Raw genomic sequence first — 144,179 nt, forward strand, 5'->3', positions numbered from 1 at the left:
TCCAGCTTGCTGCTGCCTCTGTGTCTCCATCAGAACATCCAGCCTACCTAACCCCAGCTCCCCTTTACACCTGTCTCTGTGTCTGTCCTTCCTCACCATCCCAGTCAGGCCAGTTGCTGAACCTTGCAGGTCCTAGCATCAAAGTGATTGGAGGATTTGCATGCTGAGATAAAAACTGCTCTGATAGGGCCTGTTTACCTGAAGGAGATGGGGGGTAAAAAGCAAATAGTTTCTTTTTAATTATTTATTTGCGTGTGCTTGTATGTGTTTGCCCACATGGATGTCCATGTACCATGTGCATTCCTGGTACCTGAAGAGGTCAGGAAAGGACGTCGGATTCCCTGGGACTGGAATTACAGTTGTGAGCTGTCATGTAGGTGTTGGGAATTGAACCTGGGACCTCTGGAAAAGAGGTCAGTGCTTTTAACCTTGAGCTATCTTTTCTAGTCACCAAAAGCTGATCTTATTAACAGAGCCACCAAGTCTTTTCCTATATCCAGTTACTTCTACCCTGCACCTCCACCAGGGCACATTAGCCACCTGCTGTGATGCCTGCATGGAGAGTGGGGTCCTCAGGAATCTACAGTAGGTCCAGCTGCCAGCTGCCATGTTGTATCCCCTGTGACGTTCAATGTCCTCTTGCTTGCCACCGTTTGCTGACAAGGATTCAGATACACCGTGACTGGTTATAGTTGTATGTAGTTCCATGTCTAGGAGACCAGCTGATCTTGAATCAAATATATTTGAGTCTGGTTATAATGATATGCACCTTTTAATCCTGGTAAGAGGAGGCAGAGGCAGGCGGAACTCTTTAAGTCAGTCTGGTTTACATGGTAAGTTCCTAGACCTAACAGAGCTACATAGTGAGACCCTGTCTCAATTTCCCTAAAGTGGAGGAAACTATGTCTCTATGGAGCAGCTGAAAGCTTTTCCACATTACACCAGACCCTAAGACACAGCGTTAACAGCCTTTTATACAGCATTTGCTTTGTGTTGGCCATTGTAATAAGTGCTGATTCAAGTCTGTGGGTTCCTTTGTTTTCTTGTGTTTAACATCTGCTGGGGGTACTAAAACCAAGCCTTGCCAGATGACAACTAGGAAATTTCATAGGTAGGCTTATTAGTAATATGAAATAGTTAGGTGTTCAAATCGTAGTCGAGGTGATCTATTTAAAGAATCACTTTGGAGAGTGTGGGTAGTGCCCCCTCTGCTGGTACTGCTGCGGTACAGCATGGCCTCCAGCCAGAACGAGCAACTGCAGACAGTGCTCATTCCTTCCTCCCTTTCTCCCTTGTCTCTCCCTTCCTCACCACTCCCCATCCCCCTGCCCCCGACTCTGAGACCAGATTTGCTAGTCATCCCAGGTGGGCTTCCAACTCATGATCCTCCTGCTTCAGCTTCCTGAGTTCTTGGATTGAAGGCACACGACACCACACATAGCCTTTTCTACAGTTCCTTAAAAGTCAATACTTTTTAATTAAAAGAAATGATTTTAAGATGTATTTTTATTTGTGCAATGTGTTACACGTACACATGGTGTGATGTTTAAATTAATCATGACTCCTCAAGCGCTCATCACTTAACTGAAACCATCAGAAAAGAGTTAGTATCTTTAATTTTAATAACTCTTTATTTTGTGTGCTAGGAGTGCAGCTGCCCACATGTGGAGGTCAGAGGACAAACTGTGTCAGCTCTTTTTCCACCACGGGAAGTGGGAGGGCATGGAACTCTGGTCATCGAGTTTGGCATCCGGCATCTTCATCCACTGGGCCATCTCACTGGCCTGAAACATACAGCATAAAATCGTTGCTTCTAGTCACTCTTCTGTTACCAGTAGTGGGTAAAGGTGCCTGCGGCCAACCCTGGTGCCCCGAGTTTGACTCTCAGGCCCTTTATGTTAGGGGAGAAAAAACTGCAAGTTATCCTGTGACTTCCACAAGTGTGCCATGGCATTCTTTCTCCCTACATAAATGCAGATTTCTTTTTAGAAAAGATTCTCTATGAAAATCTTTGGGAGCTGCCCTCCCTTAGAAGCCTCCTTCTGACATTTTTCCTTAAGTGTGCTCATCTGGCAGCCCTGACCTTTTTCCACTGTTCAGAATACAACTCCCCCCCCCCCCCTTTGGTCCTCCCTGGGGCAGCACCCTCAGGGAGTGAATGAAGGGGTGGGTGCTGGGTCAGTAGACTTCCTCAGGCCCATGGTCACATCAGCTGCCCTCCATACAGCCAGGCAGAGTGCAGTCAGTCTTCTCTGCCGCCACCCATGGGGGCACTGCTCACCTGGCTTTGGTGCACTCACGAAGTGATAGTTCTGAACATTTGTTTAAATTTTACTTTACTGTACGTGCGCCTGGTTCCTGTTGAGGTCAGAGAGGGCCTCGGATCCCCTGGAGCTGGAGATGGCTCAGAGGGTAAGAGCACTGGCTGCTCCTGCAGAGGACCTGGGTTTGGTTCCCAGCACCCACGTGGTGGCTCACAAACCACTCATAACTCCAGGTCCAGGGAATCCAGGGCCCTCTCTGGTCCTCTGAGGGTACCTGGCACAAACAATACCTACTGCAAAGGAAATACTCGTACACATAATGAAAAGCATATAATGAAACACCAGGTGGTTAAGAGCCTCCATACGAGCGAATGCTGGGAATCCAATCCACATCCTGTGTTCTCCACAGTTGAGCCACCCACCCACCTCTCTAGTACCCTGAACTGTGTTTATCTACACAACAAAACACTGTATGACAAGAACAGCTCTGAACCATACCTAACAGCAAGTGAATGTCAAGAGCTCCAGAGTCAATCTAATGTGGGTCCCATGTGTGTATACACGCACATCTCCAGAGTCAATCTAATGTGGGTCCCATGTATACACGCACATCTATCTGACGATGAGAAAATCAACAAAACCCATTATTTCTAGATCGTAAGACTACACTTTCAAGTTTTATATATCTTAAAGTATTGCCAGTTATCTGTAAGAAGTTATATTTTCTTACATATTTTCTTTAGTATTTATCTTTATTTACATATGAGTGTCTTGCCTCAGTGTGTGTATGTTATACCTGGCACCCACGAGGACCGAGGCAGACATCGGATCCCCTGGAACTGAAGTTCTAGATGTTTGTAAGCCACCACATGGGTGATGCGCCCTCAACCCAGTTCCTCTACAGGAGTGACCTCTTAATCGCTCCATCCCCCATATTCTTTTGTTTTGAAAAACCATTTTTCATATTTCCTGAAGGACAACAGTACACTTCACAACACAGACTTTATTATCTTTCATAACAAGAAGCTCTTCATAGCCTAAGCAAAGTGAATCTACCCATTGCTCTTATGACCACCCGTGTGGCTTCAAACTGTAAAAGCAGTCACTTAAAATGGTTACGGTTCTATTTGAAAAAGCAAAACAAAGACCCCATGGGCTGGGGAGAAGGTTCGCACCATGTCAGAAGGCTCACACCCCGGGGATCTGATGCTGCCTCTGGCCTCCAAGGACCCCGGCACTCAGCACACATATCCACAATTTAAAAAATGTCTTCAACTCTCAAGAATTATAAATGATGTGCAGGTCGCAGGACACCAAATAATAAAGCGAACCATCCTGGACTAGAGCAGAAAGCGTTTAACTGATGGGGCAGGTGTCACGTTTAATAGCTCATCGATCTATTTTGACAGTGCATCACTACTGTGCAGTCTGACCAAGTTATGCTAATATTTTAAGTTTCTGGCGATGCTGTCTCCTAATTTGTTCTTTCCAAAGCCTCGTGATTACTAGGGGAAACCTGTTAAGAAGGTTCCAAGATGACTTCTCCAGAGGTTTTTATAAGCTCCATGACATTGTTTCTGGCTACACAAGGGGCAGGTCTCGATTGCCAAGTCTGTATGATTCCTGATGATAACATTGGACAACCCAGATGAAGACAAGCCACTCTGTCTTCTCCCCCAGAAACCCTTCCCGGTTTACCACCACTGCCACACCATGCTGAAACCTTTAACTCAGCCTCATAGTGGCAAAAATACCTCTGAAGGGCCCTTTACCATTCACTTGATTTTTTTCAATCACAGGAACCACACACAAAGTTTCTCCAGACCTGTCTTAAACACCAACATTGCATCTTTTATTTTCTATCATGTCATTTTAAACTTCAGAACATCAATAGCCAACAGAGTAAGACGTTTGGTACGAAAAGACAACACCAGGCCCATGTCTGCAGAGGAAAAAATAGTCCACCGAGGTGACGGAATGCAGTGTGCCAGTCTAGTAACAACTCCTCTTTTGTTCTTTCCAACGCAAGTTCAAGGGTATTTTTAAAAAGTTGTCACTTGTAAACATGAATCAAAATGGAGTGAGGGAAGCTAAACACTACATAAGATAACTTTCAAACACCAGATAAAACACAGTATTAAAGACATATAGAAACCAGGTTCACTTTGGTCTTTATATGGATAGAGTCATTACCACCACAAACACAGCACACACTGATTAAAGCCAGTCTGGTGCTAGGTGCTGTGGGTGATAGTCAGAGTGATTAAGGAGGTAGTCAACGCCATCATTTTCAAGCAGGGACCGTCAAGGGGTAAGCCACAGGAGTTGCATATCCGGATACTTTCTCACAGTACAGGACTTCACCATAATGCTGCCATAATTCAGTTCCAAGTGTAAGATCAACAATGAGTATCATAGGTCACCGTCTCATTTTAAATGAACAGTAGGTCACAGATCACACAGGCACATCTTGAAGAGGCTGTTGACAGTATGTATGTAAGACAGAACTGGATGTTTTCAATAAGTTGTTCTTTTTCAAAAACAAATAAGTCTCATTAAGACATCTAGAAAATTAAAGTCAGCACAACTCCACTTGCATGCATTTCCCTAGATTTTATACCAAAATGGGAAATGACATATATATTTATGATAAACATTTCTTAGAGAAAACAGATAAATTAATTTAAATTAACTTTAAGACTTAATGAGATTCCCCACATCCTGAATAATTCATCTTACAGCGAATGTTACAAGGTCTACTAACACTTACGGACTTCTATGCACAAACTACATGCACCAGCACAAGTTAGGCCCGCACTGGAGCAAAGTAAATCTCAGTCCGAATACAAAAATAACTGGTAATAAAAGCACCCTCTGTTTGGGAGGTGGACTGAGGCCAACAATGTACGTCTTCAACTTTTCTTTAGATTGCACACTAAAATTTCCAAGTTATAAGTAGATAAAAATCTTCCTAAATCTTTCATTTGTAAAAATACATCCGAAGACTAGAAATGCAAGTATAAAAACGTTTCCACTGTGACCTGCTGTGTAGACAATGAATAGTTCGCAGGCTAAAGGCTGGTAGTGAATCATTTTTAGGAATTATATTTGTGTTGATACGAGGGGGAGGTCAAAAGGTGGCTTGACCCACGGGCCATACGCCCACTATTAAGAAGCCCTGCAAAGTGGTGCTCCTTTCCCCCGGCTCAAAGCAGCACTGCACTTTACGTGCCCCCTTGGCAAGCTGTGCTGGTCATGTGCCTGCGGCGTGGCCTGCTGCAGTGCGTTCACGCTCTGCACACGGTACAGTAGAGGCAAGTGAAGCGGGTAGGAATCTTTTATAACACTTGTCAGCAAACTACAAACACCAAGTTTGCTTTTGTTACCTCTCCTGCCCCTCGCCTCTAGGTAACAGAGCTATTCTCAAGATTGTTTCTGTGTTCTGTTTTGCTTAGGATTAAGAGTGCCCATTCTTCCTTAAATTCAATACATGATAACTTTAAGGAAATGCCTGGAGACTTTGCTACCTAACATGGGAAGTCCATGAGAGAAACAGGCATTTTTCAGAAACACGGGGTTGCAAATGCCTCTCTGTGCTACAGATTAAAGGTGTCTGTACCAGAGGATTATCAGCGACCCGTAAGGCTGCAGCAGCATCGAGCTGTGCTATGTAGTGGCTAGGAGGTAGCTGTTTGCTGTAAACAGAGTGTCTCACTTGTATGAATTCACATCTGCAGGGAGTGGAAGTTTGCTTTACAAGACTTTGACATGAAACAAAAAAAAAAGACCAATATCTGACATTCAGAATTATGACCAATGTCACTCAGAGGTAGTTACTAACAAGCACATGTACCTACATAAAGACTTAAGCTATTTGGCTTGTTCTGAGAAAGCAGGATTATAGACTAATCTGTAAAAAAAAAAACAAAAAAAAAAACAAAAAAAAAACCATCAAAAACCAATAAAAACATTATATGGTATGTTCCCTGAGCAAAGTTCTTTGTCCTGAGCATGTAATAGTGACAATATTTTCATATAAAAATAAACCCCAACTTTTAACCGTAAGAGGTTTGGTATGTGCTTTTAGTAATTCAGTCTGGTCAGATGCCGAAAAAGAAGTCAACCACACTCATAAGTTCTATAGTTCAAGTGTTTCTGAATTTTCTACTTTCATTTTTAAAATGGCCTCAGTTCTGAGTTTTATATGTAAACAGGATGTCTAATTTTCAAGTCCACTATTTCCTAGTTTTACAGTCAAGCAACTTTGGTTTGAACGCTCAAAGTGGCCTATCATATTTTACTTGTACAACCGTTACCTTGTTCATTGTACTTGGGTGACACTCTGATTCGTCTGCATAACTTAAACAAGCTTGAGTCCTCACATAAGGCAAGGCAGCACTTCTCTATGGCTACATCACATTCAATATCGTCAAAGGTAAGCACTGTATTACAGCACACCGATACTTCAGTAAAACACTATGGGAATTCTCATAAATACTGTCAAGAAATTCAAGCTACTCTGGAAAGGACTGGCAAGCTAGTCACAGACAGTTTCCTCCTCTAGCAGCTTGATGGAACCTTAGCGTCACCCACCTCCCACAACACACACCGGAGGAAGGGACTCCTCCGTAGAATGTGTCTCCTATGAGTCACAATGCTTTCTTGTTTGATTATCTGAGCTTATACCAACAGGCCCATGGAGCTACAGCCAAAACTATGCACTGCAATTCCTTGGTACCTTCTTGAAGATGCTTCAGAAGTTTGCTCATCACATTTAGAACCAGCTGACTCCATTAAAAAACAAAACAAAACATGATAGAAAACAGCCAATACCACGGTCAGTGCCTAGCAGTCTGGGCAAACTGAGAATCCGTCAGAGAAGATTCTGGTGACTAGCCTGGGTGCTCGTCCTGAGCCTGTCACATAGGCTACCTCAGCCTCTGTACTCAACGAGCTGCACGGCATCAATGCTAACACCTACAGTATTTCTAGCCATATAACACTGGGCGATTTGGAACTCTACTCCAGGCCCATCACTCTGTCTGCCTGCCACCACACTATCCTTTTGAGTGTCAGTGCTGGGCTCCATCTATTGGGGCAACTTCATTTTCACTTTAAGCCCCACCATTTTATTTCTATGCTGCGTTTGTTTGTTTCAGAAACAGGTCTGAGGACTCTTGATGGGAAATAAAAACAGCTACTAAAATATACCCAAATAATAGAGTTTTTCTCTAAGGCTTCAGTAGTAAGTAAGAGACCTTCTTGTTCTAAGTGATGGTTCAACAGCTACGTAGTCAAAGGGAGCTTCTGTTGCCACAGTCCCTTAAAGACCTCAGAGCACTTGTAAAGACCTAGTATGGAAACACCATCACAGAGGATCACATTACTATACACATTACCCTCCCCTCCGCTTTTCTTAATAGGCATGTAATTTACAATCAAAACAGAACAAAGGACACTGGAACCCCAGCACAGAGACGTCACATTCACTGTCCTATTCAGCAATTAAAGGGTCTGGCAGTCAGAAGCATCTAGAGTTAAGTTACTACAGCACAGACACTCCGTCTGCGTCATGGGAGTTGTGAATACTCACTTGGGAGGCACCAAGTATCCCAAAAGCCGTGAGTGGCACCTGACTGGCAGCTCTGAGATCTGAAGTAAGCTTTGGTTCACATGAAAGGTAACAGTCACGTGGTTTGTTTGTTTACATAATATAAAAGAAGTAGTATTTAGGAAAAATTCCAAGGATTAACTCTGAAACCATCTCAAATGTTTCACATGGATTTTCAATGCTTGGAGATGCCCAACTATCTGAGGAAGAGTATGTGCTTCTATCTACACACACACACACACACACACACACACACACACACACACACACACACACACACACAGATTCGGGTTTCCCCGCTCACTCATGCACATACTATATGTAGCATCTTAATTCTACAAAACATGACACCCTGCTTAAATGAGATTTGCTTAAGAGTGATTTGTCTAATTAAGAACATCAGAGTTCCTCAGCAGTAGTTAAAACCCCCGGTCGGCTGCTCTCTGTGGAACACTATTCCCCTGTGCTTGCATGAGGTAGACTCCCCAGCCGGGTGAAGAGAACACTGACAATACTAAGTCTTTTTCCGTTTCTGAATCAAAGGCCCCTTTTTGTTTTGCTCTCCTATTGCTGCAAATGCTTTCGTGGCAGAAACTTCTTGGGGTGATCTGTCTGACTGCTCCGCCATTTCTGACTTCACCTCCTGAGGAAATGGTACTGTGCAGCCGTGCCCCCCTCCCACTTCTCTGGGTGAGGGGGAAGTGCATGGCTGGGACTCTGCCTCTGGTCTTCCCTGAGCCGAGGCGGGCAGCTGAGCGACAAGCTTGTGCGGGCAGTTGGCCACCATGTGCATGATGCTCTGGCAGTAATGGCACTTCTTTGGCTGAGGAGGTAGACCGCATTCTTTAGCATGATGGTCGAGACCACCGCAGTTGTAGCATCTGCAAAGAAAAGCGAGAAAGAAATCTTAAAGGTAGGTACTGTGTATCAGTAATATTTAGAAAAGTGGTAATTATTGAAATAAATTATGTGAATAAAATTTTAAATTACCAAAGATCAAAAACTATCAATGAGATCAGCTTATTTTAATGTGACTTCTTTAAAGTATATACTATTTATATTGTTTTTACTAATCGCTTCAAGGATTCTCATCACCAAAACATGCCAGCATGTTTTTATAGAAATGAGTTATGTTAAACACAACAGCCAGTGAAAACACGAAAAGCACAGCATGATAATTAGTGCTCCCATACAGAAGCTAGCCGCTCACATTTAACAGGCAATCATGAAGGAATACTTTAAACCACTAGATGGCAGCCAACAATAAACCCAGAATCACCAGTTGGCTTTAAATATGAGGGAGAGGAAGGCAATCACTGGGAGTAGAGGAAGGGAAGGACCTGTGAGAGGGGAGGGAGGGACCTGTGTGGGAGAGGGGATAGGGAGGGAAAAAGGGAAACATGACTAGTACTGGGGGGAGGGGGGGAGTGAAGCTCTGAGGGCCAGCAGAAAGAATGGAAACAGGCGACCTTGAGAGGTAGGAGGTGGGGGACCCTCTAGAATATACCAGAGTCCTGGGAGGTGAGAGACTCTCAGGACTGAAAGGAAGAGGCCTTAGATGAAATGCCCTACAGTGGGGAGAGGGAACTTGTTCTGCCCACTTCGAGAAGAAAGACAAGACATCAAGTGAGGGATGGGATGCCATCCCACAGTCAAAAACTCTGTCCCAGAATTGTTGCTGTCTAAAAGAACTACAGGGACAAAAATGGAGAAGAGACTGAGAGAAAGGAGGTCCAACGACAGGCCCAACTTGGGATCCAGCTCAAGGGGAGGCCCCAAGGCCTGACATTATTTCTGAGGCTATGGTGTGCTTATAGACAAGAGCCTACCTAGCATGGGTGCCCTCCAAGTGGCCAGCCCAGACACTTACCCCCAACCAATGGACAAAAATTGGGGACCCCTGTGGTTTACTTAGGGAAAGGCTGGAAGAAGCTGAGGAGGAGGGCAACCCCATTGAAAGACCAGCAGTCTCAACTAACTGGACCCCTGAGATCTCTGACACTGAACCACCAACCAGGCAGCATACACTAGTTGATATAAGAACCTGACACACACACAGCAGAGGACTGCCTGGTCTGTTCCCAGTGAGAGAAGAAGAACCTAACTGTGGAGAGACTTGAGGCCCCAGGAAGTAGGAAGGTCTGGTGGGTGGGGGTGGGGACATCCTGTTAGAGAGAGGAGAAAAGGGATGAGAAACTGTCAGTACCAGGAGGGGGATAACAACTGTATTACACATACAGATTCATACACACACACACACACACACACACACACACACACACACACACACACACACACACACACACACACATTTGTTTGTTACACTAGGAATTAACTTACTCAGCATTCAGAAAAATTACAAACTAAGTTGAGTTTTATGAGTTAAAGACTTCAGTATCTAACAGAACTGAAATAATCTTTGTCTTTGTATAAAATTTACAAGGAAATGTGATACCTAAGCTGTCTACTTAAAAGGAGGAGGAGGAAGAAGAGGAGGAGAGGGTGGGGGAGGAGGAGGAGGAGCAGAATTAGCCAGTGTGAGGCAAACACTGAATGTCTAAACCAGAACCCTGCTGTGAAGGAGTCTCCTGAGAACTATGGAGTCACCCAAGGATGGAGACTCAATCAATGTGGTCTGGTGCTACTTTGGTGACTAGAAAAGTTGACTTTCTTTCTATAGAAAGTTGGAGTAAATTTCCCAAATCTGAAGTGAGTGTGAGCATTGTTCTGATTGGTCATTTAAATCTGAAAGCACTCTGGGGACAAGGACAGGTTCTACACTAGATGCTAGAAAATCTAACTTCTAAAAACTGAGCAGAGAAATGTATTTGCTCAGTCTCAGTCATAATTGCTTTTTCATTTTTCAAAACAGTTTAAAAAATGGAGATACTAAGAAGCACTCTTGGGCTGGAGAGATGGCTTAATGGTTAAGAACACTGACTGCTCTTCCAGAGGTCCTGAGTTCAATTCCCAGCAACCACATGGTGGCTCACAACCATCTGTGATGGGATCCGATGCCCTCTTCTGGTGTGTCTGAAGACAGTGACAATGTACTCACATACATGAAATAAATAAATCTCAAAAAAAGGAGCGCTCTTATTTTGCCTTACCCTCACCCCGGCTGGAGGTCAGTGTCCATCCCAGGGTTGGTTAGGTACGCAGCCTACCTAACCAACCCTGGGATAGAGTATGTCATGATAAAAAATATACAAAAATATAGTCTACAATGTAGTCTATAGACTACAAAAATATAGTCATACTTTGTTATAAATTCCAACAGCTTGGCCTAAAAATTAAAACGTTCTGTATGCCTGGCATGCAGGGCCTGGAAGGGATCTCACCAGGGTTTTAAAACAATTAAACCAAACAAGTCACCTATGGTTCGTACATTATAAATGGCAAGCCAATGGCACCATGTAGAGTTTCTTCCAATTTAAGCACAAAGATTACCAAAAGTGACCACTTTAATTTTAGAACATTACTAAGTTCTTAGTGGAATCATTGATACTTTAATTCCAATGAGCTAGCATATATTCTATAAGCATTATTTATTATATTTTTGAAGATTTTAAAGATAGAAAATAAATAACAGGCAATATAGTCAACTTTTTAAGACCACAAAATTAAGATAAAATTTCTAATGGGAAGAATTGTATCAGTAGACGAAAAGAAGACCTAAGATGGCAAAAATAAACAAAAAGACTCACAACTCTCTTAAGCCTTTACAACTATTTATGGGGCTGACGAGATGGGTCAGAGGATCCCAGGTCAGTTCCCCAGGTCCATGTTGAGGGTCACTACTTCTGGAAGTCTGGCTCCAGGGAGACTTGTCTCTACTAGCAGCTGAACTCACTTGCACAGACCCATACATACACACATAACTAAATGCACATCTTCAAAAAGATGTTTTTACTTATGTGCGCATGTACCTGTATGAGCTTCTGTGTACGTGTGTGCAGGTGACCACAGGCCAGAGATGTCAGATCACTGGAGCCACAGTTGCAGGCACTGTGGACCACTTGATAACGGGTGCTAGGAACTGAACTCCAGTCATCCAGAAGGAGGGCAAGTGCTTTTAACCACTGAGCCATCTCTCCAGCCCAATAAATTGTCCTTCCAAATGATATCAGGCACAATATAATGGTTAGAACTGAGCTAAAATCTGAGGGTTTACTAAATTGTTATTTTGTAACTAATACCTCAACACCTAAAAAGGCTTCATTAGTTGTGTGTTCCCCTTGTCTCCAAAAGTGACTTCTTCTTTTTTTTTTTTTTTTTTTTAAATCAGGGAGCAGTCATACTGTAGACAGCCAGGTGGCTGTCTAAAATACTATGGAGAAACACAAGTTCGAGCGTTTCCCAGTGTTTGGAAAAGGTAAGAACATACACAGAAACTCGAAGCCTTGTCCGTGCATGGTATCAGAGAGCTCAGGCAGAGTTCAGTCAGAAGGCAAGGTTTGGAGAGAAAGATATATAGGAAAGGCATAGAAAACCCCCCTAGAACAGGAAGGTGAGAAGGATCAAGACCGTTTCCAAATGAGAGACCATGAGTTCTTAAAAGAAGCAGACTGGGGCTGGAGAGATGGCTCAGCGGTTAAGAGCACCCAACTGCTCTTCCAGAGGTCATGAGTTCAATTCCCAGCAACCACATGGTGGCTCACAACCATCTGTAAAGAGATCTGATGCCCTCTTCTGGTGTATCTGAAGACAGCTACGGTGTACTTAGATATATAATAAATAAAAATAAATCTTAAAAAAAAAAAAAAAAAAAAAAAAGAAGCAGACTGCTTCAGGTCTCTCTGTTCTGAGACCACAATGCAATTATGAGTGTTTCAGTGAGTAACAGATTCATCTGTGCGTACTTGTATCATCAAAAAGGATGAGGACTAACATTCCTCACTCAACTGCTACTCCCTCCCCGCCCCCATCCCCAACTTCATGGTTACAAGTGAACACTTCCTGACCTTATTAAAAGAATTCCTTCTGGTTTATGGTTCCGGAGGGAGAGTCTACTTGGTGAGGGGAGCGTGGTGGGGAAGCTTCCTCAGGAAACGGAAACCTGCTAGTAACATACTTCCTCTAGCAAGGCTGCGTCTCCTCATGAGTCCATGCCTTCCCAAACAGTGCCACCAGCTGCAGGTCAACTGTCAAATCTCTGAGCCTGTGGAGGTCACTGATCTCTCACATTATTGTAGCTTAGAAACAGTCTTTCGAATTTTGTTGATTTTGATTAGAAAGTCTACTTTCCTTGCTGTTTATAAAAATGGCGTTCTCTTAACACTTAAGCTGTAAGCTCCCTACAACCATACCCTTAAGTATCAGCAGCCTACTCTTTGTCTTCTTGGGCTTCTCAGATTAGATCTCAGCAATATTGAAAGTGAAATTCCAACAGCTTTAATGCCCAGTAAAAGTAGGTGTTTGGATGGCTCTGTCCTGGGTGGTAAGGACACAAAATGGAATTTGAAACTAAAATGTGTGGCAGCAGGAATGAATTCTCTATCGTTTAAGCACAGTTTCCGACCATTTTAACGGAGCTGGGTTCAGAGGGGAGTCTCTTACACGTCACCTACTCTACTCGCCTCTTATTAGTTGGTTAATGAGGGACTACCTCTACCCCTTACTGATTAGTGGGATCAAATATTTAGAAAATCCATTCAATCCTTGTCCTACAAGAAAACACGTACTCAAAATATACACTATGTGCAAAACTCTGTATCAGACTCCAATGACAGGTGTGGCGATAATTAGCTAGATGATAAAATGTACATGTTTATGTTGTCACCTTATTTGATGTCTTCTTTGTTTTTGAACTGCTCCGAGTTTATTAGCTTTTTGGCTCTGATTAATGATGTGGTCTGGCTTGTAACATCAACTAAAAATGTACTGAGGTACCTTGGAAACCAAGTAAAACACTGAGAGCTCTTCTTGCAAGCTCTAGTCATCTTATAAAAACAACGAAATGGAAAATGAGGGACATAAATGAATGAATAAATAAGAAAAACTGTAGTGTGGGTCGCTGAGAAGTGGAGGTGGAAAGTGGAGTAGTGGGTTTACAAAAGAAGAGACCACAGAAGGGAAGAGAAACCGTCAGAGGCCTGGGAGGAAGGGGTGGTGCCAAAGGGAGCCTTTCAGGTTAGTACAATTCACTCAGGAATGTATAAACCAGGTATTTTGAGGTCTATTTAATTACATTTAAAAATACTTGGGAAATTCTGCAGCACCTGGATGAAACAATAACCATTTGTTTAAAGTGATCTACTTTAGATAACAACTCGAAGATCAAAATAATGAATTCTAGGTTTTAAGTTAAACCTTTAGTTGAAATAAATATCTCTCTTTTGGGTGACAAGCAACATCCCAGCAGGTAATCTGTTCTGGCTAATGGAAGAGGCTGGTATAGCTGTTAATTTTTTTTAGGGAAAGATGTATTCAAAAGCAGATAACTTAATACTTTCCAATTTTGGGGGAGTAAAAGCAGCTTGTTAGAAATAGGGTCACATCCCACGCTCGGCCAGTACCAGACAATGAAGGAGTGTCAGTCAGGTCAGAAGCGACTTCTCTCTGCACTCAAGAGAGCCAAAAGCGGCAGCACGGCTGCAGAATGGCGTTCTAGCTGGCAGCTTCTAGCTGTTCTCTTACTCTTTGGCCACACGTCTTTAGGAATAAGTAGTTTACACACAGGAAGAACATACACTTAATTTACCTTAGGATGACTACGACGGGAGGGAGCTGCTTGCATGCGGAATCTGAGAGGAAATGTATAATTTCTGGCAATGTTTGCTCACCTATTTATTCGGTAGTACGGCTGGAAATATAAGTCTAGATGTGTCTCTCATGGGAGCGCCAGATTCTCTAATGTCAGAGATGTGACAAGGCATTGCTGAAAGGGACACATTTCCACCAGAACTATGTCAACTTTTACAACTGTTATTCTTGATTTCTTTTAAGCTTTAGTGTGATTACACAAAAATTTTCCCCTAAGAAATGAAATTTGTTTTAATATTAAACCCTGAACTAGATGTCAATCATGAGGGCACACAACTGTGATCTTGGGACTTGGGGGGCAGAGGCAGGAGTTCAGGGCTGCTCTGGTCCAAACAGTGAGTCCCAGGTCAGTCAGGAAACAGTGAGAACTGATTTCAAATTACACAATAAATAAATAAAATACTAGACTGGAGCACAAGAAAATTTAAAGAGTTTGATCATTACTTGATAAAGGAATAATTTATAATTTCCCAAGTAGACATAAGCATTAAATAATGTATGAAAGATCTTAGGGGGCTGGAGAGATGGCTCAGTGGTTAAGAGCACTGGCTGCTCTTCTAGAGGTCCTGAGTTCAAATCCCAGCAACCACATGGTGGCTCACAACCATCTGTAATGAGATCTGATGCCCTCTTCTGGTGTGTCTGAAGACAGCGACAGTATACTCACATATAAATAAATAAACAAATAAATAAATAAATAAAAAAAAAAGATCTTGGGGTTGAGTATTTAGCTCAGTGGTAGAGTGCTTGCCTAGCAAACGCAAGGCCCTGGGTTCGGTCCCCAGCTCCGAAAAAAAGAAAAAAAAAAATCTTAAATAGCATACTACCCTAAAACATTAGGTGTATAAAACAAGGATTTCAAAAGTGCTCTCTCTCTCTCTCTCTCTCTCTATCTCTCTCTCTCTCTCTCTCTCTCCCCCCCCCTCCCTCCCTCTCTCTCTTACACAGGTCTCTGCTTCTCTGCAAGTCAACGTCCATAGCAGGAAAAATTAAAAAGGCATTATTCTGAGTTTAGCCAATAGTCTATCTGCTGTGTTAAGCAGAACTCTGGTATTATGTGACAGTGATCTTTGATGCAAATAATGCTGCTAGGATCTGAGCTTTTATGAAGAAGACAGGTTAAAGTACTCCTTTCTGTACTGTTACATTTTATATAAGTGACATTTACAGAGGGTTCGCCTTGGAGCACTGGCTCAATATGATTATCTAAACTGTGTCCTTAGGAACATTATGGGCAAGAGACTAAAGAAACGTGTACCAAACTATATCCTGTCTTAATAACCATATGGGGGTCAGAAAGAGCTAAAACCTTGGTCTAGCGAGATGGCTCAGAGGCTAAGATTTTTTTCCAGGGTTCCTGAGTTTGGTCGCAAGCACCCAAACTTGGCAGCCCTCAACTGGCCTGTTAACTCCAGCTCTGAGGAGCCAACGTCTGACCTCTAGAAGGTCTAGAGGATCATCTGACCTCTGCTGGCACCCACACTCACATGGGCAAACACTTGCCTCAGTACACACGAATAAGAACTAAACTCTGAAAAAGAGCAAAGACAGAATTAAGACCGCTTTGCTTAAATCACTAAGGATAGGCTTCTAATGCTCGCTGAGTTTAACCTTTTATTGCAGCCCAGTCACTGCTGAGGAAAATGACAAGACAGCCAGGAGAAGGAAATGAGCCGTCCTACTTCCCTGGTCAAATTGGTTCTCTCGTGAAAGCCTACACATTACCCTTTGCCAAGGAGGAGCATTCTAAAATTGCTCACCACGGAGAAGGGTGAAAATTGAGCAAGTTCAATTGCTACAATGTTCAGATAACTTCTGTCAAATGAGGTATTTTTCCTTCTATGTAGGTCTCATCTTGAAAATTAAGAAATGAGGGTGAGATCATGAACATTTTCCTTGCCCTTAGGACTTCTTGCAGGGATGCTTTATGCCAGGAAGGTACACATGGGACTAAGCTTGATGAAGCTAAACATCCCTGGATCTTTCCCTGATCACTGATCACTTAAAGAGGTGGCTCTCAGGTAAGAGCACCTGCTGCTGGTCCTGCAGAGGACCTGGGTTCAATTCTCAGTCCTACACCAAGTGGTTCATCAATACCTGTAGTTCCACCTACAATGACTCTGCCATCTTTTTATGGCCTCTGAGGGCCATATGATGCACATACATACATGCAAGCACATATAAATAAATAAATAAATAAATAAATAAATAAATAAATAAATAAATAAATAAATAAATCCTTAAAGCATTACGCGACACTGAAATCTCTTGGGTGTGTCAGATTGTTAAGTTCAAAACCCCTTAATAATTGCTAATAATTAGGGTTAGATTACATAGGCTAACACACTGATTTGTATATATTCCCAAATCAAAGGAAAAATGGCTTTTAATGAGGACAATTCTCCAGGGAAAAAATAAATTTATTTTCTTCCAATCATTTTATGGATTTGGCTGATGGAAATTTACATGAAGAAATAAAGCATACATATATATATATATATATATATATATGTAAATCTTGGAGTTGTAATAAAAGAAAATTCCTGATACAATAAAAGTGATATTTATTCCTGCTCCCGCCACCACGCCTGCTGCATGCTGTCATGATGACCCCACCTTTATAGACTTCATCCCTCTAGAACTGTGAGCCCCAGTAAACTCTTCCTTCTACAAACTGTCTTGGTCATGGTGTCTTATCACTCGTAGTCAGGTATTTTGATGTCCATGCACCCCAGAACTTGAGAAGTTGAGACAAGAGAATGGTAATTAAAGATTTATTTTTAATACTACTGGAAATTATTTCTAACATGCTAAAAGGAAATTATAAAAATATGATTATATTAGGATTATGTTTATAACATAATTAGCATTATGTTTATAATACTAATAAATCAAATGAGTAAAGTTCTAAAAATATACTTAAAACATTAATAATGTAAGACGATACCAGGGAAAGGAGATGGAAATAAGACAGGATGACATATTACCCAGAAAGAAGGTATCCTGGGTGCAAATCATCAAGTTTCATTTTCATTTCTTACTCACGTCTTGAGGCACTCTCTGATCTTCCTATGAATGTGTGAAAGGTGGAATGTTTAACCTTCCACTAACATACTTAAGAACCCCAAATCCTTCATGTTTTGTTCCTACAAGTAGGGTTTACTAAAGATGTTCACAATTGTTAGGTGAGTAAGAGCAAAGACAAAAAAGACTGGCACGTCACAGTAGACGCAGGATGACTACTCAGGAGAAAAACGTATACCTTTACGTAAGAAAATACCCATAAGAAATCCTCTCAGGAATCAATAAAAACCCCCACACATTTCTAGAGACAAAAGGAAAATTTACATTCTAGTTAATAATTCTAGAGAAAGTGTTATTATGAATACATTTAGACAAAAACTTCGCAAAGGGACATGACAGTGTTTGTTCATATCTTATATTTGTGTAAGGAAATCTGTGTGGCATAGCTCATAGGTAAACAAATGCTTGAGACAATAAAAAGAGGGCGGAGCCAGTTTCCAATGCCCGTTCATCCATGCAATCCTGTTTAACTCATCAGTATCCTTGTGAGAAAGTGTCACCTTGACGGGGCTATGAAAAGACAGAAGTTTCTGCAGATGTGGAGGGGAGAATGAAGGTGGCAGAGGCAGGAGGATCTCTGACATTCAGGATCAGCCTGTTTACATAGCAAGTTCCAGGCCAGCCAGCGACAGAGATTCTGTTTCAGCAAAAGTAAGAAAAGAAAAAGAAGGAAAGGCTAAAAGGTAAAGAGAACAGGGAGGACAAACAAATCCATGGAACCGGTGACTCTGATGAATGTCAAAGATGCGAATGTTTTATAAAGAACAACAAAAGCAGTTACCCCACTACCTCGTCTGAGGGCATGAGAGGGTAACCAGAAGCAAGGAACAGGAGCCTCTCCTCTTAGACTGGGCCCAGTGTTTACAAGACTGCACTATGTCAGCACCGCTCCATAGCAATGTGTGATAGCAAGCTGGGTTTGCGTCATTTACATCTTTATTCATTTTCAATATTTTAATACAGTATCATTTTGTTTATAAGTATTTGTAATCTCACTTTGAGATATCTTTTAAAAGACTTCTGGCTTGGCATTGTGATATATTTCTGTCATTCCTGCTATTCAGAAAGCTGAAGTGGGGGGACAAGTTTGAAGACAACTCAAGAAGACCCTAACCCCCCAACACACACACACACACACACACACACACACACACACACACACACACACACACACACGAGTAGGGGGGAGAGAAATTAAACACCTTCTTGATATTACTATTCGTATTTTACAGATACTCTACAAGTAATTATATTCCATTCCTTGTACACTGTGATTTTCTTTGCCTTCTTCTTAGTTAGGGCTATTAGTGTTGTGATGAAGCACCATGATCAAAAGTGATTTAGGGAAGAAGGGTTTATTTGGCTTGCATACCCTAACTCACAGAGGAAGCTATCAAAGGGACAACTGCGAAGAATCTTGGAGGCAGGAGGAGCTGACGCAAAGGTCCTGGAGAGGCGCTGTTTACTGGCTTCCTCCTCTTGCTTCTTTTAGTACACCCCCAAAACAGAGCAGGTGTGTCCCCACAATAGGCTGGTCATTCCCTTATTGCTCCCTAATTAAGGAAAAGGCCTACAGACTAGCCAGATATACCCTAATCTCCAGGAAGCATTTCCTCAGCTGAAGGTCTTCTTCTCAGATGACTACAGCCTGAGTCAGTTGGCATAAACCAGTCAGCACCCCTATAGGGGAGGGCAGTTACTTAGGGTGAAAACTGAGCCCCTGTATGCAATAAGCACTTACCTACCGCCATGGTATACTTCTGGTCCCTACACTTGCATTTTGATGAGATATCAGAAAATTAATCTGCTTTGTTACAGATGCAACCTGTCTTTCCATACACAGTTCATTGTTCAACGTTCATTTATTTGATATTTTTCTGATTTATACCTTGGAATAACTAAAAATCAACTGAAGGATAACACAGACCGTATGCATTCTTCCAAAGAACTGCCGAGGTGAAGAAGGATATAAAGAATAACTTGAGCCCTATTTTCGGCACATGCCCCACAATTTTAGCACCAGAGGTAGGCAGGGGGATGGCTGAAAGTTCCAGGACAGCATGGGCTTTAGTGACATAGACACAAAGACCCAGAGGAGGAGTGGCAAGATGAGGTGTCTGCTGCCAAGCCTGATGACCCGAGTCTAATCCCCAGAACCGTCATGGCGAAAAGAGAGAACAAATTCCCACAAGTTGACTTCTAATGTCCACACATGTATGTTGCAAATAAATGGTTAAATAAATGTTTTCTCTTTTTAGTGGTGGGAGGATAAAAGAAAAAGGAAGTGTCTACAGTTCAGTTTTAAGGGCGAGGGTCTGCTCCCCTGCATTGCAGAGGCAGTCTCCTGTCTTGACTCCCAGGACGCTTTACTGTACTGGCTTGCTTTTCATCCCACTGACAGTCTCTTTTCCCAACAGAACACTTATGCTCACGAGGATGGGCCAGTGCATAGTGATCGCTGAGCAAGCACGGAGTTTGGACCTCAGCATCCTGGTTAGAGGGAGATGCTGTGTTTATGAAAAGATAAAGAGAGAAGGAATGTGTTTAGTGGATGTGTAAGGAAGGGCGTGCACAGTACAGTATAGAGGAGAGTTTATTTAGGGCATGGAGAGGGGACTGAGAGGGTAGTAGAAAGTCGGAGGGAGGGGAGGAGCAGAGGCCAGCTCGCCATGAGCACTCGGAGGTGGGGAGGGGTGAGAGGACAGAACAAGAACAAGGAAGTCAGAGAGGTGAGCAGCCCCTTTTACAGTGTCAGGCACACCTGGCTGTTGCCAGGTAACTGTGGGGTGGAGCTTAGACAAAATGCTAACAGAACTAAGAAATTAAAATTGAACCATACTGACAGTATAAAAATTAATCTCCAGAATTCAATAGAAAAACAGAGACTAGGGCTGAGGAGACAGCTCACTCATTAAAGTGCTCACCTAGGTTCAATCTCCAGAAGTTATATCAAAATGGCGGGTGAAGTGGTGCGTGCTTATAACCAACATTGGGAAGGTAGAGGCAGGTAGATCCCTAGGGTTCATGTCAGGACAGCCAACTAAGCCTATGAGGGAAATTCTAGGTCACTGAGAAAACCTGACTCAAATAGCAAGGTAGAAGGGCTTGAGGGAATGGCTCCTGAGGGAAGCCTCTCATTTTCACAATCATGAAGAAACACATGTTCTCTAAACATGCACGCACGCATGCACGCATGCACTGGTGTGTAGCAATTTCCTTTGCACTGAAACATTCTGTTCTGGAGAGAGGAAGGAGGCCCTTCCCCAAAGCTACATAAGCTGTAAACAATGGGTGAAAGCTGCCTACAAGCTGAGCAGAAAACCTGGGGATACAGCTTCCCCAAGTTGTCAGCCATATTGCCGTGAGCGTTTCAGGGATGCAGCTACTTCTGAGTCAACCATGCTCCTGCAAATAACTCAACCAAGTTCCTAGGCGTCAACCTAATAAGTTAAACTTGGGTGGGAGGTACTCTGGTCTGCCACTGGGGCTCAGTCAGGGATGACTAATTTTATCCACAAAGGGTACAGACAGGCGTCACCTCAGGATTCCTACAGAATTCATGAACTAGGTTTCTGGGGACAAGGGCTATATGCAAAGGCATCTCCCTAAAGCACAAATACATCTGATTAAGAGCTCTGCAAAACAGAGCAAGAAAGGCTTTATTATTTGAAGAGAGATAAACAGAGATACCTGAGATCAGACAATGGTAGGAAATACTGACTAGCCAGATTGTATAGAAACCACACTGAAATTTAAATACAGAAACAGAAAGTTGATTAATCACAGTAACCCTTTGCCTTATGGAAAAAGAACCACACTTTAAAGAAAGGAAAGGCTATTCTCCAGGACCCAGCAACAAAACCAAAATAAATTTACCTAAACCACAACAAAAGTAAAGGCAGAGTAAAAATGCAGTAAGACCACAGCATACAGAAAACTCAATGTCCTGTGAAGTTAAAATAACCCATGCAATCTAAAACCTATCAGTCAAACAGTTTGCCTAGAACAGCAAGTTACTAGACATAAAAAGCAGGAAAACTAACCCATATTCAAGAGGGAGAAATATTCAAGAGTCTCAAATTTTCTAAACAGGAAGGAAAGGAAGCAAGCAAGCTATCAAACAAACAAAACATCCCAAGACAGCTACTATATATACATTCAAGGACTTAGAAGAAAATGAAAAATTATGACAGCAAAGTTACAGGTATTTTAGACTTGAAAGTTACAATGTTTAAAATGAACGAATTTACTAATAGAGTAAAAATATCTACAAAAACTGAAGAAGTAGTAACCTTGGGCTGCCAAGATGGTCAGCCGATCAAAGTATTTGCCACTAAGCCTGACAACGTGCCTTTGATTTACAGAAGGAGAGAACTGACTTCTGAAAACAGTCCTCTGACCTTTACACATATGCCAGAGCACTCCTGTGTAAACACACAAACAAAATAAATAAATGCGGGATTTTATAAGTCAGCAAACTTAAGGACTGGTGACAAAAGCAATGATAGAAACTGGATTACAAAGAAAATTAAGATTCTAAAAAACAAATAGAGGTCAACTATGTGTGGTAGGTGGCCCCATGCCTAGGAGTATATGGACGGCACACATTGGACTCAACTTATTATTTAAAAAACAAATAAAAGGGGAAACACCCTTATAGGAGGGGAGGGGGAGGGCTTGGGAGGGCATGGACAGGAAACTAGGAAAGGGAATAACATTTGAAATGTAAATAAAGAAATATCCAATAAAAGAAAAATTAAAAAAGGACATATAGTTTAACCGTGCAGGAGTCAGGGAGAGAAGTGAGGAGTGAGTATGATCAAAACACAATGTATAAAAGTCTCAAAGAACTAATTAAAATTAAGAATCAAGTGAAACCAAACAGGATCTCTGTAATATAGGGGACAATCATAAAATAGCCTGAACGTGTAATTAGCAACTGGGAGGTGACAGGAGAGTGGGACAGAGAGGGTGATGGGAAGCTGAGCATGATCCACACACCTGTAAGGCAAGCGGGGAGGCAAAGCAGGAGCGACTGTAGTCTGAGGCTAAGCAGCAAACCCTGTTTCAAAGTAACAACCAAGTAACAACAAAGTAACAACCAAGTAACAACAAAGTAACAACAAAGCCATGAAGACAAAGGAGAGCACCTGAAGAAATAAGTCAAAATCTCCCAAGTCTTCTGAAGAATCTTAGCTCAACAAACTAACAAAACTCAATAAAATTCAAATGATGATGGATTCGAAGCAAGCCGTAATTTGCCGTGTTCTAATTAAAATAATTAAAACCAAAATAAAGGAACAAACCGGAGAAAAAAGACCCAATTCCTTTTATGAAACAGAAAAAAAAATCATGTGTAGGAGTCAAGACTCAATGTGGTGGCAGCTGCCAGCACCAAGAAACCCAGAGACGCTTGGAGGCTCTGAGGGGAGATGTAGTAGCAGAGGGTGACCCTGCAGAGTGCACACTATCTCCAGAACAACTGAAAAAGGCAGGTCTTATGGAAAGATGCTTTTAAAAAGTGTTCTCACAAAACTGGAAAAAAAGAGAAAGATAGTAAGAGCCCCGGTGGAACCAGAGATGGGCTGGAACAGGTGTGAGATCTTGGCTGCAGCAAAGGAGAATGGCTCTGCCCAGAAGGCCGACAGGAAGCCCTCCATGGTCCGTGCTGCCACTGGAGGCCATGCTGGTGTCTGTGATTGTGCTGCTTATAGAAACCATGTTGCTGTCACTGTGCTTCACATTGCTCCTGGGGCCGCTAGGTGACTATGTCAGGGCTGCTGCAGGAGAGCAGATGGATGTCCACCCGCGCTCCACGCTACCGTCAGAAACCATAGAGAAGTCAGTGATCTATGCTGCCAGGGCTGTTAGGGGCAGGAAGCTGCTTTTGCAGTTCCATCAGTGACTGCAGAGTCATAACTGAGAATGAGACACTGAAGGCTTCGGTGACACACTCTTTCCTCTCAAAAATCAACAAAAACAAACAGTCCAGACAGGAAACTATTGAAGAAAGTCCTTATAATTGTAACTAGAATGAATCTCTTCATCGATAATGGCTTCTGGAGTACAAGGGGTGGGGCACTTGGGAAGGACTAAGTTACCTTTAACAGGTTAGCCGCTGGGAGAATGACCAGGCTCCAAACAGTCTATGGGCTACACAAGTTGGACTTGGTGTTTTGTTTTTTTCTTATTTGGGGAGAGGGCACAATGGGAAGGTGGCCTCGGAGGAATGGAAATGAGTGTGAGGAGCTGCACTGTATGAATCTCCAAAGGATAAATTACTATGTTGAGGGGAAACAGAATGTAAGAGCTGGAAGATGGGAAGTGTCTTGGTTAGGATGTCACTGCTGTGAGGAGACACCATGACCAAGGGCACTCTAAGAGAGGAAAACATTTAATTGGAGCTGGCCCACAGTTCCAGAGATTTAATCCATTATCATCATGACAGAAGCACGGCAGGAACCAGGCAGACCTGGTGCTGGAGAAGGAGCTGAGAGCTCTACATCTTGATCCAAAGACAGCAGGAGACACTGAGGCACAGGGTGTAGTTTCAAAGCCCGCCCCCAACAGGGACACACATCCTTCAACAAGGCCATGCCTACGCAAATAAGGCCACGCCTATGCAAATAAGGCCACAACTCCTAACCCTGTCACTCCCTATGGCCAAACACTCAAGCACATGAGCTTATGGGGACCATACCTACCATACATGTGTGTATCCCAGCACAGGAGGGAGCTGGGAAATGCTGTCACCACGGGCGTGATACGGCTGTAATCTCAGCACAAGATCAAGTCAGCCAAAATTCCAGCATGGCTAGCAGAAGAGATGCTGAGGCCCTGTCCCCGTCTAAGGAACCATTAGCGCTTGATGGCTGATGGGAGGAGGAGAGAAGTTGCCCGTGTCTCAGTAGATGGGAGCATTAGTAACTGAACTCTTTGGTTTGTTTGAAAGAGGACATGATGTTGAAGGGAGATGTGCTGTTGGTAGAGTGCAATGGGAAGTAGGAGGGAGTAGGGGGAGGGTTAACTATAAGCAAGAAATACATATGAGCCTTTCAAACAACAGAATAAGAAAAGCTATGTGTATTATTGTTCTCAGAGTTAATGGAGGCAAGACAGTAACGACTGCATGGGGTAAGTAAGTGGTAGGAGGCAAAGGCTCTTATAAGCTACACTAGCAGCTTTAGGTCAACATAACACGAGCTGGATTCACCTGGGAAGACGGGACCTCGACTGGGACGGGCAAACCTGTGGTGTATCGCTTAAGTGATGATTGCTGTCAGAGGGCCAGCTCACCATGGGTGCTGCCACCCTTGGGTAAGGTCCTGGGTGCTGTAAGAAAGCAGGCTGTGGGGGATGAAGAAGTGGCTCAGAGGTTAGAGCACTGGGTGCTCTCCTAGAGGTCCTGAGTTCAACTCACAGCAACCACATGGTGGCTCACAGCCATCTGTAATGGGATCTGATTCCCTCCTCTGGTGCATGAACACAGAGTACTCATATATATTAAACAAACAAGCAAACAAACAAAAAAGCAGGCTGAAGAAGCCAGGGAGAAGAGACAAGTAAACAGTAGTACTTCATAGCCTCTGCTTCAGGTCCATGAAACAAAGGTGAAACTTTTTTTGAGGGCGGGATGATATAGGGACTTGGTTGTCTGTTATGTCACTGGAAAGAAAATCCAGGGAGAGCCTCATACATAGTAAACAAAGCAAATTCTAAATTTATTAAAATATCTTTTAAAATAAGAATAAAATATCTGAATGAATTTAGCAAAAAACAAATAAACAAATGAAAAAGAAAACAAAAATCAAATGTGTATACTTACAAGGGAGGGAGATGGCTCAAGTTGTAAAGTGCCTGCCATCAAGCCAGAGCCCCTTGGATACCTGAGTACAAGGCTCAGGCAGCCATATGCTAGAAGCAAAGAACCAACTCTCATAAGCGGGCTTCTGGTCTCCTATGCATATCAACCCCCCCTCAACATAAACAATAAATGAGTGAATGCAATTATTAAAAGATCTATGTGTAAAATACTGATTTAACGCATCAAGGCAAAGCTCTACAGCTGTGTGCCTTAACACAGTAAGACAGAGAAGCACAATGTAACATCTGCAGTGTCTGTGCCTCAACACAGTAAGACAGAGAAGCACAATGTAACATCTGCAGTGTCTGTGTCATAACAGTAAGACAGAGAAGCACAATGTAACATCTGCAGTGTCTGTGCCTTAACAGTAAGATAGAGAAGCACAATGTAACATCTGCACTGTCTGTCCCTTAACACAGTAAGACAGAGAAGCACAATGTAACATCTGCAGTGTCTGTGCCTTAACACAGTAAGACAGAGAAGCACAATGTAACATCTGCAGTGTCTGTGCCTTAACACAGTAAGACAGAGAAGCACAATGTAACATCTGCAGTGTCTGTGCCTTAACAGTAAGACAGAGAAGCACAATGTAACATCTGCACTGTCTGTGCCTTAACACAGTAAGACAGAGAAGCACAATGTAACATCTGCAGTGTCTGTGCCTCAACACAGTAAGACAGAGAAGCACAATGTAACATCTGCAGTGTCTGTGCCTTAACAGTAAGACAGAGAAGCACAATGTAACATCTGCACTGTCTGTGCCTTAACACAGTAAGACAGAGAAGCACAATGTAACATCTGCAGTGTCTGTGCTTCAACACAGTAAGACAGAGAAGCACAATGTAACATCTGCAGTGTCTGTGCCTTAACAGTAAGACAGAGAAGCACAATGTAACATTTGCAGTGTCTGTGCCTTAACAGTAAGACAGAGAAGCACAATGTAACATCTGCAGTGTCTGTGCCTTAACACAGTAAGACAGAGAAGCACAATGTAACATCTGCAGTGTCTGTGCCTTACCAGTAAGACAGAGAAGCACAATGTAACATCTGCAGTGTCTGTGCCTTAACACAGTAAGACAGAGAAGCACAATGTAACATCTGCAGTGTCTGTGCCTTAACAGTAAGACAGAGAAGCACAATGTAACATCTGCAGTGTCTGTGCCTCAACACAGTAAGACAGAGAAGCACAATGTAACATCTGCAGTGTCTGTGCCTTAACACAGTAAGACAGAGAAGCACAATGTAACATCTGCAGTGTCTGTGCCTTAACACAGTAAGACAGAGAAGCACAATGTAACATCTGCAGTGTCTGTGTCATAACACAGTAAGACAGAGAAGCACAATGTAACATCTGCAGTGTCTGTGCCTCAACACAGTAAGACAGAGAAGCACAATGTAACATCTGCAGTGTCTGTGCCTCAACACAGTAAGACAGAGAAGCACAATGTAACATCTGCAGTGTCTGTGCCTCAACACAGTAAGACAGAGAAGCACAATGTAACATCTGCAGTGTCTGTGCCTCAACACAGTAAGACAGAGAAGCACAATGTAACATCTGCAGTGTCTGTGCCTTACCAGTAAGACAGAGAAGCACAATGTAACATCTGCAGTGTCTGTGTCATAACAGTAAGACAGAGAAGCACAATATAACATGGGTAAGTAGAACTATGTTCATGTACATTTCTCAAATGGAATGATATTAACCAAAAGAAGCAGAGAAAACAAATAATAAAGAAACTAAAAGGCAGAGAAATAAAACAATCAGTAAAATGGCAGGCTGAATCTAACAGCATCAGTAACTAAATATGGATGGTCTGTCTCTGTACACATCCCACTGAAACGGCCAGGCTTGTTGAAGTAGAATTCTTGAAGCATTAGTAAAAACTAACTTTTAAAAGTTGGGAAATATTAAAGAATACTTCAAAGCAAAATTAATTACCAGGGCATGGGAGAAGGAGTTTGGCTTAGAAATGTTCAAGTGATACTGGGTACATGTAAGAAAGTGTCAAAGAATACATTAAAATGTACTTGAAAGAGATTACTAGAGAACATTTCATAAATGTAAAGGCCCATCTATCAAGAAGACATAAAACTCCCAAATATGTAATGAAATTTACTTGCTGTTGATGGAAAGTCTAGCACGTCTAACAGACACTCTTAGCTCATAGGAAAGCAGAGAAAACAGCTGTCAGTTGAAAATTAACATCCCCTTTTCCGTGTGATAAAAAAGGAGACATTACACAGTAAGGTAAACATTTGGACTGCACTAACAGACCTTACTATCTAACACAATACAATAATGCACCAATATTTGCTGAATATTCTTTTCAAATATTCACAGAACACTGTCCAGGGAAGAGCATATCTAGAAGGTGTCGCGTTGGCGAGGAGATGGTTAATTTTGACGTCAACCTGATGTGGTCCAAGTCTGTAAATATGCCCGTGGATGTCTGGGTCTTCGATGCCACTCCATGATCAACATGTCTGCTGTAACTAACAGGCCATGTTGTTTTTATTGCCACAGCTCTGCAGTAGAGCTTACGGTCGGCAAAGGGTGCTGGTCAAACAGATGCCTGCCTGTGAGTGAGTACAAATAGATCCATACTTAGCACCCCACACAAAACTGAACTCCAAATGGATGAAGAACCTCAAAATGTGACCATACTCCCTGAGCAGGACAAAAGAGAACATAGTCGTAGGCGTGAACTCATCGGCACAGGGAAGAGCTGTCTGAACAGCACACGACAGCACAGGCATTCAGACTGAATTAACAGATGGGACCCATGTGGCTCACACCATCTGTAATGGGATCCGATGCCCCCTTCTGGTGGGTCTGAAGGACAGCTACAGTGCACTCATATAATAAATACATCTAAAAAAAAAAACAAAAACAAAAACAAAAAACAAAAAAACAGATGGGATCCATGAAGCTAGACAGCTTCTTTACAGCAAAAGACACCCATCATTCCCACAACAGCCGACAGATGGGAAAAGACCTTAACAATTATACATGTGATAGAGAGTTAGTATCAAGATATATAAAGAATAAGAAACAAGAACAAAAGCAAAAACCCTGAATATCAGGAAAGCTAATAACCAGATTTGAAAATGGGGTATAAGACTAAAGATGAACATAAACAGCTAGGAAAGACTTAAAAAACATTCAAATTCCTTAGCCATCAGGAAATAGCAAATTAAAACTACTTTGGAATTTTCTTACAGCAGTCTGAATGGCCAGAGTAATAAAAAACATGACAGCACATGCTGGTGAGGACGCAAGGGAAGGGGAGTGCCCGGGGAGTCCACACAGTAGAGGCACTACAGAAGTCAGTGGGGAAGCTGCAAATTGGTGGAGCACAAGACCCTTCTACACCCCTGGTATAGATAGATATTAGATTCCAACGGAACCTATTCTTACTACAGAGATATCTGTACATACACGTTCACTGATGCTCTGCATATTATAGCCAGAAATCTGAAACAGCCTAGATGTACACCAGTCAGTACACATCAGCAGATGACAATGTACAGTCAGTACACATCAGCAGATGACAATGTACACCAGTACACATCAGCAGATGACAATGTACATCAGTACACATCAGCGGATGACAATGTACATCAGTACACATCAGCAGATGACAATGTACAGTCAGTACATATCAGCGGATGACAATGTACATCAGTACACATCAGCAGATGACAATGTAGAGTCAGTACACATCAGCAGATGACAATGAAAATATGGAACATTTACACAGTGGAACATTATTCAGCTATTAAGAAAAGAGAAATTATGAAATTGAGAGGTAAATGGATAGACACAGAAGGAATCATCCTAAGTGAGGTAACCCATATCCAAAAAGGACAAATATTACATGGTATCTCATAGGTGAATATCAGCTTTTTAAGCTTTAGATATATGGGCTTTAGTCAGAATAACCACAAATGTTAGACAGCTAGTCAGGGACCCCGGGAAGCAGGAACTCTTCCAAGGAAGGGGAAGTAGAATATAGTCTTACAGAGTAGGAGAATTGAGTGGGGAGATGAGAGGCAGGGTAAAGGAGGAAATAAGGGACAAATAACACTAACGGCCTTTTCAAGTGTGATATGGAAACCTACTATTGTAGCAGCTTCCTAAAGTTCATGAAAAAATTAAGCGTAACCACCATATAATGGAGGTGACAATGCCATCTGGGTGTCTGATGCCACCTACTGAAATGTCCAGGGCCAGAAATGGGTTTGATCATGCTGAGTCATTGGCCAAAGGGATTCCACAGACAACCCAGTTCCCAAGTATCACAGGCTACTGCCAAAGCCATTGATTACTCTCCAAAGCTGATGGTAATTTGGGGTACAAGTAACTTATGCCATTAATTTGAATGCAAGCCTGCCAGCCAGCCAGCCAGCCAGCCAGACAGACAGACAGACAGAGAAGTTGAGCTGATGTCAAAGTAGAAAATTCAACCCTACGACATGGTTCTCTGCATGCTGCTGGAACAGAAAAGTAATCAATTTCACTCAGCTACTAATAATCAATTTCACCAGCTACTGCAAAGCCTTTCACATAACAGGGACCTGTCTGCAACATATACTGGGACAAAATGGCAGCACAGATGGAAGTGACCAGTTACTTTTTGATTAGCTTTAAGGCCCACTCCATGAGATGGAGCTCCTAAAATTCACAGCAGGCCAACAACCGGAGACCAGATGGATATAGACCTGCTGTCACTAGTCTGCTAAAGGAATAGCAATAAAAATCACTAGAAATTATATATTGTCAAACTCAAAGAACAGAGCATTGTTCAGCCCTCAATAGAGAAGCTTTTTCTAGCAGCAGATAGTGATTAACCCAGAGATCCATAACGGGAAATAAGGAGAGAGTTTGGAATACTTATCTCTAATGTGATAATGTGTTTATTAAACCCCCCTCTTAAAGGCTCAGGGAACCGAGGAGGAAGGGGGGGAAAGGGGAGGTGGGGAGAAGGAGTAGTCATGGATGTACACATCATATCATGGATGTACACACCAAGTCATGGATGTACACACCAAGTCATGGATGTACACACCAAGTCATGGATGTACACACCAAGTCATGGATGTACACACCAAATCATGAATGTATACACCAAGTCATGGATGTACACACCAAGTTATGGACATACAGTTTCCACAAACTGTGAGAAAAACAAATGTCTGATGTAAAACAAACATTATGGTTTCTATTGGCATCTGCAGTTAACTTACTGCAGAATGAGTTTAGAATAAGAAGATATCCTCTGAAGCTAAAAACATGATTTTAAGATGCCAAACTGTATGGAAAAAACAATGATAAAAGACAGTCACAGGCTGGAGAGATGGCTCAGTGGTTAAGAGCACTGACTGCTCTTCCAGAGGTCCTGAGTTCAATTCCCAGCAACCACATGGTGGCTCACAGCCATCTGTAATGGGATCCGATGCCCTCTTCTGGTGTGTCTGAAGATAGTGACAGTGTACTCACATATAAAGTAAGTAAATCTTAAAAAAATAAAATAAAAAAACAAAAAAGACAACCACAAGAGATCTCAGCCAATATTCATTTGCTATTCAAAAGAAATAAAGCAAAAAGCAAGAGAGATTATGGAAATACTACGAACAGGGTCAAGACTAAGGGCTCATTCAGGAGCACAAGTGACTCAGTGAGTGAAGGGGTAACATGGACACAGAAGCACGAGGCAGTCACTGCACACTGAAGCACGCAAAGAGCCGACGACCGACAGGACGAGGGAGAGGGTGGGATGAAGAAAGTGGTGTGCTGACAAGCCCCAGGATGGCTCCCTGCCTGGTGTAACCTGCCGCTGGGTTCTGAGAAGGCTGCTGATGTGTGTGACAAGAAAGTCCTCTCATTAAATCCTCATCACAGAATGATGCATGCCCACTTGAGAGCCACACCCACTTAGTCTCTGCTGCTTATGTCTGCATGAGGCTGATGTGACTCCCAGCATGAGGAGGGCAAGTGCCTCATATTTAACAGACCAGAGGAGGTCATAGTATTCCAGATCAATAGAATCAATCCTAGGCTTCTATCACAATTGCTGGGAATTAAATCCCTCTTGATACTGTGACTGAGCACTTACATCCCTTTGTGCCTAGGACCACTTTTTATTTGACTTAAAAAGCTTCATCCTACAAGCTTAAATGAAGGGGGTCCAATGTCTGTCTATCAAAATTATGTGGAAGATTTGCTGGAAAATACCACAGAACCCCACGGAACACTAGAGCTTGACTATACAAGCACCATGTCCACAGCCCTGGATACCAAGCATTTTTATGCACGCCAGCCCCATCATCGAGGGGCTTTCTCTCTTAGAAGCAAGGGAGATGTCTGATTTGTTTCCTTGCTAACTCAGTTTAAAGTAACCTGCGCTTCACCCGGCAGCAGTATGCATGCCTTTAACCATAGCACTGGGGAGGTGGATCCGAGTTCCATGTCAAACCGGTCTACACATGGAGTTCCAGGACAGCCCCTGCTGCTACACAGAGAAACCCTGTCTCAACCCCCGCCCCCCAAAAGAAACAAAACCATACAAACAAAACCGAATATTGACTTCCTTGACTTTTTTTCAAGATTTAATACTTGTTCTCTGCTTATTTAGCTGTACCAACAATTCACTGTATACCTGTATGCATGTGTGTGTGTGAAGGTAAAAATGTGAGTTGGGGCCCGCGGACAAGCTCGGCCATCACTCTTTAAGCACCTAGCTTGTTCTCTTTGTGTGCAGGTGCACATCTACCCAGCTCTTGTGTGAGGGTCAGAGGACACACTGCAGGATTGGGTTTCCTCCTTCCATGCTGTTGAGTCAGGGTCCCTCTTGCTTCTGTGACTACACTGTGTGCTCCAGGATAACCCATTCTGTTGTTCTTCTACTCTGCCTCTAAAGTGCTAATATCACGGATGCACACCACGCATCTGACTTTCTATTTGAGTTCAAGAGACCAAACTCAAGTCACAAGGTCTGCATGGCAAGTGCTTTCCCCTGCTGACCCACCTCTGCGGCCCCCTACCCTGTTCTGAGCCGTCTCACTGGCCTAGAACTCCTCGAGTAGTCAGGGCCACAGGTGGCTAGTGAGTCACAGGGATTTATCTGTCTGTCCGTAACGTCATGGAATTCTGAACACACAGCTATACCTGATTCTGTAGGTTGGTTCTGGGAATCAACCTCAAGTCCTCTGGTTACAAGGTAAGTATTTTACTTACTGGGCTTTCTGTCTAGCCCCAAAACCTTAAAGATCTTATATGTGAAACTGTATGTCGTTTAAAAGGACATTATATGGAAGTTTGCTGTAAATCTGACAAAACAGTGGTCTGTTTTACAGAATTACTGCTTCCAAGAAGAACATGAAATTTTGTTCATGTTATACGTATTAATATAAAATTATCTTATTGTAATAACAAATCACATTTTGACAGCAGTTCTCATTCTTCATCTGTTTCACCAAACTGAAACTGTTAAATTCCAGTACAAATGTACAAGAGTATTTGACAGCTCTTTAGCCTCACGAGAACGGAATTAGCTTTGCCTCTCATTAAGGAAGCTTCGGCTAGTCCCCTGTGTTTCTTGAAATTGAAATATAAGACTACCACTTCAGTGGAGAGATTTAAAAGTATACGTATGGAAATTTTGGTTGATTACTATTCAATTTGACCATACATTATTCTGTTCTCAGAAAAAACTGAATACCACAGCTATGAGATATGATATACAAGAATCTATTTCTAAGATTCAATTTCAAATATTTACACAATTGTGACGATGGAAACAATGCCGTCTTGCTTGTTTGAAAGCACGCCTAAGCACAGTCCAGGGGCAGCGGGTGACCCCTGTTAGTACTGGAGCTCCCTATATTCCCTCCCTTTTGAGCAGTGATGTCATGGTCTAAATCACCCACCTCTCACTGGAGCTCTGCACTGGAACAACGCAGTGCATGCTGTTCTTGCAAAGCTACTGGAGCTGCTTCCGTTTGTGTTTTCCCAGAAACATTATACATTTATCACACTTGAACATATGATGATCAGAAAATCAACTTAAAATTCTGCTTGCTTGCCACTTGGCATCTGGGGAGACCTCTGCAACGGCAGGAGGAAGCTCAGCCCCACACAGTGTCTGGCTGAGGGTGATGAGAACGAACGGCACATTGTCTGCCTGGTCTGAACAGAGGTCACAGCAGGGAGAGCATCTGCTAAGAGAATGTGAATGGAGGAAATGATGGTAATTGCCTCATTAAAGATTGCTGGCCAAATAGGCCCAGGAAAGGGCAGGAAAACCACCTAAAAATTAGCTCTATAATACAGAAATTTGGGATTGGAATTTTAAAAAGTGAAAAAAAAAAAAGCAAACAAACAAACAAAAAAAAAACCAACCAAACAAACAAACAAAAAACCTGAAGAGACTTGGGTATGCTATTGGTTTTATTAGTGTTCGTAGGTGCTCCATAATTTAACAAAACCATGGGAGCAACACCAGTTATCCAGGGTAGCCCTAAGCAGTTGCTCAGAGTACAGACGCAAATTCACGGCTATCCAGGGTACAAATGGGAAGGAAATGAAGGGCTGTGTGAAATTTCTAACAAAGGACCGACACAAGCATTCTGAAATGACTATATGAAAAGCATATAATTAGATAGCCTTTTTAGTATTAAGAAATACTTTTTAAGAGGCAGGATGCAAAGCTTTACACAGCACACTCAGAAGACAAAGCAGGAGAAAAGACCCGATTGTTTCCACCTGATCAATGCTGTGCCTTCGATTTTCTACATCCAACTTAAAAAATAAAAAAACAGTTGGCTTTCCTTGCAATTCAGCAGTAAATACCCAGAGCTACAGCTCAGGAACTTCAGATTCTGAGACAGTAGAAGTACATATTTATCTAACATTATTAATAAGTATTTTAGAGCAAACATTTTAAAATATTTTTTTCCAAACAAATATCCAATCTGGCCATAGATTAAATATACGGCCATCGAGACAGACTCTTTTGCATTCCCTGATATTTTGGAGTTAAGTTGTATGAACTCCATCTGTGTCACAGCTAAAATGTATTATGATATAAAATGCTCTGAAGTTAATTGTTCTTTCTGAATCCAACAGGCATGGTAAAACCAGCTTGTTACACCCATACGCCAGGTTTAGAGTAAGCGAGCTGTTTGACGACTTTGATGGTTTGCACCCAAAATGTGCTGGCTAATTTCTCCATTCCATTTACCATTCCAGTCTTTAAAGTGCCTTAATCTCCTGCCCTCAGATGTTGATCTTGTAAGAATAGGGGTCACAGGTCACCGCAGACAGACCTCAAAGGATCTGGCCTATCAATTCATGCCTGAAAGACTTCTATGCCACAATAGGAACCCACTAAACAGCAAATTCCTAAATCTAATCACAGAAGTATCAGGGTGAAACAGTTATTTACTGGAAATCGTTGATTTATTTATTTTTTCAAACACCTCTAGCATCTGAATAGCATTTTAGTTTTCTTTCAGTTTATTTTAATTTGAGGTTCTGGGACACAGTAAACGTGAAGAAACACCACTGAAGGACTCACTTCTTAGAGTAAACAACCGTCTAAGCATCCATCGGCTGATTATTTTCAGGAATGCTATTAAGATTTCAAAAGCCATAGCACTAGGTTTCCCACGTAAGTAACTAGAAACCTCCAAATTATCCCGTGGAGATAATGAATGGGAGCAGTTCTAACAGCGCAGAAGTGAACTGAGGGAAGAGCTAGCACCACCCAATTCATAGCTCTCCTGTTCTGAGGGAGGGAGGGGCCCTGCAAACACTTTCCATGTGAAAAATAAAACATAGCTCTCCATTAGGCAGCATCTGCTGAACACCCTGACTCCAAACCTCTTCCAAAACCTTCTTACAAATTTAAAACAATCTGAGTCCAATTGGAGTTACACAAGATTCGGTAAAATTAACTATCATACATCTCCATGTAAAAAACCAGGGCTGTGTGCATGTGTGTGTGTTTAACTGTTCTGAGTTTAAATTAAATAGCACATACTTAGATTCTACTTATACTCAACCTGGTTTTTTTGGCCATAAAGACAGCATATCACAACACGTCATTTCAATATTGGACTACCAAGAATGCCAAATTCTGAATTAAGCATAAATAAAAACCATCTTGAACTAAGGCCTCTTAAATAGTAAGAAACAAGGGGATTTTCTGCTTTTCTACTCAAAAAACCTTAGCAATTAATATTCTTTAGAAACAAAATACTACTTTAAATTATATAGAAGATGGAAAAAAGTACTCATGTGCTAATACAGATTAAAAATTAAATATTACATCAAATTAATTGGAAGCACTTGAATATTCTTATTTTTAAAAGATAAATTACTTTTTAAAAAAATCTGAAAAAGGCTTCCCAATGTCATCAGGGGGTGGCTGGTTCAGAAGATGTGGAAGTTTAAGGAGAACGAAGACAACAGTCACTGTGGCAGGGACAGGACAGGATTACAAGAGTGAAGAAGTGAAATCGTAAGCAGACAAGTCCCAGAACCAGAGGTCCACACCCAGACACAACTTCCAAACGTGAAGTCCCTACAAGTGTTCTTAAGTCACGTGTACCATTTGCTAATTATCAAGTCACTTCATCTGCACAGAGATTTCTAGGCCAATTTTCTCACTGCTGCACATCGGTTTAGTCATTCCACGTATCTCTAAGTATAAAGTAAGGTTTGAGGATGAAATAGTTAATTCCACAATGTAGTTTGACAGAATAGTACCGTGTAAATACAAAGGCCGACAAGATAATCAGTTTACTAGTCTACCCCAAATCTGTTAAAATTAACTTCTTCTTTCATAGTAAAGCGTGTTCTTTAGAAAAGACCAGGCTAGTTTAAGAGCACAGCATAGGGTCTCAGTCACCTCCAGCTTACAATGAAGGAAGCTACACGGACCACCTTCTCCTTACTCTTCTGAAGAGGAAGAGAAAATAAGCTAAGCAGTGTCTGACACTGCATGAATTTTTCTAAGGAAGATTACATGACTAACCCTGAGTACTGGTGTTCTAGGCAGGCCGCCACGGACACACACACACAGCTTTTAGGTGGGAGCAGGGGACAAGCTCTGCCTGTGAAGCCCTTTAGATACGGCCATCCTCCCGTCCCAAGCTGTACCTCTGGTACCGTGCTGCTAAATCTGCTCTCACTCAGGGATCCCGTGCTCGCCCTGCTTGCTTATCTGAGTAGTCTGTTGAGGCCTCCTCACAGTGCTGTTCTGACTGAGACTGAGGCAGGGTCTCACTGTGGAGCCCTGGCTGGCCTGAAACTTCCTGGATAGCTCACACTGGCCTCAACTTTCCAGTGCTTTCAGATGCTGGGGTTATAGCACCTTGTTTAGACTGTTTCTCTAATCTTTTATAAAAAGTGACATGTGGAAAACTAGAGTTGCTGAATCTGGTGACGAGGATTACGGAGCCTGGAACAGAACAAAGGAGTAGGAAATCATCAAACATCAACTGTGTCAGTGCTAGCTAACAGACGTCAGCAGCTAGGACAGTAGCCATGAGTGTGTGCTGGGGAGAGGAAACACAATGACAGGCTAAACTCACGTCTACTGACTGATCTAGTGAGCTTCCAGTACAGCCTTGAAATCTTTTTTCCCTCATAGTGTGAGTACCTTCTTTCTTGGTAAGTCTGTCTGCACCAAGCGAGCAGTACAAAATAGAGCAACAGGCCGTCTAATTCCACGTTCACGTCTACTTACCTGTGTGGAGGTCACGGCAGCCTCAGAGCCAAGCCTTACATTCCGTCTTTACAACCACTCAGAAGTCCTTGGGGCCACCATCTTCCTCTTTCCTGCATGCTGAATCTTTCCTTTCTATTAAACCATTCCCCGTCAACATTTACATGTTCTGTAACTTCTTAACGTTTACAAGAGGCACCCCCTCCCCAGTACTGTATTTGCTGCTTTTGCTTCCTCTCCTCTCACTGTTCAACGAGACCCACAGGTTTCCCCAGGCTGCAGAGCTGTTCTTGTCATGGACATCAGTGACTTCTGTGTTGCTAAGTGGTTGGAGGCTCAGTGACCATCTTGATCACTGTGTCATCAGCATCTCCAAACAGCCTTGATACTCACCTCCTTGACTTCTCTTTCCCAGTATTCCAAAACAAAACCCGCTCTAGGAGACACTCCTGTTGTCACTGCTTTTTCAGTCTCTGTCACTGCTCCTTCCCAGGGCTACAATGACCCAGGGCTACTCCGCTTTCCTTGCATGATGGGTACAAACATGAGTTCAGCAACTACTGCTGAAATGTCATTTGCAGCCACACCCTGTACCTGCCCACTACACTTGCAACCCTCGGGAAGACTCATCATCCCCAAGCCCATCTGTGCACATCTCACTCCTGCAGTCTCCCCATCTGGGAACCACTCCCTCCATCTTTCTTGTTACCCAGGCAAACAAACCTTGGAATCATCCTGGACTCTTCTTCTCTCACAGTCCACATCTGATCCATCAGCAAATCCTGCCGTCTCCACCTTCAAAACACACAGGAATTTCGCTCACCACTTCTATGTCTACCACCCCAATCCAAATCACCGCCATTGCTTTCTGGTACACGGGGAAAGCATCCTTTACTGAGCTCTCAGCTGCCACCCTTGCTTCTGTTGCTTCTGCAAACTACACTAAAGGAACGGCTAGCAGGAGGTATTTGGGAATGATACAATTTGAATCTAAGTGTTTCAGAGAAGCTCATGCTAAAGGCTTAGTCCTAGTGCAACAGTGTTCGTACGGACTATGGAAGGGACATTAGTGGATTAACCCACTATAGCTTAATGGGTTATTGGAACCTTAAGGAGGTGGAGGTGGGGCCTATTTGGCAAAAACAGATCAATGAGGATATACCTTCTGGGACTGTGCCAACTCTCTCCTCTCCATCAGTCATGAAGTGAGCAAAATACAACTTTTCCTCTTGTAAGTTAATTTTTATCAAGTATTTTGTCAGCAACAGAAAGCCAACTAGTATAAAGAAGTAAATTAGATTATCAGATTATGTTGCTTTTTAAAATAAGCCTAATGATTTTCCATTTTTTGTATAATCAAAACTCACATTTGCAGCAGTCAAATGTTATAAAACAAAATAAACAGTGAGGTCCGTAGTTACATAATTAAAAAGACCAAGAGTCAGTAAGCTGTCTTGCTGTTATTAGCTGTATTTTTTGCTCTAATTGGTTTTGGACAGCAGCTTAGAACCAGGTACCAAAAGCTTCCATACATAATCTCTGGTTCAGATTTTCAGTAGTAAATACTTATTCAAAGGATGTAATCAGAAAATATTTCAAAACTGTATACATAAGAATTGATACAGCGGTGCGGACTTCAAAGCACAGGAAATGGCCAGGACAGCACTGCATATAAATGTTGGCAGACTCAGAGAGTGGGAAGATATGCAGGTGTTAATGGATGGCATGCAAGAGTCAGGTTAAAAAATCTCATAAATTTCAAAACAGAATAAAATTTATGACTTCTGTCTACAGTTGGGATTTCACGTGACTTTCCTCGTATCTTCAGGTTTTTTTTGATGTTTGGATTTTAATGTGTGAGTTTATCACTTTAAAACTCTCTTTGGAAAAAGCAGGTGGAGACTGAAAAACTGTCCAAAGAGAGGCATTTCCTCTGTGGGAATCTGAGCTCCTCCGTCGTCCCAGTCTGGGGAACGGTAGTCAAGCCCCACACTTCACTCTAATTGTAGCTCAGTACTGTGAAGGCCGTCCAAACTGCAGGACAAGACTCTTCCTGACAGTCTGTGCTGCTACACACGGATGACATTTTCTTTCGGCTAGTCTCTATAAAATCCAAAAGCAGAAGAATGAGAAAGTTTAAATACTCCCCGACACAATGCACTCACAAGTCAGCCAGGCGCCATTACCTATCTGCCTTTGGTTTTCTCTTCTGCAGCGTCTTCCCTTTAGGTCTTCGTTCACTTCCTAAGCAGGGGTTCCCACCTGGGCCTGTTACCCGTATTGACTCAAGGCCTTTGGGGGATTTTTTAAATGTAAATTCCACTGGCTCTCCTTCTTTCAAGCTTCTAAATCCTTCCATGAATAGTTTGCTCTGTAAAGAGTAGGGAAAGAGAGAGAGATCAAGATTATCACTGCTTTATAAACCATCTGTATAATTTAAGATTATCAAAGCAAGAAATTGTTATCCATTACAAAAATATAGTTTTTGCTCTATTTCATTGAGGTTGATAGAACTTACAATGCTGGCAGATGAAATCCTATACTCTTGTAAAAACCAGTTTAGCGATACAAAAATGTAAATGTTACATTCTTTGTGCCATCGATTCTACACAGAGGTTCTAGTAAAAAGCAGGGGGATGATTGGTGGGTAAAGCACTTGACGCCACACTAACAGCCTGAGTTCAACTCTCAGGCCCGACCGACATGGTAAAAGGAGAGCTCACTTGTCCTGACTTCCACGTATGCACCTATATTCACACATACAATAAGTAAAAAGAAAAAGGAATGCCATTTGAAAAGGAAGCTTCTATGATCCATAAACTAACAGAAATTCATTTTTTAAGCAACTACAGCACTGTCTGGTAAAAAAATTACCTCTGTCTTAATAACGTTTTAATCCGCTGATTAAACAAATTGTACTTGAGCTATGTAATAATTATCAAGATTATCATTATTAAGATTAGTAATTAGCTTTGGGCGGGTGGTTCCTCTGTTACTACCCTACCCACTGCTCTCTTTGTGGTATAATAAGTAACTTCTCCTTTTTGCCTTGGAAGAGAAAGCTATTTAGTATTTCATGTATTGATAAAGATAAATATGTGACATTGTTAAGTCTAAAATAAATAAGGAATGTATGCCTACCACAATGCCACCAACACTTTATTTTTACCTTTGAGATTATAGTTCATATTTCCACTTCCATTTCCTCCCTGCAAACCCTCTCGCATACCCTCCTTGCTGTTTCAAATTCATCTCCTCTTTCTTCATTCACACACATTAGGAGAAGCAGTCGTTCGTGTGTGTGTGTTTTCAGTGATAACCACTTGGTATTGGGTCAGACATACACTTTTTAAAGACATTTAATTATTTTTGTAGAGATGAAGCATAGTGCAAGGCACTACAGCAGAGTCCCTCTCTCTGCTCTGTTCTAAAGCACAGAGTTCATTACGATTCCTAACTGTGTTTTAGAGCATTTTACACTGAGGCAATTGACTTTGATAATCTAGAGTTATATTACTTTAATTTTTTCTCAATTACAAAATCATAAGTTGAATTTCAAACACCCCTTCACACTTCTAATAAATTTTTTTCATCAATGTGATTGTGCTGATCAAAATGTTCTAAAATAATTAAATTATTAGTTTTTGTATTTACCTACCTGAATTCCTTTTTATGTATTTTGAAAAATCCAACTTGGAAGACTATGCCATTTGTAAGGACTTTTCTAATCTAATGTGAAAGACTATATAAAGTTTGTAAGGACTTCTGAATTTGTTTGGCAAAAGAAAGAAGCAGTTATTGTCTCTTCTGCTGATGCATAAAATCTTAAGCAGTTTGATTTCTCCATAATGGTGGACCTGAAAAAGAGACTGTAAAGGCAGGGTTTGGGCTCCAGTGAATGTGCGAAAGGCTGTTTCTCAGTCAAACAGCCATCTTACCATATCAGTAACAGAACTGGCCTCCCCTTCCCAACTATCTCCAGGGTAAAACTTGCAGTACTACTTAATGCCCTAACATGGTTGGTCAGAGGCCAGAGAATCGCTACTCAAGTCTATAATCCTACAGCATCTGCTAGGGCTCAGATGTGCTTTGTCCCATGCTGGCTCTCAAGAATTCATAGCCTAAAGTTGGGAAATAGTGGGAGGCTTGTGGGGGTTCATATTCGAAGGTTCATAGGTCAGCTGGACTCTGCTTTCCAAAGAGCTTTCAGACTTCAGTCTGACTTCCTGTTTTGTAATGTAATCTCTTGCTTTCCCCGCCATGATGCTATCTAGCCACTGGACCTTTTCTGCAGCAGAAACACTGCCCCAACACCTGACCTTGTACTTTGAGCCTCCAGAACTGTGAACTCCATAACCTAAGCCGTTTGTAAAATCTGTCTCCATTACAGTGCCAATAAGATGCAGTAAGTGCTAGATACAGCAGTCCTCTTTACCCCGTTTATAGCTTCTCACGGTTCCATTACCTAACAGAAGTCAGAACATACTGAATGGGAATGTTCAGAAACTATTTATAAGCTTAAGATGCAAACCTATTTGAGTACCATGGTGAAATTTCTGGCACCCCATGCCACCGCACCACGACTGAATCATCCATTCAGTACCTGTGTATCTACTTCCTACCTGAGCCATCATGGTTGTCAGATCAGCCTGAGGTGCTGCACTGCTTCTGTTTGAGCCACCCTAATTTAACTTAAAAATGACCCAAGGGAAAACAGCCAGTGTTGACAACGCGGCTATGCTGGGATGAGCTATAATGCAAGTCCTCTAAGTTAAAGGGCAATGGCTTCCTGAGGGAAGAGAAGAATGCTCATACGCCAAGGCTACAGAAATCGACGACAACGACAAATCTATGTGGGAGAGGCCTGAAAGGAAAGCAAGATGCACCTTCCGTCTCACGTTGTGGGGTGAGGGCCACAGCAAGTGCTTAGTTAGCAAGGACGAGAGGGCACTGGATCTGTAAACTCGCTAAAGAGGGCACTGGATCTGTAAACTCGCTAAGTAGAGAAACACAGTATATACAGTCTTTCTCCTGAGTCCTATTCCAGCATCCAGTGGGAACCTTAGAATGTGTACGCTGTATGGATAGGAGACTATTCTAATTATAATAACCCAAGTAATTACATAGGATGCATAAAGATATTACTTTAAAACTGAATGCAAAAGGAGACTATTCATTGTGAAAATAATGTAGTATAAGAAAAGGAAAGGAAAGGAAAGAAAGAAACCTGTTTCTGATGAAATTTTTCAGTGTGAAGTCTATAATTTGACAGACCTTTTCTGTTGTCTGATGGACAACGTAGGAGGGAAAGGGCCATCGTGACTGTCACAAAACATCTCTGTGAAAGCCATTTGAACAGTTCTTTCTTTAAAGTAAGCCAATGAGCTTCCTGGGCTTATAGAACTATGTATGGGTAACTGCAGGGGGTGCAGGTGATCGGCAGACAACTATATTCACTAAAATATTCGCACAGCAAAGACGAGGCCCTCTCAAAAGTTGCCTAGATAGAGTCTTCTTGTTAGCGTGGCTTTCCTTTACACACCCACCTCCTGAGTCCACCTGAAGCTGGAGAAAGGTCAGAGCAGCTGGGTGAGAACTAGGAAGGAGGACGCTGCTTCATCTTAGGTAAGGAGATCGATCATCTGAGAGGAAAAGGAGACGACAGCCATCTACAGGCCAGTAGAGAGCTGAGACAGAGCTCTCCTCAGCTCACAGACAGAGCCCACCCGGATGATGCTCTGATCTCAGACTTGGAGTCTATGGGGCTCAGTAACGCCAATTCAACAAATACAACAAACTATATCAACAGAATGGAAGGAAAAAACCCAGTCATCTCAATACAATGCAGAAAAAGCAACTTCCTTAAATTCAACAGGATAGAAATGCTGAAAAAGCTGCAGAAGACCAGAGTTAAACGCAACAAACGAAGTTTTAAATAAGATAACAGCTAACATTATAGCAAGCTGGGAAGAGGGAAAGAAAGACCCTTGCTACGATACAGACCAAGACAAGGACGTCTACCTTCATCACTTGTACTCAATACTTAAGAGTCCTAGCCAGAACAATAAGACAGGAGAAAAAGATAAATCGGGACGGAAGAAAAAGTCAAAGCACCACTTTTTGAAAATGATGTGATCTTACCTAGAGAAAATCCCAAAGATTCTATGACAAAACATTGTAAGAACTACTAAATGAATCTAGCGAAATTGTAAGATATAAAGTCAACATGAAGGTCAGTGCTGCTATATGCCAATAGCGAAGTATTTAAAGTGGAGACAAACAAAGCTCAAACAAAAATATACAGGATTAGAGAGATGAAAGAAAGAGCTTTGAACCCGCATCCCCCCACAGCAAGCTTTTGTCTTGAGCATGTGCAGGTCTTATGAGTCAGGTCCTGGACTTTGTACAGAAATAAAGAAAAGAAAAAAGCCCTAAGAGGTCAATCCGACCTAATCGAAAGCAACAGAATAGACACCATCCTACCTGACTATAATACAAAGTTCCAATAATCAAACTGACAGGAACAGGCATGAAACCCAAACTGGAACGTTTGGGCTCTAGTAATCTTCCTGACTAAACCTCCATCTGTGGCTCTGCTTTTACAACCACCGACGAGGATTCAATTCCCAGCGCGCACACACACACACACGGTGGCTCAGGGCTCTAACTCCAATTCCAAGGGATCCGACACCCACTCTGGCCTCTTTGGACACCAGGAAGGCAGACAGCACACAGACATACACGCAATGAAATACTGTACATATAAAATAATTTTTAAAAAAAGAAAGAAAAGGGTTAAACGGTCCTCTGACCCACGTGAAGGAAACGAGCATTGAATCTGATGACGATGACAGGAGGAGCTGGAGAAAGAACTCAACAGGCACAGGCCCTTGCTGCCCTTGCCCTGGACCTGGCTTTGGTCAGCATCCATGTGGCACTTACCAAAGGGCCAGAGCTCCAGTGTCAGAGACCCTAACGCCCCTCTGTGGCTGCATGCACATGGTGCCCAGACACCCATACTGACAAAAACACATATAATATACATTATAGATATAGATAGATAGAGTTGGTATACATTATAAATACTGGAAAACATATCTGATACAAAGATAGTTTATAGGTTAAAAAGTTATCTCTACATATTTTAATTTAGAGTAGAAAAAGGAGTTAGGTTGAGGAGGAAGCTGCTATTATCTTTTCAAAGTATTTAGTAAGAGTGAAATACAGCAATAAACTAAAACTGTGCCCCAGTGTTTCACATAAATCATCGTTTTATAGCCAGCAGGTAGCAAGGCCTTTATCTGCTGTTCAGATGCCCCAGCATGAGCACAGAAACTACGTAAACCATACATGTTTGAAATGATGACAGTAAAATACAGAATGAAAACAAGGGAACCATGTTCGGAGTAACTGAACAACCCACTGGCTTGGAAAACAAGATTCCATCTTTAAAATAACCTAATACGTTGAATGTGAAGGACAAAACAGGCATGGACAGAGGACAAGCGAACAGTGATGTGATCAGGCTACAAAGATGGATGCCTCAAAACTGTGAAGAACCAAGTGAAATGAATCTGGCTGACATTACTGAGTTATCTGAAAAGCAGAGTGGCTTACTATAAAATGCAATACATATATTTTCAAAAGTAAAATGAATATATTCACAAACAGTAAAAACCATCTAAACTGGGGGCAGAATTTGATCTCTCACATGATACCAGGCAAGACCTTTAGTCCCGGATGTAGGAGAAAGAAGCAGCAGGTACGAGTTCACAGCCAGCTTGGTCTACTTAGTGAGGTCCTGTCTTGATGACGACGACGAAAATAAACATTAATTTGTACAATTATTATGTGTTAGCCAAAACACTTTAAAAACATTTGTAAGTATCTTGCTATGTAACGCAGCCTGGGCATGAGATTCACACCCCTCTAACTTAGCCTCTCTAATGGTGGGGTTATAGACATGACCCACCATATTCAGCATGCTTTTTTCCTAAATAAAAATATAAAAACTAAAAAGTAAAATCTCCACATTAGGCATTTATAATCCAAGGATGTAAATGGCTGTTAAACATTGCTGGTGATTCAACACAAAACGAACAATGTTCTACAATTCTTTCAGCTCCTTAGCCTCTCTCAATGAAGAGTATAATTTTTAAGTGTCACTTTAAGAAGATGGCTCACATCTTTTATGGAATTTTAATGTTTGTATTACACTTACTGAACTCATTAACTTTCAAAACATTGAAGAATTTGAAGCTAAACGGAATCCAAGGGAATCCATTCATTAGTCTCTGTCCTAAGGACTATGAGAAGGCCCTGTAGCCTAACAGACTGTTAGTGTGTAAGAAAGAAAGTTCTCACTGGGCTAGGTTTTTAAAAACGAGAGATTCAATAATCCCAAAACAAACAGCAACTGGGGACACCGTGAGGAATGCTCATACCGAAAACAAAACAAAACAAAACAAAAAACCAATAACGACAACGACTAACAAAAAAACCTAAAATTTTAGACATCATCTTAGGGTCAGTTTTCGGGAGCCAATGAAAATTATACTGGATAGAAATCCACACTGTATCTAAAAGCACTTTGCAAAATTACCACATAACAAAACTCGGGCCACAGGTGAGACCTATGTGCAAGGCTAATGTGACGATGCACACCTGGTAAGGAAGAGGCCCTGGATTTAGCCCTCAGCACGAAGAGAAAAAGGAACGGCTAAGAATCTCAGCGGAGACTCGTCAAGATGAGAGAAGACACAGGGATCGCCAAACACAAAGACACATCAGAAGTCAAAGGAAGACTGCACTCAACACATCTGAGATTAATAAGAGATCGTTCGAAAAACTCTGAACTAAACGAGAATATGCTAAAAGGAGATACTGGAAGCTAGTGCTCTCAAGTGCTAAGTTGTGTCTCCAGCCTGGTTTAGGATTTCTTTTTTTTTTTTTTTCTTTTTCTAAATGACCTTAGAATGGAGACATCAACAAAAAGCACACTTCAGACTTTGAAACTGTATCTCTTCTGGAGGTCAACCGAGGCTCCCACTGCTGACGCTATACTACTGAGAGCCACAGCTCCCAGCTAGTCACCATTCATGTGGCATGGCTGCAGAGGGGACAGTGTGACAGGGTTCCTGGCCCTGGAGCTGAGCCAGCAGGCGTAAGGCTTGTCTGCATATTTTGCTTTATGGTCCTCCTTCAGGGTCCTCCTTCAAGGTTAATGACTCCATGATAATCAGAAACACCATGATTACAGGAAGCAAGCCTGTGCCTCTGTAATGCTGAATCTTTCAGACTGTGGGAAAGAACTCTGAAAACCTGAGTTCAAGAAATACAAAAGTCAGGATATTAGGGTGCACTATGACTTGTATGAGGGGCTTTAAGAATCTGCAAGAACAGAGGCAGCTGTACTGAGTCAGGTTTGTCAGAAAATAATAAGGAAGCCAGGTGTGGTGGCTCATGCCTTTAATCCCAGTATACTTGGGAGGCAGAGACAGGCAGATTCAAGCCAGTCTGGTCTGAGAAACCAAAAGAGAAGAAGAGAAACCAAGAGAGAAGTGATGGCTTATTAATAAACTCCTATTTTCTTGGATTGCTTAATAATAAACCTTGGAGTTGTTGGAAAAAAGAAAAGGAAAAATCGAAAGATTAAAAGACTATATTGAGGTAGCTAAGAATTGTAAAGATGAGTTTCAATGCAAAAAGTATTATATTTAAACCTTACTTTCTCACATAGACTTTCTCTATGGCTAGACCTGGCAACCACAAGCACTACGCTCAACCATGGACCAGTCAAAAGGGATCCTGGGGTAAACAATTAAACTGATCAATTTCTAAGGAAGTAGCTTATGTAAAAAGTCTGGGCTTCGGCCTGCTCGAGAGAGCTATCTCAGCAGATTACACAGCTGTCTGCTTGCATCCATCGCTGACCCTGAGTCACTCTTCCACCATCCCATTCAACCCTTCCTCAGGACCCTCTCTCAAGCTGAGCAGGACCTCGGCAACTACGATTATGGGTAGGGTAGGAATATTAAACATGTATCTTCCTTAAAACATTTTAATTCACGCACTTTCTGGGATAAAACCTTATCGTAAGTTGAAGGACACCCAAAATACAGAAAATTAAGGCATGGTGGTACATACGTACAATCCCAGTCCTCAAAGGCAGACTTTCTCCTCCCACCCCCAGAGCCAAAACGAAACTCCCCAGTAAACAAAGCACAAAGCAAGCATCACTGTATGATTCAGAAGACCCAGTTGTTTTTGTTGAGGATAGAAGCTGTCTTAGAGTTTCTACTGCTGCGATAAAACGACATGACCAAGTAACTTGGGGAGGAAAACGTTTATTGCACTTCCACTTCCACAGAAATGTGACAGGAATTCAAACAGGACGGAATCCAGGAGGCAGCTGATGATGAAGAGGCCTTGGAGGAGTGCTGACTCCTGGATTACTCTTCATGGCTTGCTCAGCTTATAGCACTCAGGTCTAGGGTAGCACTGCTCACAGTGGGATAGGCCCTGGCACATCCATCACTAATGAACACTACACACTGCACCACAGGTTAATATTATGGACAACACAGGGGGTCAGAACCAAGGCTACAAACATGTCAGTGTTGTAACCACGATTCATTGTCACTCCTAAATGCTATTTTAAAAGAAAATCAGCCATAGCGTATTATAATTATGCTATGAAGCGTATCTGTATAGCTGCCAGAAGTAAATATGAAATGATTATTTTTAAGATACCCATAATTATTCACTATTTTAATTTTCTGAAGATGAAACCACAGAAACCAGATGCATGTCGGACCCACATGGAAGAAAGAAGTCCCCTTACAGCAAAGCACACAATGAACAGACAGACAGACAGACAGACAGCCCATAGACTGGAGGAGGCTTCACTAGCTACACTCTGGCAAAGGGCTAACATTAAATTTACAAAGAAATAAAATGTGTAAGACTCCAAGGAGTAAATTCACTATAAAAATGTTTGGGGTAAAATATTTTATTAAATATACCAACAGTCACCAACACTTCCGTAAACAAGTCATCTAAAGTGAGGCGGCTTTAAATGTGAGTATCCGTGAATGGTTAAGGATCCTAGCTTCTAAGAGAAAATGAACACATATAGCATTATAAACACTGCTATAACATGACACGCCAGGCATGAAAAAACAAATCAATTAATTTGCAACTGGTGATCGTCAACAAACTTTAAATTATTGTTATTTTATGTATATGTATGGTTGTTTTGCCAGTATGTATGTCTGTATACCATGTATGTGCCTGTGCCCTTGGAGGTCAGAAGGGGGCACTGAATCCCCCTGGGACTGGCTCATATAGCCAGTTATGAGCTACCATGTGGATGTCATGAATAAAGAGTAGTCACTGAGCCATCTCCTGTCCTCAGGTAAGAAAAACTTAAAAACAAATAATTAAGGATCACTAACAAGGGGCTGGAGAGATGGCTCAGTGTTTAAGAGCACTGACTGCTCTTCCAGAGGTCCTGAGTTCAAATCCCAGCAACCACATGGTGGCTCACAACCATCTGTAATGAGATCTGATGCCCTCTTCTGGTGTGTCTGAAGACAGCTACAGTGTACTCATGCATAAAACGTTTAAAAGAGCTGTCAATTGCTTTATGGGCTTGGCTCTGTTTGTTTGCTTTGCTTTCTGTTTTCTGAGGCAAGGCTGGCCTCAGATTCACAGAGCTCTGCCTGTGTCTGCCTCCAAGAGCTGGGGAGAGGCTCAGCAGCTAGGAGCACATGCTGCTTTGCAGAGAACTTTTAGTTCAGCTCTAGCACCTGCCCAGGACCACCCTCAGCCTGGAGAGGGAGTGTGTGAGAGGGGGTGTGTGAGAGGGGGTGTGTGAGAGCAGCAAACCAGATGTCTCCAAGTTAAATTGTGGCTTCGAGCCCACGGCCTATGCTCTGCTCAAGATGGCCCCCCAAACATCTCTCTGTAGATGGCTCTGGGCTCTGTAGTCTGCTTGAGACAGCCTCTAGACTATTCTTTCTCTGTGTTTTGTTCTATTCTTGAAAACTTTTTTCTTGCTATTCTAAAAAGTTCTCTGGTTGAGACAGCTTTCTCTTCTAGAAAAATTCTAAAAGCTCTCTGGATAGCCCATGGGTTTTTTTGACCAAGTCAGAAAAGCTGCTATTAAAAATTCTTGGATCTCCCAACCAAGTCAGAAATCCTGTTAGAAAAGTTCTAAAAATAATTCCTGCGTTTTTGATCAAAATCAGAAAGCTGTCTTTGCTCTTCAGAGAGCCATCTCTAAATAGATGCTAGAAAGCATTCTAATAGAGCTGTGTCAGCTCTCTAAATCCTGTTAGAAAAAGTTCTTGAAGAGGGTTTGATTTCCAGAGACCTCCAGATAGGTCAGCTCTCCCTAGAGGAAAGGTTCAGAACCCCATCCCTTTCCTCTGGCTCATCTCATGCAGACCCAAGTCCAGCTTCTTATTTTCCTATCAGTTCAGTTACCCATTCCAGGCTCCATCTTGACCACCCACCAAGTGCAGTCCACGACCTTAGCCGCTGACTCTTAGGAAGAGACAGCAAGCACAGGCACAGACAGTAAGAGAGCTGGGTGGGACCCCGCACCGAAATTATCCTTTCCGCCACACCAGAGTCGAAGGCCGACCTCGAACTCAGGAATCCGCCTGCCTTTGTATCTTTTTGATAACCAGATGTCTTTGTTCCTTTATATTCATGAAGCCCCTCATATAATTAATATTGCATCATTTTTGGATAGTTGAGAAATTATATACCTTCAAACTCATGTTTTTAGAGTTCTTTTCCATATCCTTAAGGGCTGTCCTGAAGGTCCCAATGTCTACCGTGTTGCTAATAACACAGACACACCCTCACCTCTTGGACTCCTGCTGTTTCTAATTATCATGGTGTCATTAACATTAGCAGAGAGGCCATTCCTCAGAGGAATGTGAAGATATGTACACCATTACACAAACAAGCCTTAAGCCCACAGCAGCCATGGACACCTGTGGTGGCAGACGCCTGCTGGCCCTGTCATTCCACCCCTACCAAGGCCATGCCAGACCCAGCAGCACCCATGCTCACAAACACAAACAACTCTAGCTCCAAGAGTCTGAAAACCTCTTCTGATCAACAAATGGCACCTGCATTCATGTAGGCATAGCCACACACAGGCATAATTTATACCAAAATTAAATCCTAGACAGGAAGGAAGGAAGGGAGGGAGGGAGGAAGGAAGGGAGGGAGGGAGGAAGGAAGGGAGGGAGGGAGGGAGGAAGGAAGGAAGGAAGGGAGGGAGGGAGGAAGGGAGGAAGGAAGGAAGGAAGGAAGGGAGGGAGGGAGGGAGGAAGGGAGGAAGGGAGGAAGGAAGGAAGGAAGGAGGGAAGGAAGGAAGGGAGGGAGGAAGGAAGGAGGGAAGGAAGGAAGGGAGGGAGGAAGGAAGGCAGGAAGGAAGGAAGGGAGGGAGGGAGGGAGGAAGGAAGGAGGGAAGGAAGGAAGGGAGGGAGGAAAGAAGGGAGGGAGGGAGGAAGGAAGGAAGGAAGGGAGGAAGGAAGGGAGGGAGGAAGGAAGGAAGGAAGGGAGGGAGGAAGGAGGGAAGGAAGGAAGGGAGGGAGGAAGGAAGGAGGGAAGGAAGGGAGGGAGGGAGGAAGGGAGGGAGGAAGGAAGGAAGGGAGGAAGGAAGGAAGGGAGGGAGGAAGGAGGGAAGGAAAGAGGGAAGGAAAGAGGGAAGGAAGGAGGGTTGGGGATTTAGCTCAGTGGTAGAGCGCTTGCCTAGGAAGTGCAAGGCCCTGGGTTCGGTCCCCAGCTCTGAAAAAAAAAAAAAAACCTAAGAGGGAAGGAAGGAAGGGAGGGAGGCAGGAAGGAGGGAAGGAAGGAGGGAGGGAGGAAGGAAGGAGGGAAGGAAGGAGGGAGGGAGGAAGGAAGGAGGGAAGGAAGGAGGGAGGGAGGGAGGGAGGGAGGAAGGAAGGAAGGAAGGGAGGGAGGGAGGAAGGAAGGGAGGAAGGAAGGAAGGAGGGAAGGAAGGAGGGAAGGAAGGAAGGGAGGAAGGAAGGAAGGAGGGAAGGAAGGAGGGAAGGAAGGGAGGGAGGGAGGGAGGGAGGGAGGGAGGGAGGAAGGCAGGAAGGAAGGAAGGGAGGGAGGGAGGAAGGAAGGAGGGAAGGAAGGGAGGGAGGGAGGGAGGGAGGGAGGGAGGGAGGGAGGGAGGCAGGCAGGCAGGCAGGCAGGCAGGCAGGCAGGCAAACTGACCAATGGCTAATGACAACTTAGCAGGTAGACTCGGTAAAGCTGATGAGACAAGTTCAGTTCCTGGGACCCACACCGACCCACACCCACAGTAGAAGAGTTCAAATGACTCAGAGAGCTATTCTCTGACAGTTAAGACAAGGGCTGCTCTTCTCCAGCCTGAGGCTCGAGACTCTGCTCCACATGGAAACTCACAACCATCTGTTGCAGAGGATGTGACAACCTCATCTGGCACCACAGTAACCTGCACACAAGTGATGCCCACACATAAAATAAAAACTGAAAACTACTAAGGAATGGAGTACTTCAAAATAAAGTGCTAACTGAACAAAAACACCAATCTTTATATATTACTTAGCTATAAACATAGTTTAAAGGCATATCAACACAAGATAGAATTGAAAAGGAATAGTAAATAGATCTTCAATTATCTGTGGGTATTTAAACTTCTTAGTAAGGGATTGTTTCTAAGCAAACAAAAATATAGAAGGATACATATTTGAAATGTGTGAGTGATCCAGCTTTCACCGGAACACCATACCCTTTTCAAGTACACAGACCACATCCTAAGGCATGTACCAGGGTCGACAAGTCGAAGAGATTAAAATTGATCCAAATGCAGGGGATATCGCTTCTGACCACTACAGAATTACATGTAAATCAACTATAGAACCATTATCTAAAATATTCTCAAATATTTGCAAATTTAGCAACATATGTCTAAAACTTCATGAGTCAAAGAAAAAAATCACAATGAAAATTAGAATGTCGCTGGAGCTGAATGGCAGTGCAACTGCGGCACAGCAAAGCCAACGGTAAGTGGTCAATGGAGCTGTAGGGAAAGGGTGGATCTTTAATGCACTTCTAACAGTCCAAACTCATTCTAAGACCATGTTTCAATATAAAGTTGAGAAATAACAAATCTAACAATCAAAAAGTAAAGGAATAAGAACAGAAATGAGTGAGTGGGTGAGCAAGGGGCCAACACACTCAAGAGTATGAGTATCACTTCTCAGAAGACTTAGTAAGACAGGAAGGAGATGCCAGGCCCATAGCTAAGGAGTAGACGGAGGCATAGCTTGCACATGCTATCTTGCAGTGCTGTGAATGATGCAGTGTGTGCTGGTTTGAACAGGAATGGACCCCACAGACTCAAGTGTCTGAATGCTTGCCCCAGGATTAGAAGTGTGTCCCTGTGGGGTAGGCTTTGAGGTCTACTGTACTCAAGGTCCACCCAGTGTGGAATCTTAGAAAAGAGACAGAAAAGGAGTGGAGGAGGAGGGAGAAAGGGAAGGTGTAGATTTGACGAGAATGGCCCCCATGGGCTCATGTTTGATTACTTGGCCCCAAATTGTTAGAATTGTGTGGGAAGGATTAGAGGTGTGTCCTTGATGGTAGAGATGTGTAATTGGTGTGGGCTTTGAGGCTGTGAAAGCCTCCTGAAGTTGTGCTGTTTCCTATTTTGTGGATCACAATGTTAGCTGTCAGCTGCTCCTCCATTGCCATTCCTGCTGGCCTGCTGGCACTCCCCACCATGACGGTGATGAACTCCTGCCCCTCTGGAGCTGTACGCTGCAAGTAAGCTCTTCCTTCTACGAATTGACACGATATGATGCTTCATCACAGAAACCAGTAACTGAAACCGGAGAGGACAGAGTATCAGGGAGCCCTTGGGGGGAGAAAGAAAAACAACAGCAGCCACAACAACAACCACCCCCAGAAATTCCCAATATTAAACATGAAAGCACCACATGAGACATCAATGAGAAAATGAGTAGGCCATTATGTATTTTAGGCACTACTTCCTACTGAAAATTAAATTAATAACTGAAAGTTATTAATGCCCAATAGGTAAATTCCTGAGAAATGAAACTTTGAAAGAAACAGAAAATCTACGTAATGCTGTTATCTAGTTTAAAAGTTGAACCACTAATTAAAATCCTTCCTACAGAGAAACCTCACTTGGGTAGTGATGGTGTACATCTTTAGTCCCAGAACTCAAGAAGCAGAGGCCAGTACATTTCTGAGTTCAAGGCCAGGCTGGGTCTATAAAGTGTCTTCTAAGGCAGTCAGGGCTACACGGAGAAACCTTAGCTCAAAGAAAAAAAAATGGGGGTGAGGACAGGGATGGACAGCAACAGCCCATGCAGCTTGTGAGTTCTTCCAACCTAAAGATTGGGTTGGATACTCTTTCAAAGATTCCTCCAAGAAACAAAAAAGGCATCCAATGAGTTCAGGCTTTAGGTTGGAAGGGAAGCTGACACTACAAAGAAAGAAGTAATACAGCATGTGTTACAGACCCAAGTACAAAATTCTAAACTGAACTTGGCGAGTTAGTTGCAATTATACGTAACCATATGCAATTAACCAGTGAAAGAAAGTTATATATCCAGAAAGCAATCCGATTTATCACTGTACTAAGAGATATCTTGTAGTCTCTGTAAATACAGAAAGGCATTTTAAGGTATTTGCTCAGATGGCAACCTATGGATAAAAGGGAAATGCCATAATTTGATATCTATCAAAAACCTATGGCTAATATCTGATCAATTAGACATTTTACCCCAGAGTTGGGAACCAGATTAAAAAAATAAAAAGGACACAATAAAGCATTTTTACTCAGTTTGGGGTTTGTTTGGTTTTGCGTGGTTTGGGTTGCTTTTGTTTGGGAGGGGGTTGTTTTTGTTTTATTTTGTGTGGGGATCTTAGTTAGGGTTTCTATTGCTACAGTGAAGCACTATGACCAAAAGCAAATCCGGGAAGGGTGGGTTTATTCGGTTTATACTTCCCAATCACAACCATCACTGAAACAAGTCAAGACAGGAATCCAAACAGGGCTGGAACCCAGAGGCAGGAGCTGATGCAAAGGGGTGATGCTTACTGGTTTGTTCCTCATAGCTTGTTCAGCCTTCTTCTTTCTTATAGAACCCTTCTTTCTTCGCCAGCCCAGGGATGGCCCCACCCACAAGGGGCTGGGCCCTCTCAATCAATCACTAAGAAAATGTCCTACAGATGTGTGCCTACAGTCCAATGTAATGTAGGCATTTTCTTAATTGAGCTTCCCTCCTCTCCAATGACTTTAGCAAGCTGACATAAAACTACCCCGCACATAGGAGTTTGTTTGTTTTGTTTGTGTGTTGCTTTTGTTTCTGAGACAAGATCTAACCATATGGCTTTGGCTACCCTAGGACTCACTATGGAGACTTGGCTGGCCTCAAACACACCAGACATCCACCTGCCTCTGCCTCTGCCTCTGCCCCTGCCCCTGCCCCTGCCCCTGCCCCTGCCCCTGCCCCTGCCCCTGCCCCTGCCCCTGCAGAGCTGGGAATAAAAGTGTGCCAGCACACTTAGCTTTTAGTTGATGTCTTAATGAGCAGCAACAACAAACCAGGGCCAAGAATATAACTGAGTGGTCAAATGCTTACCAAACATGCACAGTGCAGTGGAGAAGTAGGGTGAGGTGGTTAGCAGGGAAAGGCAGAGCAGATAGGAGGGAAAGTCAAGGAGAGAAAAACAAGAGAAAGGCAGGGAGAGATGGGAAGGGAAAAAGGAAGGAAAATAAAGATACTCAGATGGAAAAGTAAAACCATTATTTTCTGAAGATGGCACAATCATACATGTAATTTTTAAATCTACAAATGATTAGAAAATAATTAAGAAAATTGTCAAACTTAAGAACAATATTTTAAAATTTGTATTTTTCTATATAGTAAATAGAATGCAAGATATTAAAGTATTACTTTACCAAAAAGGTTAAATACATAGATATTACATAAAGGTGTCTGAAAATAGTGATAACAGAAACGGTTTGCATAGGAAAAAGTGAGTTAATGTGAATGCCCTTCACCTCAGTGCAGACAGTGAATGTTGGCCAATACCCCACAGCACGTTTCATAAGCAAGGACCTCTGAGGTTATTATTAATCACGCTCTTAAAAAAAAGAAGCATTTCTAGTTTAATAAGTGTGGGAAATTCTTGGTTGTGCAAAGATACCCACATTTCATTTCATACATAACTTCCCAACGCCTTATAATACATTCTGCTAATAGTCTCTAAATTACCGACACAACACGCACTTTTCAAATTTACTGAATATTAGTTTCTTGCTTCTCCCTGGCACTTTACAAACCATCTTGTGGAACCTTATTCTCTGGGGTAAAACACTGGGTAATTTCTAGCTGACAACCAATAATTACTTATTTATCAACACCTTCACTATTTATTTAGCACATAGTTAAACCAGTAACTTAAAGAGATTAAAGGGGATTTAAAACACTTTCTAAATATTTTTAATGATTTATTTTCATTTATAAAACCAGAGACATATATAATGTCAAGGCATCCAAAAAAGCTAGATGATTCTGGTGATGGTGAGACTGGAAAACTTCCACCAATCTTTGAGCACCTTGAAAGGAATAAGAATAACTCAGGTTTGGTGCACTGTGTACGTGTGGTTGAGCTGAAATTTGGCCAGAGCAGGTTAGCAAACACAAACAGTGAGAAACTAAGGGAAGTAATTCACTTCGTTAGTGACCTCTGGGAATGGTCTATAGGCAATGCCAGCTTGAAGGCACTTATCCCAGTTAATACAAACCAGGACGGAACTGCCTATATACACTCGCAGGGCAAATCTGTATTCTGAAGCAGTGACCCTAAGTGTCTCTCTAACCTTCCTTCCTTCCTTCTCCTCTCCCTCCCTCCTTCCCTTTCTCGTCTACCCACTATTACTCTGTATTATTCTCAGCTTACTGATCAGCACTGCACCAAATAATACCACAGTGCGACTGTATTGGGCTATCACTTAATCTGTTCAACTTGTAAGCAGAAAATGTCCCCAACTAATGAATTTGTTATCTACTTTTTATACTACTATTAAAGAAACTTGTGATTTAAAATATAAACACTTGTACATGAATAAATGCCAACTTAATTACTTGTGATTAAATTTTCAAAGGTGTGCAGAGAACAAAAGAATGCAGAGTCTTCAGCTCCTAATCAGGATCTTTGCAGAAGGGTGGAAGGGCTGTAAGAACCAGAGGTAGTAGATAACTTACTTCACAAACCTCTGATTCCCAGACACAGCAGACACAAGTAGCTGTGAACTTACAGTAACTGTGACAGCACACACAAGACCTGTGCAAGCTCCAGCCAGACAAAACTCCATTGTAGAGGTTAAAGTCAGTATGTGATCCCACTATTAGCTGAGGGGCTATTAGAATTTGGATAGCTGCTGGGACAAGGAGACCAGTTTTGTTTTGTTTCTTTTCTTTTTTTAAAAAATATTTATTTACTTATTTTATGTATAAGAACACTGTAGCTGTCTTCAGACACACCAGAAGAGGGTATCAGATCTCATTACAGATGGTTGTGAGCCACCATGTGGCTGCTGGGAATTGAACTCAGGTCTTCGGGAAGAGCAGGCAGTGCTCTCAACTGCTGAGCCATCTCTCCAGCCCCTGTTTTGTTTCTTAATGATGTAATCTATTAGGCTCATGACACATGACCACTCCCCAATACCCGCCCCCACAAAAAACACAGACACATGGAGATCAAAAGACATTGGTGTACATACATCTTCTACCTGTGTGTGAGCTCTAGGATCAAACAAGACTACCGTGTTTGCATGGCAAGTCCCTCTTCCCACTAGGCCATCTCTCTGCGCTTTGACTTCAGGGTTTGAGACAGGGTCTTACCTCACAGCCCAAACTGGCCTTCAACACTGCACTCATGTAGCCTCACCTCCCAAGTACAGAAATGACAGACACAACCTAACATCCACCTTCCAGGAGACATCTCGGTAAGTTCCCCATCTTCTGAGTATCCACAGGAATCTCACAACCTTCGGAGGGATTGCCTTTTCAACTTGTTAGTGGCAATAAAGGAGAGTTTAAGTTTTGAGAATGTACAATTTGTCATATTTCCCCGTTGCAAATAGTATCTATTGAAGATGGGTTTGTATATCCAAAGGATCTGACATTCTCCGTTAATAGGTTAAGCTTCACATTTACGTGTACAACCCATACCAATAATATTCAAATGTATTCTATTCCATTTTCTACAGTCTCATTTTATATAGTGTGATCAGTACTTATAACTTTATTTTCTGCTTAACTTGGCAGCTCAAACTTGCCCTTGAACTAAAAAAAAATTCTTTGTTTTAAAATTAATTGTTTTAAAACAATTTTCTAAATGAAACACCAAACTCCTGTTTTTCTGGAGGTCTTTGTTTCTTTGTCAGCATAACTCTCTTCCGAGCACGTTGGAATTGCTTTCTCTTGGCTTTACCTGGGAAGGCAATAAGAATTAAAACAAACAAACAAACAAAAAATCTACGCTCATGTTGATTGTCCTGGTGTTTATGTGAGTAGGTAAGAGCTTTATAAGCTGGATTATGCAAGTATTCAAATGAGCCAGCGTTTGAATTCAGTGAGCATGAATCACAAGGAAGCAGCGCATCCTCCACTACTCGGGATGAACTGGAAGCCAAAACTAAAGATTTTAACACAAGGTTCAAGTACAGGAGCCAGAAGAGCAGCAGATGCAGGCCAAGCAGCACTGGAAAGTGACGGAAACGTCGGGTTAGTGATCTTTTGTTAAAAGAAGCTTCTCCACAAAAGAAAAATTGATTAATCAGAGAAACTGACAAGGATCACAGGAGCCTTGTCAGTTCCTCTTAGCAGGCAGCACCAGTGTTAAAGGACTTGGAAGCAGAAAGACACCGATTATCAATTTCCTACAGAAGCCTTTTGCACCAGGAAGAGGGAAGAGCGGTGGCGTGGATGAGTGTGGGGGTGGGGTGGGAGGGAGGGGGATGCCTAAGGAGCAAACTGAAAGGAAGAAATCTTAAAGGGCTGAGCTTCATTCAGAAGGGAATGGGAAATGGCAGCACAAAGGAAACAATGGCTGGGCGAGGCTGACAACGTGGACATCTATATCCTCCGCCCTTTGTAGTGCCTGGCTTTCCTAGAAAAGAAATAGTCCAGGGCCTGCTGCCCCTTCTAGCCAGCCTCAAATCTATCCAGCATTATGTCAGGAACGGGCCAAATCCACAGGAAAGGAAGGATACATTGTGAAACCTTTTGGCATGTTGTAAGAACATATTGTAAGAACAAAATTAATAACGATAGGTTATAGAAAGATTGTTCATAGTGGCTGTTGAGAAAATACACATCTAAATGGACAGCATTATGAAAAGATTAATCCAGTCTGTGTGCAGACAGGGAATGGGTAGTAGAGAAGATACACGTCCATCAAGTAATGAGTGCATGTAGATAGGCTAAACATGAACCAATCGCTCTGCTGAAAGGAACATTTAAAAACAGTATAAAGATGGTGTCCTATAACACTAAGGAATCTATTCTTTCAACAGATTTTGAAATTCTAGATTGCAGGGCACAATATAAAATATACTTACACCTAACATTCAGGCCAGCACATAACCTTCCAGCCATGGAAAAGATTATACGCTTGTGTGCCACTGAAATCAATTTAGGAAGATGAAGTTGACAGTGGCTTCTGGAAACTCCATGTCATATAACGTCTTCAAGATCAAATCTGTTTCTAGCTCACAATGCTTGCATCATTTCCCCACTTGTTCTATGCTCACATAAATCATCTTCCTTCTTCAAATAAAACTTCTCTCAATACAAATGCCAACAGCAAGATACTTGAGTTGTCTTTGTTACATTCACTGATTTGTCAAGTCATTGAAGCCTATTAATAATTATTCACAACATTTTATAGAGCCCTAAACAACTATATTATAGAGACTGAAACATCTTCCTAGTTAAAGTAATTGCTAAACATAGCTGAATTCAGCCAGGGAATGGTAGTGCACACCTTTAATCCCAGCACTCAGGAGGCAGAGGCGGAAGCAGAGGCAGGAGGACGAATCTCTGAGTTCAAGGCCGGCCTGATAAACAGAGTGAGTTCCAGGACAGCCAGGACTGTCCTGGAATAATAAACCCTGTCTCGAAAACAAAACAAAATAAAACAAAAGGTAAAAAACATTAAAAAAAAAAAAAAGATGGCAGACTTCAGACTTCAATTCTTATTACCTAGGAGAAAAGTATTAACTTGCCAGTAAAACTTACAAGCTAGCTACAGATCTAATAATGGCCTTAACACCTAAAAGAAACACACCAAAAAATATTCATGGGAGAATAAAACAAAACACCAGTGGGTGGGGATAGGTCACAAGTCTTCCTGAAGCACAGAAGGAGGGAAGGACAGAGGAGGACATTAGCATATCTGTTGCTATTCTTCTGTGCCCAGATGATTATTACCCAGGAACTTAAATTCACTAAGATAACATACCGCTCATATGTTTCAGAGTAGTGAAATTGAAAAAAAAAAAAAAGTACATTAAGAATATTTGAAGAACATAAAGTAAGAAATGATGTTAGGCTCACTCTTAAAGAAAGCATACTTCATATGCTTTAAGAGTCTGAGGTGGAAACGCACAAGTTTCTTTATATTTTCATTTTTCAACTTCCAAATTAACACATACACTTTTCTCCTATCGGATTGACTGATTAACTCCTCTAATTTATAACTGACAATAATCTGACTAAGAAAATTCAAAGTTATTTTCTCCATTTGTGTTAAAAATATGTAAGCAACTGACTTGAGAAAAAGCATTTATTTTCAAAGTTATGAAGAGGAGAACAGAAGTAAGGAAAACATGGAATGGTAAACAGGAGATATTCCTGGGTACACAAAAGACTGAGTTTTTTTACACTGCTTTATCAATTACAACAATATCATATATATCTTAAAAATTAAAATATTAAAAATTAAAATATTAAGAATTAAGTCCATGCATGCTGTTACTTAAATCGTTTCTTAAAACAATATTTATGTATATGTCCAAGCAAGGATATGCCATGGAGAGGAGTCAGTGCCCACAAAGGCCAGAAGAGGGTCCTAGATGCCCTGAGATGAGGTTACAGTGATTATGAAGGCGCTGGGAACTGAACTCAGGCTCTCTGCAAGCGCAAGTGCTCATAACGCTGAGTCATCTCCCCAAGCCCTATTGCTGACATCTTAAATAACTTCATGGTAATTCTTATCCTAAATGTTTAGACCGCCCAAAAACATTTTTACTATATTTATATCTAAGATCTTTATAGTTAAAGATATTAACTAGAAAGCTTCAAACATTTTATAAAAGATTTACCCCAAATCAACAAGTTGGAGGTTCCTCTGTGGAAGTGACCGTGTCATGCTGGAGATGTGTGCTGCCAGCATTTGGGCGTAGCTTAAAGGTACAAGACAGCCTCTCAGAACACAATTATCTGATCCAAAATGTCTAGTAGGACCCAATGTGCCAATTCTGCTTTTGATCGTTAGCATGGTTTTCTCTAATGAAAAGTGACACTTTATGTACCTTAACTACAATGTTTAGAATGTGTTAGAATTCCTATTCTTCCATAGAATTATATTCCTTTAAAACATACTCTTCATGGGCATAGTGGAAGACAGGGCATGGTAGAGCATGCTTTTGATCTCAGCACTTGGAGACATAGGCAGAGCTCTGTGAGGTGGAGGCCAGCCTGGTCTACACAATGAGTTCCAAGGTAGCCAGGGCTTGAGAGCTTGAGAGACCCTGTCTCAAAAGAACTAACATAAATAAAATAAAATAAGATAAGATAAAATAAACGCTTCATATTCTAATACTGCTGAGACCGGGCTATAGAATTTAAATGTTAGGTTTTCAGGCTTTGAGTTTGAGTTTTTCTTTTTAAGATGCTATACTTTATACAATTTCCTACTTGGTCTATTTTCCTATTTCCATTAAATACCAGACACACAAGAAGTAAGAGGTGGAGGTTGCATAAAAACATATATTCCATTCATTCTGTTCTGCTCACACACGTGCACACTGCTCAGTGGGTACTTGTTCAGGAGACTGGGAAGGCTAAGTCTGGAGAAGGCCTCGCCCTTTAGAAACTCATCTACCTACCAGCTCACCTTCATACCAAGTTCTACCTATTGCCCTCGTTAATACCAGTGCTTCTTTCTGAGTTGCCTAAGCCTAAGGTCCCAGTTAGCCATGTGCAGATGCTGAAGCTGACGTCACAGCTCTGCTGTTTATCACTAAGGTTTCAGGTATGCATGACGCATTAGGAGGTATTCTGAGATTTAAAGAATATAACCTGGCTACTGATTATCTGCAAATCATGCATGCATGGAGCTCTCGTATCTGAAAAACCAGACGTTTGGGAAAGGCTGAGACTGGAAGGGTGCGGTACAGGCAGGCTCTTCAGATTGGTAATCAATACACACACAAGAAATCATTATCAGTAGGCATGGAACAAAGCAGATACAATTAAGAATCACAAAAGTGAGTGGACCACTGTTCAGTAAATTTAACTTTGTAGGTGCAGTTAAACTATATGTATCTGCTCTTAAGTCTTGGTTCTGGCCTTCCTTTACGACACATGTCTCTGTTGCATTAACTGTAGCATATACACACTTTTTTAAATTACAAGATAGGATGTCTTTTACTTCCCTTTCAAGGCACTGCCTGAAAGACGTTTGCTCTGATGACTCACAACCCTGTTAATGAATATTGCTATGTAATTTCCACAGACAGAAGAGCTGTGGTAAATCAGCAACAGTAAACTCTGCAGCCCGAGTGCAAGCCCCGGACCTCAGTCTGTGATCCCTACATTTCCACTGTCTCACCCACCTCAGTGCTCTCTGCACTCACAAGGATCCTACAGTTACATTTCCACTGTCTCACCCACCTCAGTGCTCTCTGCACTCACAATGATCCCTACATTTCTACATCTCACCCACCTCAGTGCTCTCTGCACTCACAAGGAGTATTCAGAAGAGGTTCAAGATAGGTTCTTGCCAGGCACAGTGGCCTTTAATCCTGTAACTCAGAGGGCAGAGGGCAGAGGGCAGAGGGCAGAGGGCAGAGGGCAGAGGCAGGCGTGAATCTGAGGCCAGCCTGGTCTACAGTGACACTGAGGGAGACCCGAGGCCAGCATGTACTTTGGGGTACTAATGTGCACCACAGACAGTCAGTTGTACCTTCTGACAGTGATAAGGAAATGACTCCTTGGATAGAGGGGAGCTAGCATCAGAATGTGGAGGGAGTGGAGTTCCCTTTGGACCTGACAAGCATACACAGCAAAAGACTGATCAGACCATCAACAGCTTGGATGTCTAAGTCTAGATGATGCTTTTGGAACAATGAATCCTTTAAACCCACACATAGCAAATATTCAGTGTGAAGGACCACAGGAAAGGTGCCTGCTCATAAGCCAGTCTTCACTGCTGCAGCATCATTTCCCAGCACCCTCCACTCTCATGCCACGCCCACCTGCATAAGTTGTCCTGGACACACTGGCCCGCCCTCTTAAGGTACCTTACAGCCTTACAGCACGCACACCAACAGTATGCAATGCTCCTCCAGGACACCCTTACAGCACACACACCAACAGTATGCAATGCTCCTCCAGGACACCCTTACAGCACGCACACCAACAGTGTGCAATGCTCCTCCAGGACACCCTTACAGCACGCACACCAACAGTGTGCAATGCTCCTCCAGGACACCCTTACAGCACGCACACCAACAGTGTGCAATGCTCCTCCAGGACACCCTTACAGCACGCACACCAACAGTGTGCAATGCTCCTCCAGGACACCCTTACAGCACGCACACCAACAGTGTGCAATGCTCCTCCAGGACACCCTTACAGCACGCACACCAACAGTGTGCAATGCTCCTCCAGGACACCCTTACAGCACGCACACCAACAGTGTGCAATGCTCCTCCAGGACACCCTTACAGCACGCACACCAACAGTGTGCAATGCTCCTCCAGGACACCCTTACAGCACGCACACCAACAGTGTGCAATGCTCCTCCAGGACACCCTTACAGCACGCACACCAACAGTGTGCAATGCTCCTCCAGGATACCCTTACAACACGCACACCAACAGTGTGCAATGCTCCTCCAGGACACCCTTACAGCACGCACACCAACAGTGTGCAATGCTCCTCCAGGATACCCTTACAGCACACACACCAACAGTGTGCAATGCTCCTCCAGGACACAGCCTAGCGCTTTCCTCTTCCCCACAGAACTGCCTTCACTGCTACTGGGAACACAATCATTACCACGGTGTTCCTAGCCTGATCCTCCGTTTGCTGTAGCGGCCGCTACCAACTTACAGAAACCAATGCGAATGTTCGATAACATTCCAACTTCCTCCTGCCATGAGCCTCTACTCACGATTCTTCCTTCCTTGTTTCCCCTTTTTCTTCATCCCTCATCACAAATATTCTGCCCCCAAAACGCTTTACTGCTGAGCACGGTGTCACATCCTTTTAATCCCAGTCCTCTGGGGTGAGTCCAAGGCCAGTCTGATTTCCTCAGTGAGTTCAGGCCAGCCAGTTACCCAGTGAGACCCTTGTTAAAATAATAAACAAAATAAATAAATAGTCTTCTTTAGCCGTAGACTGATTTATGTCCCTCACTATCCTAGTCTCAGATAGTGACTTGTCAAACCAGGGCAGTGTTTATATTATTTTCATTGTAGTGGAGTTATCAGCCTCAGAGAGTTCTTTCAGATCTGTAAGAAACCGGAGAAGGCAGGGAGGGGGGAGGAGCAGGGAGATAAAGACAGAGGCAGAGAGGGAGGGGGGGAGGGAGGAAGGAGAAAGAATAGGAGGAGGAAGTAGAGGAGGAGGAAGTAGAGGAGGAGGATGTAGGAGAGGAAGAGGAAGTGGAAGAGGAAAAGGAAGGTAGGAGAGGAGGAGGAAGTGGAAGAGGAAGAGAACAAGAAGCTGATGACAACAGTCGACAACAGCCATGGCAACGTTGAGTATCTTCCTCAGTGGCTCTCTACACTGTATTTTGAAAGTCATTAAATTTGGAACTGAAGGCAGCTAGAATGGCGGGCTGGTGAGCTCCTGAGGTCTGCTTCTTCCCCTGTACTGACATTATCAGGGCATGCGGCTGCAGCTGACCTGTTTTGTTGTTGTTGTTGTTGTTGTGGTTTTTCAAGTCAGGGTTTCTGTGTGTAGCCCTGACTGTCCATGAGCCAGCAGACCAGGATGGCCTCAAACCCAGAGATACCCCCACTCCCTGACCCCCGCACGAGCGCTGGGAGGGAAGGTGTGTGCCACGGCCTCCCTCCTGGCTCCCAGCTGGCCGTGCTTTTGGATGCTAGAGATCCAAATTCAGATCCCCATGCACAGCAGACATTTTCCTTCCTGAGCCATCTTCTTCAGTCCCCTCCCTGCTTGATGTTCACAAATATCAAAACCTGGCACAAAAGGAGCACATTAACATAAAATTAAAACTTAAATATGATGGGAATTCAGAGATGTAAGAGTTGTATTCTGAAATCCTATTACTGATCTAACTGTGTGAAATTAGGCAATTAGCAATTCTATAATTTCGTTATTGGCAAAAATGAACAATAATTACAGCTATCTTTCAGTGTTGAAAAACCTGGATAACCAGAAAAAGCATACATAAGCACTATGTAAGTCACGTGACATCATGATTGTATCGTTCATCACTGACATCGTTCATCACTGACATGACTCTAGCATGTGCTGGCTGCAGCTTGGGTGTCTAACTGGCAGGACAGACGCCACATCAGCAAGTCACACTTGTTACATAGTAACTTGGGGTGGGCAGGTAGTCAGAAGGACTGCAGTCTGCTTTTCTGAAAATGCTTTTATTTACGATTCTATTAGAAGATTACTCAACAAAAATCTGTACATTACCTTAAATCTAACTGGCTGTTTGTTAATTTTATTTGCCTATAAGCTGTGATTTTTTTTCATGTCTTAGCAGTCGTATAGACTGTTCAGGATGCAGTCCTTCCTCAGATCAGCTCAAGGTCCTCTCTCCTGCTTCCCTTTTCAGAAAAGTAAACATCAGTTTTATCACTCCTATGGTCCTGGGTGGAGACAAGGCACTCTGATCAGCTAGGTCCAAAGATTAGACAATAAGAGGCCTACTATGGAATCCTCCTAAACATTACTCCAGCGGGGCCTGTCGATCACCTAGTTGGAAGTCCATACCTCACAGGAAATGCGATTGACCTAAAACCTTGCCAAAGAGAGGGGAGGAATAATTATCCCCTTGATGAGATGGAGCACTTGCCCTTCCTATAAATCCCTCTTCCATGTAGCCATTTGCAAAGCTCCCCCAAGCACTCTGGAGGCTGCTCACCACCTGACTCAGAGGAGTCCAGCTTTTCTTTTTCTTCTTTGCAGTCTGGCTTTCCCTGATGCCTTGGACTTTCTCACTCTTTCTCTGAAGCTTTTCCTCACCTTCCACCACGTGGCTGCTTGCCGATATCCATTACTGAGCTTGCCTACTTTCTAGGACTGTAAAATAAAAGGCGTAGCTTGCTTTCTCCCTGTGACCCACCTCCCTTTTCCTGCAGCTGTCAACATTTACAGCTTGCCTGCCCTGTTTTTCTCTCAAATTCTAATAAAATTGTCTTCAAGTTTACAAGACAGTTTTTAAATTCTTTTACTAACAAGATTATGAACCAAAGAAAGAAAAGTTCCAATGTCCTTGCTAACAAAACCCATGTACTCACCTTATCTTTTAGATATAAATTACAACATCCAAAATACAGTTTCAGCTAACTGTAGGATTACAAAACCATACTGTTTAAGTTCTTCAAACTACTGTCAACAAGATTAACAGACCTAACTAAGTGCTATGGATGTGTGAGGAAGAAAGGCTTGGCTGAAATACCTGTAGCACAACAGAAGGGACACGGAATTACAACATAGTCCTCATTTGTACGCCTTATGCCACCGACCACAGACTTCAGAAGAGAAATAGTTTAGCTAAACCTAACAGGGAAGAAGAAGGGGCCAGATCTGAATGCACAGGGCTTAACCATACAACAAAGGTTTTTTTTCCTAATAGCAACTAGAATTTGTGTCAAAATAAATTGTAAGTGAGTTTTGATCAAGATCACTTGTGTGCTGCTAACCCGTTGTCTAAGGAACAGCGGCACGTATGCCGAGGACAGGCCTGTGCTTCTGAGTGGACTCAGTTGGACTAAGGCTTCCTTCTCAGAGTGCACACTGGGAGTAGGGAGAGAAAAGAGTAAGAACCACGTCACTCAGCTGGAGTGAGTCCTGGTGGCAGGTCAGATCAGAATGAGCTAGTGAGAGACAACTGGGAGTCAGCAAAGTGAAATCACAATTTAAATAATTCCTTTACCTTAGAATTTAAAACCGAAAATATAAATTAAAATAATCAATTGTTCTGTATCAGACCTACTCTGAGCTCGAGAGGACCCAACTCCAGCTTTCAGCATCCACATCAGATAGCTCACAACCGCCTATAGCTCCAGTTCTGAGACCCCAGGTCTCTGGTTTCTGACAGCTTCTTCAAGCAAGTAGGACATGTAAATCCACGAAGGTACACAGACATACGACGCACGGCTTTATTCTAAAGCGCTAGGATCTACTCTGAAAGCATTATTCCATCTGGAGTTTGAGCATCTACTTAACATTGAACATCTAAACTCTGAATTGCTTATAGGAGCACAGTGGCATGGCAGCAACCAGAGGAAGACAGGAAGAAGTGCAGTCAGCACCTAACAAAACCATCTCCCAGGCACCCTGTTCCAAGTCAGGAATTCCCCATCTTAAAAGCGAGTCTGACCTCGGAGCACTCTCCGCTTGGTGGAAGACAGGAAAGTAAGACATGGTTTCCCAGATTCTCCTGGATGTCTCTCTCCGCTGGACTCTGGAGTGCAGCCCTTCCCGAGGCAGCTGGTGTGATTAAGGACAACTCTTCGGCTGTCCCCAGATACGGCGGCCTCACACACTCTTCATGCTCTCCCCCATACCCTTTGCTCCACTAAAACCTTTTCAGCAGCCAACACTTAATGGAAAACGCTAGCTTCCTTTTAAGACTGATTTCATTTTGTGTGTGCACCTCATGTGTGCAAGTACCCACAGACACCAGAAGAGGTCACTGCACCCCACGGAGCTGGAGTTGTTAGGTGGCCGGAGCCACTCAACATGTGTATTAGGGCCCGGACTACGAGATTCTTAAATTTAGAATTTTTTTTTAAATATTCAATCCAAGTTGCTGAAAAGATGGCTCAGAGATTAAGAGCATTTGCTGCTTTTTAAGAGAACCGGAGTTGGGTTTCCAGCACAGTGTGGAAGTTCACAGTCATCTCTAAGTCCAGTTCCAAAGGATCTGACACCCTTTCCTGTCCTCCACGGGGACTGCATGCACATGGTGCAAACACATGCAGGCAAAACACCTCTACACATTAAATAAACATAAGTGAACCTAAGAACAAAGCACCTCTATGCATTAAATAAACATAAGTGAATCTAAGAACAACAACAAAAGCCCAAGCCTAGGAAAATAATTACATGAAGAGATGATTCACAGAAACTAGTACACTGTTAGAGGACACAAAAATCACACCAAGCTTGTGATGTCAATGTGGATGACGTCACTGACTGACTAGTGCATCAGTTGCAAACTTTATCCCAGATCCGAGTCTAAAAAAGAAACAACCAAAAAAACCTGATCATCCATTTATTACCAGATGCTTATGTAACCTTTTTGCATAATGATCTATCATTTAACTTTTAAGGTGTTTTTATCTAATATCATAAAACACATTCCTAAAAATAGGATATTTTTCATTCCTATTTATCCTAATAACAACACACATATACACACAAAATCAAATATTTAAAAATCCAGTTAATCTGGTCAACAAAATCACTCATTCATTGTCTTTTAACAACTATAAGTCTATGAAAATACTAGGAAATTTTTTATGTAACAGTCTATAATGTTTTATTGTGATAAAATACTTTAAACAAAAATGTAATTCAATTTTAAAATCTTATCATTCTTGGAAGTTTTTAAAAGGACCCACTTACATAGAAATATCAAAGAACAATACATTTTAAAAATCAATCATAGGCACTCTTAAGAAATCACTGTTTCCTGGATGCCTTCGTGGTGGTGTCTTCAAGCTTAGCACTGGGGAGGCAGAGGCAGGTGAATCCCTAAAGTCCCAGCTTGGTCTACAGAGAGTTTGAGGATAGCCAGGGCTACATAGAGAAACCCTATTTCTAACAATCAAATTATCGTTTCATTCAGTATTTGGTGATATAAATACCAAGGTTTACAAGTCGGGCTGTATCTGAACTGTAAATATAAACCAACGGCCTCAAGGTCTAAATATTTAACGGCTCACAGTAAACTCCGTATCATGAATGAGTCACCACATTAGGACTGGCAGTTACTCTCTTTTAACTGATGTGGAAAAAGATAGCATTTTCTCAAACACCTGGCTACAACATATAGCTAATACATTTAATTTTACATTTGTATCAAGTTGTCATTTTTTTCCCATTTATCTTCTTACATTTGAAGTTCTGAGAAATAAGCTGCAATTCAGAAACTTCAAATGATGCCAAAAGATAAATGACCAGAAAAATGGATATGCAGGCCATTGCCACACAAGCCTGGCTCCCTGAGTGTGACCCCAGGAACCCACACAGGTGTGGGAGGGGAGCACTCTAGACATTTATTCTCTGACCTCCATGCACACTGCTTCTCTTTCTCACACACGCGCGCGCGCACACACACACACACACACACACACACACACACACACACACACACTTTAAGTGTTGTTTTAGAAATCTATTTTACTAAATAAGTATTTTGGCCTCCTAAAAATATAGTTACTCAAAACAAGTAAACTAAGAGGTGTATTTCAATAAACATTTCCTATAAACTCTGACATCTCTTTCATTCATTCTGAAAATCACTTCAGGGTAATCAGTGACCAACTAAAAAAAAGTCATTAAATTTAAGTAATCAAAATGAAAGAAAGGGGTTTTTCTCTCTTTTTTTTTTTTTTTCTTTTTCTTTTCTGCGGGGAGAAACAAAAGCATGGTATTGATTCTCAGGGCCAATGGATAAGGCGTCCAAGCTAAAAAGTTGTGAGGGTTGAGGTTACAAAGAGGTCGCTGTAAGTTTCTGGAAGTGATAGAAAATGAACACAGCAAGCACTAACATGAGGTAACAAGCACTTACTATAGATTACATTTCCTGGCATCAGAGTCGTGCAGTGTACACGCAGAGCTGACGCCTCTGCTGCCTGAGGGTGCTGCACAGACACACACCCATCCCCCACTGCGCACAGCCACTTCACACACCTCTCGACTAAATGGGAGTATCCAATATCCAGGGTAACGAACGGGTGGTCCTGAGCTGGGAGCAGAGCTGTATACTTTTAGGGGATGCTGAGATAAGAACAAAGTGTCTGTGTGTGTTTAAACCTGAGTCTAGATGGGAAGTCTTTCACTGTTCCTGGCACCAACCATAAACTCATTGATGGGGTAAAGTGAAAGGCTCAGGGTGAATGCTAGAGATTAAGTACTTCACAATAAAATATTTTGGGCCTTTTTATAATCCAAATTAACTAACTTAATTTTTTTAAAAGTTGTCACTACATTTCAAGAGTGCACATACCTTACTTACGACATGCTTTATTGCCAAAAGAAGTTATTTAAATAAGACTATATACATCAAATCAACTGCAACTCGATAAAACAAGACAGTGAAATTAATTCAGTGGACTTACAACCAAGCCCCAACCACTGGATCCAATAGAAAAAGCCTGTTTTACTTTTCTTTCCTACAACAGAAGGCAGGATTTACAAGTAGCCCCAAGAAAAGATCAGCAAAGAATAGTCTTGACCCAGGCTTCCCTGACTCAATCAAGTGGCCTGTAACCTGAGCCAAAGGGCACACATTCCTGGACATTCAAAACCTACAGTGGTGTGAGGGAGGAAACAGCTAAAAGGAGAAATGTGCAAATTCCTAGATTTAGTAACTAGGAAAATTTGTGTCAAAGAACTAAAAAACAAGTAAGTTCCCACTAGGAATGAATTTTTGCTACAGCTTAATCTAATTCTGAAAAAGGAATCTTCTCATTTTCCAATGAAAAGGACTCACTCACTTTAACATTTTTGATTACAGTGACCAAGCTCTAAGCTCTGCCAGGTATGTGTCAGTAAGATTCACTCTGAGGGAACTGTGAAAAGCATGACTCCCTCACCCGCTCTAAGCACCAGCTGCATTGAAAGCACACTTGAGAATGCACACATAAACGCTGCATTACTGACCTAGGTGTTTAAAGTGACAGGCACAACCCATGCTGGCACACGTCTGTTATTGGTGACCTAACAAAAGTCCACTTATGTACGCTAAGAGGAAAAAATTTAGGCATAACAGCATCTATAAACATCTCAGTCATTATTGTTAATAACTGAAGGAATTCACTGCTAAGTGGGGGAAAGAAAAAGTCATGAACAAGTCTAGCCCAAGTAAAAGTAATTTGAAATTTACATGAAATTTTTATGTCCTGTAAGACAAACTACAAATATAAATACACATCTCAGTCAGGGTGATCAGCAAATTAATGATATTTCAAATACAGCTCAACTTAACAAGTCACAATTTAAGGCGAATTTGATATTTAGAAGTGAAATGTCATAACAAAAGACGTAAAAGGCAACTGGCAGGGAAAAAGTATATTGGTATATACACTGGCAATAAATAGGCAAAAACAAGTTTCCCTGCGAAATCTAAAAACTGTACTTTAAAAGACTACTAGAAACTGTATTTAACACGATTTGTGCGTGCGGGAGTGTATTTGGTTTCAAGTGCCTAGAGTCTGTATCTCTCTGACTTCCTAAAACCATTATTATAAGAAGTTGTGAGCTACCATGTGAATGCTGAGTCCTCTGGGATGAAAGCAGCCAGTGCTTCTTGCCAGTGAGCCATCAACTCCCCAGCCCCTGTAGATACTTTTAAGAGATTTTTTTTTTAACATTTACTGTTTCGTTTTGTTTGTTTTGAGGCAGTGTTTTACTGTCTAACTACTGTCGGACTATCCTAGAACTCACATGTGTCATCTCAGAATGGCCTGAAGTTCATTGTGTATCCAAGGCAGGTCTGGAATTGGTGACCCATGGAAGATCATTATAGCCATGAACTAATATGTCTATCCTAAGATTTATTTTCTATCAGTTATTCCCAAATAAAATTAGTGAGCCTTAATAATTTGATTCTGCAAATAGCAAAATGCATAGTAAAGAGGAAAAAAGTAAACCTTTTGTCATTTATGAGTAACAATAATTTAAAAAAATCTTTCTATTGAAAAGTGTGCCAAATGTGTGCATGTGCATGTATGGGGGAGACTGTAGTGGCTATGTGTTGAGTATATGTGAACATGCAGAGCTCAGAAAAGAATCTGAGGTATCCTATGTCAATATCCCCCTTAAGCCTCAGCTTGATACACTTCCCACGCTCAGGTGCACACAGCCATGGCTGGCTTTAAAGTATGTGCTGGAATCAGATCTCAGGCTCGCTCATGTTTGCACAGCAAGCACCCTGTTCTACTAGCTCACCTCTCTAGCCCCAAAATGTGCCAAAATGTGAGGGAGGGGAGGGGGTGCAGAAAGCAGAATCCTTCAATCTCTCACCCAACAGTGAGTGCTTTACACTTAGTGGTTAGTAAAGACTATGGAATAGAAAAATTAAAGAACCACGGGTTTTTTGAGTGTCCTAGTCACTGTTCTATTGCTATGAATTGACATCATGAGCACAGCAACTCTCATAAGAACAAAGCATTTAAATACAGGCTTGCTTGCTTACAGTTCAGAGAGTCCATCATCACCATAGCAGGTAACAGGCAGCACACATGGTAGTACTGGAGTGGAGGAGTAGCTAAGAGATCCTGTTCCTCAGACCAAGAGACAGACACTGGACTTGGCATGGGCTTTTGAGACCTCAAAGTCCACCCCCCGGTGACACACTTCCTCCAAAAAGCCACACCTCCTAATCCTTCTAATCCTTTCAAATCATACCAATCCCTGGCGACTAAGCATTCAACTATCTTATCTTAGCCTATAGGGCCATTGCTATTCAAATTACCAGAGTGCTTACTTTCTAAAAAGGAAATACATTATCTGTAACAAGGACAGGGCACTCTTCTTAATTCAGTATGAATAAGCGTAATAATACCCTGTGTCATGTTAATGAAGTGAGCCACAAGTTTATGTTGTACAGAAAAAGACCATCAGTCAGTTAAGAGGAAGATCAGTAAAATACAACTGACTTCTCCTTTTCCAAGGACAAAAGCTCCTCATATGATGGCGCTTGCGTGCACTCTCTCTCTCTCTCTCTCTCTCTCTCTCTCTCTCTCTCTCTCATCCAAGTGTGTGTTATTATATATATTATATGTATATATAATAGTGAATGTATAAATTGCAGATCAAAAACAATAATGAAAGAACAAATAAAATTCATGACATGAGCTTTTGAAAAATAGTCTTCAAATAAAGATCAAAACTGTCATCTGGCATTGTTCACAGGTTTTTAGATTATTTTTATAGATACAATGTCAACTTCAATGGACTTAACCTGACCTCTCTAAAATAGGAGACTGCACCAACCACATTTTAATCATGTGAATACTGACGCAACCAGAATAGCAGCAAAAGACCAAAAGCCCGCCAAGTGACCCAAGACCCCAAACCCAGTGACTTTCCCTTACTACGACACACGGAAAACAACATATGCTGGGTCCTTTTCATGTCAAACTATGGAGTACTTCATATGTGGAAGCATTGAGTCTGCACAATACTGCCATGCAGAGGACAACATTAGTGTCCCTACTCACATTGCACTTGCAAATAACTTCCCCCCAAAAGATTAATCCATTTACGTAACTAGAGTCTATACCATTCTATTAGTCTATGTTCTTCTCACACACAGAATTAAACAATTATTAACAGCATTATCAAAATATATTCATTAAAACAGTGTCTTTCCTTAGTTTACACTAAAGAATAAACATTATGTACACCTGAAAAACAGGTAAACCCCACACAAAGCAACAAATTATTAAAACAAAAATATCTACATGCCAAGTTATTCCCAAACCTCGGTTTATACCTTGATACTTCTGACAGTTTATATATATTTTAGATAAGGTTCCATTATGTAGCCTAGGCTAGGCCTGAACTTGTAAGTCCAAGCAACCTTCCTACCTCTGCCTCTTGAACAGCTAGGACTATAGTTATGTTATACACTAAATAATATTATTTATTATAAAACTATAATGAAAAGTTCTAGAGTTCACTGCAATAAAAATTAAGTATTATGCAACATATTTTATCAAATGTTAAAAATACTCAGTTTTAAAAAGACTAACCTGGGAGCTAGAGAGATAGCTCTTCATGTCTTTGCCCCCGAGTACAGGGCTAACAGACATGAACCACAATGGTCTGTAAAACATTTTATTTTTAACCTACTATACTGAATATGTGTTATTAAACTTGTTAAATTTTCATGAAATCCAAAAGCTCATAGGTAAGTGAAAGGTGTTTTGGACACAACTAGATGAAGTCGGTTGTCATCGACCTATTTTAAAAATACTGTCTTCATTTGTTCTGAACTGTTGTTTGAAAAGGTGAATAAAATATAACCAAGAGTACACTGAGGACCAAGCCTCACTCACGCCACTTCCTCCTGGTCTGCTGTGAGCCTAAAACTGCTCTTGAAGACAGAGACCATTAAACACAGTGTGGGTCAGGGCTTGGACTCCTACTTGGCATGCACACGTTCATTAAAAAAGGTGGGAGATGGGAAGTGGGAGCAGGCAGTGAACCTGGGAAGGGAAACAGAAAAAAAAAAACAAAAAAACCAAAAAACTAAGAAATGCAGAAGCCTGGTTTAAATAGGAACTTAATTGACTTCTAAATTTAAAATAAGAATGAAAACCAGCCTCTTTTTAAAAATGTTAAGACTATTTCAAAATCAGTATCTTGCACATTACATGTAAAACTTGCCAAATGTTGGTTTAAATGCCTTTAAATTGATTTTATGACTATACAGCTTTAAAACAATTGGAGCTTACCCCAATTTTCTGAATTGCTAAATTAAGAAAAATCATCTTAAAATTTTGGTAAATTAGCCTTTTTTTTTTTTTTTTTTTGAGAGTTTCACTGTGTAGCCAGGCTAGCCTCAAGCTTAAGATCACCCTGTGTCTGTCAGATCTGGGATCACAAGCCAGTGAGCTGTTTTTAAAACTGGTATTTGGGGCTGGAAACTTAACTCTGTGGTAGAGTTTGCCTGGTGTGCCCAAAGGTCAGAATTTGCATATGAAAAATGTGATCATGCTAATATATGCATGATAAAAGTTAAACATGGTTCACTAGCAGTCTAATAGTAGGAATGTGCCTTGGAATTCAAATACACTGAAGTAAATGTCTTCACATTATTAATTTCAACTGAGACAGGGTCTTACTGTGCAGTACTGGCTAGAGGCAAATTCAGAGACCCTCCTGCTTCTGGGACAGAAAGTGTACGTCACCACACCAAGCCTAAGTATTAAGTTGTTCAGTTTTTTTACTTCTTTGTGTTTTTTATTTTTATTGGTGCACACACACACACACACACACACACACACACACACACACACATACACACACAGAGGGGCCAGAAGTGCGGAAGAAACTGTCTGACTCCCTGATGCTGGATTTAAAGATGGGTTGCAAGTTGCCCCTGTGTGCACACTGATAACTGAACCTGTGTCCTTTTCAAGAGCAGCAAGTTCTTTTAACACACAGCACTCTCTCCAACAATTTACTATTGAAGTATTATTGAAGAAGTAATATTGTAGAAACTGAGGATATATAGAAATAAAATGTTGACTAAACTGGCACAATACTAAAATGTTTCGTTTACTTATATAATACTTACTAACACTTTAAATTTAGACTGTAACTTTCTATTTGTTTGTTTCAGACAGGATATAGCTCATGCCAGCTGATATTAAACTCCTGATGCTCCTAGAAATGGAACTTCAGGTGTGTGTCATGTACTTGGCCATAATAACTTTCAAGTTAATTTCCATTACTCTTTGAGATGGTTTCTAAGATAAGCAATAAGAAGAAACATGGAATATATAAAAACTTTATAATTCAGACATTTGTATTATTTGTCAAAACAAAAATACAAAGTCTATAAAGGAAAATACCAGTAACTGCAAAGACCTCAGGACCTCTGGCGCAGTCAGTGCTCTTTACTGCTGAGCCATCTCTCTAGCCCGGAGTTTTGTTTGTTTGGTTGGCTGGTTGGTTTGTTTTATTTTGTACATGTCTGCAAAGTATCAGATCCTTTTGGGACTAGAATCACAGGCAATTTTTGAGCTGCCAGATATAGGTGCTGGTAACAGAACCCAGGTTCTCTGAACAAACAAACAAACCAGCAAGCAAACAACCCCCCAGCTATGCCCCCAGTTAACAAACAAACAAAAAGTTCATACTAAAATGTTCTACATCATATTCAATGGCCAAGAACCTCAAACATACAAAGACACAAAGGGAAGCAAAGAGGTCAGCAAGAGCTATTATATCCAATATCTTGTTTTCTTTTCTTTTTTTTTTTTAAAGATTTATTTATTTTATGCGAGTACACTGTCACTGTCTTCAGACGCACCAGAAGAGAGAATTGAATCCATTACAGATGGTTGTGAGCCACCATGTGGTTGCTGGGATTTGAACTCAGGACCTCTGGAAGAGCAGTCAGTGCTCTTAACCACTGAGCCATCTCTCCAGCCCCAAAATCTTGTTTTCTTAAGTGAGATAGTCTCAGGAAATCAGTATCAAAACCTATGCAAAAATGTACATATCCAATATCAAATTATTTAAATAGCATGCAATTTTTCTAAAAATAGTCCATTGTATTTAATTCTTATTAAAAAGAAAGCCATTGACCCTCAACTAAACACATGTTTCTACCTACAATCCGACTGTAGCTGCAACTGTTCTAAGTTACTAATATAAAGAAGCTGATAGGGGTTGGGGATTTAGCTCAGTGGTAGAGCGCTTGCCTAGCAAGCACAAGGCCTGGGTTCGGTCCCCATCTCCGAAAAAAAAGAAAAGAAAAAAAAAAAAAAGAAGCTGATAGGAAAATTAGTTATTAACACTTACAAAATAATTGTATTCTATATGAAATTTTTTGGCCAGACCCTTGACGAGAAATACTTGCACTTAAATTGGGACAAATCTTTGTGCATCTCATTGGATTTTTGAGCAATTTCTACGAGATGCAGTCATACAGAGTTCAGTAACAAAATGCTTGCCTAGCATGCATAAGCTAAAAAAAAAAAAATGAAATAAATATGACTAGGCTGGAGAGATGGCTCAGCGGTTAAGAGTACTGGCTGCTCTTCCAGAGGTCCTGAGTTTAATTCCCAGCAACCACATGGTGGCTCACAACCATCTGTAATGAGATCTGATGCCCTCTTCTGGTGTGCCTGAAGACAGCTACCATGTACTCAAATACATAAAATAAATAAATATTTTAAAAAAGAAATGAAATAGGACAAAATTCATAAATGTAATAGTTCTTTATAAAATGTGTATTACTGAACATCATTGAGTCATTATGAACATGTTAGAATACATGTTGATCTTCTGACCATAAAAACATGATCACTTAAATCACATTAACAGTAGAAATCGCATAAGGGCTCATTCTAAGCCACCAATCGTCAGTATTTCCAACAATTGAATCTCATCCCTTTTACCTATGTTATCTAAACACAGGAGAAGCACATGTCCAACTTGAGGATTTAGATGTCACAAGAACTATAACAAACTTTACATTAATGCCAACAAATTCTAAATGCACTCATACAACCAGTATGCAGAGCTATATATAAAGTTTACTGCAAAGAACTGCCTATCAAAACTTCAATTGCTATGAAATAAAGATAATATGCAGTTCTTTGTAGGAAATACCCATAAGAAAGAAAAAAATGTGTGGGTCCCTTGGTATAAATTTTAAATATTAAACACCTTGAAAATAATATATTTGGGGGCTGCAGAGATGGCTCAGCAGTTAGGAGCACTGAATGCTCTTCCAGAGAACATGGATTCCCAGCCCCCACACATCGGCTCACAACTGTCTACACCTCCAAGATATGACATCTTCACACAGACATACGTCCAGGCAAAAGGCATCAATGCATGTAAAATAAAAATAAATTTGTTTTAAATCATTAATTTTGATTTCTCAAATACATAACATTACAATGTGCTCGGAGGGCTAGAGAGATGGCTCAGCGGTTAAAAGCACTGGCTGCTCTTCCAGAGGTCCTGAGTTCAATTCCCAGCAACCACATGGTGGCTCACAGCCATCTGTAATGGGATCTGATGCCCTCTTCTGGTGTGTCTGAAGGCAGCTACAGCGTACTTGAATTCATAAATAAATAATTCTTAGGGAAACCCACGTGCTCAGAGCGGGTGATAGTGGAAGCACACGGCTTTAAGCCCAACACTGGGGAGGTAGAGGCACACAGGTCTCTGTGACTTCCAGGACAGCTAGTTCTACACGGAAAACCCCTCGGAACCCGAGCAAACCGAACAAATGAAAACCCAAATGCTTGGGATACTACGGCACATGTACTTCAGGATACAAACAGAACCATCAGGGTGGTGTAATGGGGGGGGAGCACTGGTCCCTGAAGCCGAGGAACCCAAGTTCAACACCTACGAGGTGAAGCTAGAACCACTCCACAGAGCGGTCCTCTGGTCAAGAGCTACTCAGTGCACGCAACCACACGCATCACCAGTGATCCGCAAAGAGCCAGCCTGACAGTATGTACCTCACAAAGGCTCATCCAGCTGGACATCCAAGTTCCTAACTATGACTTATACAGACCACTATAAAATTATGATGAAGGAAATTTAAGATATAAATAATAGCTAGGTTAACCACAGCTGATTTACAGAAATGTTCCCAGTCCCCTAAGTACCTCGCTCACAACCGCCTAACTTTTACTTGGACTAAAATCATCAGGAACTCTTCTCCCTTCAGTGTAATAATTCACATAATGCATAATTTATTTGTCAATCTCAAATTTAAAAGCAAAGAGCCTTCATTTTATCACCGTCCTTGTCCATGTGCAGAGATATAAGGGAAATATTAGCAAATGATGTGGATACTATAGAAATCGCAATGGTTATGACATTTACCAGCAATATAGCTTTAATTCAGTGTACATGGGACTTCCTCTATTAAACAGTTTAAAGTGGGTGCTTCAGAAGCCTAAATACTAACACTGGTTAGTGAAATAGCTAGTATTTCAATATATTTCTATCTTTCTAAAATATATTTTTAAAACCCAAATACAACAAAATTATAACAAGGTGCTATCAAACAAAGAAAAGTTCTATTTTTTCATTTATCATCTATAAAACAAATTTATGACATCGTAAAGAACAATTTAACAACCTAAAAAGGTTCAAGGGGGAAGCAAGAGCCGGGGCAAATAGATTTCTCTTAGTCATTCAATCTAAGAAATTTTAAAAGAGAAAAAGCAATAATAACTTAGCAGGCTTTCCCTGCGTACCTGTTCACTCTACACTGTTTCACCTCGCAGATGCCTACCTTCCTCGGTGAGCTGCCAACCACAGCAGTCAGACAGGGAGCGAGCACAGAACGCAGCAGAGGAAGACAGAGCGTCCCATGTCCCCTGGCTGCAGAGGTAATTTACACTTACCTTCCTTAGGGAACAGGGTGTAAACATTACCAAGAACAAGTGAGAGGTAACTGTTCAGCAGAGAAACTCCAGGGCTGCAGACGTGGACCCAGGCCAACATGCAACACAAAACCCACTCAGTTGCATTTCACTTAGTAAACCAAAACAACGCTTTCCTCAGGAGCCTCTTCGTGTCTACCAACTCATGAGAAAATTTTTATTTCCTTTACTTGCAAGATTGTAAACTCTTCTGAACCCTGAAGCAATTAGTTACTAGAAAAGGATTTACGAGAAAAGGTATTTATTGTTTCCTGGGGACTTTTTTTTTTAAAATGAAAAACAATGACTGTCCGTTTGGTATTTAAGAAATTTTAGATTTTAAGATATTTTAGATAGTGTAACCAACTATCAGGTTTTAAACAGCGATTATGGCTGCATTTCTTTCTTTCTTTCTTTCTTTCTTTCTTTCTTTCTTTCTTTCTTTCTTTCTTTCTTTCTTTCTTTCTTTCTTTCTTTCTTTTTAAATTTTGGTCTCTTAAAGAGACAGTGTCCCTGAGCCAATGACCTAAGAGAAATAGTTCTTAAGGGTCTGTTACTTAGCCTGCTTCAAACCCACTCTCCATTAATTCTACATTCTATGTCATTTTACTATCAAACCAAGTTATTCTGATGAAAGCCTGCAAACGACTAAAGAACAGAGGATGATAAAGGAGTACAGGTGGTACGGTCATCAGAAGTATCCTAAACACAGGCAGGGTGCCTCCGCCTTCTTACAACAAACTGCTTGACTGGGCGAAACTCTCAGGATCCCCAGTGTTTCCTTCTGCACTTCCCATTCATTCACTAAGCACAGGCAATGCCAGCCAATGGTAAGGGGCGCTTCTAGAATGCAGTTTCATTGTCGAATGAAGGGAAGGTTTATTAAGTAACCAGTCAGTGAAGTAAGGACCGGACTCACTTTCTATTTAGAAAAATAGACGCTGGGAGGGACACATCTGAACACTGGACAATCCCGATTTTCTCGAATATTTCCTTATTTCAATACACTTACGAGCACATTTGTCTACGTCCATCAACATAACCACACAGCAGCTCCCACACACGGGGACGGTAACGAGGGATTAAAGGTCTGGCTTACTTGGTGTACAAATACATCGACTGGAATATCCAAGGGGTTTCCCTCCCGACTTATCATGGAGATGAAGCCGAATCCCATGCGCACGTTGAACCATTTACAGTGGCCAGTTCCACGCAGGACCTGGGACTCGTCCTCCGCCAGCTCAGGCAGTTTCTCCGGCTCTTCACCTTTGCCTGCCCCGCCTGACATGGAAGAGGACAAAAGTCAGTTAGCCTGGTTTCTACCTCGTGCTCATCTAAACACAAATGTTTGCTTGTGAAGGGAAGCAATGAAGATTGAAAACAAAAGGCTGGCAAACATTTTCCTTCTTAACAAAAAAAGGGAAGAAACCAAAAGGGTTAAAAGCAAAGGCAGGGAGGGGAAGCCACATTGCTGCACCGCTCGCTCGCTCGCTCGCTCGCTGGCACCAGCTTCCACGTTTCTGTACATCCGCATACTTTCTCATCTGGCTCCCTTCCTCGGGAGCATTCTACAGTTACGGCTGTGACACTGCACTCACAGACTGCTGACCTAATCCTAGGCCAATTTACAAAGAGTAATTTTTTCAGTGAGACTGGTTTTCCTGGCAAGCAGAAAGAAAAAAGAGAAACCCTAAGGATGGCTGGCTACTGGTTAATGCACATGCGGCAGACGGGAATCCCGGGTTATTTGCAATGTGCATTCCCCTCCCCCTAACTTTCAATTAAAGTTAGGATAGAATGGGGGAGGGGGCAGGTGTATAAAAGTTTTCTTGGACTCACTAACTGAAACTACGAGTAATCACACACATACACACACACACAATTCAAACAATAGCCCTCTGAAAGCTTTTCAAGTTGTGAATCAGTGTGGGCGGTACAAAACATTTTGGAGATCTGTAACAATAGGTTTTGCCGACCGGCACTCCAAGGGGGTGGGGAGATAATGCCCAGTATTAGGGTAAAGGGGAACAGGGGAGAAGAGGTGAGAAACTGCGTGGTGGGGAGAAGCAGGGGAGAAAAGAAGAGAGGAATCACAGTAAAACAATAGAAAAGAAAATTAACCTTCGGCCATGTTGCCCCACCGGCCCTCAGCTTCAAACTCCAGAGATGAAAACTTTCCCTTTGGAGCGGAGTGATCTTCAGCATCAGTCTAACATCTTGATTTTGTGTGATCACAAATTTAGTTCGCATGGTCTAATGTGCTTTCCTTCTTTTGATTTTTTTCCTCTTCTCTCTCCGGTTTCTGGCCCCTGAGCACACGTGACTCTGTCAATTACATGCTTTCTTGCTACTAATTCACCTCGGATCCTTAAGGGGCTGGCAAGAGGGAGAGATAACCAATCGCCACTTCATCTGTGCTGACATCAAAATAATTTATGAATGAGCACGGAAAACTCTTACGGACAGTGTGGGACGCTGCTTTCTGATTAACCCGAATGCTGGTTTTGTACTGTTTAAACGAAGGGCCATAGTGAATCGCTGGTTTAGAAAGGCGACAGACAGTGTGTGTGCACGCGCCTGCTCTGCACACAAGCGTCTCTAATCTCATAGGGGGAGCCATTTAAATAAAGCAACTGATGTTATGATTCCCCACATACGTCCCACAGGGATGCTGCTATTCCACAGCACCAAACCTACCTCAGGGGCGGTAATATTTAATTTGTAGAGGAAAATACGCAATTCCTAAGCCCAAATTTAATTTAATTATATAACAATTAACCTCAGATATTGGTAACATAAACCGAAAGGCAAAAGCACATCTAATTTCAACCTGATTTTTTTTTTGAAATAAAATCCTACTGGAAAAAATCGCTACTAATTTCCTATCAAATAGTGTTGCTCATATCAGAGCGTTTTTGAGAGGTATAGTAAGAAATTGTGCTTCACAGGTTTCTCCGCCATCTCTTTCCGGGGGAGAAGATGTGATTAATGACTTCCTAAATTACAGCCCAGTTTTCCAGCCTAACGTAGAGTGAACCTCAATCAGTGGTGATTGTTCCCCAAGAGCAGGAGACTCAGCGCTGGGGGGAGGGGAGCAGAGCTAGGAGGTGAAGAGGGATGCAGGAGAGGCGACCATAGAAGAAAAAAGCCTCCGCTGCTGGGGTCGGGAGAGAGGGCACGTAGGGGAAAGGTAAACCCGCGGAACATTAACTGGACCCTGACATCTTAGAAGTCTACTGCCAGCAGGCAGGTCGCTCAAATACACGAAACTGTAATATCGCAATGGGCTCCTCCCGTCCCTTCCTGTTGGCCCTCTGCATCGAAATACTTCTTGCTTTTCAAATTGTTTTTGTCCTGTTTGTAACGGTACTAACCACCTCATCGAATATTTCAAAAAGCATTATATATTAAGTAGAAGTGCTTTGTTTCTTTAAAATAAATGACCTGTTTTGAAACATTATAAGGCTTCCACCAGTCTTTCACTACCCCATCCCCCCATTTTCTTAAGCAAGCAGTTTACAGAAAAACTGTAGATACCACTTCCCTTCTTCAAAGCTACCAGCTGACCCTCCCCCACCATGCCCGCACACCCTCACCCCCTCTCTCCAGCCAGCCCACACAGTGCCTCACACAAACTAAAATGTTGGGATTATGAAAAGTCCACACAGTGCACCTATTAGCACTCCTTCTCCTGCCGAAAAACCTAAAAATAATAAGCTCAGATCTGAAAATAATTGAGGCATACAGAAATAAATAATTTTCAGCTGTTTGTGATAAAGGGTGTCAATCAAAACTGATCAATTTGGAAAGATTTTTCATCTGTTTCTTTCTTTTGTTGTTCTCAGGAAGGAGGCAAGCTTTTATTTATTTTGAGAAGGATAACAATGTGCCAGCTGGTGGAGAGAAAAAAACCTTAAAATCCAAGGGTTTTCCAAGTGTAACAAGTCCCACATTCTAAAGCAGTTGTTTCTAACCAAGCATTCACTAAACATCTTAACAGTAGAGAAGGATTACTACCACACTTGTTACATTACATACATTATAAACAATAAGAAATTCTAAATGTTATTTTTTGTAACTCAAAAAAGATTACCTTTTAAAAATCTAAAAGGAAAAGTATCCATGTAAACTGGGATAGTTTATGGGAATAGTTATACAAAAGTCACAAAAAAATGGCAGGCCTCTAAATTTGGTTTATGGTGAATTTCTTCTTATCTACAAGATTGTTTTATTTATAAAAGTTTACTAGTGAGAATCAAACACACAGTAAATGGATTCTGAGTCCTTGCCTTCTTAAAGCTAACACATTTCTGATACACTCCAGTATGTATAAAGTAGGAACACCTACTGCTGAACCCCACTGGATGGTACAGTCATGGAACTCACAGTTGTACCTGATTAGGGGCCTCCGGTATTCAAAGTATTAAGGTAGGGTTCACCAGGCTGGTCACTGGTGTCAGAGGTTATCAATTCATTCATTTCCTGAAAGGGACATCAGCCTTTCAAGTTATACATAAGGCTTTTTCCAATTGGGAACCCTGAGAAAAATCTCTAAAATTCATTGACCAAGAATTTAAGGCACAAGCATTTACATAGCTTAGGGGTTGGGGGCGGGGAAGGGATGGGGGGAGAAGAGAGGGAAATAGAGGTAAAGGAAGGCTAGAAAGAAACAGGAAGGAAGTGGGAAAGGGGGAGAGTTGGAGACACAATCTCATCAACTCAAGAATATGGTACTGTCTTTTAAATAGCTTCTGCCCCCTCCCCAAATCTTTTGAGCCTTTTTATAAACTGACCATAAGCTCTTAAGGCTCAGAGTGCTTCTATCACATAAAATGGCTCTTATGAGTCTCCTACAATGCTTTCCAATTTGTCACCTTCTGAAGTCTTCTGGTTTTAATTTTTTTCTCATTTCCTACTTGGTTTTAGTGCCAGAAAGACCCGCGTTTGACTAAAATGCATGTTTTAAACCTTCAAAAGCCAAATGTTTCATAGCTTGATTGATCATAGCTCTTCCAAAACGTCTTTAAAATTAGCCCAAGTCCTACCCTGACTCAACTCAATACTGGAGCTCCAATCTATTCCAAGTCCTTTGGATCTGAGCCTTGGGCTTCCCAGGTTTTAAAAGGTGGTCACGTTTTCTCAACTGAATGGCTCCGCAACACCGTTCTGCAAGAACCTCCGACCTTGCTCACCGTTGGAAGCTGTGTGTAATTCTATTAAAGCAGAAACGGTGTTTTGGTTCTTGTGAAGCCTATGAGGAGCTGTGGCACTGCTGAGACCCGACCTATCTTGTTCACTCAGCAAGTAAGCAGAGGTCAGCAGCTCCAGCTCTCTCTGGGCAGCTAGCACTCCCCTGTGCAGCTTCTGCACCAGTCCCCAAGGCTCCAGGGCCCCAAGTCCTCCAGGGTCGAATTCTGGGGTTTGCATACCTGCCCCTTCCTTTCTTTCCGGTCCAGCAAATTCCTCACCTTTCTGTCTTCTACCCACTTACCCTTTACCCCTTATTCCACAATCTTCCCTCTAGAAATTCGGTCGTTCCACAGAAGGCTGTGTCCTTACTAAGGGGCTTTTAAACATTTGTCATCTTGCTCTTCAAAACAAACAAAAGAAGCCCTATCTTCACCACTAGGACAAAACATTAGCCCGGATCTAGACCTTTCTTACTGAATCTAAGCATGTCTCCTTTATAATTTGATCTCTTTACCTCTGAGATTCCAGAAGGTTCTAAATCTAAGCAAGGAGACTCCAGAGAAAGTGACTGCCCCCGCGCCCACCCGCCATGCTTAAAATTAGCAAGCTGCGGAGCCTGCAGTCCGGAGCCTGGCAAACAGCTAACACATCAGCAGCGCAACACATCAGCAGCGCCTTTCCCAGAAGGATCTAGAAAGCGGAGACTGTGGATTTGGGGACCCCGTCTGTTCCTGCGCGATCTTGGGCCACGGCTCGACCGGCGTTCGGGGGAACTGATCCGATTCCAGCCACTCCCTGTGTTTCAGGAAAGTGGATTAAAACAGGGAGTCATAGGAAATGAGACCGGGACTGAGTGTGTTAGCAAAGGTACCAAAAAATTGAAGGCGTTTTTGTTTTTGTTTCCAAAACCAAAATTCCGGTCCCGTTCAATTTAAAAACAAAAAAGCAAAACAAAACAAAAAAAAAAAACAAAACAAAAAACAAAAAACGGGAGACAAAAAAAATGCTCTGACTTCAAGCAATTTTTCTTCTTAGAGTTAGTTATTCAGTTGTCAAAAACCTCTTTAAAACATTTTTTAGATGCCTTCTGAATTCTACTGTTTGGAGACTAGTGTGGAAACGGAGGAACTTATCATACATCTGAAGTTTTTCATTTAAATTACTTTTACATTTCAAAAACAAGCTATTTGTAACTGGCTTTTGGTCAGGTACTTTAGCAGTAAAACAAAACTTGGAAGAACAGAATTCATAAATGAGGCATACATTATTTTAAAGTTACTATTTATAAAATGTTATTTTGAAAATCTAGCAAAATTCCACTATAATAGCATTTCTCTTGCAATAAAAAGAAATAAAAATTGAGTATTACTTTTCTCACATATTTTCTAAGCTATGTTAAACAAATGCTTTTATAAATTATTTTAGTTAAAATGGTAACTTTGTAAACAATCACCTAGTAATAAATAAGCTTTATATACCTACTCAGACTAGCACAAAAGAACTTAAACTTGAAAAACTAACAGACACTATTTTCCACTCGTTACTTGCACTTGCATGCTTCATAACTCAAGGATTATTTTACAGAAGTGGAAATGTCTGAATCTACAGAATGAAAAACTCAATGTACACATTTATTCTCCTTCCCCTAAAATCATTTACAGATTAATTATTTAAAAGTTCATCTCATAAAAACAAATAATCAGATGGAAAGATTATTTAAGATTATTGTTATTTAGGATTATTTCAATATTTACTTTGAAGAGGTTACTGACCACAGCAGAGATAGGAAGCTGGGAAAAGGTAGGGAGTAGAAGCTTGAGAGGCTTAGAAACAGAAGGAAGCAAACTCTGGAAAAAATCACCTAGCTCAAAGCTAGGCTAGGCCTCCAGCCCCACCTCCAACCTGGCTGGAAGGCTCTGGTTCCCAACTGAGTGGCTGGGGCTTCAGTGTCCCCAACAAGGGTTCCACTGATAGAGCTTTTCTGTTTAAAGCTCAGCCTGCAGGAACAACCTCCTTTGGTAAAAATGGTACCTCTCTTCTCCAACTTCCCTTTCATCAAGGAGAAACAGAAAAGCAACTTTATTGCAGCCATTTAACACATTGGTGTTAACATCTTTTCTAAACCAAAAAAATGCCTAAAAAAATGCCAAATTTACTTGCAGAAAAGCTCCACAGTCAACAGTAAGAAGAAAGAAAGTGATAGGTAAATACTTGTAGCAACAGTGAAACTAGAGCATCATCAACATGTTAAGTTTGACTCCACAAAAATAGTGCTTGCCAAAAGGGAGCATTGACTATGACTTCTCCATTAAAATATCTGACCCTTACTCTGGTTATAAAATCCTTATTAGCAAATTTAATATTAAGATGCCATTTCATCATAAATCATTATGTCTGTGGCTCGCAGCTCCTGTGGAGTGCTTTCAAAGGTCTACAAGTCTAGGACCCAGCCAGCGCCAACTGTGGAGGCTCACACTCAACCCCAGAACTCAGAGCACAGCCAGGCACACTTCTGTGAGTCCCAGGTCAGCTTGGTTTACAGGCCAGGCAGGGCCACACGAAAACAAACCAACTAACCTCAGACAGGTTTTTAACTCATTAGGGCAAATGCCAGAGAAACATAATATTATCAGTAGAAGTACTACTGAAAAAAATCAATAATATAAATAATAAAATTCCATGTCTAAAGTCTAGGTTTAACGTCAAACAGCTCCGTTCCACATTAGGATAATGAGCAGATCTCAGTCACTACAGAAGGCAATATAAATAACAAGCCTGAACTAGTGAGGTGAAACTTCTCCAAAGCCCACTCACATACAGTGAATTACTTGAAAACACTGTTTTATCTGTACTTTAACTCAACAGACATTTGTTAGTGCCTACTGGGAATCACAGAGATGAATGAGGAGCGGATAGTCTTAGTAAGTGTCTAAGTATGCTATCTGTCTTGGAAAAGTTATAAAGGAAAATCACAGAACCAAGCACTACGGGTCAGAAGGTTGGGATAAGCAGAACATGCCACCCACACAACTGTGGTGGGAATACCGGTTTTAAAGATGGGATATTTCTGGATGCAGTATACTAGGACGCAGTGCCAATCTTGCCCATGTGGAAAAATCAAATGGACAAATCCTTGGGGACAGTCAAGTCCTCTCATATGGTCGAGTAAAACATTTGATTTAAAAAACAGACTAACCTGGGGCTGATGAACCCTGGTTGAGTGACCTCATCATCTTCTGAAGAACCTAAAATCAGAGAGTTCAGGTCAGTGCTACGGCAGCCTCCTCTGTAAAGTCTGCTTCTGCAACTGAACGGCGCACTAGAAACAACACACGTCCATATGTAAACAATGTGAAGTCACCTGCAAGCTGGTCTTTAAAAAGTCACCTCCGTGAGCTGATAACCATATGCCATAAACTTATCTGTTACTTCTATCAAGAGACATTAGCTTAAAACAATAAGACACGAGCACTCGGATGTAATAATCACCAATTTTATGATGCTGCTTTAAGTATTTTGTTTGTATTAGTCCTTTGCAGACAAGGTTTCTCTGTGTAATAAATAGCCCTGACCATTCTGAACCTGTCCTTGTACAGCAGGGTGGCTTCTAACTCACAGAGACCACATGCTTGGTAGTAAAGGTATGAGCCACACCTGGCTAAATTTTTAATCTTGAATATTATACTTTATTCAAGGATCTCAATTTTTTTCACTTAAAAATCTAGCTAACCTACAACACCATGCTTCTTGATAAAATTGACTATCTAGCCAGATATATTTTAGAAGAAATTAATCATGTTCCTGAGAAACTAACTAAAACCCTATACCACTGACTAATACATCTGTTACAGTCAAACACTCTGTTTTTTCTAATTTTTTGAGACAGAGTCTCAACTATATAGCCCAGGCTAGTCTCAAACAGAGAGCAATCTTTTTGCCTCGGTCTCTCAAGTCATAGAATTACAGGCAAATCTTGGGACTACAGGTGTAATTCACTGTGCCTATCTTCAAATACTTTTGGGTGAGGACAGAAAGGGCTCACTACGCAGCACTGGCTGGCCTAAAACTCACTATGTACAACAGGCTGAGCTTGCACTCAGAAATCTGCCTGCCTCTGGAGTACTGGGTGCCACAAATACGCAACTTCAAATACTTTTTAAAGATAAAATTACTCGAATAGTAATATATTTAATTAATTAAAAATTAGGGATATTTAAAGACATCAAATTCCTATTCAAATTTTAAAAGAAAAACTTTTTATCTTAAAAAGCTAAATATTTTATCAGATGTGGTGGCACACACTTTTAATCCCAGTACTTGGAAAGCAGAGGCAGGCAGATCTGAATTTGAGGTCATCCTGGTCTACAGAACAAGTTCCAAGACAGCCAGGGCTACACAGAAAAACCCTGTATTGAAAAAAAAATGTTTGTCTTTCCTTACCTAAGTTTTAAACTCTGTATCTCCTATATAAATTCACACACACACACACACACACACACACACACAAAATGTGGGGGAACACAAATGAACAAAAGAAAGAGAAAATAAAAAAACCCAATTAGGTGCAAATGCTTGAGTTGCAACCTAATGTCCTCTGGAAAGGAAATGGAGACTTTCCCAGGTACTCAGTTCTACTGTACTATATTGACTCCACTTTTTTTTTTTTTTTTTTTTGGTTCTTTTTTTTTTTTTTCCGGAGCTGGGGACCGAACCCAGGGCCTTGCGCTTCCTAGGCAAGCGCTCTACCACTGAGCTAAATCCCCAACCCCTCCACTTTTTTTTTACACAATAAAAGACCATAACCAAGGTATAGGAACTTCTGCACTTTAAAGACGAGCTGTTCTGTTTGTAACAAAAGCAAACAAGATAACAACAGGTCGTAACTTTAACAAACTCAGTGAATATTATTCAAATTAGCTCTTTTACATAAAGTGTAACACAGGTCTTCTTTCTCAACTGATTTATGTGTGTGTGTTATAAATTACTATCTCAGTAGAGCCTTGGCTTACAATGATAACTAGATATAATGTTCTGTCTTAACCCCAGCACTCAGGTGGTGGTGGTGGGGATAGGATAGTGCGTGTGCTCTCATGCACAGACACGAACCTTGATTTCAAGGGTAGCCTTGAACAAGACTCCATTTATTTTATTTTCTATTTGTCTACATGTAGGTGTGCACTCCTGCACATGGTATCTTGCAGTGGCGAAAGAGGGAGTCAGGCTCCCCTGGAGGTGGAGTTGTAAACTTCCAGGCATCCTAAACTCTACCAGAGAGACAGAGACAGAGACACAGAGAGAGAGCTCAAGTCTCTGTAAGTTCAAGACTGGACTGGTCTACACAGCCAGCTCCAGGCCAGTCAAAGCTACATAAGAAGACTCAGTCTCAAAAACAAACAAATAAAATTCTTAATTATGAAGAGAGGAACCAGAGTCCAAAGTAACCAAAAAGGAAAAAAGAAGCCAAGCGACTTGAATAATACTTGAATTTCTCATTATGTATAAGAAATTTTGGATTATAAAGTTCATATATTAGTATTCTTTCAACAGGAAATGAGATTACACAAAATTTATATATTTGACAAATGCTTGGGTCTTGTTTGTTTTGCTGTACTAGACTAGAACTTTGCACAAGGCACTACCTCAAAGCTACATGCTCACAGAAGGTAAGTATGACTTGGACTATTCTTTCCTTTCGTTTTTGAAGGAACTTGCTAACTTCTTGACTCAGTCTGCTGGAATTACAAATGCATCATAAGATTCTTTCCAGATTAAGAGTTGGTAAACAGAATGAAGTTTTAAAATGAATTACAATCAATCCATATACTATTTGCTGATGACTACAGTTGGGATTTGATAGGTAAAAGTTGCACGCAATTAATTAAAAATTAAATGTTCAAACTTTTTACATTTTCAAATTTTACTTAAATGCATAGTACAAAAGTAGTACAAAATATAGTCACTCATATTTCACATATGGGTGTTTTTATTTAATATCTGACTTTTCTAAAATACGTTAGGAAGTATTTTCTAAATACTTAAGGGGTTTAACAGCACTTTAACTTTTATTAAAGTTGAACTAAAGTCTTAAAACCCATTTCTCTGCCATGTCACTAGACTACTCCTGCTCATCATTTAGACCTCCACTTTAAGCTCTTCTCTGTACTTCTGAGTTTGATGCTCTACCACAGAGTGCTGGTCTGTAACTTCCTGGAGTAGCCTCAAGAAGAGATGCTCTTTCTCCTGACAACCCTGGGCTCTGTGGCAGCCGAGACTAAGATACTTAGCTCATTGCGACTCATCCTGTGGTCTTTAGTGTTTAATTTGTTTTCGATGTTTTTGATTGGTTGGTGTTTGTTTGTTTGTTCATTTGAGACAGGGTTTCTAGCTGTCCTGGAACTTTTCCTAAAGACCAGGGTGGCCTCAAGCTCAGAAGTGTCTCCCAAGTGCTAAGGTTAAAGGCATGTACCACCACTACTTGGTCTTGAGATGTAGATTGAAAAAAATGATTCCTAGAGCAGTGTCTAGGGTGGCTTTTATGACAGAAAAAAAAAAAAAAGACTTCACCAAAAAGAAAAAAATGTTCATAAGAAAGTGAGTTGAGTATTGAACCTATAAAATTCATATATAATTTCAACCTTAATTTGTTTTAAATACACAAGGGGCTAAGAATATAGCTTAGATGAAAGACTTTGCCTAGCATGCATGAGTTCAATACACAGCACTACAGGCAGGCACAGACAAACATAGACACATACACATATAAACACATACATCAATTCTGCTTTAAAACTGCCTTACTTACAATCATTCTGTATTACAAACATTCCTAAACTTTGTTTCTCATTAAAATACATAAAATATTGTTATATGTTAAAATCCACTATACTAACTAACTGCACAGGAAAAGTGTGGATCTTGTTTCTTGTTAACTTTTATTCCCAATCTGAAGGGAAGCTAGCTTTATGTCAGCAACAAGTGACTTAGCAATCAAGAGTAATATTTACCATAGAAGGGTTATTCCACAATTCCTCAATTTTTTAAGAGATATTAGATATGTTTAATTATTGGTGTTGACTAAACTGATAGAGATATTAACAGTAAATATTCAACCTACAGATGACAGCAAAAATTAGTCTACTTTACTGTATCGAACAGATTTCTACAAAGGAAAAAAGGTAACAATGATTTTTCTTTTTCTTTTTCTTTTTTTTGGTTCTTTTTTTCGGAGCTGGGGACCGAACCCAGGGCCTTGCGCTTCCTAGGTAAGCGCTCTACCACTGAGCTAAATCCCCAGCCCCAACAATGATTTTTCTTAAAACAGCTCAGAAAACATTTTTAAACAAGACTGGTAGAAATCATATAGCAAGCATGTAACACCACAGGAAAGTCTAAAGCACAATACTTACTGACAATAACTTAAAATACAACATACACATAAAAAATATTAGGTGTAAAATTGAAGAATTTGTTCAAAATGTACTCCTCTCGACTTAGGCGATACTCTTAAAAATGTTTAACAGTGGTTAAAAATCATACTTTAATAATTTCTCACAAATTTAAGTTAACAGACTAAATTCAAGTCCTACCTAACTCAGAATAAATTACCTTGTAACTCAACTAAATACCCTCCTCGAACGCTAGTGGTAACTGAACACATCGTTTATGCTATACTTCAATCATACGAGGGTAAAGACGACAACACTCTAAAAATGAAGCACAAAGATATGCAGTTTCACAGCTTAAAAAAATCTTAGGTGAATGAAATTTTAGGACAAGAAAACATTATGAAACATTTAAAAATTAAGCTGAGTAGAGAATTTTGTTACCTTTGGGGAAAAAAATCAGTTACATTATCTTCCATATGTGCAAAGTATCCAAGTTAACTTATGAGAGCAATATTTACAATACTGCTGAGTCAGAAAGATGAACTTAACTTTTCAGTTATTTCGAAACCTGAAACTTTTCTGGCTTCATGACTGCCACCTCTTCAAATGCTATAAATAAATCATTTGATCTAGAAGTTAAAAACTTCCGTCAGCCAGCGCACTGTCGAGCCTATGTGAAGGTAAAGACCAAGTTACAAATGCTAGAGGCTAAACAACTGTAACTGAGACGTAAACAATACAGTTGCATCAGGACACAAATGGGACAGAGCAGGATGGCTTTTCTAATGCAAATGCATGTACTTTCTAAGACATGAAATAATAGTTTTATATAACAACTCAAAAACCGCATTAAAAGAAGAAAAGATAGCAAAATTTGTTTGAGATCTAAGAGAAATTAAAACAGTGACAAACTTTCTATCTTTGTACAACGGATCACAGGATTTTGAAGGCCCAGATTGACTTTAAAATAGCTTCTTATGGAGTAAACAAAGTGAGTCCAAGTAAAAATGAACAACTTTATGTAATTGCAATATTAACAACATTTTATTTGACATATTTTTAGTTTTAATACATTATTAATGCTTACGCTTTTATATTGCCAGAGGCAGATTAAATACTAGAACTTTTAGCATCTTCTAAGTAGCTTGATTATGAAAAACATTTCTAGTTTAATTAAAAACATGCCTGTGGTTATATCACTGACAATGAACTAATGTAATAATGACATATTATATAAAAAGACATATAAAAATCAATAGCATTTTAATTAACAGAGGTGAAACCAGGATTATTTTTTTCCTTGAGATTTCTAAAATTTTTAGTCTGCCAAAACATTCTTAACCCTCATATGTAGTTCAGAATAACTGTAATTGAAATTGTTCTTGAAAAATTTGACCACTGCTGCATGGAGAGATTATCTGAAAAACAAAAAGAGTGGTACCATAGCTCTGACATTTGTACATATGCAAAAGCAACACTGATTGGAAATATCTGAACAATTTGAAACATGCCCTTCCATCACTGCAACTAGTCATTCAACACCAGGTCTATATAATTGAGCTTTTGTTCAAACATGGAAAGAAAAGAAAAGAAAAAAAAAAGACCTAGAGCCGAATGCTTGAAAATGAACCACATGTCCTTTGTCCTGGTCTGTCACCTTTGACCCTTAATTGGATGATCTTCCATATCCATCCATTCTATTTTTAGAAAATAATGTCAAAGCTCTATGCTTAAAATAGCACTTTTCTTGCTGCAGTGGTGAATGTGTTCATTACGCAGTCCTCTTCAGGTAATCTTGACAGTTTCCCATCCATGCTCCTGTCTCACCAGGTACAACTCAGAGTATCAATCGCTGTGAGCATTTAAACCCCGATGTCTGTCTTGCTTCGAACAGCATAAATCCCCCCAAAAGTGAGAGATCAGGACGATCTCGAAACTTATACTCTTTTGGAAAGTGTTCATGTTGTTATTTCCAAATAGACTTTATTTCACATGTCGCTTTTAACTTGGCATTTGATAACCACACATTTTTGATACTGATTTTAGTGATGTCAAAATATCAACCTCAATCAAAACGCGCAGATAAGAATTGACATACAGTCTTGCATTACCATCAATCAACCAAAAATCTCAGTTTCGGGGTTAATTCATTGGTTGACTGAACTAGTTCTAAAATCCTGTCACCAGGAAGTGACAGCTTTCAAAAAAATGAGAACATCCCTAGCACTGATCCTATTGGTTTTATACTATTATTCAAAATCAATGCAGAACAGTAAGTTAATACACTTTGCGGACAAGTTTTCTTTAGCATATCTTCTCAATGATTTACAGTACAACTGGGTAAAAATCAATTACATGAAAATATGTATGAAGCACCCCTTGAACCTCCACACAGTATCTGTGTACAGTTTTCAGGTGGATTGACTAGGGACCAATATGGCTGTCTTGGTTCAGCACTGTGGTCAGCGACTTCATAGACTCTGTACTGTCAGAGGCTCAGCATAATACCATTAAGCATATATGCATGGTAAGTTTTCAAACCAACATGATCCTATAAATCATATTTCTAGATATGTATGAGCAAGTCAGTTTTATGTATCTGGATATAAAGAATTCCCATTGTTCTGCTTGGCAAGCAAGAAATTCTTGCTTACCTTGTAATTCATCAAAGACAGTGGTTGTTTATGAAGAAATTACATTACCTTTAGAGGGCAAGAGAAGCATGTACTGTCTCTAAAGTGTTTAAATTCAACCTCTTCAACCGTTTGGCAATTTTAAAAACAAGAGAAAATTCTGAAATAGACCAAATAACCCTTTACCTACTGGAATGCTTTAATGTTCCTTTCGTGATAAGGAGCTTTAATTACTTCCAAGCTGACTCACCTTCGTATCCATAATTTTTTTATCTTAACTATGAACTGAGATGTATATAGATCGTCTCCTGATCGGAGCTTGGGAAAATGTGGCGTTACTTCAACTATTTTAAAGATACCAGTCCCTGCACCTATAGAATGCCCTGTATCTACCTTTTATTTAGGAGTGCTTTCTCTTCCATCAGTGAATCGTAAAATATTATACTAATCTGTTATGGGATCAAAAAGTGACAAGACCAGATACCAACCAATATTAAGGTTTCAAACAGATAAGACCCACCTAGCTCTTCTTTCATTAGAGCCAATACAAACCCAAAACCTTCTATGCACTGCTTCACTCAAACTTTGGTGGGTTTGGGAGGTTACTCATGCAACACCCTTTAAAATACGTCATCCTGAAAGCTAAGCCTGAGTGTTTCAAATCCCAGTGTGCTTTATCTACAGAGACCCCCCCCCCCCAGTATATTTTGTATTTACCTTAGATCTAATTTCACAACCCATTTTTTTATTCTTTTTCTAAAAAATTTGGTCACAGAACATATACAAAACTACACCCTTATTATTTGAAAAGGGTAAGAGGTAATATAATCACCAGATCACTAGTCCCAAACCTATTGCAAAGTATACATAAACGGTCCATTCATCTTAGCAATCTGCACTAAATATATTAAATTCCTTAGACAGTTAAGATATTTTATTATCAAGAAACCAATCAGCTGATCCTACTGATCCCTAAACTAGGGAAGTCTAAAATCCCTCACTCATGGGAATCTTCCTTCTCCTGTTAAAAGCCTGGGGCAGTTTAACTCCTCAAGGTCTTTAAGAAACCATGCACATTAGACTTCAGTAGTTCATACACATAAAGAGAAGTAGATATTAATATTTAATAAAAATAAACGTTTCTCTCAGAATTTTCAAGATGAACATAGTGCTAATTTAAATGAAGAATTGTTACATTCTTTTGAAATGAATTAACTTACAGACTAATTCTGTCAAATCTTCTCAAACACTCAGGAGGAAGATGTCATCTCACAAATTTACATTTATTAAAATCACAAAGTTGACACATTTCCAAGGACTCGATTTTAATTGCTAAAGGTTTCCTTTGAAGATCTGATAAGATCGTGACATTTTATAATTTACTGTTAAGACTTTAGAATTTGTTTTAAAAGGCCAGTTTTCATTAGTGTTTAGCTAAATGTTAAACACAAAAAAAACCCATAATTTCCTGACAAGTGAGAAAAAATTATTTTAAGTTTTCCAGCAACACTGTGAAATGTTTTAAACCATTGTAATACTAGATAGAAGTCAATGTCACCTCACTACTACAATATTTCTGACAAAAAGTAAACCCCTACAATAATAGAAGAATGCGTTGTATCTTCTCTTGCCTTTACAATTCTAAGCATAAAAATCTTTACGGGAGAAATTATGTCTGTGAACAGTAATGGTACACGACAGCCTTAAAAACTGAATATAAAAACAAATCCATAGAAAGGACCTCAAGGAAACACTGGCACGTAAAGATTTCATCCTGTTACGTGAAACAATCCAAAATGGCGGACTTACTATTACTTACATTTAAGGTATTTGCCAATAAGGGAACTAAATACATATTACAAGAGGTTGCTCGGAAACTCTTAATATTTAATCAACGTTCAATTTAAAAAAAAAAAAGTTTTCGGAGCACAAATCCTCATCAAGAACCCGCATCCAATCCTCGCAGTTAACGCCGCTGCATTTCTTCCCCGGGTTTTATCTTTTCCAACACCACCGACATCTGTTTTCCCCCGGTATCTCTTCACATCCTGAATTCCGATTCACAAACTGATGCCACCCAGACAGCCCGAGTTCTGGGAAGGCTCCCCGACGCCCGCGGGTACAAAGCGGCCCGGTGTACGGCGAGCGCGGAGGGCAGGTGCGCTCGCCCCCTGGCGGGAGCCCGCAGCCTGGGCGCTCGCACGGCAGGACGAGCCTCTCAGACCGCCCCCCGCCCCCGCCCGCCGCCCGCCGCCCGCCGCCCGCGCCGCCCACTCCGAGCCCGACCGAGCCGCGCACCGCGAGCCCGGGCGGCCGCGCTGACCGCACCGCGCCCACCCGCGCGCCGAGCGGGGGCGGGGATGGGGAACCCCAAGGTGTGAACCCGGAAGTACAAGCGCGGCCCGCGCGTGGGGCGAGAGAGCGGGAGGACCGGGAAGCGCTGCGGCGCTCCGTCCCGCACGGCAACTTGCCGCAGGACCTGTCACGCCCGCCGCGCCGCCCGTCCGCCCTCTTCCCTCTTTCCCTCCCTCCCTCCCTCCTTCCCCACGCCGGCTCCTCAGCGCCCTGCTCTACTCGACGTTGCTCACGTGCGACACCCGCACCCGCGCGCACCCCGGCCCGCGCCCGCGCGGCCGGCTGCTTACCTCCGCGGCCTCATGGTCCTGCGGCCCCGAGCGCCGGCGGCGGTGAGAGAGAGGGCGGCGGCGCCCGCGAGCCTGTCACTTCCTGACGGAGCCGGGCCGCGAGGGCCGGCACATCGCGAGCCGGAGGGCCGTGCACGCGGAGTGCCAGGGGGTACCCGGGCGGCGTGGGGGGCCCAAGCGGCTCGACCCGAGCCCTGCGTCAGGCGGAGGCTCGCGCACACCACACCTGCCCGCCGCCGCTCCGAGCCGCGTCATTGGCTGCCCGCGCCGAGCGCGCGAGATTGAACCTTCCATTCATTCCTGGGGGCCGGGCGTGCGCGCGCCGCCGCCCCGGGACTCCCGCCCCGCGCGCGCCCGGGGCCGCGGTCACGCGCACTTCGCCCCCAACCGGTTCCCGCTTAGGCGCGTCCCCGAGGGCCTGGGGCGCGCACGGCTCCGCAGTTCTTCGGGAGGCTCCCGGGGCCGCGGCCTTTCTCTCCCAAGTCCTGTCGCGCGCCCCGTGGGTCCCACGGAGCACGAGCCATGGCGCGCTCGCCTGCTTAGTCCGGCACTTGGTGCACGGGAAATAAGGATGCGCGTTGGCCGTAGCCCGGCGCCTCGGGTCGGCTGCGCAGGGGCGGCGGCGAGCATGTCTTAACTGTGCAGTTTGGGGCAGTCAGGAGAAAAGTGCATCTGAGTCGGGTGAGCTGCATCCACCGCGTCAGAACTTCGAGGAACCTGGCATCCGCTGTGCCTAGTAAAATGTATATTCGACCCCAAATTCGGTTAGATTTAATAATTATCCCATAGCGAGCCGTGACGTCGGCAGCCAAAAAAGAGGCTGTGTGTGTAGTCCCACATTACTGCTGTTGCTCCTGTTTTTATTTCTGGTGTTTCGTAGTTCTCTCTTGTCAACAAGTCCTCATTCCGCTCTCACAATGATGGTCAGAGGGCTGCAAAAACCATACACAGATTTTTAGCCTTGTGAATTGACGATTGCTTGGAATTAAGAAAAAGGGGATTAAATATTTCACAAATCCAGTTTTGCTCACAACTAAAATTACAGGGTATAAAAAGCAAACTAAAATTGTAAAACTTTGAAAACGACATCAAAGTCTAACTAGATGCACGATACTCTCTCACTTGAGTCACCAAACCCTTGCTATATAAAGACGACTATAGTCTTTGAGTGTCTGGATTAGGATTCAGAACTCAGTTCAACCATTTGCAGCATTTCTGGCTTAATGGGTGAGATAAATCAGAAAGCCTACCGTGATCCCTCTAAGAATTAACTAACCAATTGGCTCCCTGAACTCATACCCAAGATGGCTGTCCACTACTCCCTTGAGTCAGTGGGGGAGGTGATTTACGTTAAAAGAAACTTCTTCACTGGCAAACACATGAGGTATTTCTTACTTAACTTACTGAGGGAAACAGAGGGTTTTTTTTCCTTAAACAGTGTCCGTGCGTGTGCTTATGCGCGCACAGGGGTCCGTTCTCGCCTTACACCATGTGGGTGAAGGGAATTGAACTCAGATGGTAAACGTTGACCACAGGCACCATCACCCTCAGAGCCATCTCACCTGCCTGAACGATTCTTTTAGCTGCAATACTTAAAGTCATTGTACCAATTAATTGTAGATGCTCTGCTATAATGCTACCTACTTTGCGTTATGATTTTTAATATAGAGGAAGGGATGCAAACATTGATTGTTAAAAATGAAAAACAAAGCTATTAATTTTTGTATTTCCATATGAAATGTGGCGTGCTAACCTACCACCATTACAGTAATTTTATTTATGTGTGGTGTCCACAAATGACATACAGTAGAATGAACTTCGTTTGGAAATAACTTTTAAAGTACAACACTTTCGGTATAATGTAGGTGTGTTACATGTGTATGTGATAGCCATTTAGTCCGAAGAGGAGCCTGACATAAACCAAAAAACATTAAAATGTAACCCAGAGTTGATATTTTAAGTAACCAACAAGTGATGGGTTTGTTTGATTGTTTGTGTTTTATCTCAAGGCGTGGCATTGTGCTGCTGCCACAGAAGTGAAAACTGAAATTAAAATTTTAGTGTATTATGTCATGTTGGGTATGAGGAAAAGATGATAGACTTGAGTAAAAAAAAATCATCTAAGGAATATTTCAACAAGACCAAAGCAGATTAAAAAGTGAGAAGGCAGGACTCTGGAGAATTCTTTCTAAAAATGAATATTTTGAATCAGAGTCGTAGTGATAATTTGCTTCGCTCATAGAATGACATCTGATAATTATTCCCAGAGATTATTGACAGGGTCCCTCTTGGCCTTTATATTGCCTACCTATAAGAGTTTATATTTATATGAGTGCAAAAGAAGTAGATATGTTTACATTGACAAATTCACTTGGATTACATTTTTTAAAAAGCAGCCAGGCATTTTAAGAACTAGGAAACAGAGTTATGTTGTATCTCTCCAGCCCTTTATTTTCTGTGATTGGCAGATAGAAAAGTAAATCCCAGATACCATGTCATTTTACTAATAAATGACAAGTGTTGCTGTAATGTTGAAAAGCAACTGTAAATCGGTTGTACAATGAGGCTTTATGAATAGTATTCTGTTGGTCGAGAGAGTGCTAGGACAACAAGAATCTGTTGTCCCACAGTCGTGCAAGCCAGCTGTCAGGATACAGATGTGCCCAGGCCAGTTCCCCACAGGGCTGTAGAGGAGACACCTTTCCCAATCTCTCCTAGCTTACAGCAGACGTTGCTTGGCTTGCGAATAGCTTTTCCCCTGTCACCGCATCACATATCGTCTTTTCTCTGTACATGTCGGTCTCTGCTGTCCGCATTTCTCCTTCAGTATGGATGCTGTCATCTTAGATTATGTCCCAATTTAATGATCCCAACTTTGGTTCTATAACCAAACGATGTAGCATACAGTTACTAGGGTTAAGACTACAACATATTTTGATGCAACAAAATACAATTTACAATAGCATCATTCTTTTTTTTTTTTTTCCTTCTTGGGGAAAATATTCTTAAATATTTTATTCTATTTCATGTACTGTCAATGAAACTGTTTCCTAAATTTCTTTTTTCAAGTAGATTTTTTAAAAACATTTTATTAGATGTATTTCTTTACTTACATTTCAAATGTTATTCCCCTTCCCGGTTTCCTGTCCATAGCCCCCATTCTCTCCCCCATTCCCTCCCCCATAGGGGTATTCCCCTTTTCATCCCCCTTACTGCCCCCATATTCCCCTGCACTTGGGGTCCAACCTTGGCAGGACCAAGTGCTTCCCCTTCTACTGGTGCCCCAACAAGGCTATTCTTTGCTACCTATGCAGTTGGAGCCCTTGGTCAGTCCATGCATAGTCTTTCAGTAGTGGTTTAGTCCCTGGAAGCTCTGATTGGTTGGCGTTGTTGTTCTTATGAGGTTGCAAGCTCCTGTAACTCAATACTTCCTCTAATTCCCCCAAAGGGGGTCCTGTTCTCAGTTCAGTGGTTTGCTGCTAGCATTGACCTTTGTATTGGACATGCTCTGGATGTGTCTCTCAGGCGAGATCTATTTCTGGTCCCTTTCAGCATGCATTTTTTAGCTTCATCAATCTTATCTAGTTTTGGTGGCTGTATATATATGGGCCACATGTGGGGCAGGCTCTGAATGGCCATTCCTTTAGTCGCTGCTCTAAACTTAATAGCATCATTCTTATAACAGGCTGGTTTTGCTTCTTAGTTTAAAAGTGAGCATCTTTTCTACAAAGAACTGATTATATTTGTACAGGTTTTTTTCCTGTTTATTATAGTAAAGGAGGAGCTAAAACCACTGAAGCTTATTTTCATCCGTGTCACCATCAATACTGTAAATTACCCTTTTCTCAAATTTAAAATGTAAAAGCGACCCAAACGGTAAGGCTTTTGTAGAATATATTTTCTCATGTATATTTTTCTCATATATACATTTGAAAAATATATAATATTTAAGTATATATATTCATGAGTAAATATGCACATATTTTCATAGGTACATATATGACGAAAACAGTCATAAAAACTATTATAAACGTGTGTTTACCTCTGGGACTACAAAAATCCTAAAGCAACTGTACATTGGCTCAGTGGACATAAAACTTGCTGTGTCCTTGTCAAAAGAACTAGAGAATATTTAAGTATAAGAAGCCGAATGCCAAACACAATCCTGCTCCTTTTGTAGGAGGAGGGACAATGAGAATATGCTATGTTTACATTTGTATATAAAAACATTCCGAAGGACACATAAGAAACTGAAGGCTGTGTGTTGGGGATGAGAGAGGAAGTCAGCATAGAGAGCACTAGGAGCTATGTATATTTGTTATGTATTTTGATTACTTTTTAAACAATCCAATTTTTGTAAAAATAACAAAGTACAATCAATAATTAATGCTGCACCTATGGAAAACAGTTTGCATATGTTTGCTGGTTGCTTTGCTATTGCAGTGATAAAAACACAGTGACCAGAGGCTTACTTGGGCTTGCCGTCTAGAGGGATGAGAGTCCACTGCAGCAGGAAGCAAGCAGTCACGTCTGCTGGAGCAGCAAACTGAGCGCTCACATCTAAATCAGGAAGCACTAGCAGGGAGTAAACTGGGAGTGACGCCTCCCTCGAGGACACACCTCCTGAAGCTACCGAGAGCCGCCAACCGGGGACCAAGTCTTCAAACATCTGAGCCTGTAGGGAAAATTAATATTTATGCAACCACAGTATGTGTATGTGGTATGTGTGCTTGCATATATTCGTGTCCACAAGTGTATTTATGCAGCTGTATACACACGTGTGTGTTCACGAGTGTGGAGCCCTGCAGTTGAGGTTGAACATCTTCTTCAACCACAGACAGGAGCATCTCCTGATAAACCTGGTGCTCACTGAGGCAAGCTACTGCAGTCATCCAGCTTGCTCCGGGGATCTCATCTCTGCTTCTAGGGCTCTGGGGTTACAAACGGTCTGGTGTGCCCACTCGGCTTTTTAATGTAGGCTTTGGGGGATCCTGATTCTTGTCATCAACACACGTGTAACAAGCACATGATCCACTGAGCCATCTTCCCTGGTCATGTTTTCCATGTTCTCTGAGGACATATTCTTCAAATCCGATATTTCAAAAAAAACTCGTTTCCTGTTTTGTCACCTTGTTTCAGTTTGTTTTGTAGACAGGGCCTCACTCTGTAGCCCAGGTTGGCCCTAAACTCGCTATGTACCCCTGGATGGCCTTGATTTTGTGTCAGTCTCCCTCTCCCTCCCTAGTATGGGACAAAAACCTGGGGAAACAAGCAGATGTGAGGCTCTGGCCAGCCATATCAGTCTATATGAAGCACCCAGGCAAGTAAGACCATATCTAAATGGAGACAATGTAGACGGTGTTCCTGAGAAATGACCTGCTCTAGTTCACTTGGGGAGAAAAGAACTCATTTGGCTAACATCATCAAGAGACGCCAAGTCAGAAGCTCAAGACAGGAACCCGGAAGCAGGAACTGAAGCAGAGACCTTGAAAGAATTCTGTTTATTGGCTTGATCCCTTGTTTGCTTGACTACTTCTCTACCAGGACCACCTGCCTGTGGATGGTACCACCCACAGTGGGCTAGGCCCTCCCGTATCAATCAGCAATCAAGGAAATGCCCCACAAGCCAATCTGAGGAGGGCAATACTCAACCGACTTTTCCTCTTCCTAGGCATGTCTAGGTTTGTGTCCAGTTGACAAAAACCTACCAGCACAACACCCAACGTTGTCCTCTGGCTTCCACACATGGGTATATACCTGCATGCAAAAATGCACTAGACACACCTGAATGCCCAACATATGCACAATTTTTAAAAAGTTATTTATGTCTGCCAGGTATAGTGAGTGCATACGTGTGAACCCAGCACTCAGGAGGCTGAGGCAGGGCAATCAAGAGCTTGAGGCCAGCCCAGGGTATCGCTCAACAAAATAATCTCAAAACAAAATCATACAAAGCATGGCTCACAGCACTGTATGGAGATTAGCAGGAAATAGTCTCTTTTGAACAATTAGTCTAGTCAGGTAAGCTAAAGAGGAAAAAGAGAATGTTTAATAGGAAGGATATTATTGTAGCTCATAGCATTATATAGTCCTACAGCCCCAACATAAAAATCAAGGTTCTCTGTTTTAGGAAGACTGCTTGAAGATCTCTTCTCCCTCTGTTTGCTCAGATTCAATGCCCTAGTCTCATCCCCAGCTCAGCAACAGAATACCTGTGGCAGGCAGCCTTCCCTGGCCCCTGGTCCCATCTCCCATGGATCCCACAGAACATCTCTTTTAACCTCCCTTCCTGGACTTATTGCTTTATCCATGCCCCCAACCCCAGCAGGCACCCCCTGCTAACCCAAGAGCCATGCCTCCCAGGGCAATACGTAGACCCACACCTCTGCTCCTCCAGATCCAAGCCTTCAGTATCATACCCAGATCTATAGCAGGAAACATGCTGTGGTCTTTCTTTTCTGATACCATCCCCAACCAATCACAAAGATCTCTCCTGCACCCTTCCTCCCCCCCAATGCCAGTATCCCAGCCTCCAATACCAGCAAGCATTCCCTATGAACACACCAGCTGAGCAGGCCAGGGAAACAGGTAAGCCAACTGAAGACCTTCACCACTTCCTGCTCTTCTGAATCCACTCTCCCAGTCACGTTCCTACCTCTGCAACAGAACAATTGTCCTTTCCCCTCTGCCCACATCTACCTCAAAACTACCCCACCTAACCTCCCTCTTCCCCACTAGTTGCTTTATCCTAGACCCCAACTCCAACAGGCAGTCTCAGCTGACCCACAGACCACTTCTGCACTTCTTCAGGGAAGCAGGCAGGCTACCTGCAGACCTTGCCCTCTCCTTCTGATCCTCTGCTTCTGTTCCTCTGGATCAAACCCAATCTTATCAACATCGCTGTAGCAGACCCTCTGTGGTGACCTCTCTTCACTGTCTCCCCTCATTCCAAGGAGTCAGAATGAGCTGATCCTGGTTGAATACTTTCCTCTCCTCCCTCCTGTGATCCGCTTCAGACCCCTGGCATATCCTCATTCCCAGCTGTCAGCTCCCAATACCCAGACACATTTTATTTGGAACACCACAACTATCAAGTGCAAAGAAAAGTTGCTTCCAGGCAGCACACAGCCATCACACTCCAAAAATTCAAAGAGGAAACATGAACCAAGACACAAAACACCCACCCAACAGAGACAAATCCAGAAATCTTCACCTAGACCTATAGTCCTTCAAAACCCAGATACCTAAATGCCAGCATAAAACCACAACCAATAGCAGCTAAGATACTATGTCTCTACTAGAGCCTGGCTATCCTCCTACAGCAGGTCCGAAATATCCCAACACAGCTGAAGCACAAAAAACAAAGGCCTTAAACCAACTAGATGAAGATGATAGAGGTCTTTAAAGGAGAAATTAATAAAGCCCTTAAAGAAACCCAGAAAAAAACACAAACTAACCACTGAATAGATCCCTTCAAGAACACACAAGCAGCAGTGGAAGAAAACTGATCAAGACCTGAAAATGGAAATAGAAACAGTAAAGAAAACAGGAAATAAGGGAATCAATGAAAAATTTACAAACTCAAACAGGAGCTACCTAGGCAGCCCTCACCAACAGGAAGGGATGAGAGAATCTCAGGCATTGTAGGTAGAAGAGAAGACATGGATACATCGATCAAAAGAATAACTCTAAAAATTCCTGACACAAAACATCCAGGAAGTCTGTGGTGTTTCAAAAGAACAAACCTAAGAAGAGTAAAGAAGAGTAGGAATTGAGATAGGAGAAGATTCCCAGCTCAAAGGCCCAGAAAATGTTTTCAAGAAAATCATAGGAGAAAATTTCTCTAAGTAGCTGGATACAAAATTAACTCACAAAAATCAGCAACCCTCCTATACACAAATGACAAAAGGACTGAGAAAGAAATCAAGGAAACAACACCTTTCACAATAGCCTCAGATAGCATAAAGTGTCTTGGAGTGACTCTAACCAAGCAAATTATATGACTTGTATGATAAAAACTTCGAGTCCATGAAGAAAGAAATTTAAGAAGAAACTCTCCCATGCTCATGGTTTGGTAGAATTAATGCAGTAAAAATGACCATTCTAGCTCTTACTCTCTTACTCTTTTACCCTCTTACTCTCTTCCCTCTCTGTCCCTTCTCTTCCGATTTCCCTCCCTGCTCTCTCTCCACATGTTCATGGGCAACCCCCCTCCTCCCCTTTTTCTTCTCCTTCTCCTCCTCTTCTTCCCCTCTCCCTCCCTCCCTCCTCTCTCTCTCTCTCTTTCTCTCTCTCTCTCTCTCTCTCTCTCTCTCTCTCTCTCTCTCTCTCTCTCTCAGCCCTAAATAAACTCTATTCCATACTAAATAAGGCCATTCTACCAAAAGTAATCTACAGATTCAATGAAATTCCCACCAAAATTACAACACAATTCTTTTCCCACTTGAGACAAGGATTTCTCTGTGTAGCCTTGGCTGTTCTGGAACTCACTTTGCAGACAGGCTGGCCTCAAATGGAGATCTGCCTGCCTCTGCCTCCCAAGTGCCGGCATTAAAGGCATGGGCCACCAGTGCCTAGTTCGAACACAGGTTTTTACAGACCTTGAAAGGACAATTCTCAACTGCATATAAAAAAAATCCCAGAATAGCTAAAATAATCCTGGACAACAGAAGAAATACTGAAGTTATCGCTGTCTTTTATTCAAGGTAAAAGCTAGGATAATGAAAAGAATGTGGTATTGGAACACAGACACATTGATCAATGCAAGTCAATTGGAGACTCAAACACAATCCATGCATACAGACAACTGATTTTTTTTTTTTGATAAAGAAGCTAGAAATACACAGTGGGAAAAAAGGAGCATCTTCAGTGAACTGTGCTTGTCAAACTGTATGTCCACTTTTGCAAAATACAGATTCCTATCTATTAACCTGCACAAAACTCAAAATGAAAACAGATGTGGTGAACCTGATAGAAGAGAAAGTGGGGAATGATCTCGAACATCCTGGCACAGGAGACAACTCCTGGACAGAATCCCAATAGCTCAGGCACTAAGATCAATCAGCAAATGGGACCTCGTGAAACTGCAAAGCTCCTGTAAGGCTAAGGACAGCATCAATTGGACAAAGCAGCAGCCTACAGATTGAGAACATATTTTTCCAACTCCTGATGGAAGTCTAATATCCAAAATATATAAATAACTCAAGAAACGATATCAGAAAACAAATAATAAAAAAAAGAGTACAAATATAAACAGAATTCTCAGTAGAGGAATCTCAAATGACTGAGAAACAAGAAATGTTCAGCCGGTTGTGGTGGTGCACACCAGTAGGATTTGCTGAAGGAGGCAGAGGCAGGAGGATCATGAGATCGAGGCCAGCCTGGGCTACACATTTGGGCTGGAGAGATGGCTCAGCAGCTAAAAGCACTGATTGCATTCTAGAGGTCCTGGGTTTGGTTCCCAGCAACCATATAGTGGCTTACAACCATCTGTAATGGGATCCAATGCCCTCTTCTGGTGTGTCTGAAGACAGCTACAGTGTACTCATATAAATAAATAAAATCTTTTTTTTTTAAAGAAATGTACAATAGACTTGGCCATCAGAGAAATACAAGTCAAAACAACTTTGATATTACATCTTTTTCACTTTCTGTGAAGAACTGAGTTGGAATTTTGATAGGGATCGCATTGAATCTGTAGATTGCTTCGGGTATGATGGCCATTTTTACTATCTTAAATCTACAAATCCACAAGCATAGGAGATCTTTCCATCTTCTGAGGTCTTCTTCGATTTCTTTCTTCTGAGACTTGAAGTTCTTGTCATACAGATTTTCAGTTGCTTGGTTAGCATTACACCAAGATATTTTATACTATTTGTGATTATTGTGATGAGTGTTGCTTCCCTAATTTCTTTCTCAGCCCGTTTATCTTTTGTGTAGAGGAAGGCTACTGATTTGAGTTAATTTAATATCTAGCCACTTGGTCGAAGTTGTTTATCGGGTGTAGGAGTTCTCTGGTAGGATTTTTGGGGTCACTTATGTATATTATCATATCATCTTCAAATAGTGACACCTTGACTTCTTCCTATCCAATTTGGAGCTCTTTAACCTCCTTTTATTGTCTAGTTGATCTAGCTAGAACTTTGAGGACTATATTGAATAAATAGGGAGAGAGTGGGGAGCCTTGTCTTGTCCTTGATTTTAGTGAGATTGCTTCAGGTTTCTCTATATTTAATTTGATGTGGGCTGTTAGTTTGCTGTATATTGCTTTTATTATGTTTAGGTATGGGTCTTGAATTCCGGATCTTTCCAAGACTATAGACATGAAGGGTGTTGTATTTTGTCAAAGGCTTTTAACAGCATTTAATGAGATAATCATGTGATTTTTTTCTTTTGAGTTTGTTTATATAGTGGATTATGTTGATGGATTATTGTATATTGAACCATCCCTGCATCCCTGGGATGAAGCTTACTTGACTGTGATGAATGATGGTTTTGATGTGTGCTTGGATTTGATTTGCAAGAATTTTATTATTTTTTGTATTGATAATCATAAACAAGATTGGTTTGAAGTTCTCTTTCTTTGTTAGGTCTTTGTGTGGTTTAGGTATCAGAGTAACTGTGGTTTCACAGGATGAATTTGATAGTGTTTCTTCTGTTTCTATTTTATGGAACTGTTTGAGAAGTATTGGTGTTAGCTTTTCTTTGAATGTCTGATAGAATTCTGCACTAAACTCATCTGGCCTTGGGCTTTTTTTTTTTTTTTTTTTTTTTTTGATTGTGATATTTTAATGACTGCTTCTGTTTCCTTATGGTACTGTTTAGATGGTTTATCTGGTCCCGATTCAACTTTTGTTCCTGGTATTTGTCTAGAAAAATCTTCCATTTCATCTAGATTTTCTAGTTTTGTGGAATATAGACGTTTTTAGTAGGATCTGAATTTTTTGAGTTTCCTCAGTTTCTGTTGTTATGTCTCCCTTTTCATTTCTGATTTTGTTAATGTGGATACTGTCTCTGTGCCCTGTAGTTGGTTTGGCTAGGGGTTTATCTATCTTGTTGATTTGGTTTTGATGATTCTTCGAATAGTTTTCTTTGAATAGTATTCTTTTTTCTAGTTGCTTGATTACAGCCCTGAGTTTGATTATTTCCTGCTGTCTACTCCTCTTGGGTGTGTTTGCTTCCTGTTATTCTAGAGCTTTCAGAAACGCTGTTAAGTTGCTAATGTAGGATCTCTCCGATTTCTTTACAATGGTACTCAGTGCTATGAATTTTCCTCTTAGCACTGTTTTTATTGTGTCCCATAAGTTTTGGTATGTTGTGCCTTCATTTTCATTAAATTCCAGAAAGTCTTTAATTTTTTTCTTTATTTCTTCCCTGACCACATTATCATCGAGTAGAGAGCTATTCAGTTTCCATGAGTACACAGGCTTTCTGTTGGTTTTGTTGTTATTGAAGACCAGCCTTAGTCCATGGTGATCTGATAGGATGCATAGGACTATTTCAATCTTCTTGTATCTTTTGAGGCTTGTTTTGTGTCCAATTACATGGTCAGTTTTGGAGAAGGTACCATGAGGTGCTGAGAAGAAGGTATATTCTTTTGTTTTAGAATGAAATGTTCTACAGATATCTGTTAAATCCATTTAGTTCAGAGCTTCTGTTAGTTTCACTGTGTCTCTGTTTTGTTTCTGTTTCCATGGTCTATTCATTTGTGAGAGTGGGGTGTTGAAGTTTCTCACTATTATTGTATGTGTCTTACGCTTTAGTAATGTTTCTTTTACAAAGGTGGTGTCCTTGCATTTGGGGCATAGATGTTTAGAATTGAGAATTCCACTTGAATTTTTCCTTTGATGAGTATGAGGTGTCCATCCCCATCTTTTTTGATAACTTTTGGTTGAAAGTCTATTTTATTGAATATTAGGATGGCTATTCCAGCTTGTTTCTTGGGATCATTTTCTTGGAAAAAATTTTCCACACTTTTATTCTGAAGTAGTGTTTGTCACTGTTATATGTTTTTTGTATGCAACAAAATCTGGGTCCTGTTTATGTATCAAATCTGTTAGTCTATGTCTTTTTATTGGGGAATTGAGTCTACCGATGTTGGGAAATATTAAAGATCAATGATTGTTGCTTTCTGTTATTTTTGTTGTTAGTGGTGGTAGTATGTTTGTTTGTCTCTCTCCCTTTAGGATTGTAATGAGATAATTAACTTCTTGGGTGTAGTTTTGGTCCTTGTGTTGGAGTTTTCCTTCTATTTCCTCTGTAGGGTTAGATTAGTAGGAAGATATTGTTTAAATTTGGTTTTGTTATGGAATATCTTGGTTTCTCCATCTATGATGACTGAGAATTTTGCTGGGTATAGTAACCTGGGCTGGCATTTGTATTCTCTTAGGGTCTGCAAGACATCTGTCTAAGATCTTCTGGCTTTTAGAGTCTCTGCTGAGAAGTCAGATATAATTCTGGTACATCTGCATTTATATGTTACTTGGCCTTTTCCCCTTACTACTTTTAGTATTCTTTCTTTGTCCTGTGTATTTAGTGTTTAGATTATTATGTGGCTGGAGGAATTTCTTTTCTGGTCCAATCTATTTGGTGTTCTGTAGGCTTCTTGTATGTTTATGACCAACTCTTTCTTTAGGTTGGGGAAGTTTTCTTCTATGATTTTGTTGAAGATGTTTCCAGGCTTTTTGCATGGGGCATCTTCTCCCTCTTCTATTCCTATTCTATTGTTTCTTTCTTTCTTTTGTAATTTATCAGTCAGATTTGTATTAGTAAATTCTCAACCCACAAAATGCCTGCACAACAAACTCGAAACTCAATTGATATAAACACAAGCTACACATCTAGATAGGACAAATGCACCCTACTTCTTATTTAATCATTTATCTAAGAAATCTCCAATACTTATGGCATGGTTCTGGCTCCTCTTCCTCTCCTTTAGGTTCCATCTTGCCTCCTCCTCTCTGTCTCCTCCTCAACCTATTATTCTTAGAATGGTCTTTTCATCATGTCCTGAATTTCCTGGATGATTTGTTTTAGGAGCTTTTTTGTACTTTGTATTTTCTTTGACTGTTGTGTCAGTACCTTCTGTGGTGTCTCCCATGCCTGAGATTCTCTCTTCTCTTATATTCTGTTGGTGATGCTCCTGACTTCTTTCCCAGGTTTTTCCATCTCCAGGGTTGCCTCCCTTTGTGATTTATTTATTATTTGTATTTATACTTTTAGATCCTGGATGGTTTTGTTCAGTTGCTTCAGCTGTTTGCCTGTGTTTTCCTGTATTTCTTTACAGGAGTAATTTTTGTCCTCCTTAAGGTCCTCTATCATCTTCATGAGATGGGATTTTAGGTCAGCATCTTGCTTTTCAGGTGTCTTAGGGTATCCAGGGTTGCAGTGGTGGGAGAACTGGGTTCTGATGATGCCAAGGTGCTTATGTTCATGGGCTTGTCTCTCGCTGTCTGTTTATCTCAGGCGTTAATGGGCCTTGCTGTCTCTGGCTGGATCCTGTGAGACTGGCTATGATGGACCTCCTTGAGTCAAGCTGTCTCTGGTTGTGGATGGGGTCTGGAGCACCATCTCTGTCCCAGGCCAACTTGTGGGCCGGAAGGCAGGGCAGGGCAGGGCAAGGCAGGGCAGGGCAGGGCAGGGCAGGGCAGGGCAGGGCAGGGCAGGGCAGGGCAGATTGAGCCCACCTTTAGAAAGTCTATTTTTAATAGAAGAAAAAAGTGATTAAAAACAAAGGCGTAGATGAGGAAAATGTTTTAGATTTATTTATAAATGTTTTGCATGTATGTATGTATGTATGTATGTATGTATGTATGTATGTGCACCACATGCATGCTTGCTGTCCACAAAGTTCAAAAGACAGTGTTTATATCTTGGAACTTGAGTTACAGGTGTGAACTCCCAAGTGAGTACTGGGAACTGATCTCAGGTCCTCTGCAAGAGCAACAAGCTCTTACTCACGGAGTCACCTTTTCATCCTCAAATTTCTTCATCTGCCTCCGACTCCTACAAGAATTATGGTTCATGTCTAACTTTAGTGTGTGTGTGTGTGTGTGTGTGTGTGTGTGTGTGTGTGTGTGTGTGTGTTTGAAAGAGTGAAAGTGTGTGTCTGAGAAAGAGAGAGAGGGGGGAGAGAGGGAGAGAGGGAGAGAGAGAGAGAGAGAGAGAGAGAGAGAGGAGAGAGAGGAAATATTAGTGACTCATGGGTTCAAACCCAGGGCTTTTGTGCCTACTAAGCATGTATTCCTACTGTGCTCATTCCAGCTCCTTTCACTGTGCTACAATTTTAAGAACCTTGGCCTAAACAAAGTTACATTGCCTAAATATCAGTAGAAACCATTTCCTTTTGATCTCTTTAGGTATATGTGTCAAGGCCCTGTAATTAGACAAGATCAATGACAAACCAACATAGAAAGGTGATACAAGGAGATGGTTCCATGGGTAATATTAATTCTGTGTTTTCTCTTCCTCCTTGGAATGGCTTCTTTGCTCGTTTCAACTATGTGGGCGACTACTGTCATTGGAGATGCGTGGGTGGTGGATAGTCCCTCTATTCCTTAAGGGGACAACAAAACAGAAGTTTCGATTGACCAAAAGGTTCCCCCACATCTGAAAACCTGAGATCTAAGACTTAACGGTGGTGTCATTTACATGTGTTACAATAATTTATCGCTCTGACGACAGGTGTTTTCCTTGCTATTGTAGACTTTGTATATAATAAACAATTGAATAAATGAACAATTGCACCATTTTGGTTTTTGCTTTCCTTTTCCTTTTCTTTTCTTCCTTTTCTTTTCTTCCTTTTCTTTTCTTTTCTTTTCGAGACAGGTTCTCTCTTAGTAGCTGTCCTAGAACATTCTACGTAGACAAGGTTGGCTTTAACTCTAATAGAGTTCACCACTATCTCCTGAGTGCTGGGATTGAAGCATGCACTACGCAGCTGGCAGCCCAATTTTAGAATCTTTTTTTTTTCACTGTTCAAAATGTACTTGGTGTTTTCCTTGGCATGACACTTGAGTGGTTGGTTCCATCATCCATATCCAGATTTTACATTTCACGTAATATTGCAATGTACACTACAGACACATATAATACAGAAAATATCCTGTAGAACATTTATGCACAAGATATGCACGATGGACTTACACACTGGAGCCAGGTTATGACTGACTGGGCCTAGGCATGTTTGGTGAGGGTGTGCAGCAGGCTCCTAGGGTAATCAAAGTCTGCACGCAGTTGGCAGTGTGTCTTGGTGAGAATGGGACTGTCACACTAACCAGGTTACCACTACACCACTTAGCAGCAGGGTAGAGCTGTGGGAACTGAGACTTTCCCCCGACCACCTCAACACAACTGTACTAACCACGGCTCAGATGAGAAGTGTGTGGTCTCCATAGAAACCCTGCTGCAGCCTGGCCAGTGAAGTGCTAGGACACTGGCAAGACTTTAGAACTGCAGCTCCTTCTGGATTCCCCAGAGGGTAGCTGCACTCTTTTTCATGCCGACCTCCTCCTCAGGAGTCAGTGTCGCTTTCACAATATCTGAGATTCCATTTTGTCCCAGGATACACGGGACGCTGAGGAAGACGTCATCATTGAGTCCGTAGAGACCCTTAATCATGGTGGAAATGGGATGCACCCGCCTAAGGTTCTTCATGTGCTCTTGGCCAAGTCTGCCACGGAGAGGCCAATGGCCCAGGATGTGTAACCTTTCAGCTTGATCACCTCATATGCACTGTCAACCACCTGTTTGTGAGCATCCTTCCACTGCTCCTTGTCTGCATTGGTGCCTAGTTCCCGGTTCAGAGACTTCCGGGAGACCCCGGCAACGTTCACACCACTCCACACAGGCACACTGGGGTCACCATGCTCTCCCAGGACCCACCCGTGACAGCTCAGCGGGTGAACTCCCAACCTTTCTCCCATGAGTTAATGGAACCAAGCTGAATCCGGATTGCAACCACTTCCAATAACTCTGCTTTTGGGAAAGCCACTGATTCTCCAAGCCACGTAGGTCAGGATATCCATTGGATTTGAGACGATGAGCAGCTTGCACTGTGGACTGTCTTCACAATGTTCGGAATGATGAACTTGAAGGTGTTCACGTTTCGCTGGACCAAATCGAGCCGGATCTCTCTCTCTCTCTTGCTGATTCCCGCCCCCCGTCCCCCGCCCCCCGTGTGATAATGACCAGCTTGGAGTTTGCATTCACTCTACAGTCTTTGCTGGAGACAATTTTTGGTGTCTTAAGGAAAGGCTGCTATGCTGGAAATCCATCATCTCTCCTTTAGCTTGTCTTCCATGACATCAACAAGGGCAAGCTCATCGGCCAAGAAGGTACTGATGGCGCAAGCCATGCCAACATCACCAACCCCAACAACTGTAATCTTGTTCTGGGGGACCCGTTCTTCCTTAAGAAGATTCACAACCAGCTGGTCCTTGAAGGTTGCCATCTTGAACTTTGAGTCTTTTGAGGCCGCTAGTGGAGGATGGAGGACGACGGTTGAGCAGCAGCATGGCCGGAGCTCAGTAACAGTGTCTCCAGCACCCCAATTTTACAATCTTGATAGGAGTTTATTGATGAAACTTTCCTCTAACGACCTACCTAAATCATTTCCTCATCATTCGACACTGTTTAATAGAATTAAGTTACATCCTTCTCTTTTTAAATGCCCTTATTTTTATTTGTGTGAGCCACTCGTGTGTAGGTGCCCATGGAGGCTGAAGACGGCATCAGAACTCCTGCAACTAGAATTACAGGCAGTCTGAGTCACCTTGGGTGGGTTCGAGGAACCGCATTTGATCTTCTGCAGGAGCAACAAGATCTTAGGTCTAATCGGACAGATTTTCAGATGTGGGGAAATTTTCCTGTCAATTGAAACAAGAGATGCCCAGATGACATATGGCAAGTTATAACTAGGTTATTGATGGGAACGAAAACTTTAATAGCTTAGAGGGTAGATCTCTGCCAAGCTCTCTGGTGCATTAAAGGCTTATTAAATATATGAAAGTTGTATATCTTTTATCTGAGAACTGAATGATCAAAGGCAAGATATAAAACCCCGATTAAAATTACTACAACAAGGGGTATTATTATATATAAGAACATGACTGGTAAAGTGTGTATGTGTGTGTGTATGTTTGTGTGTGTGTGTACGCGCGCGCTACATGTGCATATGTGTGTGCATGTGCATGTGTGTTTGCATGTGTGTATCAAGTCACTATTTCTATGAAATGAGTATCTAAATAAAATTAACTTTAGTTCTATAGGAAGACTGTTCTAGAAAGAACAAATGTACAAGCAGTATGTATGTATCTCTGGGTACTGCTCTTAATTTCTGTCCTCTCTCCCACTACTAAGGACCAGGTATACAGATAAAGTAACATCATATCAGCTTCCTTACCCTGTCCATTTTGCTTAAGAATTCACCTTCCTGAAGAGAGTCACTATATCACATAGAATCACGATCAATTGTATGAATTAACTCTGGAGAACTAGTTGGTGGGAAATAATAATATGGTTCCAGAAGTTCACGGTGACTAGTCAGAATGCAGATGTCCAGGCTATACCGCCAATCCTCTTTGACTTTCTCCATTGGGATCTTCAAAACACAAGAGCTTGGGGACACCTCTGAAACTTCCTATCCACTTGACGACCTCAGATTAAAGAACTTAGGGGTTTTCCTCGAAACTACGAGAGTATTGTAGCTGGGGGTTTTGTTTAGTTTTTCTCCTTTTATTGCTTGAGAATCTCATACATACACGTAATGTGTTTTGACTACATCCATCCGCATTTCCTCTGAGGCTGCACCTGCTCCCCATCCCTTCCAACACGTTTACCTCCCAATTTCATGTGGTCTATTATTTCAAACAAAGCAAATTCGTTTAGTACTCTCTGTTATGTGCACAGGTTTAGGACTTAAGTATCCCTTCCAGTATCCTCCGGAGAGCTGTCTTAGTGGTCATAAATTCCTTAAATCTGTCTTCACTGTGGAAGTTTCCTTTCTTCTGCAGTAGTGGCTGGTAGTTTTGTTGAGTTTACAGTCTGTGTGGTGTCTTTCAGAATTTGTAGGACATCTGTCACGCCCTCAGCATTGGTGTCTGAATGGTCCTAGCTCGGTTGAGGCTGGGTGCAGCTTTTGAGCCAGGGAGCAACCCTTCTGTAGAGTTAGTCCCCGCCCATCCTCAGAAACCCATGGAAGGCTCACCAGGCTTTCCAGCTACTCCTTGGGTAGCATGGAGCTCAGGGCAATGCAGGATTGGGTGGTACTACCTGGAGATGGATATATTCTACTACGTATATCCTTAGGCAGGATATATTGGTGGCAAGAGCGGAGGCATCTATCTGGAGCCCAGTGTGAGATATCACATGGTCTTCGGGTGTGTGTCAGGGGTTGGAGTTGGCTGGGGTGCAGGTGGTATGAAGTTGCAACAGAGTCAAGGGTTCTCTGTCTCTGTCTCTGTCTCTCCGCCCCCCCCCCCCCCGCCTCTGTCTTGGCTCACTCTTGGCCTCTTTGCTATCTTGGCTCTCTTTCTCCTCCTCCTCTTCCTCCTCTTCCTCTTCCTCCTCCTCTTCTCTCCCTCCTCCTCCTCCTCTCCCTCCTCCTCTTCCTCCTCTTCCTCCTCCTCCTCTTCTCTCCCTCCTCCTCCTCTCCCTCCTCCTCTTCCTCCTCCTCTCCCTCTTTCTCCTCCTCCTCCTCTCCCTCCTCCTCCTCTTCTTCCTCTCCCTCCTCTTCCTCCCTCCCTCCCCCACCCTCTCTTTCTCCCCCCCTCCCTCTCTCTTTCCTCTCATGGTCTAGTTCTGTCCACACCCATGTTCAGTCTACCACTTTCTCTCCCTGCTCTGGACTCTTCCAGATGCCTCTGGCTGTGCTCTCCTTCTTAGCTACAATAAAAACCTTCTCAACTATACCTTGGAATTGTCATACCCTCATTTGTTTTTCAAGAATCTCCACAGCTATGAAACAGAATCAGCCAGCTTCAGTCCCCTAAAATGATACACAAAGGTTAACAAGATTATTCTGTCCATGCAGAATTTAATAGGTAAGAGAGATGAAAATAACATATCTTTAAAGTATGAATAACAGTGACAACTACCAATATTTATTGAACTCCGAAGTTGCTTCTTACCATAGAATCATAATGTGGTCATTAATATAATTCTTATAAATGGAGAAATTCAGACTTAGGTGTATGAAAGATGGGTATTAAATAATTTGTTCATGAACATGGAGAAAATTGATATGCTCTTAAGCTAGAATTTATACTCAGAAAAACATTCAAAATGTTAGACTCAACTGAGGATTTGATTAAATGTGGTAAGTGCTAATTAACTTTCTTCAAGGGTTGTGCCTTGCCTAAAATTTGGTTGTGTTTGTTCGTGTGTGGGATAGTCATGGTGAGCTCAGGAGTCCACAGAGAGGAGGTGGTAACCATGGCATTTTATGTTGCAAGGTCCCTTCTGTTATTGTCCTATCTAAAGAGAGGAGTCTTAGCAGCCAAATTACAAAACAGGGAAGCAATGTCTGCCAAGAGAGAGACCTGCCAAAAATCCAGGTCTTAGAGATTAGTGTGGATCCAGGCATAGCCGGCTAGGGCAATTAGAATATGCAAGTTAATTAGCTCAAGCTAATTAGTTAACAGCCAACTTATAGTCTAAACACTGGAAGTCTAAAGTTACAAAGCAGTTGAAGCAGCTAAGCTAAGATTTTAGGTATCAGAATCGTTCCCAGAGTACAGTGTACACATTAAAACCATAAAACGTACTTGTGAACTGGTCTAAGACAGGTGCAGGCGATTTCTACTTTTCCTACAGTTATTGTGAAGTGCTCTAATTAACTCTGACAGGAATGTGATGTGGGCTTTTAAAATGATGTTTTTTTTTAAAAAAAGATCATTACAAAAATGTTTTCCATTTTGTATGAATTTCAGTAAACTATTGTATTAAGAAATTACATAGAGTAAAACTTTCCCTCAAACCTGACAGAGTATCAGAAGCTCAAAGGGTCATCATGAATGCTCTGAGGAATCCACCAGAGAAGATTACTTGGACATAGGTTTAAACTGCCCGGAAACTATACTGGGTGTTCAGAATCCCAGTGTACCTTCAGTCTTTTCTCAAGGTGAGTGTTTAAACACAAAAACCATATCCTGGGTTGGTGTTCTTCAGTTAACAAGAGCAGGGAGCCAGAAGCAGAACTACAAAACCCCAAAAAGCAAAGTGAGTATATTTAGAGACCTTCAGAACTGTGCACTTAGATGGATTAGGTCTCTTTTCCCATTTTGGCAGGTGCTGTTGCCACACCATGAGTTTTACAGTCTGGATGGTACTTCTGTCACGGACTCAGTTGTGGGAAAGTCTGGGGTTCTGTACAGTGCACAGATTCTAGTTTGGAGGCTGTACTCTGGGTCCTGATAAACCAGTAATACTAGCTTATACGAGGAACCATAAGGATTACCAAGTGACCTGGGTAGGCATGGGGGTACGCCTTTAATCCTACCACTGATGAAGTGGAAGTAGGAGGACTGCTGCAAATATGAGGCCAGCTTGGTCTACATTAAAATTTTCAGACAATCCAGGGCTACATGGTAAGACCCTCTCATGAAAAAACAAAACACACAAACACATACAGGCAAGAAACTAATATCCGCATGTAGAGAGTGGTCTTGGCTTTTTTTAAAAATTTATTTTATGTTTAGAAATATATAAATGGCATCAGATCCCATTACAGATGGTTGTGAACCACCATGTGGGTGCTGGGACTTGAACTCAGGACCTCTGGAAGAGCAGTCAGTGCTCTTAAATGCTGAGCCACCTCTCCGGTTCATGGTTGTGGTTTTTAAAATACCTAATGAAGAGCTTAAAGTGTGTGAAACCCCAATGGAGTGATAGAAACACACACACCCACAAAACTTTCAACCCAAAATTTATCCTGTCTACAAGAAATGCAGGGATGGGGGATGAAACAGAGACTGAGGGAATGGCCAACCAATAACTGACTTGAGACTCATCCCATGGGCAAGCACCAATCCCTGAGACTATTAATAATAATACTCTCTTATGCTTGCAGACAGGAGTCTAGCATGGCTGTCTTCTGAGGGGCTCCACCCCTCAGCTGACTCAGACAGATGCAGATACCCACAGTCAAAGAGTAGGTGGGTGTTGGAAACTTTTCTGGAAGAATAGGAGGAAGGATTGCAGGCCTTAATGCGATAGGAACTCCACAGGAAGACCAAGAGAATCAACTAACCTGGATCCTTGAGGCTCTCAGAGACTGAGCCACCAACCAAAGAATGTACACAGGCTGGAGCTAGGCCTCTCTAATACATACAGCAGATGTACAGCTTGGTCTTCGTGTGAGTCCCGAACTACTGGAGCAGGGGTTATCCCAAAAGCTGTTGCCTATCTGTGGGATGTTCTTCTAGCTGGGCGGCCTTGTCTGACCTCAGTGGGAGAGAATGCACCTAGCCCCATAGGGATTTGATGTACCAGGGTGGGGTCATATGGAGTGGGGCATCCACACACTCAGAAGAGGAGAAGGGGATGGGGGATGGGGGGTGGGGGATGGGGGATGGGGGAAGGATTGTAGGAGGGGTGGTCAGAAGAGGGGCAGTGAGGGGGATGTAAATTGAATTAGTAAAAGTAAAAATGAGGGAGAAGGAGAGGTAAAAGGAGAGGAGGAGGAGGAAGAGGAGGAGGAAGAGGAAAAGGAAGAAGAGGAAGAGGAGGAGAAAGAAGAGGAAGAAGAGGAAGAGGAGGAGGAAGAAGAAGAGGAAGAGGAGGAAGAGGAAGAGGAAGAGGAGGAAGAGGAAGAGGAAGAGGAAGAGGAGGAAGAGGAAGAGGAGGAAGAGGAAGAGGAGGAAGAGGAGGAAGAGGAAGAGGAAGAGGAGGAAGAGGAGGAAGAGGAAGAGGAGGAAGGGGAAGAAGAAAGAAGCAAAAAGAAGAAGGAAGAAAAAGGAAGAAGGAAGAAGGAAGAAGAAGAAGAAGAAGAAGAAGAAGAAGAAGAAGAAGAAGAAGAAGAAGAAGAAGAAGAAGAAGAAGAAGAAGAAGAAGAAGAAGAAGAAGAAGAAGAAACAACAACAACTCAGGACAAATGGCTAACCGTGCCTACTAACATATCAAAGCAGGCACTGGCCTCCAGACTCTCACAGCATTGCAAATACCCACTACAGAGTCCAGGCACCTCTCAGCACCTCTCAACTCCAGCCCCTAAACTCCTCCAGCTCCTGAGCTTCCTTTCCCTCCATCTAGCTTCTCTTTCCTATATAACATGGCCATACGCTCTCCTGATTACCCCCACCTCCCGTCTCTGCCTCTCTCTCTGTCTCACCATCTCTTTCTCTTTTGACTCTTCTCCTCCTGGTCCCTTCTCTTGCCTTCTCTCTTGTCTACTGTTGCTCTCCCTCCTCCCCTCTCTCCTCTCCTGGCCACATTCAGTCTACCACATTCTCCCTCTCATCTCTGGACTGTTTCAGATGCCTCTGGCTGTTTTCTCCCTCATATCTACAATCCAAACCTCCTCAGCCATACCTAGGGCTGGTCATGCCCTCATTTTCATTTACAATGTCATATCAAATTATAACAAAGGGAAAAAAACCCACCCGACCTCTGTAGAAGGTGGAGATGAGATTTAATGTATCAGAGAAGGAGTTTATAGTATAGTAAGAGTTCTTACTTGTCAGCAAGGAAATGGGTTATTTTCTGTAGTTATTCAAGAGACATAACCTGTATCTTGTCTGTCTTGAACATTAATTCTTCTGCCTACTGATCTCTGCTCTGGTTGAATTAATCCAGTGAGGTATATGCTGTGTTGTTGTTTGTTTTGGTCTTGTTTAATTCGGTCTAGGCTAGTTACTATATTTTCTGTCTTTATGTTGATTTCTTTCTCCCTTCTTTCCTCCTATTCCTCCCCTTTCCTCCCTCCCTCCCTTTCCTCTATCTATGTATCCATCCATTATCTATCTATCTATCTATCTATCTATCTATCTATCTATCATCTATCTATCTATCATCTATCTATCTGTCTGTCTGTCTGTCTGTCTGTCTGTCTATCTATCTATCTATCTCTCAATCAAGAGTCTCACTTTGTAGCTATGGGTGGCCACAAATCATTATGCTGATCAGGCTGGGCTCTAACTCACAGAGATCTGCCTACCTGTGCCTATGCATGCTGGGATTACGCTTGTAAGCCACCATCCATTGGTTTTTAAACTTCTATTTCTTTTCTTTTCTTTTTTTAAAGATTTATTTGAATACTCTGTTACTTTCTTCAGACACACCAGAAGAGGTCATCATATCTCATTACAAATGGTTGTGAGCCACAGTGTGGTTGCTGGGAATTGAACTCAGGACCTCTGGAAGAGCAGTCAGTGCTCTTAACTACTGAGCCATCTCTCCAGCCCTCTATTTCTTTTCTTTTCTTGTCTTGTCTTTTTTCCTTTTTTCTTTTTCTCTCTTTCTTTCTCTCCCTCTTTCTTTCTCTCCCTCTTTCTTTCCCTCTTTCTTTCTTTCTTTCTTTCTTTCTTTCTTTCTTTCTTTCTTTCTTTTTTTTTTTTAGACAAGAGATTCTCTGTGTAGCTCTGGCTGTCCTGGAAGTCTTTCTGCTGACCATGCTGGCCTTGAACTCACAGAAATCTGCCTGCCTCTGCCACCAGAGGAATCAGAGATGTGCGCCACTGCTGCCCAGCTGAAACTTCTATTTCTTTGCTATTTTTTTCCTCGTGTCTTTGCATTAATTTCAAGTGAATTCATAACTGCTTGCTGACATATTTTTATCACGATGGATGCCTCTGATTTATCTCAGCATCGATGTCATTTAATTGCTTGGTTTATCTAAGTTGCAGTTTTCCTGACACTTACTTTTAAATTAAAAAAAAATCCTGAAAATAAATTGTGTGTGTAGATGTTTTGCTTCTGTGTGTAGATGTTTTGCTTCTGTGTGTGTGTGTGTATGTGTGTGTGTGTGTGTGTGTGTGTGTGTGTGTGTGTGTGTGTGTACCTTATGTGTACCTGGTACCTGTGGAGGACAGAGGAGGGCATCAGATCTCCTAGAGTTATAGATCATTGTTGACTGCCACATCAATGTTAGGAATCCAATCTGAGACCTCAGGAGAGCAGCCAGTGCTCTGAACCACAGTCAGCTCTCCAGCTCTTTCCTGTAATTTGTGACAGGAAGCTTCCCCTCCCTTGCCTGGGCTTACCCCTTTCCTCCCCTGTCCTCTGGGTTAGACACAGGGTCTCATGTGGCGCTTCTGCTGAGTTACAGCCACAGCCTGTAGAAAGAATTATATATTCTAGCTAGCCCAAATAAATGACATACAACCCAGGTATTTTATTCACAAGCTGTTAACCCCGATTAGACAGGTTTTGGAGCTTTTCTAACTTACATCCCAGCCATGAGTCCCTTGTTACCTGTTGTTTCTCCTGGCCACGTGCTCATGATTCTTCTCCTCTCATGGCTGCCTTCTCCTCTCTCCCTGTGGTTTTTATTTCTCCTTTTCTTCTCTCTTGAGATTCCCCACACTCAATCCTCAAGTCTTGCCTTTCTCTCTCTATTGCCCAATCACAAGCTCTAGCCTTTTATTATCCAATTAGCTTTAAATTGGGGAGCAAGATTTGCACAACAAAAGCTGGTGTATGTGGGAATTCAATCCTCTTGGGGCAACCAGATCTTGGGGTACAGGATTTAACATTTAAATACATAGCAGCACCAGACCAACCTCTAACAGCAGCCCATGAAATTTTCTGTTGTCTGCTGTACTTTTAAGCTATGGGGTCCTTTTTAATTTTCTATTTTAGCAGGCAACTGGTCTCTTTGGGTTTCACACGAAGATCCAGGTCTGCTTATAAATTCCCAAAACCAATTTAATCCCCAGGCTTTTGATGCGCCGTTTTGTGTTCTTGGTTGTTACAACCACCTCACGTAGGTGTCTGTCAGGTACAGGCCTCTTGTGCCTGTAGGTAGGGAAAGCTAAGTCCAGGGCTCAGACAGAGGTGAGGAGTGGTTCTGGGCTTCCACCCGCTGTCAGAGGAGCTGTGGCCTTCCTGGTGCCTTTGTTGGCAGAACTGCATTTAGTCTGAGGAGAAACAAACCAATGCAGGGCATTTCCTAGTAGATAAAGGTTCAGGAGAGATGGGAAGCAAGCAGCCATCTTAGGATGCCTGACCACTGTGCCTCCCTTGCTCTTTCCTATCCCTCCACGGTTTGCCTCTCCCACTTTATCTTCAGGGTCTCAAGGGTTTACAGTCGTGCCTCGAAGAAGCAAGGGGAGATGAAACCGTGCCATTTTGTTTGGGGGAGGAACCAGACTAAACAAGTGTGGAGATTCTCTGGAAGCCCTTGAGGGATCCGAAATATTGGTCGTATATATGTTATTGAACAAAACACATGTAACATTAGCTGGGCACGGGCACTTCTCGAATTCCAGCCCTTGGAGAGCTGAGGTGGGTTGGAGGACAGCAGGACCTGATCTTAAAACAACGCAAACATCCTCAAGTGATCCACCTCATGTGTTTTTAGAAACTTATTGGAAAATTTCATACATGTATGTGTGGGATGATGTCACAGGTGAGGCAGGTACAGGATAGAAGGAGGCCTGTCATTGGACGAGAAGGAAGGATGGGCGGGAAAAAAGTTTGAAGGAAGAGGAGGAGACTGGAACGGAAAGGAGGAAGAGACAGGAGGGAGAGGGAGAGAAGTCGTGACAGGACAATATGGCGGGTGATGTTAAGATTCCACGATGTAACCAGAGCTTCCAGGGACTAAGCCACTACCTAAAGACTATACATGGACTGACCCTGGACTCTGACCTCATAGGTAGCAATGAATATCCTAGTAAGAGCACCAGTGGAAGGGGAAGCCCTTGGTCCTCTTAAGACTGAACCCCCAGTGAACGGGATTGTTGGGGGGAGGGTGGCAATGGGGGGGAGGATGGGGAGGGGAACACCCATGAAGAAGGGGAGGGGGAGGGATTAGGGGGATGTTTGCCCGGAAACCTCGAAAGGGAATAACATTCGAAATGTAAATAAGAAATACTCAAGTTAATAAAAAAAAAAAAGAAAAAAATTTAAAACAAGAAAAAAAAATATTCCACGCTGTACCTTTACAGGTTGTTATTAATGTTCTTAAGGGATGGCTGGTACTGGGCTCTGTATGTTTAGGTGGGCAATTATATCTTATCAATTGGCCCAAAGGTTATTGTGTTGTGTGTTCTTTCATGTGTAGATTTAAGTGTAATGGAGTGGGAGGCGGCTGGTCTGGGCTGCCCCGGAGTTGGGATGTGTGTTCTAGCATTGAAACCTGCCTTGGGAACTAGATGGGTAGAGAGATGGCTGCCAGGCTCAGAGAGAGGCCTTCGGCAGTGTGATAGGGGATGGAGCAGAGCGGGTGAGACGCTTTGCTGACTGAGACTTAAGATACCCAGCAGATATCTGGGGCACTGCAGTGCCAGAACTAGTGGGGATAAAAGACAACCATACTTTATCCTTTTTATATTTTTACAACAACACATATGTAATGAACTTTGATCAGTCTCACTTATATCTTTTCCGAGAGAAGAAAATAAATGAAACCTTTGAGGACCTTTTTCTTCGTCAAGAAGTCAGAAGATGGGGCTGGGGATTTAGCTCAGTGGTAGAGCGCTTACCTAGGAAGCGCAAGGCCCTGGGTTCGGTCCCCAGCTCCGAAAAAAAGAACCAAAAAAAAAAAAAAAAAAAAAAAAGAAGTCAGAAGATAGAATTGAATCCTACAGGACCAGATCAGTAGTAAGCAGTGGATGTGTTTAAGCAGCATTTAACTCTTATAAGGATGGCGAGGAAGCAGAATATAAATGTTGGAACTACTGAAGGAGAATCTTGATGCTGATGATAACCATGCAAACTGAGAGTCTAAAAAAAAAAGTCTCAGAACATTCAAACAGAAGTTGAGGAAGCTAAAAATGCGGAGGGCAAGGGAAAGAAATATTAGTGCTTCCTTGGTGCACAGATAGTACAACTCTATAGCATAATTTTACAGTTTTTTTTATTAAAAATCTGAATAAAAGTCATTTTCTTATTCTAAACCCATGTTCGAGGGGTAGAAGAAACTGAAGCTTTTTAGCCTCAGGATATTACAGCCCCTCAGATACGGACAACATGGCTGCCTATGACAGTAACTAGTGGCTCAACGAATTACATTACATCTTTTGACATGCCGAAGAAAATGACGCCAGTCATCTGAGCCCAAGTGTACATTCCTCCTGCAACACAGACAGTGTCCTAATGGCTCATTAAGTAGCTAATTAGACTTACGTTCCTCTCAGCCCCGTGCTCACAATCCCACCCAGTAGAAGTACCTTCACCGTAATTACTGCTCTCCATAGATATTAGAGGGATATTCGTGTTTGAGAAAAAAGGTTATAATTTAGGCAGGCCGTCGCTGATTTTTATTTGTTTTGCTGAAAGTGTCTCGATGTAGTGTAGAATGTAGTAACCCCACGCTTAAATCTGGAAGGAAAGCCTGCCTGTCTGCATCCCGGGATGCCTGAGCAACCAATCAAGGGTTTGCTTGAGCCCAGCCTAGTCAGTAGAGCAAGTCCGGTCTCCAGAAAGAAATAGAAAATAACAAGAGCTGGGAGATGTAGCTGTTGGTGTCTCCCCTCTCCCCGGGGCTAGCATAGCTGTAGACATTTTACTCCAGGCCCGCCAGCTATTTCATAGTGTTCCTATGATGTGCCAGCCGGTCACTGACACAGAAAAGTAACTTGACTCAGAGTAGTGCCCTTGTAACTGTGTACTCTGTTACGTTCTGTATAGTATAAGGTTTGTTGATCTTAAGAGATCCCACAACTATCAAATTGAAGGGCAACGTGATCTGTTATGTCTAAAATGGCTTCAGTCGGGGCCAACCACTGGGCAGCACTTCCAGCACCCGAGTGTGAACTCGTTGTGTGTGTGTTTTTTTGTTTTGCTTTTTTGTTTTTGTTTTTGTTTTGCAGTTTCAGCCTTTATAAACTGGCCCTGAGAAATGGACAGGGTACAGCTTTGAGCTCTTGAGCCTGAGCTGTAGTCCTGGTTGGTCAGCATTTAGGTGCGCGTTCGATAAACCGTTCCTGACTGGCTGAGACCAGCATTTGCATAGTTTGCGGGGCAACTCCTAGACCCAGACAGTAGTTAGTGGTGAAGCTCGCTTGTGTGCGGTGTGTGTAACATCCTCGATCCAATGCACAACACTGAAAGACACTTATTTAAGGGCAGAGACTCCAACACGGTGATCTATAAGAGGATAGACATATAGAGAGCTCACATGTGGTTCTTTTGAGATTTAAAAAAAAAACTTTTTTTTTTTTTTGCTAAAAATGAAATCTTAATTTTTCTTTGTTTCGTTTTTTACATTTGGTCACTCTAGGGACTTGTATGGACGTGTGGGTGAAGAGCCACACATAAGGGGGTGAGGTCAACCTGTATGAGTTGGTTCTCTACATCATGTTAGTTCCGGAAATGAGACTCAAGTGGTCAGGCTAGTGTCTCTACCTTCTAAGCCATGTTGCTAGCCCAAGCCCTTTATCCGTGTTACAGAGGTTGTGGCCAAATGCAGTGGCGCACATCTTTATTTATTATTCTTATCTCTTATTTTTATCATTATCATTATCATTTCGTTTTTTTTTTCAACACTGGATTTCTCTCTGTAACCTTGGCAGACCCTGTGTAATCAAACAAACAAAACAACAACAACAACAACAAATTGTCATTGAATTGCATTTACTCTGTTGCTGTCTAAATATTTCATCTATTTCAAGTCATATTTGCTCTCTGGTCTTTTAGAAATCATAAACCATAATCTTGATCTAAACCTTGATGAAGGATTAAAGCAACACGAGCATATGGTTGAAATTATAATTCTTAAATGCTGACATCTAGTGGCTGCTGTTAGCTGTTGTTGATTCAGATAGTCTTCATTTGGCTGCACCACCACATGTGGATTAAAAAATTCTCAGGTAACCAAGCAAGAAGCAGAGGCACACGGCTTTAATCCCTGCAGAGGTTGGTTGATCTCAGGATCTTAAGGCAAGCTTCTACTACATAGTGAGTACTGGGCTAGCCAGAGCTACATAGTCAGACACTGTCAACAAAAAACTTAGTGTGTGTGTGTGTTCATTAACAGCCAGATAATACTTCATTTGTGCACCGCATTCTCTTTAACGTTTCTTCTATTGAGAAACATTTACATTGTTTCTAGCCTCTAGTTTCTGGCTATTATGAATAAAGTCAATGAACATGGTTGAACAAAGTGTCCTTGTGTTAGGATGGAGTGTCCTTTAGGTCTATGCCTAAAGGTGGTGTAGCTGGGCCTTGAGGAAGTTTGGTTCTCAGCTTTGTGAGGAACTACCATATTGATTTCCATAGTGACTGTATAAGTTTACACTCCCCTCAGAGAGAAGGAGTGCTCCCCTTGCTCTACATCTTTGCCACCATGCGCTGTCACTTATGTCATTGTTCTGATAGGGATAAGATGTAATCTCAAAGTAGTTTTGACTTGCATTTATTTCCTGATGACTAACGATGTTGAACATTTCTCTGAGTCCCTCTCAGCCACTTGAGATTCTTCTATTGAGAATTCTTTGTGTAGATCTGTACCCCGTTTTTAACTGGATTATTTCTTTTTTATATCTAGATCCTTGAGTTCTTTATATATTTTGGATATTAAACCTCTATCTGGTAGGAGTTGATGAAGCTGTTTTTCACCCTGTAGGTTGTTGCTTCGTCGGATTGACAATGCCTTACAGAGGCTTTTCAGTTTCATGGAGTCTCCTTTACTAACTGTTGGTCCTACTGCCTGAGCTGTTGATGTTCTGTTCAGAAAGTCCTCTCCTGTGACAAAGCTTTCAAGACTATTCCCCGCTTTTTTTCTATCACGTCTAGTGTATGTGGTTTTCTGTTGAGGTGTGAGGACCTGAGTTTTGTGCAGGGCGATAAGTATGGATCCATTTGCATTCTGCTACATGCAGACAACGAGTTTGCCAGCATCATTTGTTGAGGACGCTGCCTCTTCTTGCAGTGTGCACTTCTGGCATCTTTATCCAAGACCAGGTGTCTGTGTGTGTTGGAACTTACGTGTGCATCTTCAACTCAATTCCAACAATTGACGTGTATGTTTTTATGCCAATACCATGTGTTTTTTATCACTACAGCTCTGCAGTACAGCTTGAACTCAGGGATTGTGTTAACTCTAGCAGTTCTTTCAATGTTCAGGATTATTTTTGACTGGTTTTGTGTGTTGCTTTTCCATATAAAGTCTTTCAAGGTCTGTGAAGAATTCTGCTGGAATTTATACGATGACTGCCTTGGATCTGTAGATTGCTTTTTGTAAGATGGCCATTTTTACTATGCAATCCTCCCAATCCATGAGCATGGGAGATCTTTCCAACTTCTGATATCTTCTTCCATTTTTTTCTTCAAAGACTTGAAGGGTTTTTTTGTTTTTTTTTTTTTTTTGTGTGTTTTGTTGTTGTTGACTTTTTTTTTTCTAGACAGGGTTTCCTTGTGTAGCCCTGTCTGTCCTGGAACTCGCTCTGTAGATCAGACTGGCCTCAAACTCAGAGATTCACCCGCCTCTGCCTCCAGAGTTCTAGGATTAAATTCATGTGCCACTGCGTTCGAGCCTCGCTAGACTGGAGGTTTTTAATCATAAGAATCTTTTACTTGCTTGGCTAGTGTTACCCCAAGATATTTTATATTATTCAAGGTTATTGCGACAGCTCTGTTTTCTGATTTCTTTTTTTTTTTTCTTCTTTTTTTTGGAGCTGGGGACCGAACCCAGGGCCTTGCGCTCGCTAGGCAAGCGCTCTTCCGCTGAGGTAAATCCCCAACCCCCCCCTTTTTTTTTTTAAGATTTATTTTATGTATGTGAGTACACTGTTGCTGTCTTCAGACACACCAGAAGAGGGCGTTGGATCCCATTACAGATGGTTGTGAGCCACCACGTGGTTGCTGGGAATTGAACTCAGGACCTCTGGAAGAGCAGTCAGTGCTCTTAACCATTGAGCCAGCTCTCCAGCCTTTGTTATTTGTTTATAGGAGGACTGTAGGAGTTTCCTGGTGAAATGTTTTGGGTCATTTAGGTATGTTCTCATACCATCTGCAGATTATAATACTCTGACTTCTTTCTTTCCAACTTGTGACCTCTTGAGTTCCTTCAGTCATCTTATTGCTTGATTTAAAGTGTCGGATACTATGTTGAATAAGCATAAAGAAAGTGGACAACCTTGTCTTGTTCCCTATTTTAGTGAGATTGCTTGGAGGGTTTTCTCCATTTAACTAGATGTAGGCTATGGGCTTGCATGCACTATGTGGAGTTATGCCCCTTGTATCCCTAGTCTCTCCAGGACTTTTGTCATTAAGGTGTGCTGGACTTTGTCAAAGGCCTTGTCTGCATCCAATGAGATGATCGTGCAGTTTTTCCCTTTTAGTTCATTTATATGGTGAGTACCGTGAACTGATTTTTGTATATTGAAACTTCCTTGCATCTCTGGGATGAAGCCTATGTGATCGTGGTGGATGAACTTTTTGATGTGTTCTTGGATTGGTTTCCAAGTATTTTATTGAGTTTGTTTACATCTATGTCCGTAAGTGAAATTGGTCTGTAATTCTTTTTCTTTGTTGAGTCTTTATGTGGTACGGGTAAAAGGCTAACTTTAGCCTCATAAAGTGAATTGGTCAATGTTCCTTCTGTTTCTTATAAAATAATTTGAGGAGTATTGACCTTAACTCTTCTTTGAAAGTCTGGTAGAATTCTGCACTAAAACCGTCTGACCCTGGGCTCTTTTTGAGAGACTTTTAATGCTCTTATTTCTCTAGGGGTTATTTATATATCTTTTACATTTTATCTGATCTTGATTTAACTTTGGTAAGTGGTACGTGTCCAGAAAGTTATCCATCCATTCCTTTTAGATTTTGCAATTTGGCGGAGTACAGGATTTTGTTTTTTGTCTGTTTGTTTGTTTGTTTGTTTTTGCTTTTGTTTTTTCAAACGGGATCTTTCTGTGTAGCTTTGGCTGTCTGAGAACTCCCTCTGTAGAGGAGACTGGCTTTGAACTCACAGGGATCTATGTGCCCCTGTCTCCTGAGTGCTGGGATTGAAGGATTAAAACCTGGCAGGAGCACAGGTTTTAAATTGCAACCTTATGATTCTCTGAATTTCCTTGGTGTCTGTTGTTCCCCCACACATGCACAATTTTTCATTTCTGATTTATTAATGTGGATATTCTGTCTCCATCTTTTTAGTTTGGATAAGGGTTTGTCTATGTTGTTGGTTTTCTCAAAGAACCAGCCCTTTGTTTCATTGAGTCTTTGTATTGTTCTCTTTGTTTCTATTTTATTGATTTCAGCCCTCAGTTTGATTATTTCTTGCCATCTACTTCTGTAGGGTTTCTTACTTCCTTTTGCCCTAGAGCTTTCAGGTGTTCTCTCTCTCTCTCTCTCTCTCTCTCTCTCTCTCTCTCTCTCTCTCTCTGTGTGTGTGTGTGTGTGTAGAGGTAAGAGGTGAGGATGGGGGGGTAACAAAGTAAAGTAGAAGAAACAAAGCAAATTAAAAGTAGATTTGCACATCTTTAAACGCGTATTTGGATAGAAGCACCATTCTATTTAAATACATAGACATTATGGTGGTTTAAATGTGCTTGGCCTAGGGAGTGGCACTAGGTTAGAGTAGGTGTGACCTTGTTGGGGGAAATGTGTCACTGTGGGGTGAGCTTTGAGATACTCCTCCTAGATACCTGGGAGTCAGTCTTCTCCTGTTTGCCTTTGGAACAAGATGTAGAACTCTAAACTTCTCCAGCACCATGACTTTCTGGAAGCTGCTGTTTCCCACCGTGATGATAATGGGTTGAACCTCTGAACCTGTAAGCCAGCCCCAATGAAATATTGTCCTGTATCCTTTATAAAAGTTGCCTTGGTGTCTCTTTACAGCAATGCAAACCCTAATTAAGGATGCCCTTCTAGTTTTCCTAATGTGATTGAAATGAATCTTGTTTAATCTTTCTCTGACATATTCATTATAAGATGAGATGTCTTTGGTTACCTTAGAAAATTAAAACAAGTGTTAAACCAGCCATTTCTAGATGACCCAAAACAGTACCATTAGCTCATTAGAGTAGCATGCCCACATGTAAATGTGACCTCTGTTACGCCCAACTCCTGGAATCTTTCTATCTGGGAAAAAGAAAAACTGCTAGAGTAGGAAACACAGAGTGTGGGAAATAGCTCTCAGAAATAGTCAGGACAGTAAGCTCAGCATTCAACTGACAAGGCAATAGCTACTCCACTGGGAACTCAACCTGTCCTCTGCACCTTGTTCTCCAGAATAATAGCCCACTTCCTCTTGCTTCCCTGGGCTCTCTTTATGCTGGTATGATCCCATAATCCCATACAGATGTCCATCCAATGATGGCAGTGATGGGCCCTTTTTCTTCCCTTGGGACCTGCTCCTGGAATGAATTTGCACATGGGAGACCATCTACAAATGATGCCTGTCCCACCAAAGGTGGAGCTTCAAACCCATCTCAGGATAATGTCCATCTACCATAGTCTTTTATACAGTGAAGAATAGCAGAGAGGTATCTTTACATGTTTTGAGAAAGGCTCCTGTAGCACTTGGCTCCTGGGCAGTGGTATTGGGTGGTGGAAGGAACCATTATGAATTGGATTATAATTAGAACCCTGGGGATATTTCCTTCAGAAGGGATAAATGCAGTTCCATGTGATCTGGCTTAGTTCCCTCAAGAGTGGCTTTTTCTTTCAGACAGGGTCTAGTATGCCAGCCTAACATTGAATGCCTGTTCCTTCTTGCCCCATTTCCCACATCATGGATTCTAGGCATGTGCCACCACACTTGGCTAAGAAAGGAAGTTCCTAAAACGGAATAAACTTGGTCCCTAAGTCTCCCTGGCTCATGTAGCTGAGGCTGATCATAAACTTGCTATATAGCCCAGGTTGAGCCTCCTACCTCCACCTCCTGAGTGATAGGATTGCAGGATTGTACCACAATGGCCAGTGTTGTCTTTGCTTCACACTCTGTCCTGACTACTTAGTCTACCCTCATGCTTTCTGATCTAGTTATGAAGTTCAATCTCTTGATAGGTATATGGAGGAACACTTTGTTGTTGCCAGCTGGTAATACTAACTTCAAACCAAATTTGAAGATTTTAATGTTGACAGGCTTTCTACAATAGTAGATATCATAAAAAACCTTACCTCAAAGGGCAGTTTAAATAGTCTCTTGAGAAATTATAAACCTCTAGAAATGCAGTTCTCTGAGATTCATATCTCATATCTCGCAATTCTTTAGAGGCAGAGGATTTGAAAATCCATGAACACTTAGAACTCTAAAAGTTTAAATATTGTTGAAATTCTTAAAAGCTTCAGAAATAATTGAATTCTTTCATCTAGGCAGGGTTTTTTTTTTTAAATAGGGCTCAGTTCTAATATTAGACAAATCAGTTCACTCATCTCTAGCTGACCTATTTGTTCATCCATCCAAGTCATTACCATAATCTCTTTGTAGCTTCTGTGTTATGTGAGATAACTAGTGTTCATGGAATCCACTTGTAGCTGGCAGTGCGCCCTGCTTGACAATAAGTTTAATTAACCTGAATGTATGCGTGTATGAAGAACTTTCTCTGAGAGGATTGAGTGATTGATTAAATGAGAATGAGTACTCTATATCTTGGTGATGGCAGTCAGGCAAATGCCGAACCCCTTCACTCCAGACTGGACCAACACTAAGACCCCTGACTATATTACTGAGTGTTCTCAGTACCTTATGGAGGTGTTTCCAGATGCAGGTTGTGACCAGACCCACTCACCCATTAGGTAATGTCACACTTTTACTTTTTTTAAAATTTAAAATTATTTACTGTCCTTTCATCTAAGTTTTCTGTAATTTCCATGCATCTTCAGCCATCAGTCTCTCTTCAGAAGTTCGCTACCCACCAGTGGAGACAAAGCTGTGTCCTTGCGTTTGCCTCAGTTTCCTTCAAGCTGTCCACTTTGGTAACGTAGATGCTCTGCGTGTCCATCTTGGGCCGCCAGTTATTCACTTCTGTGCCTCCCGCGTGGTTCCCACGTCTGTGGCAGGAGGGACAGGGATGTTGTAGTTGCCCTGGGTGGCCTGTTTGTAGAAGTTGCACGCCATCGATTTTTTCTTAACACTTACAGACTCCTTCAGCTGCTCGAGTGAAATGAGGACCACTTCCGATTCCATGCCATTCATTGCTGCCCCAGAGGTTGGGCCCCTCTATTGTGTAGAGGTCTTACCTGGGGCAGGTCTCCCGATCGATCGTAAGGTAGAGCTGCTGATACCCTCTCTCCCAGAACTCAGACTTTTCAGACCGTTTTGACTTGACCACATGCATAATAGGGTTCTTGGCTATGACTGGAACACAGTAGAGCCCTTCCATGTTTTTTCTAAACATGTGAAAACATTGCCCCACAAAAGTAGGACCTGAGGCTGGAGAGATGGTTCCTGAGTTAAGAACATTTCTTCTCTTGCCGAAGGGCCTGGGTTTGATTCTCAGCATTCTCTTGGTGGCCTGCAATCACGTGTAAGTTCAGTTCTCTGATATCCTTTTCTAACTGCCTAAGGTTCTGTACACACATGGCATGCATACATACATGCAGGCAGAACACTCATTAACATAAAATAAATAAGCACATTGCAGAAGTAGAGCCTGTGGATAGAGGGACTATTGAACATATATTTAATATATGTCTTACATATTCATCTTTCTATATGAAAGCCTATTTCCTATACATAAGTGCATAAGCACATACTTATTTCCCCCCACATAGTGTGGAAGGAAAGATTTAGTCTCTGGAATTGCTGCCTAACAAGTCCAACGAGTGGGGAAAGCCTCAGTTTGAGGTTTTTCTGTTCACTTCCATGCATTCCGCACATGGAATAAACAAATCATGTGCTTTCCCAAAGGACAAAAGGACTTTACTTGTCCATCCGAATACATTTTGTAAGACCGCACAGTTCCTTCAAGGGAAAGGTGTACTGTGCCTTTAAGAAGCCTGTTGTAGCTGCTGGATCCAGTGATAAGCTCTCATCCCAACACTTCTTTGGATCAAACAATTCTAATTTTCATCAAACCTTTTCCTTGCAGAAGCTGGCAAACTCGGTCTCATGGTCTAATTTTTAGCTCATGTCTCTAAACCAAGAGGCCAGGCTGGCCTTGAACGTGTGAGCCTCCTGACTTAGCTTCCCAAGTGTTAGATTCGTAGGCTTGTGCCACCACACGTGGCTTCGTTATTTTGTCTTTATCTCCTCTGCAATAGCGCAAAAACGGTTTATAGTGAATTAAGATACCTGCTTCTATATGTCAAGACCAAAGGGATCCCGAGGGCCGAGGCCACAGGCATTCTCAGTAGCACCTGTCCAATCCAGTTCACACGCGGAATCCCGGCAAATGTGCCAGTGTGTATTTGCTTACAAAGAGTCACAGTCTTAGACCTCAGTCTCATTACCATGGCAATCGTTGTGTGCTTGGGGATTTAAATTAATTTACATTGAATTCAGCCGCAGGGGAGGGGAGCCTTACCTTTAGCCTGTGTGCTGTGTGAGGACCTGCTTGCCTGCTCCTTCACCTCATCCTCAGCCCTGGATTCCCTCCCCGACCCCTCTGCATTAGCCAGACTTGGCTTATAATGTCATGTCATTATTCATTTCTTCCTCAGATTTAACTTGCCCTTTCCCTCACAGCCTGAGGGAACATTCTTCTACCCGAGTTCTGTGTGTGCCACATTGGTCTCCACAGTTGACTTCCGAACTGTACCATGCTTTGGTTCCAGTCACTGCTACACACATTGCAGATGCCTTCACCACCACCTTACCGCCCAGTGGTTCAGGAGTTGTGCACCTGCACGCGTTCTCTCTGTCCGTGGTCCTGAAGCAGCATTGCCCTCATCCTGCGTTCTGGTGGCCGCTTTTTCTCTGAATCGTGTACATTTCTTTGCTCTTGTTCCCCAGTCCAGTTCATGGCCAAGGCCTTCCATCGCTGCTGTGCCACACATGGGCCATGAACACTGTTTTAAATCTAGAACAGAAGGATCTACGTGGGGGTATTGACAGAGCAGTCAATTCAGTCTGCTGCTGCCGCCTGAGTTTAACCACAGCTTGAAAGAAAATACTGAATACAGATATAACTTTGAGTTCATTTTCCTCAAACTTTTCTTTTTCAGCTCTTTTTGTTTATTAAAAATGTTGGATCTATTATTTACTTTCTTATGTATGGGTGGCTTACCTACACGTATGTCTGTTGGTGCACCATGTCTGTGCCTACAGAAGCCAGAAGAAGACATCAGATGGAGCTAAAGTTAGAAATAGATGTGAGCTGCCATGTGGATGCTGGGAACTGAACCTGGGTCTTTTACAAGAATAATAACCAGTTTTCTTAACCACGGAGCCATCTTGCCAGCCCCGAGTTAGCAAAATCTACGTACTAAAAATTCCCACCAAGGTCAGAACAGGGTGTCCATTCCTCCAGAACTGGAGTTTCAACCAAACCTTTGCCACTGTGTGGGTGCTGGAAACAGCATCCAGGTCCTTTGTCAGAGGAGTCAGTGCTCGTAACTACTGAGCCATCTTTCCAGCTTTGCAGGGAATTTTTTTAAAACGATGTAATTTATTATTTTTAAAATTATGTTTAGGTGTATGTATGTGCTCATGTGGGTGTGTGGGCAACAATCAGCCAGAATTACATCGGGTTGTTAGCTGCCATGTGGGTGTTGGAAACCAAATCTGTGTCCTCTGCTACAGCAACAATTGACCTCAACCACTGAACACTCTCTCTGGTACCACTTGCACAGAATTTTTATAGTTATGAGTAATAGAGACAGAGAGAATCTTAAAGTAATAAAAAGTGTATGCTCTTTGTCTCTCTGTCTCTCTCTGTCTCTGTCTCTGTCTGTCTCTCTGTCTGTCTCTCTCTGTCTCTCTGTCTCTCTCTGTCTCTCTCTGTCTCTCTCTGTCTCTGTCTCTCTGTCTCTCTGTCTCTCTCTCTCTCTCTGTCTCTCTGTCTCTCTCTTTCTCTCTCTCTCTCTCTCTCTTTTTCTCTGATAACATCCTGGCTATCTTATCCAGATACTACTCAGGCTTCTTTACTCAAATGATCCTCCTGCCTCAGGAAGATCCTAGGTGGGCCTGAACTACCATGCTTAGCTGTATTTTAAATAAAAAGGTTTTTGAGAATAGTAGGTAGATATGAATCTGTGCACACAATATCTTATCTATCTAGAAGAAAATTGATAAAAAGAGAAAGTATATGAGGGGAGAAAATAGTTTTCATTTTAGGCCAACAAGTCTATATGGTCACAGAATAAGAGTCACTGAAGCTGGGTTATAGATCTTTGGAGATTCCTGTTATGCCAAGTCCTGCTGTGTAGAAGGAGTGGTGTCACACACTTCCCACCCCTAAGCAAAGTTAGCAGGGTGTGAGTCCTCATGAGTGCTGCCGGTTGCTGTGAGCATGGGGCTTGTTTGTATAATAATGTGTATATTTTCGTGTTCCTCCTTCAGGGAATGCTCTCCTTGTTAACATTAATGACTCCATGATAATCAGAAACAGCATGAGTCTGGAAGGTGAGAATGTGTACTTCAGCAAAATGATGAATGCTGTGACCTTCAACCCTTGAGGCTGTGGGAAAGAACTCTGAAAACATGAGTACAAGGATGTACAATTTCTCAACTAAGTAAAATATAAGGATGCAATAAGAATTATATGAGGAGTTTCATAGACATAAAAGAACAGAGACAGGTGCATTAATGAGCCAGCTTTTCAGAAATATATTAAGGAAAGAGATAAAGAGATTTAGGGAACGCCAGATTCTACCCAGCTAGCTTATTGTCTGTTCTTACAAAGGCAGGCAGATTCTTGAGTTCAAAGTCATCCTGGGACAGAGTGAGTTTAGGTTCAGGTATGGTAGGAATGGTAATCTTAGGACAGGATCCCACCCAGCTAAACTTGTTGTTTGTGTTTACAAAGGCAGGCAGATCTCTGAGTTCATTTGCTACGTTAAAAACATATACTTGCTTTCTCTTTCTAAGAATCAGGGGCATGCATTCATAAAATGCTGATTTGTGGCATAATCCAAAGGAACCTGGGGTAATGACTGAATTGATATGTAAATAAAAGACTGGGCTTTGGTCTGCAAGAGCTGAGCTGTCTACACAGCTGCCTGGGGAGCCAGTTCAAGCACAACACAGAGCTGTCTGCTTGTACACACAACTGACTTCAAGTCATTTCTTTTACTTTTCCCAAACACCCTGTAGTGGCTATTTCTGGTTGTCAACTTGACTATATCTGGAGTGAACTACAACTGGGATTTGGAAGGCTCACCTTTGATACTGATCTAGAGGTTGGGAGATACAATTTTCTGACCTGGATCTTGGTATGGAGATCTTGAGGCACAAAGTGGCTATGGATCCCAGGAGCCTAAGGCAAGGAGATCTCTGAGTTCAAGGTTATCTGGGACAAAGCAAATCTCAGATCTAAGCATGGTGATGCACACTTTTAATCTGGGACACACCTCCTGCCGGAGACCTACATAAGGACATTGGAAGAAGGAAGAGTCTCTTTTTCACCTGCCTGCCTTGTGGGACTGAACCACCACTAGAGCCTTGGATTTCCATTCACAGCTGCTGCTGATCATTGCTGGGGAGTTGGACTACAAACTGTAAATCATCAACAAATTCTCTTACCATATAGAGACTACCCATAAGTTCTGTGACTCTAGAGAACCCTGACTAAGACACATCCCTTCCTCAGGAACCCATCTCTAAGCTGAGGCTGGTCCTTGGCACTGTTACAGATTCCCTCTACTTTTGTGTATATGGCTCAGGGGTTAAGAGCACTGGCTGCTCTTCCAGAGGTCCTGAGTTCAATTCTCAGCAACTACATGGTGGCTCACAACCATCTGTCATGGGATCAGATGCCCTCTTCTGGTGTGTGTCTAAAGACAGCTAGAGTGCACTCATATAAATAACAATAAATCTTTAAAAAAAGTTTTAAGTCTGGTCATGATGATACATGTCTATAATTCCATCACTTAGGAGACTGAGACAATAAGACCACCCGGAATCCGAGGTCATATTGGTCTACATAGTGAGTTCTAGGCCAGCCAAGGTCATTTAGAGAGATCTTCTTTAAAAAAACAAGAAGACAGTCAGATGTGCTAGTGCACTCCTTTAATCTGTCACCCAGGATGCAAGGGCAAGTGGATCTCCATGAGTTTGAGGCCAGCTTGATCTACAAATCAAGTTCTAGGAGAGCCAGGGCTACACAGTGAGACCCGGTCTTGAAACAAAACAGCAAAACAAGACAGTTGGTGTGGTGTTGGGGGTTGAACAGTTAAAACACTTGCTGTTCTTACCAAGGACCTGGGTTTGGGTCCTAGAAACCACATGGTGGATCGAAACAATTTGTAAATCCAGTTCCAGGGGACTTAACACCATCTTCTGACCTCTGCTGGCACCACAGGCATGTACATAATGCACAAACATACCTGCAGGCAAAATACCATACACATACAATTTAAGTTTTTTGTTTGCTTTTGAAACAGGGTTTTTCTCCACAGCCTTGGCTGTCCTGTAACTTTCTCTGTAGACCAGACTGGCCTTGAACTTATAGAGACCCATCAGCTTCTGCCTACAAAGTGCTGGGATTAAAGGTGTGTATCGTTTTAAATTGGTTAAAAAATAACAAACAAGAAAACAAAGATGTTTTGGTTTGATTTCTAATGGTATGATAAAACACTGACCGAAAACAACTTGAGGAGGAAAAGGTTTGTTTGGCTCACATGTCCTGCTCACAGTGAATCATCAAAGGCAGGAACTGAATCAGAGACTGTGGAGGAACATTGCTTAATGTTTGTTCTGTGTGCTGGCTAGTTTTATGTCAACTTGACACAAGCTAAAGTCCTCTGAGAGGAGGGAACCTCGATTGAGAAAATGTCTCCATAACATTGGGCAGTAGCCAAGCCTGAGAGCGTTTTCTTAATTAGTAACTGATGTGGGAGGGCCACTCCACCGTGGGTGCGGCCATCTGTTGTGGTGTTTGAAAACCACTGTTCTGTTGCAAGGTAAAAATTTATTTCATGGTTGGGTCAAATTTGCGGTCTGCTCTGAAGGAGGAGAGAGAGGCAGCCAAGACTAAAAGCACAGGAGCCTTTTTATAGTCGAGCTCAAGCTTGAGGTTCATAGCAAGTGATCACAAAGTGGAGTTCACTTAGTTATTTCTATGATCACGGGGAAAGTACATGTTGTGGGTCTGTGGTCATGGTGTCTCTTGACAGTAATAGAACACTGACAAGGACAAACAGTATGAACTTGGACATATAACATATAACCCCAGCATCTGAACTCCCATACAACCATACATATAGACAACCCAGAACCACGTGCACAGATGTGGCACCACCCACGGCGGGCTGGGCTTTCCCACGTCAATCATTAATCAGGAAAAAATGCCCCCACAGACTTGGCTGCAGTTAATCTGATGGAGACATTGTCTCAGCTGAGGTTTCCCTTCACAGATGACTCTAGTTTGTGGCTTGTGCCAAGGCGACCAAAAAACAACCTCTGATGGCTTTGTTCATGCTGGATAAAGTCTTCTGCTGCCAAGCTACCCAGAGTCTTATATTTTCAAGATGAAGATCATTCTGTGGTAGTGTGTGTGGGGGTCTAGAGACAGATTGTGGTGGCAGTGGCAAAACACTGCGAAGGCATTCAATAGAGTTACTCTTGGGTGTTTCTTTTGAGTGCTTGAAATAATGCGACGTTTACAAGATAAGGCTCCAGCCATAAGGCAGTTTCTATGTGAGCCAAGCCTAAGGTGGCACTTTAGATGTGACCCCAGACAGGCACCCAGGTTGGCCTAGAACTCTTGATTATCCTGACTCAGCCTCAATGTGCTGGAGTTTCTCATTTCTGTGCTCACTTGCTATATGCCTTAGTAGGGGTTCTTAACTGCTTCAACCTCCCTTCTAGATCACCACCCACCAGAGGTAGAGGAAAAGAAATGTGAATAAGAAACAGGGGGTGTGGACCTGTTCAGAAAAAGTTGGGGTGATTCCAGTCTCCATTGTCAGCAGTCCAGTCCACTAGCAAAACGCCAACACGAATCAGCAGCGGCAGTCAGGTCTATCCGGCAATCACCACTCATGAGTCAACAATAGCAGTTTGGTCTGGAAGAAACCTCAAGTCTCTACCAATCAGCAAAAGTCAGCTGTAGGGGCAAGAAGCAGCCAGGACAGCACTGGAAATTTCTTGGTGTGTTTCTCTCTACAAAGTCACAACACTCGAAGATCAGCAAAGCAAGTGAGGCAAACCAATGCAAAAGCGTTGCCGGTGAAGACCATGAAAAGCTCTCAGGGAGAACTTTCCCTCGGGATGGAGACCCTCCAACTCTAAAGACCAGACCGAGACACCACAGGATGCAATCAGCAAGAGGATTTGGTTTATTGTCGGGATACACAGGCACAGGCACCTGCGGGCGCTTCAGTCACTCGGGGGACTGGCACGCCCCACGGAACCAAGGATGGGCTTTTTATAGGATTCTGGGGAGCAGAAGCAAGCATACAGAAGCAGATGTATGGTTACAGGGATATAATTGGTGGATTCTAATGTGGCAAGGGTTTAGCCCGGGGGCAAGTTTCTTAGCTACCTTCTTGAAACATAACGGCTGACTCGGCCCCCCAAGGGTTCAGCCCGGGGGCAAGTTTCCTAGCTACCTTCCTGAAACATAACGGCTGACTCGGCCCCCCCACCAGGGTGTGGGACCTCTCCCGGGGCTTTTCTCATTGTCAGGTGCTCAACCGCAGTCGTCCTGTTGCCAGGCCTTCAACCAAACATATCTTGCTTGGCAGCCGCTGTGTACTCAGTGTTCTAACCTTTCCCTGAACCAGTCATCTTAAGTACAGCCTTGCAAAATGGCGTTACTGCTGCTAAGCTGGGGTCTTTCAACCAGAGTCAGCGAAGCCCAAGGAAGACTGGCAAGGGGAACCAATGCCAGAGCCATTGACTGTTGGATTATACTTATTCTCTTTCCGAACATAACTCGTTCTTTCAGGTGTCTCCTCCGGCAAAACATCATGTGCCCTTTCACCAGACAGCTTCCAGAAAACCACCACGTGCCTGTTCTCAGCAAAACATCCTCTCATAAGACGGCTTCCAGAGAAACATCACATGACACAACTGATTTGCCAATGAAACCAGAAATCCCCACTTCACTTAACTAGTGTCTTGATAGGTTAACAGTTTTTGAGAATGCCCAGGTATGTTCTACTTGGCCCATTTCTGTTTCAGTGGTTCCACCGTCTTACCCCGTTGTTCTGGGATCCTCCTTTCTTGCTCTTACCATAGGTATTCTTGATGTCTGTAAGTCCCTAAAAAGCAGCACTCTATGCAGTCCTGGACCTGTCCATTTCTGTTTTCAATTTCGTGATGTCATCAACCTTTGGTTGCTTGTTCTTTTATTTTTTATTTTTTATTTTTTTTATTATTAACTTGAGTATTTCTTATATACATTTCGAGTGTTATTCCCTTTCCCAGTTTCCGGGCAAACATTCCCCCTCCCCCCTCCCCTTCCTTATGGGTGTTCCCCTCCCCACCCTCCCCCCATTGTCCCCCTCCCCCCAACAGTCTAGTTCACTGGGGGTTCAGTCTTAGCAGGACCCAGGGCTTCCCCTTCCACTGGTGCTCTTACTAGGATATTCATTGCTACCTATGAGGTCAGAGTCCAGGGTCAGTCCATGTATAGTCTTTAGGTAGTGGCTTAGTCCCTGGAAGCTCTGGTTGCTTGGCATTGTTGTACATATGGGGTCTCGAGCCCCTTCAAGCTCTTCCAGTTCTTTCTCTGATTCCTTCAATAGGGGACCTATTCTCAGTTCAGTGGTTTGCTGCTGGTATTCGCCTCTGTATTTGCTGTATTCTGGCTGTGTCTCTCAGGAGCGATCTACATCCGGCTCCTGTCGGTCTGCACTTCTTTGCTTCATCCATCTTGTCTAATTGGGTGGCTGTACATGTATGGGCCACATGTGGGGCAGACTCTGAATGGGTGTTCCTTCAGTCTCTGTTTTAATCTTTGCCTCTCTCTTCCCTGCCAAGGGTATTCTTGTTCCCCTTTTAAAGAAGGAGTGAACCATTCACATTTTGATCATCTGTCTTGAGTTTCATTTGTTCTAGGCATTTAGGGTAATTCAAGCATTTGGGCTAATAGCCACTTATCAGTGAGTGCATACCATGTATGTCTTTCTGTGTTTGGGTTAGCTCACTCAGGATGATATTTTCCAGTTCCAGCCATTTGCCTACGAATTTCATAAAGTCGTTGTTTTTGATAGCTGAGTAATATTCCATTGTGTAGATGTACCACATTTTCTGTATCCATTCCTCTGTTGAAGGGCATCTGGGTTCTTTCCAGCTTCTGGCTATTATAAATAAGGCTGCAATGAACATAGTGGAGCACGTGTCTTTTTTATATGTTGGGGCATCTTTTGGGTATATGCCCAAGAGAGGTATAGCTGGATCCTCAGGCAGTTCAATGTCCAATTTTCTGAGGATCCTCCAGACTGATTTCCAGAATGGTTGTACCAGTTTGCAATCCCACCAACAATGGAGGAGTGTTCCTCTTTCTCCACATCCTCGCCAGCATCTGTTGTCCCCTGAGTTTTTGATCTTAGCCATTCTCACTGGTGTGAGGTGAAATCTCAGGGTTGTTTTGTTTGCATTTCCCTTATGACTAAAGATGTTGAACATTTCTTTAGGTGTTTCTCCGCCATTCGGCATTCCTCAGCTGTGAATTCTTTGTTTAGCTCTGAGCCCCATTTTTTAACAGGGTTATTTGTTTCCCTGTGGTCTAACTTCTTGAGTTCTTTGTATATTTTGGATATAAGGCCTCTATCTGTTATAGGATTGGTAAAGATCTTTTCCCAATCTGTTGGTTGCCGTTTTGTCCTAACCACATTGTCCTTTGCCTTACAGAAGCTTTGAAGTTTTATGAGATCCCATTTGTCAATTCTTGATCTTAGAGCGTAAGCCATTGGTGTTTTGTTCAGGAAATTTTTTCCAGTGCCCATGTGTTCCAGATGCTTCCCTAGTTTTTCTTCTATTAGTTTGAGTGTGTCTGCTTTGATGTGGAGGTCCTTGATCCACTTGGACTTAAGCTTTGTACAGGGTGATAAGCATGGATCAATCTGCATTCTTCTACATGTTGACCTCCAGTTGAACCAGCACCATTTGCTGAAAATGCTATCTTTTTTCCATTGGATGGTTTTGGCTCCTTTGTCAAAAATCAAGTGACCATATGTGTGTGGGTTCATTTCTGGGTCTTCAATTCTATTCCATTGGTCTATCTGTCTGTCTCTGTACCAATACCATGCAGTTTTTATCACTATTGCTCTGTAATACTGCTTGAGTTCAGGGATAGTGATTCCCCCTGAAGTCCTTTTATTGTTGAGGTTAGCTTTAGCTATCCTGGGTTTTTTGTTATTCCAGATGAATTTGCAAATTGTTCTGTCTAACTCTTTGAAGAATTGGATTGGTATTTTGATGGGGATTGCATTGAATCTGTAGATTGCTTTTGGTAAAATGGCCATTTTTACTATATTAATCCTGCCAATCCATGAGCATGGGAGATCTTTCCATCTTCTGAGGTCTTCTTCAATTTCCTTCTTCAGTGTCTTGAAGTTCTTATTGTACAGATCTTTTACTTGCTTTGTTAAAGTCACTCCGAGGTACTTTATATTATTTGGGTCTATTATGAAGGGTGTCGTTTCCCTAATTTCTTTCTCGGCTTCTTTCTCTTTTGTATAGAGGAAGGCAACTGATTTATTTGAGTTAATTTTATACCCAGCCACTTTGCTGAAGTTGTTTATCAGCTTTAGTAGTTCTCTGGTGGAACTTTTGGGATCACTTAAATATACTATCATATCATCTGCAAATAGTGATATTTTGACTTCTTCTTTTCCGATCTGTATCCCCTTGACATCCTTTTGTTGTCTGATTGCTCTGGCTAGAACTTCAAGAACTATATTGAATAAGTAGGGAGAGAGTGGGCAGCCTTGTCTAGTCCCTGATTTTAGTGGGATTGCTTCAAGTTTCTCTCCATTTAGTTTAATGTTAGCAACTGGTTTGCTGTATATGGCTTTTACCATGTTCAGGTATGGGCCTTGAATTCCTATTCTTTCCAGGACTTTTATCATGAAGGGGTGTTGAATTTTGTCAAATGCTTTCTCAGCATCTAATGAAATGATCATGTGGTTCTGTTCTTTCAGTTTGTTTATATAATGGATCACGTTGATGGTTTTCCGAATATTAAACCATCCCTGCATGCCTGGGATGAAGCCTACTTGATCATGGTGGATGATTGTTTTGATGTGCTCTTGGATTCGGTTTGCCAGAATTTTGTTGAGTATTTTTGCGTCGATATTCATAAGGGAAATTGGTCTGAAGTTCTCTTTCTTTGTTGTGTCTTTGTGTGGGTTAGGTATAAGAGTAATTGTGGCTTCGTAGAAGGTATTCGGTAGTGATCCATCTGTTTCAATTTTGTGGAATAGTTTGGATAATATTGGTATGAGGTCTTCTATGAAGGTTTGATAGAATTCTGCACTAAACCCGTCTGGACCTGGGCTCTTTTTGGTTGGGAGACCTTTAATGACTGCTTCTATTTCCTTAGGAGTTATGGGGTTGTTTAACTGGTTTATCTGTTCCTGATTTAACTTCGGTACCTGGTATCTGTCTAGGAAATTGTCCATTTCCTGCAGATTTTCAAGTTTTGTTGAATATAGGTTTTTGTAGTAAGATCTGATGATTTTTTGAATTTCCTCTGAATCTGTTGTTATGTCTCCCTTTTCATTTCTGATTTTGTTAATTTGGACGCACTCTCTGTGTCCTCTCGTTAGTCTGGCTAAGAGTTTATCTATCTTGTTGATTTTCTCAAAGAACCAACTTTTGGTTCTGTTGATTCTTTCTATGGTCCTTTTTGTTTCTACTTGGCTGATTTCAGCTCTGAGTTTTGATTATTTCCTGCCTTCTACTCCTCCTGGGTGTATTTGCTTCTTTTTGTTCTAGAGCTTTTAGGTG

The 144,179-nt window shown here is 41.9% G+C and overlaps 1 protein-coding gene, 1 long non-coding RNA gene and 1 pseudogene across 2 annotated transcripts; 1 reads left to right on the forward strand and 2 right to left on the reverse strand.

The window, feature by feature from the left end:
- Positions 1 to 4,094: 4,094 nt before the first annotated feature.
- Positions 4,095 to 97,310, reverse strand: Lin28b (lin-28 RNA binding posttranscriptional regulator B). Its single transcript, XM_087598718.1, has 6 exons — positions 97,073 to 97,310; positions 87,606 to 87,654; positions 80,319 to 80,500; positions 39,507 to 39,691; positions 38,044 to 38,115; positions 4,095 to 8,756 (listed from the first exon to the last, which is right to left on the reverse strand). Exons 2-6 carry the CDS (start codon positions 87,640 to 87,642, stop codon positions 8,390 to 8,392), a joined length of 843 nt encoding a protein of 280 aa, XP_087454844.1. The 5' UTR covers positions 87,643 to 87,654; positions 97,073 to 97,310; the 3' UTR covers positions 4,095 to 8,389.
- LOC147998751 (uncharacterized) lies at positions 96,856 to 101,779 on the forward strand. Its single transcript, XR_015645959.1, has 2 exons — positions 96,856 to 97,114; positions 101,516 to 101,779. It is a non-coding gene; the product is annotated as an uncharacterized LOC147998751 (long non-coding RNA).
- A 10,737-nt stretch (positions 101,780 to 112,516) lies between these two features.
- On the reverse strand, positions 112,517 to 113,522 carry Ldha-ps20 (lactate dehydrogenase A, pseudogene 20; annotated as a pseudogene).
- Between the last annotated feature and the right edge of the window lie 30,657 nt (positions 113,523 to 144,179).

Source organism: Rattus norvegicus, chromosome 20, assembly GCF_021556685.1.
Source record: "Rattus norvegicus strain SHRSP/BbbUtx chromosome 20, alternate assembly SHRSP_T2T, whole genome shotgun sequence".
Lineage (NCBI taxonomy): Eukaryota > Metazoa > Chordata > Mammalia > Rodentia > Muridae > Rattus > Rattus norvegicus.

What these genes read in the sequence shown, in the direction of transcription:
- Lin28b (XM_087598718.1), bottom strand. Translation starts at nt 87,642, where the DNA reads ATGATGAGGTCACTCAACCAGGGTTCATCAGCCCCAG. An exon ending in CCAGGGTTCATCAGCCCCAG is followed by an intron (nt 80,501 to 87,605) that starts GTTAGTCTGTTT and finishes CTTCCATGTCAG; the next exon opens with GCGGGGCAGGCAAAGGTGAA. An exon ending in TCGATGTATTTGTACACCAA is followed by an intron (nt 39,692 to 80,318) that starts GTAAGCCAGACC and finishes TACTCTTTACAG; the next exon opens with AGCAAACTATTCATGGAAGG.